Raw genomic sequence first — 144179 nt, 5'->3', positions numbered from 1 at the left:
CAATGCATCAGCTTGACTTTTTGAGCTTTTGTCTTGTCAGTCTGCAAAAAATATTTTTGGAAAATGTGAGATGAGGCTTTGTGCTCTTTTTGGCCAGCTGTTTTTTTCTCTTTGAACTCAGCATGGATACGATCATAGTCTCTTTATATTGTTGACTCAAGAACTCTGACCCTAACTGAAACACATGAAGCCTGCAGTTATTTAATGTTGTTCTGGGTTCTTTTGTAACCTCCTGGATGAGTTGTCGATGTGCTCTTTGAGTAATTTTGGTCAGCCGGTCCTGTTCCACTCCTGGGAAGCTTCACCAGTGTTCCAAGGTTTTTCCATTTGTGTATAACGGCTCTCACTGTGGTTGAGAAATGCTTTTGTAAACCTTTCCAGACTGATAGATGTCAGCGACTTTGTTTCTCAGCTGTTTCTTTAGCTCGTGACCTGAGGTGTTGCTTTTTGAGAACTTTTAGCTTACTTCACTTTGTCAGACAGCTTCTACTTAACTGATTTCTTGATTCATGTCTGCCAATAATCAAGTCTGAGTGTGTTTAGTGAAACTGAACTTTTCAAAAAATCACGGTTAATTCATGTTTTAACAAGAGGGGCAATTGCTTTTTTACAAAAGACCAGGTAGGTTTGAATAACTTTTTTCCCTTGATCAATGAAATCATCATTTAAAAACTGAATTTTGTATTTCTTGGGTTATGTTTGTCTAATAATAAAATTGGTTTGAGTCTGACTAATATGCAAAAACTAGAAAACCAGGAAGGGGCCAAAGACTTTCACACCACTGTGTGTAGTGCTAGGACTAGCTTCCAGGACACACACGTGTTCTTTTTATTTTTCTAGGCTTACTTTTCCAAAATCCTCACATCATCAGGCAGCACAATCATTTCTTGGCATACACATAAACAGTTGGCAGTATGTGGAGATGGCATTCCTTTCTTTTGGGGATTTCACTCCTGCAGGCATGATAGTGTGATTCACAGTTCATCTGACTGTAAGTCAAACTAAGGAGAGAGCAAGGGCAGAAGCAGTGACCACAGTCCCTGTGCTCAAATGTGCCAGTGTTGTTTGTTTGTTTTGGGGTGGGGTTTTTTGTTGTTGTTTTCCTTTATGGTCATCATAAATTTGAAATCTGAAATCTGTTAACCTGGCAAAGGCAGACATAGGCAAGTGCCAGAGCCGGGAAACAATCTCTTCATTTGCTCCACATCAAAAGAATGCACTGTGTGCAACATTAACAACTCTAAAGGGGACAGGAAAGAGATTAGTGAGGAGCTTAAAATGCAAGGCAGATAATGATGTCCTCGGTTTGCTTTGGAAAGATCCTTTGGAGCCAGCACTAGAGCAATCAAACAGGTCAATGAACTATAGAAAAAAATAGCCCCAAAAGCCCAGCAGGTTTCATCAGTCTCCCTTCAGTGAAAGCTGATCTCCTTCCTGACTCAGTGTATTAAACTTATGAACATTCGCATAATTCACTCTGCAATTTTACCTCTCGCTGATTGCTAAAATATATCCATTCAGTAAAAGTTTTTTCCCAGTTCACTTCATGATGACAGATAGATAATCCAAAGTGTATCTGAACCTCTGGTTCTGACAACAAACCAATATTCCATACTTAGCTGGGAAGGATTTACTGGGCTGACTGACGAAAGATGACTGGAGTGTTTCTGGGAGTTGCTATGTACGGTGGAAATGTCTGAGTGGTTCTGCTTGTTCTCCCTCATGTATGGACGTAGTTATTTTTCTAATAAAACCACTTGTGTCATGGATAATATGCTAGTTACAGTGATCCAAGCTGCTGTGTTACTAATACATGAGATTCAAAATTACCAGAAATACTTAAAGAAAGCAAAAAATGTTGATGGCCTATGGGACAGTGTAATACCTGTAGTCTCCAACTGCTTACCTGGAATAGATAAGAACTTTGAAACAATGTCTTAGGCCATGCAGAGAGCTCCCTGTCAAATCAATTTATTTTCCACCACTAGAAAGATGTTTAAGTCCTGTGCACGTCCTTATTTGTGCTCTTTTTGCCTAATGATTTACTAAGTGACGATGCTTTTGCAACTCTTAGGCGCTGTCCTTACAATTTTGACTTTGGGAAGTCAACATTTTATGAAGTCATAATAATTGTGTGGGCTGGTAGTAACTAACTTTTTCAGTTATGTTTAACTGCCTTTATTCAGTCAACCCACGACAGAGATGACAGAGATGGAGAGAGCCATTGTATACATGTATGAAGCAGTGGCATTTCATCAGGACAAGACAAGCATTCAAGCAGTGCTTGTTTTTGGAAATGTAATAATGGGCATAAATTAAAAAGTACCAACGTAAGGCGATCGCCCACAGCACGGTCATAAAGTTCCTTGCCTGTCTGCACACATCCTTTACATTAGTGCCTTGTAGCTGCAGTTGGCTGTTGTCGCTGAAATCTTGTTGTGTTTCATACTCAAAGGAAACTATATCTGTCTCCATTTTACAGGCATTTCCTTCTCCTATCAACAACGATTGAGCTGGGCAAGCTGAGATGCCAGCAGCTTTCCTCTGGGCATTTGTGGACTTTGGTGGTAAACTGATGGGAACCTGTGTGCAAAGCAAGCTGGCTCCGCTTTCAGTCATCTTAGATCAGTTACAATCTGCGTTTTGTGTGGAAACACAGCTAGCATTAGCAAGTAGGTAAGCTTCTGTGTTTTATCATCGTTACAGATGGGGTTCTTTATGCTAACCACCTTGGCCAACAAGTGGGATGCAGAGAAAATGGCGTGTGAAAAAAATAATTAATAACCCCTCTAGTAGCTTAGCAAGAAAAGCTGTGATGATGACGGAGAGCACCTCAGCACCTCAGACCATGTCCGGTCAAATAAAACGGGCAAGTTATCTAGGTTAAGGGTCAGCAGCACTTTCAGATTAGCATCTGTGAGAAATCACTTGGTTGATTGACTGTAATAAGTTTAACCAGCTCCATTACGTTGCCCTCACAGGACAGGACAGGATGAGCACTGTCTAGTTCTTTCCGCCACTATGCTGCTATAAGAGAAGGATGCTTTCGCTGTGCTTATGCGTGCTTCATGGCTCTACCCTATTACTCACAAAAAGGCTGCAAGTCAGCTTTCTCTTCCGGATTGCAATTAAGGAAACTGCATTAAAGACAAATGTTTTAATCTTACTGGACACCAGAAATGGATTTTGTGGGACAAAATGTCATTATGTGTGTGTTATTACCGCTTGGTGTGTTGTCCTCGACCTACGCGACTCACCAGGGCACAAAAGAGACGTGCAAAGTCATCTCTCATGGAGTTCAGACTTGGCAAAAGTGAAGCACAATATAAATGCCAACTAAATATGAACATATCTGACTTAGTAAGACTGCCATCAGGACTTTTTTGGAGATGTGATCAAGGAATACGTATCTGCGAGGGCTATTGTGTAGTGTTCATATGCAGCTGCAAAACAGCAGCAGAATTTAATATTCCTTTGTCACATATTTAAAAAAAATGGATGTTTATAAATGATTAAAAGAAAATTAAAGAACTGATCATTAAACTAAACTTTAAATGACAGTGTTGCCTTGTCATTTGAATTGGTGGCCCAAAGCATTCATACGATAAACTACAACACCTTGAATTAAGGCTTTGTTGCACGTATAGGTTTAATGACTTAAGATTTGTTTCAGTCATTGGATAAAACTTCATGCACAAGTTTTTCAGGCATTTTTAATTCTTATGTCCTCACTATTTATTTATTTAATTATTTATTTTCTTACTTTAATGCTCACTTTCTTGATATTGCACAATTTCGTGGGCTGGGATCACACAGGCTGATGGTGTATTTAATCTCCCACTTTTGCTGGCATGACAGTAAAAGGCCAAACCCAGATGTGGCTGTGATAGATTACTGTAGTGCCCTCTGCACTGTTTATCAGACCTCTTCGTTTTTACTGCCTGCATCTACCAGGCTCACAGTAGTTAAATACTAAAGATAAAAGCATATAGTGCAGGGCCCACATAAAAACAGCCTCTCAGTTGATTTATTAAGCCGTCCTCCACCACCTCCACTGTGGCCTTGTGGTTCTCAAGGCCATAGTGCAATGATGACTGCCCTGCAACATGCCATGTATCTGGTGTTGTGCTGTATCCACTGACAGCTCTATCCACTGTGCCCCCTGGCAATAATTGTCAGCTTCTTAATGGCTCTGTTTTTCTACTTTGATGCATTTTTCACATGTTGGTCAAACATGGAGCTGCTTGAACATGTTCTTTAGGTGGCCGCCTGATGTTGCATGTTTTCCACTCACAGTTTGTTGTGCTGTAGATTGTTTCTGTTTCCTTTAATTCTAAAATTTAAAGAGGATTCCTAATCTAATAAGGCGTGGGGAACACCTGCCTGTGGATAATCTGAAGCTGACACCATTGTGGTTGTTTAAAATGTGTTGCCTGTGGTTCTTTACTCCATTTGATTGACATTTAGAGATAACAGCAGCTGAGGGAAAGGACCTGTTTGCTCACAGCAAAGCAGGAGGAGGGTGGGCAGCCAAGAAAAAGAGACTTGAAAAGATAGACAATGTGATAGAGAGAAAATGGGAGGGCAAACTGAGATAACCTCAAGTCCTCCTCCGATGACACATGCTCCCATCTCTGACTAGGTCGATTATGATGACAGCAGCCTTTGCTCACCCGGGTCCAGCATCAGCATCACATTCCTCTGTCTGATGAAGACATGTGAATGAGAGACTTCTTGCTAAAGCAAAGAGGAAAAATTTTGAAAATGTCAGATGAAAGCTTTGGTGTAATGCTTTTAAAGCTAGTTAAAAGGGTAAAATACTATTTTATAAAGTGTAACTAGGAAGAAGCAAGAAGAAAGAAAATCAATACGCAGGCCAAAATTTACACAACTTGCAGGGTTGCAACAATTCTGAGACTTCAATCAGAAACAAACGTCTTAAATATCATACTGCAGTTCCAGCTTCCTGTCCCATGATACCCACAAGAAACCTGGCATGCACATTTAAAGCATGCTAGTCTGGTCAAAGCTGTAATGTTTAAGGATCATTAATGGGTGAACTATAAATGTAATAAGAATTTGGAGCCTAATTAAAGCTATGTTCTTTATCCGATGTAAAGAAAAACCAAGGAATGAAGTGAAAGAAATTAGGTGTGAGCATTGATTCTGGGGAATTTCACACCCCTCATATTCATTTCAAGTTATTTATTTAACATTGGCCAATGCAGTTTAACCCAGTTCCAATATGGAGCATCACACTGATGTGCTGCACATAAAGTTTGTAGCTGTTGCTGATTTCCAACCCTTGTCCCATGTTGGGTTTTTACATTTACAATACACACTCAAAATTATAACACCCAATTACATAAAACTACATTACACTATGAATATAAAACTATGAAGAATGAACCCTTTTTAAAATTAGAAGCACCTAATAGTTTGCTTTAGGAAAAAAAAACAATCGAGTGAAAGAAATTAATGAACAATGGTTGGTTTGTGGAAGTCTCACACTATGTGGATGTCTACTAGAGATAGCTTTGTCTGGCAGTTGATAAGGACTCTGAGAAGAAGATGGCTGAGAGTTTTATGACTCCATATTGTACTACGACAGTCCACTGCCAGATCTTTGATAATTCCACATCATCTGCATTATTAAGTTTTGTGTTAATTATCTACTGGGATCATGTTTGATCTCTTATAAATACTGACGTACATGCTGTCCTCATCTGGAGAAATATTTTCTAATGCCAAACCCCTAGTTAATGAGTGGCCACAGTAAGAGATTGTGTTACAGAATAAATGCTGAATGAAACCACATTTAAAAGACATGTAATATTCTGTCATCAACTTGAGTGGCAAGGGCTTAGACATCAGTTTTCAATATTTCACTGTGTGCTCGAGCCTTGGCACTGCACAAGACTTGGATGTTGTGACTGTTTGATGGTGGCGTAACCCCAGCATTAATGTTGTCACATTTGTCTGTATTTGTATGCATTTTGTGAATTTAAAAAAAGTAACTTCATTCAACCAAGATTGCTTCTTGTTATTGAACTATTGGCCACACATTTGTAACTTCTATTGACAGAAGAGCAGAATGGACGAAAAAACAATGAAAGGCATTGAAAGACTTTAGTGGAGGTATATATGCATACACAGTCGTGAAAAAAGCACATTTTCAGTTCTAAGGCTTTACATATCAGGACACAGTATTTAGTACTAAGCATGTTCTGTATAAAATTATCAGACGGTCACATCAATGTGGAGCAATATTAGCTCAGTCTGCTTTACAGGGAAGCATTGAGTAATGCACAGCTCTCTTAAGGTCATGCCTGAGGATTTCAATGACGCAGAGGTCTGGACTTTGGCTCATTCCACCACCTTCATTCGGTTCTTTACCTGAGGTGGCACTAAGGTGCCCAAGGCCTAAATCATTACCCGTCCGCCACCGTGCTTTACAGTTGGTTTGAGGTCCATGTGCTGATATGCTGTGTTTGGTTTTCACCAAATGTAGCACTGCACATTATGACTAAATATTTTTAAGTTTTGCCTCATCTGTCCAAAAGACGTTGTGTCAGAAATCTTGTGGTTTGTTCAGATACAATTTTGCAAACCTAAGCCGTGCTGTCATGTCATGTTCTTGGGGTGGCTCTAGCTCAGGAGGTAGAGCAGGTCACCTACTGAGGGAAGGTTGGCGGTTCGATCCCTGGCTCCTCCAGTCTGCATGTCAAGTATCCTTGGACAAAATGCAAATCCCAAGTTGCTCTCCGATGGATGTAGTTAGAAAGCACTCAGTTTAGAGAAAGTGCTTGTGAGACTAGGTGAATGTGGGATGTTGTATAGAGCGCTTTGAGTACTCTGGGAGAGAGACAAAAGCACTATATGAGAATCAGTCCAGTCCATGTTTTTCTTAGAAAGAAGTCGCCTGCTCTTTACAAATAAGCCACATGTGTTCAGTCTTTTTCTAATTGTGCCTTCATGAACTTTAAACATTTAACAAGATAATTGAGTTTTATAGCTTTTATAGAGGTGATCACACGCTTATGATCAGTTATTCTAGTGTATTACATTCGCAGGTCATGGCTGTTACTTACCTTCTGAATTCCTTTGGAAGCAGGAATGGTGTACTTACGTTCTTTATTCCTCACACTGGCTGTTGTTTATCTGAAGCTTCATTTAGCTAAGTTTAAGATCAAATGATTTTTATGATGCCCTTATTATTAAAACCTTAAAATTGAAAGAAAGTATTCATATTTTTTTTATATGACCATATATTTCATAAATCGATGTCTGCAAACATGTCTCAGTCTCAAGAGTTCTTCTGCAGCCGATGGCATTTGTACATTATATCACTTTAATGTTCACAGTAAGTGATTCTATTACTTCTATTCTATTACTTACTATTGATTCTATTATTCCTACCTTTTATATTTCAGTGATTCACATTTTAATTTCTGTCCTGTTGCTCTTTTTTTGTTCAGGGAAATTTAACACGTTTTCAGCAGCAGTAGACGCGGCGTCGGTATGATTAGAATCTTTTAGCCCAACTGCAACCACCACTGCCGTCACCACCACTGCCACAGACCTTCGAAGAAATAGATCACCTCCAAATATCATGTTATGCAACCTTTAAACAACTGCAGATTTCTCTCTCTCTGCCTCTTTCTTGAGAGACATGGGACCACAAGCGTGCCTGGAGGCCATATGCAGATGATGGTCTGTCAGTTTGCGGACCCATGGTCAGGCCATCATGATGACATTTGCACTCCAAGAATGTCTGTAGCACTCATTCTCAACCATCTTTCCACCCTCAGTTTGAGCAATGTAGGCTAATTCTCCCCCTGCAGAATGCGGATTGTTATGAGGGATTGCTCATACAGTATGTTTGTTAGACCACAGCACTCCCTCTTTAGGTAAGCCTTTTTTCTTTGTGGTGCATGCAGTTCAGTGATATATAGTCTTGGCAAGATTCTGCATAAGTGTCAAGATTGAAACATATTTGACAGAATTCCTGTTTATCAAATATGTGTCTGGATTTGGGGTGTAAATATCAGCAGTTATGTGCGATGTGCTAGCCGCAGTGACCGTTCGAGCAATTCTGTGCAACATCAGTGAGTGTAAGTGAGGACAGATGAAAAGACATTTTCATGCATGACAGAAGTCCCTCTGGATCTGCTAATGACATGGAGAACTTCAAATATTTTGAGCAGGACATGCATACTTCCATTCAGTCAGTCTCACCACCTGATTCTGTTTCGCTCTTCCTCCATTTTTGTCTTTCTCTGGCCTTTTTTTTGTGATAGAAGATATAAAGAGAGTTTCATGAAAGAAATATTTAGACAGATCACAAGCTTGAGCCCGTGCTTTGAAGCCCACGATGGTGGTGTTGACAGCAGCTACTGGAGCAGCTAATTAGGCTGCAGAGACGGCATCTCTGTGAGGGCTTCTGTGATGCAACTTGGAAGGAGCCCAGCTAATGCCACCACAGTAACGCTGCAAAGATAGCGCCTTTGAAAGAACTGATTAGAGTTTACAGTGTGTCAATTGGATCTGTAGCATAGATTTACACTCAGGTTATAATTGCTGAGCACTTTGGAGAATGCCTGGTAGAAGTTACTAGGCTGCTAGTACACTGGTTTGAGGTTAGCAGGGGTGCAATAACAGGGCTTGGCGTGTCGCTCACGTTTGATGTACAGCTTTCTGGGAAACAATTAATCTTGGCTCGGAGTTCCGTGTTGATAAAATGTCTTGGGCAGGAAACTAGAATGGCTGTTGCCTGTATAGTCAGCTTCCTGTATGGAGTCTCACTCTGTTGGGCCTGTGTGAATTAAATATGGACCAGGGCCATTATAAATGACAGGTCAGAACAGCCAAATAGGGTTGGTGGAAAAACAAAGAGACCAACAGGATCTATCATGTCTGCCAGCTCAGTGAAACTTTGTTCAGTAAGGTCATGTCAGCAACAAACAAACTAATACTAAAAATCTCCGACTTGTCTTTTACTGTGTGTGCCACCTTTTGCACATAGTACAAATACTACAGTACTCTTATAATACAGTTTATTTCTATCTATCTAAAATGAAAATAACCTGATTTATATGAAGCGGCAGAGGCTGTTTTTTGTTTATTTCCTAAGTTTCCAAAACAAATGAAATGCTCATTAAAATGTAACACGTTTACTTAAATTTAATAAGCAAATCTGTAGCTTATAACATCTGTACAATATGATAACTAAAATGTTTTATGTAGAGATGAAATGATTCAAAACTGGTAATGATTTTATGTTTTTTTTCTTTATAGGAATGACAAAACTTCACATTTGGGTGCAGAAAGGGTTAAAAATATTTGTGAAAAATATTCTGATTACTCCAAAATAATACTTAAAACTTGTATTTGCCAGTATCCTGTATTGTTTAGGTTATGTCCAGTGTGTCTTTTGTGCAGCGTCTGTGTAAATGTTCTTTTGCCAGCTAGAAAAAGCTTATTTTTCACTCAGCAAATGTTTCCACTTGACTTTGTAATGAACTTTCAAACAAACCCAGATTCACATTTCCTGGCATCGCTGACTATCTTTGGGTATCTTTGTGTGTGTGTGTGTGTGTGTGTGTCTGAAGCATTTTCCTTTGACTTGTCTAAAAAAGTGAAATAAATTAACAGCTTTATAGAAAATAACATTTCATAATGATCAAGGAGATTGCTACTAATCGTCATTCATCTGAAGCTTTCACGTTTACTTGTCATTGTTGTAGCAAATGCACTGGGCTATCTTCTCAAGGCCAAGTCACTGGCCAAGACTGCCAATTCAATCCAAGTTTCTCACTGGAAAAAAACAGTTTGTTTCATATGTCTCAGCCTTGTTATCAGGAGCAGGAAAAAACACTGTGATAAAGTAGACTCTTAAAGAATGGTGTAGCTTTACAAAAACACATTTGTCTCTCACCTTGTGAAAATAAAGCGAACATGTTTGAAGTTAACACGCAGGCCTTAGCGATCCTTACTGTGGCTGGTCAGGAAACGCCACTGGTTTGGGGCATTAACAAATAATAAAAGGAAAAAACGGATTACTAAATTAATTTGATTTGATTTTCACGTGTCTGTATCTACAAGTACATTATATCATAAAATTACTTATGAATAGAACACTGCTTTGGCCACTTATTGTGCCTCATATACAGAAATGTCTCTTTTTTCATGTACCTGTTTTTCCTTTTACTGGGCGTAAATGCAAAACATAATCATTTACACTGCATTTTCTCTCGTTCTTGCATGTAGGCTGTGTTTATTCACTTAGGTTTCAATCTTTCCTTTGTTCTGTTGTTCAGACGATGTGTGCTCATTTTTTCTTGTAAACATTGTAAATTACTTTCTTGCAAATTACTTTCTTGTAAACTACAGTTATTTAAGTTTTTGAAAGCAGTTATTTAGGTTTAATTGTCTCACTTAGAGTTTGAGGCATCAAAATTTTACAGTTGGAGTTTTTAATTGTGATGTTGTTTACAAATCTCTACTTACCTACACACACACACACACACACACATCTACCTACCTTCACACCTGCTTACACACCTACCTACCAACCTACCTATACACACAACATTTCTGGTGGATTCTGAGCCAAAAGCTAAGCTCAAGTCTGCTTCAAAACACTGTTTTAGACTGTTTTTCTAATCTTGGCTACATATGAAGTCAGTGCTATGGATATGCCTAATGTGGTCATTTCAGGCATAGAGCTCTGGCCGTGAAAGCACGAGCCCCACCCACTTGTGGTTCAAACTTTCCTGTTTATCAGATACAGCCAATCAAGAGAAAGTTGCCTTAAAAGGGAGTTCAAACTGATGATTAAAGCAGTGGATTAACTAATGGTCTGCACCGTCAGCACCAAAGCCCAGTATAAAGATAAAAAGATTTTTTTTTTTAACTGTGGAAGAAAAAAAGCTACTACTGGAGTCCAAGAATGAAAATATGAACCTGGAAATGAGCATAATAGATCCATTTAAAATATAGCCCCGAGCCTCCTCGTTTCCTTAATCAATTAAACCCACTGGATTTCTTGCAACCTGAGCCTTATTAATAGTTTGAGCCCTATCGAGTTCTCATACACTGTAATATAGCAAACTGCAGGCTGACTCATACCCCTTCAACTCACAGTTTCTGTTTTAATTGTAACACTAAATAATAATGTGTGTTATTACAATAATCTTCTCCTGCTAATATTGTAACAGCTTAGTGCACCAAGCTTGACTTTAGGGCCAATTAATTTCTCCTGGTGGAAATGACAGCGTGCGCTGTGTTTTCCTTGGAATACTGAACAGATCATTGGTTAACACAGTTCTCTCCGGGGTTTAACATTAGGTCAGAAGGTTGGGAGCTCAATCTGTCCTACAAGCTGAGCGTATCCCAAAGCTCACCAACCAATAACTATAATTAACCCTCTGCTCCAGAGAAACGTGAACTTTTGAACTTTTTCCTGGTAGTTACGTTAGCTCACTCCTTAGCATTGAGACGGGGAATGGGGATTTCTCTCGGCAGACAAACTCCCTCTTGACATAACTGGCCTGATAAAGTTGTTGATTTGACATCCTTTGCCAACTTTCACAAAACAGTTATATTGTACTGTCAGTTTTCCATTCCCAGCCACCGAGGGTTGGAACTTTTCCACACAAAGTCATTGCAGTTTTAAGGACAGCTTCACCAAATTAAACCCCTAGTTTCTGTCAGTCTCTCCCTCTCTCTCTCTTTCAAAGCCTGTTGTAAAAACCGAACTCAAATTCCTGCGTTCACAAGGCTGATTGCGTCTGTTGCATCTTTGTATCATTCCAAACTGAATATCTTTGGAGGTTTGGTGTATTGGTCAGAAAAAAAACAAGGAATTTAGTGACCTCATCCCTCATCGTGGCTTCTGTGATTGACAGTTTTTCACATGTTTTGTACATTAGACTTTTCCTCATCTGTTAGTGGTGAATCATGCTGGCAGATTAATAGATAGTGAATGTTTGTTTCAATCCTACAGTTGTGCGTCTCTATGCTGGCCTCCTTGCTTTCATTTACTGCTGTTGGTGCAGGCTGCAACTCAGTAACTACGCATTAGGCGTAAATAAAAGACTCATCCCACTGTTGAGTTAGCTGTACATTACGCATCCTTAAAGCTTTTTAACTGCTAGTCTTGAGCCACGTCCTTCAGAGCGTATCTTATTCTATAATTCTATAGTATATATTTGTTTTAAAATATGGAACCACTCTTTTGCATTTGGACTAAACCTCCAAGTCTTGTGAGAACAGTAACTTTGAATTTCAAAATGAACATAGTAGTATATCTCAGTGGGTCAAAGGTCAGCATCAACATTATTACACTGCTACATAAGCAGCTAGGCAAACCTCCAATGGGATTTAGCCGAGTTTTTGACTACTATCTTTTTGAAATCCTAATCCACTTGCAACAGAGATATCAGTTGTAAGATGCTCGTTGGAAAGTGACCCATTCCTTTCATCCCTTGAATTTATCTTCTCCCTTTCGATGTCAGGCCTTTTCCCAGCCATAAATCCAGTCTCTTACAAAATGCTCTAAAAACCATGTAATTGTACATTGCTAACCAAACAGATTCCTTTCTTGATTACTGCTCAGATAGAGGGGCCAGCTGGAAAGTTTCCCTCGTCGATTCTGCCCTGAACACAACAGAGCAGCCAGAAGAAACATTAGTCGGGTGGCACGGTGCAGGGCAGCGGTCAAAGCTACCCACCCCACACTCGAGGGTCAATGATTCGGTTTGTGCTCCTGTAAATACATCACTGGCAACAGCACACAATTTAAAACTACGTAAAGATATCAGCGAAGAGCTAAGTAATATAAGCAGATAGATTAAAGGCCCTCAGATGGTTAGGCAAACACAGTAAAGTCTTAATTCTCGTTTATCTAATAAATACCCCGATTTTCCTTTCCATTGTTTTACAAGCAGATTACGCTGTGGGTGTCCTGCACTGTTAGTATGGCTGTATCTCTCACATTCCTTTTTGTCAGACAGACTATCGTCTAGTGTGGTCTAGAAGGTAAACAGGACCCAGGGGGGTCTCTGAGCTCTAGTCTGCATTCGCTCCTCAGTGTCAGAGTCAAGTGTTAGCTAATGGAGCCTGTCAAAATCCCTCTAGCCTAAAACCACCTGCCTTGAGAGGCCTTGTGCGTCGATGTCAACTTGCTATACTACCCACTAGCCCTGGAGCTAGAACCAATACTGTGCTGTCACACTTGATTTATACACTAAGTGTGGAGGAATAAATGCTTCAATTAATCTTAATTAAGCCTTAGTAATCCTGACAGAGCTTTCTTAGCTGTGACTTGTGTGACCTTTAAATTGAAAGAGCCTATGTTTTCACATGGTCACTTTAATAATAACCCTACAATAAATTAGAGTTGAGGTGCAGCTGTGTGGTTTACAAACAAGGTTGTCTTACCACTCAGGAATCCATATAGCCACTTTGTTAGGTACATCTGTTCAACTGCTTTTTAATGCAAATTAGCCAGTCATATGGGAGGAACTCAATCAGCACCAACTCACAATAGCAGTTGCCTCAAGGTGCATTATATGGTAAGGTAGGCCCTACAACAATACAAAGAAAACAGAGAAAACCAGCAAGCACAATGAAGAAACCTGCAGCAGAACCAGGCTCAGGGAGGGGGTGACTATCCGCCGTGACCGGTTTGGATGAGGGAAGGACAATAGGACAAAAGAAATGTTGTTGAAGAGAGCCAGAGTGTACTAATACATAATAAGTAACTCAATGCATATCGACATGTAGTCAAAACGTCTTTCTGAAGTACAAACTGAGAATAGGAAAGAGGTGATTTAAGTGACTTTGAACGTGGCAAGGTTGTTGGTGCCAGATGGGCTGATCTGAGTATTTCAGAAACTGCTGATCTACTCTGATTTTCCTGCACAATCATCTCTAGGGTTTATACAGAATGGTCTGAAACAGAGAAAATATCCAGTAAGCAGCAGTTCTCTGGGTGAAAATGTCTTGTTGCTGCCAGAGGAGAATGGCCAGACTGCGTTAAGCTGATATGGAAGGTAACTCAAAAAACCACTTGTTACAACCATGGTATGCAGAAGAGCATCTCTAAACACCAACGCATCCAGCCTCGAAGCACACAGGCTATAGCCACATAGATTCAGATGGTAGGGTCAGAAATTTGTCACAAAAAACATGACAGCATGGGTACATCCTGCCTCATATGTTGCCAGGTCTTGGGATACAGCTGCATTAATGGAATACACATGGCATCATGGTGAGTGAGTTTACATGTGGGTGGACCATGTGTTTATTACCTGGTTAATAAATACCTCATGTTTTACTGAGTAACATGTAAAAACATAACTTGTTTGTGTATGAGTAAAGCTTCACCTTTTAAATCCAAGGCATATGTTTTTAAGCGTAACTGATTTCTAAATACATCAAACTGAAGTTTGTTGATTTATGATTATTTCAAATCAATTTTCATGCCACATTGTCAAATGTCCCTTATTGACCTGTCCTCACCTTTACTGTCCACTCTTTCTTATATTTTTCACAATCACTGAGTGTGAAGTTCACAGTAAAATATTTTCCCTGGAAAATACAGCCCTTGCACCATTAGCTGGCAAACAAACTGTGTTTGTGTCGAGCCGCACATAAACAGTTTGTGTATTTGGTGATAACTGTCACCAAGTACATAATTACCGAGGACTGAAAGGAGAATGAAAAAAAAGTTATTCCATTTAGGTTTACTTATTTTCAGTGGAGCCAGCTAGAGGCAGACGTACTACAACCGCAACTTTATTGACATGTACATAGATTAACATAATCGGGTTGAGAAGGAAAAAAAGGATGCGTGCCATATCGTGACTCAATTGCATCCTTGGCATCAATGGCATTCTGCAGCACATGAAAAATAAATTTATTTAAAAGCATTTTACGGCGGCCCTGAGAGGCCAAACGGACTGCAACTTAAGAAAACACCAGCAATAAGAAAAACGCTGTAAAAGCACACAAAACACAACGGAAATACGAAAAACGAAAACAGAAATAGGAAAAAACAGATTTCCAAAAGCACAAGGGAAGTGTTTCTGGGGAGACAATAACCTGACGGACCAGTTGCAGGAACCAAAACATGCTAGGTAAGTGTATTTTAATCTCATGATTTATATAATACTGATGATGGATTTTTAGGCTAATAGTTAGGCTAACACACTTACCTCTCGTCTTTTCTTTCCTCACAAAACTGATAGATCCTCCACATCTTTTAAGTGTCTCCCAGTGCAATTCTTAGCGTATTTTAGTTCCTGCAAGTGGTCCGTCGGGTTATTGTCTCCCCAGAAACACTTCTCTTGTGTTTAGAAATCTGTTTTTTCCTATTTCCGTTTTTCCTATTTCCGTTGTGTTTTGTGTGCTTTTGCAGCGTTTTTCTTATTTTCTTAAGTTGCAGTCTGTTTGGCCTCTCAGGGCCACCATAGTAGGGGCATTTTGTATTTAATTCCCTAGATTAAATTAGGCATTAACTAAAGATACAAGAATGCTATTCTGAATGATTCAGGCCCATTTTGACTCCTGTATTTAATCACCCAATCAACTCAATGCTATGTGCTACCATGTTCAGACTAAAATGTACTTAAAAACTTGAACAGCCACCAACCTAGAGTGTCTTTTAGGATTACTGAACAAGACCAAACAGCATCCACTTGTCACTTAAAATTGCCATACGCTTAATATAATTTAAACAGTATATTTCTACAAGCTGCTATCATTAATGGTAAACACTTTTTGTTAACATGTTTAGTTCTGATTTAAAGTATTTCATTTTAACTATTAAAAGTATAGAAAAAATGAACGTAGGTCCAGACACTATGACTTCACCCACTGGACTCAGTATTAGCGCCTTGGTTGTCATCATGTTGGGTGGAGTGCTCAGACTGCAACCCCCTTCATCATCACTGAAGTTGGGGTCTGTCTTGCTCTGAAGCTAACCTCCGGTGGCCATTCAATTATTTATTAGCCACTCCTAGCGTGCACTACATTTTTCATATTGTACTGTCAGTTAGAAGCTGTAATTCATAAAATGGGTTGCTAATGTGGTTTTTATGAATGGAACAATAGAAAAAATGATGTGATTTTCTTGAATGGAGTATAATTTGTCTTTATTTGATGGAAACAGCTAGTGGTCATATGTTTTACTGAATACTGCACCACCGACAGTATAATTTTAAAGGAGCATGCTACCCTGGGTAGATAAAACCACATGATGTCAGTGCCTCCTGCATAGCATGCTGCACAGTAGGTGTTTCAACCTTTTTCGTCAACGGAAACGCCATCCAGCTTCTCTGCCAGTCATCTTGGATCAGCCAAATATCAAGCTAAGGAAACTTGAAAACACTCCGTTCTTCCCAGATGGTGTGCCTGCTGTTAAATCCAAACATGATGTGTGTGTGTGCCCTCAGCTGTACATACAAACAAATATAAAAAGCTCTCATACGCATGCAAATGTAGCTGCAGGCTGGGCTTGTCACGCACACTCAGCTATGGTTATATGCTCATGCATCCATCTACAGGCATAAGTTCCCTTAACAGACGTTATCTTTGGATTCCTGAGTGGTTAGTTAGTCGGCAGGCTTATCTGGCCTCTGAGGCCAAAGTCAGAGTGCACATGTAGAGGAAGGAGCACTTTCCCCGTGCACTAGACTAATAACAAGCTCTGCTGGCTTTTCATGCCCAGTGCAGATTATATCAGAGCCAGTGCCTGATGGTTTGGTCTATCTGAGACCCTTTTTGCTCTTACCATTTGGACTATGTGGAGGCTTTCTCCTTTGGGAAGCAGAGTAGAGTGACGCAGGGAAAGTCAAAGCCAAGACACACTGGTCCAAGCACCAGGAAGTGCAGACAGGAAGCGACCTGGGTCTTTGGAAGTCATTAAACCCTTAATCTGATACCACGGGGAATGGACACACTTCAGCAGCTGCCATTCCCTCTCCTGTCGATTTATTATTCAGTTTTTCTAGGGAAGTTTTCAGCTCGTTATTTTATTTATTTTTTGCTGCACAACCAGACTGTTTTTGTTTGATTTGATTACAGATGATGGCTCAGATAAATTATTAATTTCGTAAAAGTATTGAATATTTTAAAATCTTACATATCATACAAAGTCAGATAAAAAATAAGCGAACCACTAATATACTTCCAACAGAGACAAGTGTTAAAATCATTACAGTCAAATATTGACTAAACAGAAACACGTCCTAGATTAGAAAATCCTAGATTATACATTTTTCTTTTCTTTACTACGTTTTCACCAGAGTTTGGTTGCTCTGTGCACCAGAAATTTAAAACCAACCCTTTTTAAGTCTCTACATGACTTATGCCGTGTGAACATCAAACTGGTGGGACGACGAGAACAGTGCAGCGCTCGAGTCCAGCAAAAAGGGGGGTGTTTAAATTTTAAACATATGCCATTTTAGTCTTTTAATTATTGAATGCTCACAGTGAGCCATGAATAAGTTGTGGATAATGTACACCCAGAGAAATGTGTCAGCACCGTATAGTCAGAAAAATTTGGCTCACGTCTGTATTCAGCAGTTCTCATTACAATTGTCTGAAAGAGGGGACAAAAAGGAGCAGCGAGAAGATTGTTGTGTGACGGGACTCGTAAGTCAGTTACATGTTGCCAACATAATTTTCTTGATCAGAATTCCTCCATTTAAGTGAATTTGACTGTAAATGTACTGAAAAAAATAAATAAATAAAAAGCCTACCAAAATTACAGAAGACACAACAGAAAACCCAGATGTCAATTTCCTGAGACAAAGCACTCAATGATTAAAGCCAAATACTTAATGACAGGGTTGCTTCATATTTTGAAAAGAAAACATAATATTTAATCAAGTGTAGAGACTATTAATCATTATCGAGCTCAGGAAGTACTTAACTATGCAAAGCCCCAAATTAAACAAAAGAATAGAAAATAAAAAGAATAGAAGCAACATTAAAGTAATAAAATTGAATTTCTAGTGGCACGAACTGAAATAAACAAAGTGTAAGGAAATCAAGTTCCAAAAACTGGTTTCCTTATTTGCATTTCATTGTGCGTTCCCACCTGGAGCGTCAAACTGATTATAATTCACAGGCCACACACAGCTGGACAACTTACACCGTTGCATAACAGCCTATAAAAATAAGCACACTCCATTTTTCCCGTTTCTTTTAGTGTAAAAAAGTACACTCTGAATTCGTTCACATTAAACAAACCATTCATTACAAAACAGAAAAGTGCAATTTCGACGGTATCTCTCAGGTTTTCCACAGTCAGTCGGTTTGCTGTCATTAGGAAGAAACGCTTGTGTCATCACTCAAAGAAACACATCAGTACGGCTCCTTGGCTTAACCACCTCCCTTTGGTGTGGTATGGCAGGCTGTGGGTAATATCTTTGTCAATAAGAAGGCTGCAGAAGTGACGACTGACACATCTGGCTCAGATCGTGTCGTGATGACACATGATCCATTTCTAATGACTTGTAAGACAATGCTTCAGGGTGCAGAATCTAGTGAAACTACGACAGGATTTATGCCTTTCGACTACATTTTGGTGTTTACTGTTCTGGCCTTTTGCCTCCTCTATGGACCTTGACGCCCCTGCTTTAGATGCTGGTACTGTATAAAACTGATTTATATTGCACTGGATATCCAAAGCACACTAAAGAGTGTACTTGCTGTATCTATGGAAAAATATGGCTTTCAATTTTTGGTATTCCTTTTTTATAATTATTACTATTCACAAACCTCTAACTTTATATTTACCTCGACACTGGGTAGAAAATCTGTATTATCACATTTGGCACTATTACCAGCCTAACAATGGCCTGACTGCTCGCTTTGCCTTTAAAGGGTAACGTGGATCTGTTGGTACAGTCTGTGCATCACGGTGTTATAAACACTCCTGACACTGGGTAATGTTCATTGTATCTCGGGGCACACATGCTTTCTGTAAAGAAAAGAGGAGACTGAAAAAACAGAAACAAGTGAAGCCATATATTAGCACTGGGAATGATAACATTTAAATTTATGCTTTAAAACATGCCGTTTAAGTCTAATCTTTCACGCTGAATTGAAATTTATGTCCTTAATCCGTGGCAACTCTAAGTCATTTGTTAAATAATGTCAGTCAAAACAGTTCCTATTACCAACAAAGCACTACATTTCTAGATTAGTCCAAGCAAAAGCTTTAGCTGAGCTGCTACTAAATCATGACATTATTTGTGTCCATTTCCATGGCAATCGAGTACACATATTGAGTCAGCGAGCATCTGGAGAAGTGCCTTTATGTTAATATAAAGAAAATAAATGTAGTTTTTGCATTGTCCCCACACCGGTTTGGTATTTAGGCTTCTTGAAAGTATCCCTTTGTCCTGCTCTGGGTTTGAAAACGCTTAGATATATATGAATATTGCACAAGTGCATTATTAACAGATACAAGTTGCTTTTTTTCCCTTTAAAGGAACATAAAGCACATGTACAAAGGGGTAGAGGTGTTCACAATGTTTTTTTCAGCACATCTGGAATTTCAACACTGATTATTCATTTAAACTCCTTGTGTCAAACATAATGTTTTATGCCACTGATAGATGTTTCTGCTTTTGATCTCTTTAGAAGATAGTATATCGTAAGATGAATATAACTCTTGTTTCATGAGGTTAAGAAAATATTGTCCTTTCCACTTTGGTAAAGCCTAACTTACGGCACATATTGTACTCAACAGATGCTTGTGAGTGGCAAGGATCATGTAAGAGTTTTCCCTGTTTACAGTGTTCAGGCTCAACCAAATGACAACTGTAAGCTGTTAGCGCGATTTCTCCTTTTTGTCAGTTTACTTTAGACAGTCTTTCCTCCATTAAATGACGTCAAACGGCCACTGGCTAGACTAAGTAGGGCTTTTTAAAGTCTCTTGTCCGTCTACACAAAAGTCCTCACGCTGATCTTAATGGGGGGATTTTAAGTCCATCTTTCTCCGCTTATGAGAACAGTGGTGAATACTTTGTATTCTAATTTTAAGAGCTAAAAAAACCCCCTGTTGCCTTAAAAGTCTCTGTTTAGGGTATCAACGATGTAGGTGTTTCCTATAAAATGTTAGATAAATGACAGAACAAAAGTGCAGCGCGAGAGTTTGTAAATGGAGGCCTAAATCTGCCTGCTTCCTCTAGGGAGACCACACACTTTACGGATTACTTCCTCCTCTTCTCTGGTCCAAGAACAGCATAATGTGTGCCGGCGCCATGCTCTGTGATGGCAACCGGGATGAATTGTACAAACAGCGGGGGATACGAGGCAGCTTAAAAGCTTCTGTCCCAAATAAAAGTTACAAAGAACCAGAAAGGGAGAGGGGTTGTCACAATCCTGAGATGAAGAGTGGCTATGTGAGAGGCAAAGCTGATTGGACAGAGATGGGATCAGTCTGCCGCTTCTTCTGCTGCTTCTTCCCTTTCTTGGGGACGGGAAGTTCTGGCTCCCCGACTTCTCACAGCCTCTCCTTCTGTTTAGAAGCCAGTTTGCCTGTCTGCTGTTTTTGGCTGCTTTTTTGAGGACTGTTTGTAAGTCGGCCAAGAACAACCTGAAATCTCATTCTATCCTCTTTATCGCAGGACAAAATCGTGTTTTACAGTAAACTGCTAGACAAGTGATTCAGAAAAAAAACAAAAACAAAAAAAACTTTTTATGAAGGTCTGCTTAAATTCAGAGGATTTGGCCTGAGGAGAGGAAAGTTGACTTGCATGCTTCACTGAAAGCCCACAGCTGTTTGATGATTCTTAGTGGTGCCCTAAATTGTTCCGTAGGTTTTCGTCCTTGATGATTGTTTGTGTCTGGCATTTGAAAGACCACTTCAGATTCCACTGTGTATGAAGTCCTCCTTACGCAGCTAGACACATTCTCCAATAGCATATTTATGCCCTAGGAGAATAAAGTGTCCAGCCAGCCTAGACAATGTTACTAAAATATTACAGCACGGAATCTGACCTTCTCTCCTGATATGAATTTCGACCTACACTTAGGTTATACATCTGGTGCTGCAGCATACCAAATACCACTGATCACTTGTTCCCAGATTTAAATATAAGTTACAGACATGTGAAAAAGAACATTTTCACCGGACTCTGTGAACGCGCTGTGAAAAACTAAGTGCACCCTCACTGTTTGTAATCAAGAGGCAGCGGTAGCAGCCAGGTGCTGCTAACGAATGACTTAACTGATTCTAACTGATTCAAAAAGCAGAAGTGTTCATTGTTTGCTGGCCTGGAAATTTCCATGTGTCTGTTAACACAATGCCACAAGTAGACATCCTAGCAAATCGGATGATTTGGCTGGAAGGGAGAAAACTTTTTCTCTCTAAAAATAACATGGCAGCACGGCTAAGGTTTACAAAGTTGCATCTGAACAAACCACAAGGTTTCTGGCACAATGTCTTTTGGACAGATGAAGTAGAAGTTGAGATGCCTTACTAATGCACAGCACCACAGTTTGCGAAAACCAAGCACAGCATTTCAGCACAAACACCTCATACCAACTGTCAAGCACGGTGGTGGAAGGGCGATTTGGGCTTGTTTTACAGCCGCAGGACCTGGACACCGTGCAGGCATCGAGTCATCCATGAACTCCTCTGCTTTCCAAACTATTCTAGAGTTAAGTTGGCGTGAAATTTGGTCATTTATGTATTTATTTATGTGCATGAATGATCCCAAGCAAAGCAGCAAGACTGCCTGAAAAAGAAAAGAATCGAGGTGTTGCAATGGCTCAGTCAAAGTTCAATGACAACCTGACTGATATGCTTTGGACATTAAGAGTGCTGTGCATAAACAAATGCTTTCATAGACTGCAGAGAATCATGTGAAAACTTTCTTTGTCACACTTTCACTGTATATATATGACAATTTCAGTCCTTGCATTCTCCTGTGCCATCTTTCTGTGTTGATGCAATTTTCCAGTTTAAAAAAACTGCATATAATTTAGCTAAAATTAACTTAATAAGCATCATAATAAGGGAACAAGGAGTCAGTATAGTCTCGAAATTACTCATCAGACAAGTAGCTTCATAACAGTTTGTAACAGAGCGTATATTTGGCCTTACTTTCACTAATCAAAAGCAGCTTTGATACTTTAAGTTGAGCTGCCATTTATAACTAATGAATCTAAGAAATGCACTCCCGAAAAAAAGGTTGCATTTGAGTCCCGACAAACAAACACTGTTAGTTTCAAAAAAATAAAAAACCTTGGTTTTCAAAATGTCCAAAATATATTTTTTGAGCTTGACAGTCATGCTTTTTGACTCCATCCAGTTGCCTTGGAACGAGTTTCATCAGCAGAAGTATCCTGGGATTTTATAATCCTATAAAAGTCCTTGTGATCCTTCAGCTGAAAGTCAACAAAACTGGAACTGCACAGTTTCGCCTGACCGCGGTGTTCCCATGACAGGCGTGTGCTGCAGTTAATAAGAATTTATTTGATTGTTATTTGTGATTATGCTTTTGGAAAAGGCTGCCTGTTGCCACCATGCTTTTTTTCCTGACAGGAAAGTTCCCGTGAAGCACTTTATCCATGACCCCATGTTTCCCTGACAAGTGAATCGAGGCTATGGATCTCTTTCTGGGCCTCAGCTCCAAGTAGCATTCCTCGTGTTTAGGAAAACATGTAAACTGACGTTAAAAAAATAAAAGTGAGCAGTCAGCTCTTTTGGCCTTTCTTGCACGGCCCAGATGCCCATATGAAAGCTGACTTTTGTATGCTGGACAACTCTCACACAAGGTGGATGGCCTGTGTTTTTCCTGGCATGTCTTGAACAAACACAGACCAATTACATTGGGCTGCCTGGTGTGTCAGCCTATGATCTACAGTTTTATTTTGCATTATTTGAACAGGCTTAGGAAGTAGGTTTGCTCTTTGCAGAACAAGAGAGACAGAGATATATAATACAAGTTCATACAGTTTCCCTGGGTTAGGATACATCCCAGGCACAAACTGATATCTAGTTTCGAAGACATGGGCTACATCCTGTGCCAGCAAAGTGCCACATGGTTTAAGCGAGCTACAGTTGCAAAAAGAACTTTGAAAACTTTGATCTGAAATATTCAAAACTCATATATGCAACTTTTCTGAGGCTCCTTAGTATATATGCATTAAAATGCGTGGCTCCTATCCCACTCAAACCATAGAATTGCATTATTCATCTGAGGCAGTGTTTCAGCGTTCTCTCCGTGGCCGCAGTGCTCCCGCCCACACAACCGAGTACCTGTCTTCTAATTCACTTTGGATATTCTTTGCAGTCACGCTCCAAACAGTGAGTCTTGTCAGTGCGTGCATGTTCTGACTTTTTGTGCATGATAGAGACACATATGACTATTACACCTGATCATGTCAAAGAATGAACTAGCAATAGGACACTATAAGAATATGTACTGCTTCAATTTTACTTTTGAACAGTCGTGAAAGTATTAGTCCAACTGAATTACTTCAAATTTGGCAGGAAGGGACAAACTCAGTGGCATAATTGAGGAACCGAAGGGGCGGTTCTTGTCATATTTGGTTTGATCCATTACTAAACTGATGACACCAATTACAGATGTCCAATGAAACTGATTTGATTGTGTAGGAGTCATTTGTGGGTAATAGTGGACAAACTTTTAAGGCTCGTGCAGATTTACCATGTGGGAAGGTGGATGGGTGGCAAAAAACATGTTTTGGTGTGTTAAAGTCTGAGCAGTCGAGCATATTTAAAACATAGAAGTAGCCACCATGGCATTAGACATTTGTGTGTGGACTCACGTTTTGAAGACAGGCCTTTAGCATAATGGAGCCAAAGGAGACATATTTGAACAAGAGGATTAAGTGCTAACCTATCAGCTAAGAGTAGCAATTAGGTAGAGGCCTTAAAATTGAATTTTTTCTGGCCTGCTGGCTCACTGGGGGTGGGACTTCTGGTTTCATCCTTCATTTCTTTGTATTTTGCTTCAAATGAGCCATTTTTAAAAAGTACTCTTGAGTTTTTCTTCGGACATTGGCTTGTTTTTCTCGACCATTTTCAGAAGAATTGTTGTTTGTTTGTTAAGCCACATAATACATCAAAAAGCATCCAATTCTACCTTGATGAACTAGTTTTGTGTCTACACAAAACAGACAACCAAGCAACAAACTGATTTAAATTTTATTTTTAGACTCTTTGTTTTTATAAAAACCCATAATTTGTTCCCATTTCTTTACATGAATTCATGAAATATGTCAAAAGAGCACATTTTGACACACATAAAATATTTTTTGTGTGAAAGAGATGATTCCAAAAGAGCTAACTTGGCATATCTTGGCACATTGTTCAGCATTTCCTTAAAAAAAATTTGAGTAAACTTGACAAGTGAACAAGTGGCAGTCCTAAAAATCCACCTAGAGCAGATGGACAATATCTGAAAGTCATGTCCTCAAGAAACAGAAAAAGAATCCAGCAAAGACTTGACCCAAGACCTGAGCGATGCGTCTGACCCTTCAACTGGTCCATATACTGTTCACTGGACTCTCAAAGAAATGGTCTCAGTGGAAGGTTGAGTGTACAGAAATATTCTCAAGGAAGGTAAACAGGGAGAGAAGGCTGAAGTATGCTTAATTAAACTGGACTTAAAATCATTGGCAGAAAGCCTTACGTAGTGATGAATCCAAATTTGACATTGTTATTATGTATAGAAGAGGTCGGTACAGGGGTACAACAGTGTAAAACATGGTCGAGGCTCTGTTATGGTTTGGGGTTGCATTTCAGCCAGTCATGTTGGTGGGTCAAAGTTGATGTAATTATGAACGCAGAAAAATACCATCAGATCTGGATCCACTGTGCAGTACCATCTGGAAAGCATCTGATTAGCAACAACTTCCTTTTTCAGCTTGGCAATGATCCCAAACACACTGTGAATACAATACCTGGATAGAAAAAAACACACAATGCAACACTATCAGTTATGGATTGGCCTCCACAGAGCCTGGATCTCAACATTATTGTTGCAGTGTGGGATCGTCTTTACAGAGAACACAAAGACAGCCAACAGAAGAGCTTTGAATGTCCTTCAAGAAGCCTCTAGAACTATTCCTGAAGACCGCTTAAGAAAATGACAAGAAAGCTGGCTTAAAGAGCTCAGTTACCAAATATTGACTGTCAAGCTGGTTAGAGTGATACAAACTTCTTTTTTGCCTCACATACTGTTTTTCCAGATATTTTTTGCATATGTTTCATTAAATCAGTGCACCTATTTCCCATTTTCCGTGCAAAACATGGAAAAATGAGTGGTCACTCAAGACACCCTTGCTTTGTTACTCAGATCCACCCTTCACTTGTCACATTTGGTTTCAAAGTCAAGGTCCATTTTGAGGTTTCAGGGCTTCATATTGGGACCTTGCTGTCTAAAGTCCATCTGTACATGTGATAAGTATGACATCTACCTTTGTGATTCAAAGTGGCCACGTCCATAATAATACATAACCGTACAGCCTTAATACGATGTGAATGCGTACAGACGTAAAGCTACAGAAAGACTTTAACAGTGAGTTACATTTTCTCCCTGCTTAAATGTGTTGGAGAAATACTATCTATCCATCCATCCATCCATCCTCTGCCGCTTATCCTGGAGCCTATCCTAGCTGTCTTGTGGTGAGAGGCAGGGTACACCCTGGACAGGTTGCCAGTCTGTCGCAGGGCCGGAGAAATACTAAAACTATAAAAAACAACTTGTCTTGCTATAAATTCAGTGTACTCGAAAGTCAATCTACCAAACCCCATCGTGTGTGTATGTGTGTGTGTGTGCGTGTGTAAATATATCATTAATAGACATCCGTTTTGGTGTGACATTTCATAACACATCCTTCTAGACACAATATGTTGCAGTCTGTGGAGAGTCAGCAGTATTATTTACAAACAATAAAAAGGTGACTTTGTTGAATGGAATCATTTATTGTAGAATTCAGATTCTAAAACACATTGATTATTAAAGTTTCCCGAAGCCCACGTGAGTTGTCTTGTTTTTGTATGACCACATTCTTCAAATATCTTCTCAGATTTTCAGACATTTCCTGATAAATAATCTCTCGGCACACCTGTGATTAATCTCCTGCTTGTCGCAGTTTATTTAGTGATAGAACATTTTTATAAAATTGTATCTTGTGCATTCTGATTGAAATGACTTGAAAATTCCGGCCGCTGTCGGTGTCACTGACCTACACTGATAATAAAGTTTTTGCCCTGATTGTGCAGCAGGATCCGGCACAGACTGATTCCAGTTATGTTACGAACAGGCTCCTTTCAGCAGAGAAAGGATGCTCGCTGATTCCTCGGTTGCTCGTGCTAGAAGGCCCACGCTCTACAGGCACTCGTGCAACTGTGTGTACACACAGGGGCAAATAAATGACTGTGTCAGGGAGTGTGTGCACGTGCATGACTGTGTATATGATGGCGGTGGCATTTGTGTGTGTGTGTGTGTGTTTGTGTGTAGCGATGGGTGCCCACAGCGCCACAGTGGAAACTTGGCCATGAGCCAGCTTTTGCCCATGAGGGCTGGTAAACACACCGTGATGGATCTCGTTCTCTGCACTCAAGTGCCAAGCACAATGTAAACTTGCTTCCATCACGCCACTCAGCCACTCTTCTCCTTCTGTTCTTTAGTAGTTCAACACTACATTAGGCTGCATTCTATGTGTAACGTCAAGAAACAGCTTTTTGCATCTCTTTTTAACATTTTTTGACAAAATCAAACAGACATCTGCAATTTGTGTATACTTGAAAGTTATTTACAACACAAATTGCCTGAAGTGAAACCCAAGCGTGGTATATGGCATCAGATCATGTTCATATTGGATTCATGAAGCGCAAAGAGGCTTCTGGGTCAAGTGGTTTACTGGTAAACAAGCCGGCCTTTGGATAGTCACACTTCCAGAGTACACATCTGATCTTCCTGCAGCAGTCCCACAGGCCGGCGTTGGTCTGAGAAAGGTCACTTCTGAAGACTGCACCCCCATGCAACATCAAAACCAGATGTCTGATGAATTGCTCCTCATAAAAGATTCCTCTTTTACAATGGACCGTGGCATTGCCAAATACGGTAAGACAGTTAGGTGAGCATTCCCCAGTTGTTAAAATTCCTTTGGGTAATTCAGAATAGTAGCGTTTTGGAGAGATAGTCACAGGAACGTTTCACAATGAGCTTGCTGTAAGATGCTAGATGTAGTGCGGGATATGCTCCAGGTTTGGAGTGATTTACTTTCATCTGCCACAAACAGTCTGAAACAGAATGTGATGCTTTTCATTGAAGAATCTTCCTGACCGTTGACGGTTTTGTGCGAAACGAGGGCAGCTGTTAGCTTTAAATTTTGATAACACGGGTGGTGTCCAAAGCATCCCAACCTGGCATGCCTCCCTTTACACAGCCTATTTTTGCAACCTATCACATAATAAAATCATGTTGCATTTCATTACCACACACACCGATTTAACGAATGTGTGTATATCCTGTATTCTGGCTGACTTCAGCTCTGCCCCCTTTTGTCTTCCTCTTATCTTTCGTTTGTGAAGAGGGAATGTTTCTGTTCCTATCACCTATGAAATAAACCATTCTGATAAGGCAACATTGTTTCAGCTCTCCCTGAGAAAACTTACCTATGGGTTCTGATAAGCTGAAAAAAAAGTCCCCAAAAATCTGGAGCCAGCAGCTGCCTGGTGACACGCTGCTCTGAAAGGACTGTCTGGCTCTCTGCGAGCGTGTGCTGAGAGGTGATGGACAAGACCCGGCCTCCTCCCTGTTCCTATCACTCCCTGTTAGCGCGTCTTCTCCTCCCCTGCTTCTAACTAATCACAGCTGACAAGGCATACACAGGGCCCTGTAATACGCCATTGGGTGGAAGGAGTTGTGCTGACCTGTCTTAATCAGGGGAGAAGGAGCAGGAGAAGGACGTTGGGCTATAAAAGCACGACCTCGGCTTAACAGAGACAGCCCGTCAAAAAGACAATGCTCTGTCTTCATGAGAAGACCAGATGTTAAATGTTAAACAGCTTCAGGGTTAAAAGTGTGTGCTTATGTGTGTGAATGTGTAAGAGAGAGAGAGAGGAGGTGGGGGTGGGGGGTCAGGGTTGAGAAAGAAAAAGAAAATACTCGTCTAACATGAGGTGACTTCTTTGCACAGCATCAAATATGAGATTGCCTGTGCTTGCTTTGGTGGATCTCTGTTTGCATATGGTGCATCCACTTCACGTGATAAGGGTGTAATCCCACGAGATTATAGCAGGCCATGTGAGGAAACACACTTATGCACCTCATGAACACCGTGCATTTATACACCCACAGGCTCTCTTGTGCTGAAACATTGATGCAGACCTTTCACTGTGACGTAATACTGTATATCATCACTGACACTTACAGTGGGATGATGGGATAAATATTTCAATGGCATGGGGGGTGGGGGGTCGAGCTGGAGGACAACCACAGCACTGGAATTTCGCCCAACTACAGTTTGCATGCAGAGCGCCCCGTTTCTCTCGTCAGCATCTGCGCATAGCCTCAATTAAAAATGAATTCATCTCGAGGCAATTTGAAGCTCTGAAGTTTGCTTGGTTCTCCTGAAAAAATAAAATAAAATTTGGGACAAAAAATACTGTAAGAAAATGATAAATGAAAATAAACTCTCTGTGATGTAACATGCTTTGAATTTTTGTTCCTAAATACCCCGTAATTACTCCACACAGAGAGAAACTCCAGGGAAATATAGGTCATCCACATTTTTTTTTTTACAAAAAATCATTTTTATTTTCTCTATCTTAAAAAAAAACGTATACAAATGCTCATATGCATGTATATGTTACATGGTGATGTATTAAAAAATGTTTTAAAAAAAATTCTACATATGTGAGGATCTGGTGAGGACAACGCCTGCTGGGCTGGCTGAGGAGGATTTGGGGGTTTCACTGCCGCTGCAATATCTTGCTCCCTGTGTGAAGTAGGAACTCGGGGGTGTGAATGAGCTGAGACTCACGGCTGGTTAAAGAGCTGGTGACAAACACGCGAAACGCTGAGCGACAACCTGGCGGACACTCACTCGAGCGGCTTAAATTCCTCAGCGGCTTTTATCCTCGAAAGTAACCGGAGACTCTTACCGTTTGGGGAGAAACCGAAAAGTGTCGAAACAAATGGTTTAAGGCTGAATGTTCGCAGAACGGGACGGATGTTTTGCAAAGACTGCTACTGCTGCTGCTGGTGCTGCTGCACGGGCCGTGGAGGTACAAAAGAACGAGAATGACAGCAGACAAAGTCAAAGAGACGGCGCGCCACAAAGGAGGGCAAAGCGGGACATGTGTGTGCAAAGAAGCGGTGCCCTAGATCTGTAACACATCTGAGTAATTCTGTCGTCCATGCTTCTTTTATGTTGTTTTGGGGCAGCAGTTCCTCATCCCGCACCTGGAAAAACAAAAGAGAGTGCATTCCCTGGCAGTACATCTCCATGCGTAAATGGAGAGACGTGTGTGCGTATTCGCCGTGCTCTTTTCCTTTGTGCTTACAATAAATTACGCTTGTTTTGTCACTCGTGTCCTGTCCCATGACCGTACTATCATAGATGCATTATAGACTTCCTCATACTTCATATCTGCCATGAGTGATGGCGATGCCTGCAGAAGCTTGCAGTACCGGTGCGCAGAGTAGCACTTACGAAAGAAGCTTCGGCGCACCGGATCGCAATGGTTATGTGAAAACATGTGTCATTCCACTGTGGCGAGACCGACACTATGAGTCGTGGGTGAGACTGATGTTTACAAAAATATGGAGTTCGCAAAGACTCCGGAGTGCGGTGTGTGTGGGCTCGCTTTCGTTTTTTCTCGCTCTGCTGGTCAAATGTGCAGACTGGAAAGCTGATGCCAGCAGCAGCGCTGACAGCAGACTCTCGCATTCATCGTCTCCCCTTCACTTCGTTTCAGGCTGCGCAGCAGAGCTGTTGCAAACTTGCTGGAGTGTGGTTTCGCCATTGTTCACCCTTGTATGTGCCTTCTTTTGGGTCGGTGTGTACTTAATCCGCTGCGGGGTTCTAATCCAGACCGCCATCTCCCTCCTAACCTTGTGCCACCTGGGCGAAGTAGCGGCGTGGTCTCTTCTGGATGGGACAGATGAGCAGCTGTTTTCATTCACGACAGCGGCCGTTGTTGTGCTCCTCTGCGTGGCCACCGGCGCACTCATGGTAGTACGGTTGAATCAGGGCATATCGGTGATCGTTTTCATCAGCGTAGTCAGGACTATCTCACTCTTCTCTCTGCACAAAGTGCGGGCCACTTGGAGACCATACGTAGCGTACCTGGTTGGAGTGCTGGGCATCCTGCTGGCGAGGTATGCTGAAAAGCTCCTTCCCAACCAAGGGAGACACAAGGAGGGCTGCACCCCTGTGACTGAGGCCAGGGAAGAGATCCCTGTATTTAAAAGGCGCAGGAGGTCCAGTTCTGTGATAGCCTCAGACATGGCACACAGTCAGTCCAACAGCAAGTCACATCGCCGGACCTCTCTGCCATGCATCCAAAGAGACCAGGTAAGAAGTTCTTGTCCCATTGAACTTTTCTCTTTCTGCTTTGTGTCCTATGAATTTTTTTTGTTTGTTTTTTGTTTTTGTTTTTTTGAGTGGAGTGGAGGAAAGATGGGAACAGTCTGCGCAGTGGCATCAAAACATGGACCACTGGCCCTTTATGGATCTGATCACAGATTTCAATGTTATTTTATTATTATTAGCAGGGATTTTAACAAAGCCAGACAGTTTGCAGGATCCTAATTTGAAAAGAAAAGTCAGGCATGTCACAACAGAATAACCATAACAGCAGAAAGTCTATTAATATGATAATACAATTATTATTAGTAGTATTGTTAAGTAATGTGCTGTTTTTTGTGTTTTTTTTTTAACCTTGCAGTGTGAAGATTACAGTTTACTTGGGTGTGCTTTGATCTTTGATCAGATCAAATCATTTTTGACTCATATTTTGTGGAGCTAATTGCAGCCACTCTCAGGCACAAATTCAATAATAACAAATGATTTATTTTTCCTATTTACATCCACACTTAAACTGTTTAGACAAACTATCATTACAAATACCTTTTTAAAAAACTAAGCTGATAATACATATGAAAAACATATGAATTAATGCAGATTTTCCTCATTTTTCACGAAAACGATGCACATTTCAAACCAGTGTAATGCTTTTGGAGTAGAAAAAAAACTTAGGCCTATGGTTTAATGTCAAGCTCGCTTCTGTCATTTCAAAATAAAGTACCAAATATGAAGTTTTGTTGCTAAATGGAATTCTATTTTTGAGCCGTGCCTTCGAGTACTGATGAGAAAGGGAAGCTGATCCCTGTCATCCCTAATTTTTTTATATCAAATGTTTTCCCCAGATAACGTCTGAGCCAATGCTTTTCTGTCCTGGACTCTAATGTCACTTGTTTCTCACCACTTTATCAGAGCTTGCTGTACTTGAACCTCTGGAATGTGGTTGCACTGACTTTCAAATCTTTACTGATACTGATACACATGCATTCCTGTGTTAAAGAAGACAGGTTAGCTTCACTCAAATGAACTCATATCAACTCCTAAAACCTCTCTAATGCAAAATCAATGAATGAGAAACTGACTTTTAGAGCCATCAAAGCTATCATTGTGACCTATGAGTGTGGTTAGTCTGGCAGATGAGAGGCTGCACTGTCGGCCACTTGAAAGATGCCTTCAGGGCTAGTTAGTGTTGTAGTGTGCTAGTTTGTTTTTCTTTGCGGTCACACACATGCACACACATGGTACACAATTTGGATACGAAAAGACTCTTAGATATTTTACACTTTGCACTTTTTTCTGATTCAGGAATGATTTTGCAACTGAAGCTTATTTTTTGTGTATTTATTTTTTTAATTTTTTTACTTGAAGTAGGATGTTAAAGAGTTGTCCCACAAATAATATAAATTATTTCATATTATATTTATTTACACATGAAGAAAGCAGTTCAATTTCTACATATAGTTTTTGATATCTTCTCAATTCTCCATGAACTATTCTCTAAAGTTGCTCTTGTTTTCAGTGTACGCGACCATGCTTTTAAAACAATTCAGAAATCGAGTAAAGGTAAAAGTTCAGTAAAGCATATTTTTAATTTCTCCATGCCACACCAAAGCAGTGAGACTACACGGAGACATTTGACAGCTAAACTGCAATAAGTCACAGCAATGCACCTTTACAAAGCTTGCAAATGTCAAACACATAAAAAAGGGTGGACACCAGGTTTTACATTTGGATTCAGGCTCCACTGGATTCAAAACAGTTGCTTAGAGCACAGTAAAAACAGACAAGTTATGATTTATGATGTTTTGTGTTTTCAGTCCCCATACCTCACTCAAAAGCACGATGAAACCGGCTGACAAAGTAGGCAATATCATGAAACAGTGCAGACATTTACAACATCTGTGACTCTCATGCATTGTCACCTCAGCCAGGCTGGAGCCCTCTGCTGAAAGACGGTCTCAATTACAGGTGTTTGTAGTGGGACGTAAAGACGGCACTGCAGGCACCCACTGCGCAACATGAAGAAGTTCACGACATATTAAAGCTTCTACAACAAAGGCCAAGTGATGCACCCTTCCCTTTCATCTCTGATGGTTCTGCTTAGCAGTTGACCAGTCACGGCCTGCATGTAATTGAGCCACACATGGCGTGCATATGCTGTCTTGTCTGTGTGGTCTGTAATGTGTAAACAAGCTTGCGCTGATCCACACTAGTCATCACCTTATTCCCACTGGGCTCTGGCATCCCCGGGGGTTGATGGGGGTGAAGGGGATCAGTCACACTTTTTGGGGCCCACGAAGCAACCGCCACATGGTGATGGGAACAGGAGAGATGCCAGACAGCAAATATAAACATCTATATATTTTTAAAAATCTGGCTGGCAGATGAAAATATATATATTTAGTGTTTAACAGCAACACGGCTGTAATTTTCTAGGAGTGTCTTTGTTGTAAAGAGGCTGGTTGATGTTTTAACAGTTTGCCCTTTTGCTGTTTTCAAGAGAGTTATGATGTTTTAAAGAAGCAGCATAACAAGGAGTACATCTGCGCTGTGTTGACCCGATGATGTTTACACTAGTGCTATGTGACTGAAGTGTTTGAAGAACAGTGTAATCCTGGATGGAGCATTACATTTGATACTTAACTTTATTTTTCTCAGGAAGCTTCTCTCACAGACCTTTGAGTCTTATTAAAAAAACAAAAAGAAGAAACAAAGCTCTTCAGATTCATAGTCACGATGTAAAAACTGTTTATTCAGAAAATAAATAGAGCAAAGAGAAATCTGTTTCTTTGCTTCATCACAAATCTCAAAGCTACTCTACCCCCCCATTCTCATCACCATCCTTCCAAAGTCACGCTTTGAGGCGCTGCTCAACAGTAGATTTAATAAACAGTAATTTTCCCTTTTTTAAACACAAATTGGCTGCCGACATCTATCAGCTCACTAAATAGATGCATTTTGCAATGCTGGGGTTGTCCCCACCCCCACCCCCATCTTTGGCTTAATAAAAGAAAGTCATTATCAGCTGATCTGATAGCAGTTAGCGGGGCCCTCTGTGGGATAGTTCTTCGTATTGGTTTAATACGAAATGACAAGCCGGTCTTCTGTATTTCAGTTGGGGATATTGAACTGGAGAATAAGGTGTGGACTCGTGTGGATCACTTTTCACAGCATGTGAGGAAATTTGAGTCCAAGGCTGTCCTGCTGCAGACATAAGCGCCACCGTAGAACTTTCTGTGCGCAGAAGCAGAGGAAGGCAGTCTGCCCTGTTTCAACCTCTCCTACCTGAGCTGCAAAGTTTGAGCAGAGCTGATCAGGCCGGTAATGGGGAGTAAAGTACTACACCCTTTGCAAGGTCTTTGAAGCCACTCCCTTTTCTCTCACTAACCCCACCCCTTTCCATAGCTATTTCTCCGCTCTCTGTACTCTCACTGTCACCAGCACAAATATTATCCCAGCCAGAGGAGGAAATTCTTTCTTAACTCGGATGATGAAGATATTCTTGAAATCTATGATAATGACTTCCTGCGGAATGGGATCCAAACACAATTACTGTTGCTCTTGTAAAGGTTTCCTCTTACTCTATTTTTACCGCACTGTCCGTAATTGAATTGTGTTTGGGATGGAGGAGGTTGTTGATAGCCTGTAGGGCAGTGATTTACCACTGCACACTCTCATCCTGAGCAGCTTGTTTGTATTCTAAACTCATAGCCTCATGGGACATGATGCGTTTTAACTTTTTTTTTCTCTTAATTTTTTTTTTTTTTAAACTTGAATGGCCTCTGGGTTAGAAATGGTCTCATTGAAAGCCTCCTTCTGCACTTGGAAAGGAAGCTGATATCAGCATGGGGTTCCGTGTCTTGTGATTGGGCGTTCCACTTCACACTTTCAATCCTCATTCAGTCCCCGTGTATTAGCTGCGCTGTGCATGTGTGAAGAGGAGGAGGCGAGGGGTGGAGGAATTGGGGTAGGAATGAAAGTAGGTCATTTGAGGTTTTGTTTAGTAGCCAGGCAAAACACCAGGCTTACTCTTACCCCCCCTGAATGGTGGAAGAGTCTTGCGTTTTACTGATGCAGAGTAGCAACTTTTAGCGTGCTTATGCTCCACATTTGTATGTGTTACCTCTGCCATGTTGGCTAACCAGCATGAAGCCACATCACTCCGGGTTTTGGTCTTGAAGTTGCCCGTCCAAGTCTCCAAAGGTTCTCTTGGGATTATGAGAACTGGGTGCTGTTTCCGTAGTTTTGTCAATCACTTCAATCAAATACGTCAACATTATGCACACTGAAGTGATTAATATGTAGTTAGACTGGCTTAAGTATCAGATAAATGGCTTTGACACTATGTAACCAAACCAAACCAACCAGGTTATCTATACCAGTGGCTTTTGTTTTTTATTTCTTTTAAATAATGTATCCAGCTGATCAAAAAATAGTTTTAAACAATGCCTTTACCAAAAGCTAAGACTTTGTCCAGTGTTTTTTTTGAAAAGATTTTTCCACAAACTGTCAAGTTTTCAAACCGTTCCAACGTCTTCTTCTGTATATCTGTACGTCTCTCAGCTTCCATACTGGAATAGCATTCAAATGGTGGTAAAAAACCACTACGACTGCACACTTGTGTCATCAACCAAGCTACAGTTGCCATGGTGCAACGTGCCAGGTTACAAAAATCAAGAGGTGCACGACCGACTGAAGTGCTACAGAGACTGTTGTGCGCGACGCAGGCTTACAGGATGTGATGTCAAATTTGTCGCGTGACACAGGCAACGCAGTGCTATATTTTGACAATGAGCTAATTTTCTTGTCCATAATCTCTTGTTAGTGATATTACCTTGATCCTAGATCTTAGCAATTAACTGAGTGAGAACAAAGTTATCAGTACTGATCGAAACAATGGCCAAAACAACACAAATAATGCCCAAGTTTTGATTCTTTAAACTCTACTCTCCTGAATCACACATCTGTGTCCACTTCTTTCATTTCAGTCATTTACAGCAATAAGACTAGCTCATTCCCTGTATCTCTGATCATTTAAGCCAACCAAACAAGAGGTCCAGGACTGAATTGAATATCCTTCCCTCTCTTCCCTAACCCTGGCACAACCACGCTCTGGTTCTCTACTGATTACCATGGAAATTGCAGACGTCTGTGTGAGCATGTGTGCGCATGTGTGTGTGTGTGTGTGTGTGTGTGTGGTGCCAGCAGCTTGATGGCTGCCAGCTGCTGTAGGCTGAGAGGTTGAATCCGCTCTGAGAAACATGGAGGGCCTCTAACCACAGACGCAACCCAACGCAGCTGGAACGGCTAGACAGATGCAGGCCTCCAGTTCTAACACACATCACACATATTAACACCTCAGGTTCCCAGTAAATGCCTCACGCTGGACTACAGCAGAAGAATCTGACGTGAAGTACAGATTTTTAAACTTTTTTTTGCGTGAATCGAATAGTAGATTATGAACTGTACTCATTTCTCCTGTGTTCTTGACTAAGGCAACTATGTCACTCAAGTTTTCTGTGTTACCATAAAAGATGGACTATTTCTGTAATGGAGGTGAACAGAATGTTCCTGGCACAAAAGTGTTTATGAGTAGAGTATGTGGGCGTCCGTGCTTGTGCATGAGTGTGTGTCTGTGTATGTGAGACAAAGATAGAGAGAAAGTGTGCGCACGTGGTGGTGAAGAAGTGGATGTCCGTGCATACCAATAGGGCTGGATAGTGTTTGTAATACTACGTAGCCAATACTCGCGCCAGCATGTCATTACCATAACAATGTTCTTGTTGATTTTTTATTTTGAGGATTATAAACATATTTTTATTTTTCTAGAGAAAAGTTTTTTTTTACTTGTTATAGCTCATTAGTGTCTTTTTATCTTACTGCTATAACAACTGAATTTGTAATGATTGTATAAATATATATTTTTTTGGTCTATTTAAGACTGCACTTTTAAGAACTGGCTAGGAACAACTTTAAAAAATTAGCCTATATGGGGAACTCTGGCTTATCAGTAAGCACTATCCCTGCTAGATAGATCTAAATGCATTAAGAAATATTAGATAGTCCACTTTGTAAATGTGGTAAACTGCCCTTAAAGAAAAAAGTAATACCAAAGAAACTGCAGAAGTAAAGAATATTCAGCTTTATTTAGCTAGCATCGTTTATAGAAACATGCAGCCTAAAGTGATTTTAGAGCACAGACGGTGGTAAAAACAAAAATAGAGATTTTATAAGATCTTAAAGTCCTCGGATCAACTAGGAGATCAGGATCTTCTTATTGATCTATTTGGTACATATATTGATTCTTTTAAAAAGACACAACATCGCTCTGACCCTTGAAATATGGTCATTTTTGGGGTGTCCTGTGATGCCTGTGGTACCAAGAGGGTGGCAGTGGTGTCTTGTGGCTTGTGGGGTGGAGCCCTGAGGGATCAAACTTAGTGTGGCACATCCTGCAGATACTCAGACTGCAAACAAGGCACGTCAAAGTTACCCAGACATAAATGACAGAACCCAAGATTTGAATTTTATTCAGTTCACCTAGTCAGAGGTTTTAGTGTTGTGGCTGATCACTGTATGTCAAATGCATGCCTGAGAGATGGTGCCAGACTACAGGGGCAATACAGGAAATATCTAGTAAAGGATTGTTCCAGGAAAAAGTCCTGCTGGTTCCAGGTTCCAATAACGGTTGTGGAATTTTTATGGTGGATCTTTTTTCATAATTAGGCATTGGGGTCCTTAGGCCATGGCTGCTTTGGGCTGCTTTCTGGCTAACATTTCTAGCATCACTGTCAGGCCTTTACAGTGCATATGAAACAAGGGTATATGTTGAAAATATACTTACAAACTTATATTAGCAAGCAAACATCTAACATCTAAAAGAGTCATAAGGTAGTTTTCCCTAAATTCTGAAGTCTGAAACTGAAAAAAATTTGAATAACTTCAGAATTTTCTTGAATCCAAACATTTGTGTCTGTAACCCTGATGCCATGTTTTTGCTCTCTAAGGGATGGGCAGTACGCTCGTTTGGGGAAATGAATGCAATGCCTCAAGCTTTCATGTCTATTTATCATCCTAAGGGCCTTTCAATCACAAGAGGAGCCCACCTTTAAGACAGTAATCCCTTACATGAGTAGACATTCCTGCCGTTGCCCTGCTGCTATATGAATTGGAATGTGCAGGTTGAAGGGCCTTGAGGACAGGCCCGCGGGCCCATTTACTCAGCCCTTTCTCTCCCTGCACACCGTGACCTGAGCCAACACCACCATCCTGGGCTGTCACCAGGTGTACAGCTGGCCTCTGCCGAATGAATAGATACTCTCACATTTCCCCAGGAGGTGTGTGCTCAAGTGGGCATGTGTGGGTATTCAGGAGAAGGAGGTGGAAATGTAGTTCTAGACTGAAATAGCGACCGGCAGTAGAATGTGTGAAACACAGAATAAATAATTCTTCGTTTCCACTCCCTCAAAAAATTCAAAAAAATTATCTGAGGCTCTTTCATCTGAGTTCAGATTGAGTAGGGGAAGTTCAGCTAATCCCCCTGTTCCAGTGTGGTCATTGTGTCTGCGTTAGAAACAGAGCAGGCCACAGTTGCTGCTGTCGCTGCTGCTGCTGCTGCTGCTGCCATGACTCATTTAGCGAGGGGGAACATTTTGAGCCCCTATGACTGAGGCTGCCCAATAAATCCAAACATAGTCAGCTATTAATTGATTATACATTTCAAGAGCATGACAAGAGAAGTGGTTTTCAGTGATGAATGACTGCATTTAGTAATCCACTGCCTGGTTTGTTTCTCATGGTTTCAACTGTTCAGACTATTGAGACTTTTTTGTTAAATTTAAATTGAACATGTAGTGTGAGTTGTCCCTTAAACATTCCGGCTGTGTACTGTTTCCAAAATGCCAGTGTTTATAGAGGTATTCAGATCCTTAGGTTAACTTGATAACAGCTTGCATGAACACAGGAGCGTTGGAGAGTAACTATTATTCAAACTATTCAAATTCTGTCTTATAAATCCAAATAACTTGTTCTTTGACTGTTTTGATTTCATGCCCCTTTAAGCTTCTATTGTGCTTAAATTCAAACATATTTTACTTTAATGCGACACATTTACTTCGATCATTAAGATTAGACAAAAAGACGACAACTTTCTAAATTGTAATAAAAAAAGTAAAAGTTTCTTCTTATAGTTTTATGTTTTGTTAATGAGAATCAAGTATGTGCAACAGCTGGCATTAAAGACAGAGTGTATTTCCAAAATTACACACACACACACACACACACACACACACACACACACATATATATATATATATATATATATATATATATATATATACACATATATGAAAGCTCACGCCAGTATAAGATAAATAGAATTTTTTTCTAGAATCTAAAAACAACAAACTGAGGATAACAGGTCGAACTTAGAAGATGTACATATATATTACATATATTGTAAAATCCTTAATGTAATTAATGTAATGTCATTTACCCAGTGGTACACTAATTTTAACATACAGTTGAAAAAGTCCACTTGTTCAGAATTATCAACACTTTTTCTTTACATACTGTAAGTACATCCTCACAGTAATAAAACTGACCTTTAGTTTAAATAGACTGCTCAGTCCACGATTTATGTTTGTGTTTAAATATATGTACTATAAATATATGGAGCTATAGGTACTTTGATGTCACTGCCTTCACTTAAGAAAAGAGTATTAATATTTCCTAACTTTCTCATTGTTATTTTCCAATGTCAACAATGCTCTATATGGGAGTTAAATATATATTATATCATGGAATTACTATTACCTGTTCCTCAGTATATAAAAATTACTTTAGGGATATATCTGGCTGAGTTTAGGCTCAATCTTTTATGTAGGTTAACTTTTCTCATCTGCACATTTTTATGCAAACTGTTGATCAGCAAATTATGGCTGTAAACCTAATAGAATGAAATGTAGAATTTATCTGTCTGGTATACAGCCTAGAGTGTAAGTATAAAGTACTGGAAAATTGAGATTTCAAGTAGATTAAAAGTTTGAGTGCAGCACAGTAAGTGGAGTAGACTTTCTCAGCTACATTCTGTTAAAACAGTTTCAGCTTCATATTGTTAATGACAGAGTTCCCTGGTTAATAAAGTACGTATCGTATCTCACCTTATTTCATTTGGTCAAGCTCTGACTGTGGAATATAATCTTTTAGACCCGAACGTAAAGCCGATTTAGTCAGCAGGCTTTATGTCTCTCCCGCTCAGTGGCGTGGTGCAAGGAACTGTGTTATTGTAACCTCTGCCTGGGGAGCCCTCCCCTTCAGTCCGGCCCACTGCCTCACTGGCTCACCATGAGCCCGTCTGTCCCTGCAGCCAACAAGGCTTCTGCTGTTCCCTGCTCAATGCTATGTTTTACTCTCTAAATATGTTAGAGAAAAAAAATCTGTCTGTACATCTGTCTGTCAGTGGGGCTATTTCACCCCTTGCAAGAGTCTTCGGGTTTGGGTTAGGGGTTGTTTTTTCACAGTCACTTTCAATTAGCCAGATATTAAAAATGCAATGTATAACTGTAGGTACATGCTGAACTGGCATGAAGATTAATGGTGTTGATGTGATTTTTTTTTGTTAAACAACATTTTTGGGAGAATTTTATGTCTTTCTTTTTAATAATACTATTAGAGATAGACAGGTAATGCAAGGAAACAGAGTAGGGGAATAACAAGCAAACTGGTGACTCATTACCCATGTGGCATGCGCTCTAACCTCTCATCTATTGGGTCACCCCATAATTTAGATTTTTATGGACGTACTGTGGATGAGGTAATACTAAAGTAGGTTACATTTAATTTAACAGTGCAGAGCCTCTTTTGGACAACTTTGGTTACATTTTTAAGCCACTATGCAACAACAAATAGCTAATTTTTCAGAAATAAGTTAGTTTTCCATCCATCCTTCTGTCTTCTCCTTATCCAATTCATTGCCAGTCTATCCAAAGACATGCATGGGTTTAAATTTAAGGTGACTGCTGATTCTGAAATAGCCGTAACTGTGAGTTTTGACTGTCTTTCTCTGTTAAGTTTAGTGAGAGTTTACATGTTATGTTTTAATGATGGGAACACTAAAGTTTAGAGGAACTGTTTTCTTTTTGTTCAGTGTGTGTATGATAAATATTTAAATCTTTATTTTAAGTGAGTATTATGCACTTGACATTTACTGTTTCAAGGTGCAAAGAAAGCAACCAAATGGCCCACAGACAGACTCACACTTGCATGAGTTAACTGCTCTCTCAGTGCTCACGTATTAAGTTAGAAGTGTGGGCCTGTGTTCAGTTGTTAGACAACAGTGAGACGAAGGCAGCGCCACTGTCCTACGTCTATCATCAAATGCTTGTGCTTTTTAAGTATAATGAAGAGCATGATGAAGTACCACTGTGCATATTTTCTGGACAATGTAACTGCCTTCCAATATACAAACGCACAAACAGATTGCAAGGTCTCATTGATTTGTTATGGCACTGCTTGGAGACACTAAGCAATGCAAAGGGCAACTTGCTTTTATGTAGATGACATCCGTTTATAGTCTGCCTGAGTTTATTGCGATGAACAGCAGGCTCTTCCATGTATGCATGTTCTGCCACACAATCCTGTGTAAATATTGCACTGTTGATTCCAGGCACCCCTTCCTTCCCAAGTTAGCCAATACCAACTGCTAGCTGCTTGAAGTAGCACAAACCAAACCTATGAATGATAATTTACAGGCATATGTTTAGTGTGTGTCTATAGTCTGTGTGTCGTGAAGAGAAACGGTGAAAGCTCAGACAATAGCAATGGGACTGAGATTAGAACAGGAGTACCAGGCTTTTTGAATGGTTATTTGCCAAGGGCCACCTTAGATCTCTCTCTCCACATTCCCTCTCTCTCTCTCCATAATATTTTCCATTAGCTGCTGTTCCATTCATACTCTCTCTGGTTCCTGCATCGTCTCCTCCGGGGCCTGACAGCTTGAATGAAATCTCCATATCTATGATAATCCTTCTCTTTTCTTCTCTTCTGTTCAGATTGGAAAAAAGTTTGCCAACATAATGTGTCTGTGATGTTGCACCCCCACCCCCTCCCTCGTTTTCCCCCCTTCCCATGTGGTCAGTCACACTTCAGTATTGCCATTCAAAAATTCTGATAGGTTTGGCTGATGATTCTTTAGGGTTAGCGTTTCCATTGTAAGGATGAAGAAAGGCATGTGGTGGTTTTGGCAAAACTCCACAAACTGGAGAGGCAGAAGGACCTTTGACGTCATCAGGAAACGTGACCCACTTCTCAAGAGGCAAGGAGCCTTGGGCTGGTTGAGCAGATGTTGCACAGATGAGTCTGCATGCGCGCGTGCATATACACACACACACACACTAACACCTAGTTTTTATGCGCACATTTTACTCTGTCTTTATTTTCCGTTAAAATGCCCACAGAAAGCGAATAAATGACACAAGACATTTAGGTGGGTCTCATTTGCGTTTATGGCCGTGCGCAGGCGTGAACCCATGTGGTCGTCTGCTTGTGAGATATTAGTATAAGAGTTAAAGGATCACAGAAGTGAGTTAGTGAGTCACTGAGGTCATATCTGGTGGTTTTTCTCTAACAGGTGTCCGAGGGACAGGAAAAAAGGAGCCTGAAGCTAATTCTACAGTACGTCTTTTAGTTACACCACTTTTGTTATGTAAGGTGGATGTTCAGCTCTCCAGCAGCTCCATCAATCTTCTCCTTTTCCCATCTGCTGTGATTTCAGATGTTACATAAAGCCTTTCTTTCTGGTCTGTCAGTTAGATATGTAGGCTCTCTTTATCTCGCAGCTATTTGCACCTTTTCCTGAAAATGCAACTGTGCCTGTCACGTTTTTTTGTTCCAGCAGAGTGACTGCACAGTTCAAGCTGACATGCATTCCCACTGAAGAACCAAACCTGTACAGGTTTGTTACAGGTGTGACATCTGCAATCAATATTATTATGCTGAAGCTGGGTCACATGACTTGTTGTAGCTGCACTCATAGCTGAGTCACCATTATTGCCAGAATCCAGCTCCTTTGAGCGCTTTACTATGTTTTAAATCATTGTTTTGGTTTTCTAAAGAACGTTCTGTTTCATGCAGAAATCCCAATAGGAGAAGGGTCAATTGATTCTTAAATCTATTGGTCCTATAACCTGAAATCACTGAACAAGGGGGCACTGTTGACCAGGTGTTTGGGGGTCTTTCTTTTAAAAAAAAATCTCTTGTTCTTGTTTTTCATGGCAAGTGACCCAAACCAGGGAAGGTTAAATCAGACTTAAATGAAAAACAATCCTTAAAAGTTGAGTCAACACAAACATTTCTGAGAGTAAAAGAAAAAATTAACATAGAAGCCCTGCTGGACGTTTTCCTAAACTACATCACAAACCGCTGCTGTGGTCTCACATGTATCTGATCAGTCTGTAATTAGAAGGTATTGAGTATATCTGTATATTCAATCATTTCATTGCTGTATTAATGTCAGAATTCTATCCAGAAACACAATTATTATGGGTTTGTTTTTATTTATTCCTTTCAAGTTTTTTTTCTCTTTTAGCCTTTTCATGTGCCATCATTTGAATCTGGACTCATTCTCCCGTGGGAGTTTCGTCTAATCAGATTTCACCCCCTAAACCTGATACGCAAATCGCGATTTGCGGCGTAGCTGATCTTCTACATAGTTTGCGCTAATTTGAACAAATTTGATTACATCAAATAATGGAAACAGCATGTTTATTCACACTAGAGTTAGATGTGTAGTCTCTCTCATTCTTCCTTTGTTCATTTTTCAGCAGGGAAAAGGTGCAAGCAATTGTTTGCTGGCAGAAGAGTCGGCGATTTTTATATGAAGTCCGTCTTATTGTCTTTGCAAACACCTCATTTCCAGGGATTTATCCCAGAATCTTTGCAAATATTTGGAGTTTTAGACAAATATTTTGGATATCTATGTTGCATATACGTCACAATAATATGTTCAGCCTTTCTCCCTTGCTTCACTTTCTGGCATGCCACAGCCGGCAGTCGGTTTCCAATTTCTGAGAAAAATTTGCTTATCCTAGATCTTAAGAAAGGCAAACATCAGTGCCTGTTGATCTCAATTAGTAGCTTGGCTGGGCATTCGTGATAATGTTAGGTTTTTAATCCAGATTACTTTTTAGCAGCTGTGTCCTCTTTGTTAGTTATGGGTGAAGCATCAGAGGCATCATATTATTCCAGGCAGATGTTTGATCAGGCCTCTTCACGAACAAAATGGTTGGACCTCTAGAGGGTCCTCATGCTGTTTATGATGAGCTGATTATTTCGGAAATGTCGGGGATAACGAAGATTGGTCACCTTCAAGAAGTGACCCAGTTTCTAAGATTTTTGCATTCCTCGCCAGCCCCTCTGGTTGCTGACGGACAGCGGGCTGAGACCCGAGCCAACGACATTACATGCTTATAAAGATAATTATCTGCTTCATTTTACACAAAGTGCACATGCACGCATAACACGCGCGCCCACCTGCAATAAAGGGGGCCAGAGTGCAGTGTTGCCACAGATGTAATAAGCACCCATTTATTTCCACATTGGCACAATGTTAACTCTGATTCAGGGACCGGTGGATGAAAAGGTCAGTGGGCTTGTTTTGAGTGTAAGATTTCCATCATCACATCGCACGCTCTAGCAGATCCAGTCCAAACTACACAAACAGTGTCTCTGCAGCACTTGACAGCCTTGATTCTGCCATTAAGTCAATAATCTACCCTCACCCACTCCCTCTCCTCCTCCCTTCACAACTGACCTGCTGTTAGCTTACGTACTTCCCTTTTTACTTACCCTCAACAACTCTTATCCAAACAGCAGTATAATTTTCCCCCTTATGTGTTTCCCTTTCTCCCACCGTGTCATTTTCCACAATTCTTCCTTTGCATTTTTTTCTTCTCCCCACACTTCTCACCCAGCATCTTTTCATTGTTTCCAGACAGCGGTGAAACATATTGAAGAGAATGTGTGGAACGTCAGAGTCTGTTTTCACAGAGAAAGGCAGGGATACGGACACACACACACACACACACACACACAGGGAGAACTGTTCCAGGAAAGTGGCATCTGTGCAGCCCATTAGGGAGGGATTCAGTGGACCTGTGTGGGCCTTTTACATATGGTGATCAGCTGCTGGAAAGGAACTGGAACCAAGGGTCACATCTGAGAGGAAACATTAGGGGAGATGAGACATGTTGGACAGATGCATTCCCTTCAAGGTCCTTTAGCGCTCTATATCAATGCCGTGGTAGCAGCACACTGGCCAGGTTTTTCAGATCTGCAGGACTGTGCTGCAGGTTGCGGCAGCCAGCAATTCCGTTGGCTGCAATCGAACCGTCCCACTAACTCAAACATGTGGATAAAATTCTAACACTCCTTGAATCATAATCCCTAAAAAAAAGTTGTTCATTTGTTCTCAGGAAGTCTGAGGATCAAGAGTAAATGGTGCGGGAGAAAGTGAACTCTGATCAGTAGTAGCACTGTTATTACCGCCGGTCTGCCCTAAAGTAACGGATGCTGAAATGGCTCTCTTGAGTGCAGGTGTACCCTCTTGCCCTTAGTAACAAGAGAAGTGAGTGAGGAAGAAAGCATGGCAGAGTGAATGAGTGTTCTGAGGTTTTTGTTTTTTTTGGGAGGTGAAGTAAGGAGGTGGCCTTCTCTTCAGACCCTGCAGCTGCAGTTCATCAGTATATTTGTGTTGCTAAGTCTGAAATGACTGGACTGGATCCTGACTGGATCCCGTCCATGTCAGGGCAAGATACTTCCTTCTTTGCCCACCCCCTGTCTTTAGTAATTCAGTTTAATGCTAACTTGTAATGAAAATATTGCTTTCAATCCCCAAAATATCAGAATTAATTTTAAATATGAAATGTAACTCCTTGTATTAGAAGTTGCATTAGTTCTCGGTGCTGTGTAGCTTAATTGTATGTAAATTGTGTTTTTTTGTTTTTATTTTGGAGAAGAAAATACTTTTTAGCCAACAACAGTAAGCACATGTTCCTGACTCTAGTTTTACACAGTGTGTATTAGTGTGTAATTCCATCTTCTAACAAACTGATGTATTCTCAGAATCATAGAAGCTGCCATGTTGCCTGCCCATCTCAAATACAGTGGCTAAGATGAATATTGCTGCTGCGCCCAGTATTTTTTATTTATGTGGCTAGAGACTGGGCACATTCGTAGTAGTAGAAAAGAAGTCGTAGGCATTTGCAACAACGGATTTGGATAAAATATCATCCTCTTCCTCCTCATTTGGAGCTCCAACAAAAAAATAAAAAAGTGCATAAACGTGCTCATTTATTCCAGATATTCTCAGAATTACTTGTTGTCAGCAGATTAGACATCCTTTAACTAGGATTAAGCACTTGAATTGGGAGATGTTGACTGTTGACTGATATACTGACATCTAGTGGTGAGATTTTAAACTCTGTAACTTTAAAATAACTTTAACTGTAACTTTAAGATATTTCTAGTTCTGTCAGTGTTAACGGCGTCAACGCGTTAGCGCGGTTAGCTCGTTAACGTGTTAACAACATTGGAACATTAACAAACACCAACGATGTTGAGACTTGAATAGGAAAATGGAACAAGATTATATGCAAAATAATGACACACAAAGTAACTGAAATTTCCCCGCTTTAGGCAATGTTTGTGACAGCCTTGCACCTTTTCAAAAGTTAGTTATAGTTAGCTAGCAAGATTTTAAAACAAAATTTTAAAGTAAAATAGTTTCTTCTTAGCTGGTCACGGTGATATTACTAGAGGAACCGTCCTCTGGGAGGCTCCTGCTCACGTTGTTTGAAGATGTGTTGTGTCAGAGCACCTGGTCAGAGCCTCAGGCGGTGGATGTGGCTGTGCATGCTGCATGAATGTGAGACTCATTAAGCCCACTGGCGTGCCAGGTGGACTGCAGCTTGTGCTTGTTTCAACACACACACACACAAGCGCGCGCACGCACGTCTACATAAGCTTATTCTGTGATGCATCAACACATATATGTGTGCTTACTAATAGGAGCACAAATAAGACACATTCACACAATTTGCAGTGACACACAGAGGTAGGGAGAGCTACTGGCCTTGTAAGCCTCTAATTAGATCATCTCAGATATGGTATCATTGTAACCAAATTAGTGATGATGCAGAGTATAGTATATCAGGTTTTGGCCAGAGCTCAGTCACATTTGTGGCAGAGAAATGACATGGAGTACTTGTCCCAAATGCAATAACTGAACTTGCGTCATGGAAATTAAGGACAGTTAAAAATACAGATACTTCAGAGGAAGGTAGATTGATGCCTGATAAAGCTCACATGTAACATCATGTTCGAGCATAAAGAGGAAAAAGAGAACATTCATCTGGCTGGATGAATACTCCTCTTGAAATCACTCAGCAGTAGTTACAATCTGTCTTTTGATCGATCAGTGCTAACCTGTGTCACTTTGTCAAGAAAAACCTCCTTTGAAATGTCAATACGAAGAAAGATATTTGTTTTTAAAATGTAGTTTTTTTAATCATTATAACATCAAACTAAACTTGACTACTATTGCCAGCTGTCTCAAGATATTTGTTTATAATTATTGATATTTTTCTCACATGACATCATGGCGACATTGCTCAAGAGTTGTACACCATACTTGGTGTGATAAAACCACCAGTTTCTCTGTGTATTCTCTGACTGCTTGGCAGTGGTTCCTGGAGGTTTCCTGCTGTCTCTGAGTGAAATCAGTTTTAAAGAAAGGGTTGGACCAAAAAAAACCCCTGGTGATTGATTTGGTTGCTAGAAGATTCCCACAGTTGCCTGTGGGTTTTCATGTTTCTCTCCAAATACTCGCCAACTGTCCCAGCAGTTGTACAACTTGAAAAAAATGCAAAAGAACAAGGTTCGCCTTCAAAGTAAAAATTGGGCCTTTTTCAAAATGTACAGCTTTTACTTGGATGGTAAACCTTTTCCATTTCCAATTTGCATCACACGTTTCATAGTTTCGCTGCAGCTCCAGGGATAGCTGGACAGTGTTTGTAGACAAGTCCATCACTTTCATTCAAACCATGACTGCAGCAGTATGCTAGCAACCAAAAACAATCACAAGGTAGTTTTTGCCAACCATTTAATGATTACATGTTTTTCTCTGGTGAAGGTGGTTGCCTGGAGTCACTGACTGGTCTGTAGACCTGTATGACTTCATTTTCCCAGCGACTGCCACCGACTTCAAGCAGATCTTACAACCGTTTCTCCCTTCATGACTGGCGGTTGCCTGACGGTCATTTATAAGTCTGTGTGACTGCGTCTCAATCACTTGATCCTACCTCACCTACATGATTGTTGAAAATGGTGGACAAGGTTGTTTTTTTTTCTAACCTGTCATGTCCAGCAGCTTTAGCAAGCAAAATCATGATCTGAATCCACTGTTGCGCCTAAAACATTTGCTTTGTGGACAAGTTAACATCATAGTGGTCACAGACAGGGGTCTGAAACCCCCCCCTCAATATCTATTATGATTTTACATTACACAAGCACCTTTTTATGAACAATCACTCTTATTTAAAAGTTACATCTCACTAATGTAGTTTGACCACATTTAGATTTATGACAGTTTTAAAGAAAGTGTATACCGTATGTAGCCACATCATTGTTAATACCACTAAACAGCATCTTGCTCATGTGATTAAGGGAATTATAATATTGCAACCCAGTACCACGTGTAATACACACACCGGTCCACTGTGAAAAAGCGTGAAAAAGACATGCATCCAGAAGTTGCAGTAGTAGCTGCAGTAACAGCAGAGAAAGATATTTTATTTTATTTCAAGCCAACATGAAAAAATCACGGGATGCAACTTCTGCATGGGGGTCCAAATTTTTCCCTATCTGGTAGCATATAAACAAGCATGCTCACCGCAGTATGCCATATTTGATATATCGCCCACTCCTGTGTGAAGTGTAATTGGTACATTTTAATAATGTTTTAATACTATTCCATCCTTATAGTGAACAGGATAGTTAAACTAGCAACTTAATTAACTACTAGCATACTATAATGGAGTCAGTTTTATTAGGACCACTTCAGGCTGGTGTATTAAGTTGTACTTTTGTGTTTTTCTCAGTCCAGAAAATAGTAGGATGTCTATTTTTGAGCAAACCATCTTTCATCTCATTTCCCTGCATTCGGACATTTTAATATCTCCAGCTCCTTAAGGTTACTGTTTCTACTTGTTTTTACTTGATTTTAGTAACATACATTCCCACTGTTTCCATAACCCATGAATCTTTGTTTCAGTGGGCTAAATAACATTACTGCAGCTATTAGAAAACATGAGCTGGCTAACATCCAGCTAGCAGCATTATTAGCAAATATGCATTGTTGAATACGCATTTAGCAGTTTCTGGAGGACAGCTTACAGTCTGCTGTGTCTGAATCAACTCTGGTGAGTTAAGAAGTTTAATTATTTCAGTGCAATTCAAACATTAAGGTGCAAAATTCATAAGAATTGATTGGTGTTTGCAACAACACGTGCAACTTCTTTTGTGTTTATGCTAGCTGGCAGTAAAAAATAAGTAAAATGACCTCATTGGCTTTCTGTACTCTTGCCGTCCGTCTGAACTCACCTAATGGTCTTTGTGTCGGGAATGTGTAAGGCCTTTATAATAGAGTCTGCATTACATGTTTGTCTCTACATGCTCTTCTCTGATAGGCCCATTTTTCTTAATTACCAGAGTGACTGTTTATCCACTCTGTTTGCCTGGATCCTTATCAGCCCTAACAGTGTTTTAACTCCCAGTGGAGAATGTGTGGGAGAAGGCGAGAGGAAGTGTGCATGCAAGTGTGTGTGTTGTGACGCACAATAGTGTACATGTAACCGTCTGTGTTTGATGTGCTTTGTCAGACACGGGTCAGAGTGTGTGGAATGCCGAACATGCAGATTCTGTCAGTGATATCCGGATTGTGGTTGTGCTGCTGAGGTAGTGTTTTGTGTTCCTCCTGGTTGCAATGGAGAGATGGATTCTCTGTCTGTTGTCACCTAGTGGACACTTGTGTTGACATTTTAGAGCAAAGTGATGAGTGTTCAGGTTATTGCCTCATTCCTCAGCACTGACATTATCAAGCATACAAGGAATTTGCATGTTTTCCATGCCAAATCGGGAGCATTTGTAAAAACTGGCATTATTTTAACAAGCCGGATTGTAAAAATGTTCTTCTAGACCGTCGTCTGCAGTCTTTTTCTCATTTAAAATGGAGCCGTTTGAGTTGGCCATGTGTATATGTATATGCTTTTGTTTGTGCTTTTAGTGTACGTGTGTGTGCGAGTGCACATTGAAGTATGTGTGTAACCTGAGCTCTGGCCATCTCCCTGTGTGTGAGTAATGGTCCCTGTTTTATTGGCCCACTCCTCAACAGAGTCTATGAGTAATCACATAATGCATGCTCTGACGTCAGCACTGTTTCCATGGTAACACAGTGCTCCCCACTCTGGGGAGGTGCGTTCATTTTTTTTTCTTTCCCCCACATCTCGTCCTAGAGCCTTCAAAGCTCCGGCTCAGGATGGAGACATTACTCCTAAAGCTAGAATCACCTCCCCCCCAATCTATAGTTTCACAGTGTGCTTGTATGATTAGCACCAAGGACTTTGCTCTCTTTTACCTGCCGCTTCTCCTTTTTTAGTTCTTTTCATCCCCACGTCTCTGTGTTTCACTCTAAACCTTGTGGTCTTTTATTTGATTTGTCCCCATTTTAGTCCTCCTCTGTTTCCTTTTGCCTCCCAGCTCTCTTTCATGATTAACCCTCATTTTAATCTCTGCCCTCTCTCTTCCCTTCTTTCTTCTGCTCTCAAAAACTCCGTAATGGTGAACAAACCACCTCTCATATTTTCACGCCAGATGTACTCATTTTCCCCCCGTTTTCACGCACTGCTGAATTCCACTGAACGGACATCCCCTCTCTTTTCTAAAGGCTTTCCTTTTTTGTATGATATTTTGCCTTTTCCCTTTTCCTTCCTTGTTCTGTTCAGAGGACAAGCTGTGTGTATCTGTTCCTACCAAAGATTAATATAATTCCAACCACCCGAGGGTTGCGACATTTCACTAAAGCAAGTTCAGGTACAGTTCATAACTAGATTGTAAATGGAGTATGTCTTATCTACACAGGTACTCTCTTAAACTCATTTAGCGTTAGATTTATATCAAATAGATGCATTAAAAAACAAAACACTGCATTGCATAGTTTTTCCTGCAAAACTAAAACCTCAACTCTTACCCACTGCAAAGGTTTTCTAACTCCACTATGCCAAATCTATCAAAGTTCCACAAAGTCTAACTTTTTTCCAAGCCTGAAAACCATCAAAATGTCAATAATCAGGCCAGCCTCGATCTCTAGCTAGCAGCAGACTGTCTGTCTGGCTAGCCAAACACACAGTGAAGCCATTAATGGCTCTCTGTTATGTCTGTTGTTAATGCACAGAGAGGCAGAGACTGAAAGCATTACGTTGCCCATTTTAACCATCTCCTTTTCCTACTGAAAGTGGAGTGTTGCTGTTGAGAAAAAGGGCACTGGGGTCGCCTAATCCTAGCAGGGATTTGCCACTGCTTTTCTGTCATCTAGATGCTCAACTCTGCTGCTCACTGTCAGGTGCGTAACTGGAGGCTAACAGTGAAGACTGACTGGTTGTCTGGGTGACAAGGGAGCAGCACTGCTGTAATAGACTTTGTGTCTCTTGTTAATCAACAGGGCTCTGCTCACACAGGCGTCCATCTTCATTTTCCAATCAATTAGATCCAGTGCACACCACACACACACACACACACACACAGGTGCATGTGACTGAAGTTACTCTGTGGATGTGTGGAAAAGAGGCAAAAGAGTCAGATGGAGGAACCACAAGCGGTAGTTATAAACATGTGTGATTCTGTGCAGTTTGCCAGTAAGGCAGTCATAAAAAAAAAAAATACTGCTTTACTGGTCAGCCTTGAGTCATGGCTGGGTTTCTAGATGACTTTGCCTTGACTTTGAGAGGCCCAGGGACACACAGAGCCATAGCCATTCGTGTGTTGTTGCATGTCAATTGAGTTTTGGCCAGAGACCCTGAGAGTGCAATCGAACCATAAACCAGTAAGCCACAGTTGAGGGCATAACCGCCCGAGGCAAGGCCTATTCTGCCAATGCAGGTGCCCTGGTTGCTGACAGTTTAACACAGCACTGCCAGCACTGCAAAAAGATCAAGTGCAGTGAAGGACAAGGAAAAGGTGAACATTAGAGTCAGAGTATGGACTAAATATGAATGTAAAAAAAATATATCTAAAAATTGGGAAATTTTATGAAACACAGGTATCTAAACGTGTAAATATGACGCTACATTCAAGAGATGGTTAGCTAAATTTAGCCTATGGAAACAAAGGGATCCTGCTGCTCTCTTAATGTCTGTCATTTTCTTCCAAGCTCATAAACTCTGTGATTTCTAAGCCAGTTTTGTTTTTTCTAATTTTGCTTCAACTGCTCTCAATGTGTAAAAATGCTTGGCGCTACAATGCATAACCAAGTTATATCAATTGTTGTTTTTATGTAATTTTTTTTTCCAGGAATAGCTTTGCGATCTGAATAAGAGATTTTTGGCTTTTCTGAGGTTTTAGGATGAGTCTTGGCAAACAGGAAAGAAAAGCTGTAGTTACTCTTTTTCACCTGAAAACTCCTTTCATTCTTCTTCTGGTAATTGTATATCTGGTGAATCAGTGCTTCATAGGAATTGCATCATCCATGCAGTTCCCAGTCGTTGAGCTAAGCTTAACAAAACTGTAGCTTTACTCTTGAGGGACAGATACAAGAGTGTATCACATCTATCATTTTACGTATTTCTCACTAATTTTTCTTCAACGCAGTCGATCCTTGCAAATCTACTAATTGCTATTCAAATGTATAAATGATTGAAATGAATTGTGACACATGGCAAATGCAGTTCTATTAAAACAATAGCCTTTCAAACCGGCAGGCATCATTTAGCCACTGACTCCCAACTCGCAACAGCTCATTATTGTTGCTGTGATTTGTCATGTAATGTTGTAATCACCAACAGCGACTGTTTTGGATGTGAGTGCAGGCTGGACGAGGTCTGCCCGTCTTGCTTCTTCTCTTTAGGGATTTCCAGTGTGACAGTGTTAGAGGTGGCCAGATCTGAGTTTTGCATTCACATCCGTGCCCCTCTTTTTCAGCCTTTCGGCACCAGATCCAGGCTCAGGCTTGGCGCATGTGTACTACTCAGGTTATAAGCAGAGCGGTGATTTACTTGGGGTCTGTTTTCAATTAATGTAGTGCGCACATGCAAATGATAAACATGCAGATTTTTTTAATATAAAAATTTCCATGGTTTTTAACTCCAGGGTGGCCATTTTGTATTTACAAGTCCTACACAGTACAGCCTTATCCACTGTGCAGTTGTAGCTGTTTATGGCTCGGTTTTATGATACCTATCTTCTAGTCTACCTTTCCAATTAATTGAACTACTTCCCATTATAGTGGATTATCCTCCCCAATTGGGCATTTTTTGAGCCAGGATTGTTTTTACAATGGTCGTCATTTATTCAGAGTTGCAGCAGACTTTATTTCTTTCTGCTTTTACATGGTCTATGGAAAGTACAATTAAAGCAATTACAGATGAGAAGTAACACTAGCTTCAGGCTACAGACCTGCTTTGTTGGACTTATACGGGATGTGAACCTCTGCTGAACACGATCTTAAGGCTAGGGCTAATCTTTCTTTTCATTGTTTGATTAATTATCCTGCCAACATTACTGATTGACCAATTAAGAGAATAACAAATGAGCTTTTGGACCATGTAATGACTACGCGAGGTTAAACACAGCCTCCATCAAAATTCTCCATAACCTTTTTCCTGCTTTTTTTTCAGACAGTAGCAAGATGAGCCTGCTGTTCTGTGGTGTCTTTAGAGCACGGCGTGGGGAGCAGAATGTTAAAGGCAAAGGTCTCAACAAATTGTTTGCTCAGCTGTGCTGCAAAGGGATCTGCAAAGGATAGCCTAAGAATTCATCCCTGTTAGAGATTTGTTGTCTTAAACTTTCTCTGTTGTGAGAGTTTTTCTTGGTTTCAGCAACAGAATGCAAAATCACCTCCTCTTGTCAAGAAGAGCAAGGGGAAGTTTTTCCCAGCTCACGATACGTTCATGTTTGTGATCAAATTTACTGTGCATGTAATTGTTAACATTAGACTCACTGATCTCAATATTCACCCTCTGGAAAAAATTTTAAAAATCAAACATTTTTAGATTTTAAAAATGTCACATATGTTTTTCCACACATATTTCACATTTCACAGCTCTTTTCCCTCTTAACAAATTAAATAGTCTAATATTAAATTGGTTTGATGATCTGAAATATGTAAGTGTAACATAAGTGCAAAAATGAAGAAACTAAGAGATCACAAAGAGAGCAAGTATATTTCACAGCACGTGTAAATAAACAAAACCAGCCTTTTAACCAAAAAGAGATCTTGGTAGATAAATTAGAGCATAAAAAAATCATTGTTATCGACACTGATTAGCAGCTCAATTTGAACCTAAACACAGTGTTGATGCAGAATTTAGTAACTGCTGAATCTGTAAATGTGACTAGGTTTCTACCTATTAATGTTTAAATTAAGAGCTTTTATTTGAGTTAGTGTTCAACTCATTGTTCACTTTTTTATTTTTAGTAAATACAGGGCATTATCTCTCTCTCCTGCTGCTTCTAGCTGCTTTATTCACAAGGGGTCGCCACAGCAGGTAGTGCCACATGTTTGATTTGTCAGATGTTTTTACGCTGGTTGGCCTTCCTCACACGATCCCAAAGGGATTTGTGTCTCCTCCTGAGACTGGACCAGGGATCTTTTGCTTGTTAGGCAAATGTGCAAATGACTACACAACAGAGAGACTCAGCATATCTCATAAACAAATTAAATATCCTGGCAAGGAAAATGTCAGTCATAGTCATTCTACTCATCACTGTGTTTCTCTTACAGTATATTTGCTGTTGAACAGAAGCAGCATTTAAGTATACGGCATACTTCAAGTCATGCAGAGTTTGCACATTACTATTGTTCTAGTAGTATATGCCCTTGCTCTATACATTGTATATAAACTCTACAGTTACCAAATACTGTAGTCCAAAAGAAGCAGAGTGCTTTTCCTGTTATGTAATCGTTGTAGTGTGGTAAGTGGTGAGTACAAGTTCCATTCTAGCACGCTTCCATTATGTTGTTACGCGATGACGTCCGGCACCACAAGATTCTGCTGGGTTGATTGAGGAAGTCGCGTTTCCAACATGATGCAGTGCTTCTTTGCTTTTTTATCAAGTTTGGCCTGAATGCTGTGAAGCTTTTCAGACCCCACTTTAACCCTGTGAAGCATGTTAATTAAATGTTTAAGCTAAGTTTTTTAAAAAAAGAAAGCTGTGTAGAGTACAGCTCATGTTTAGTACACCAGGTGCTCTCTGCTAATTTGGCATTGTGCATGCTGACTGAGGCTCAACATATACTTTAAAAGAAACACAAATGTAGACGTCATCCTCATCTCAGAAAAATGGTAATTGTGATACTTAACTAGTCCAACTCCACAAAAAACAACTGTTTGTTGTTTAGTTTTTTTTGGTTTTATCTATCTTTTTTAACATCTTTGCCTACATCTAAAGTTGTAGCCGTGCTGGTTATCTATTTACATTGTTGTACAAGTTGAATAAAACAAAATGGAATAAGGAAAAAAACACTGCAAAACCTCACAAAAACATAATAACATGACAAGCTAATATTATATGCTAATTGCAAACATGTATCTACAGTATTATAAGAACTGTGATTAAAACACACATTACCTTGAATCCTCTGTTTCTTTTCAGCAAGTCTAAGTGCTTCTTTCACGTCCTAGTTTTTGTCACTTTAGCTGTTCGGTTATATTATCGACTCCCAAAAAACACTTCTGTTGTGTTTTGTGTGCTTTTGCAGTGTTTTGTTAAGTTGAAGTGCATTTGACCTCTCAGGGCCATCGTAAAACAATGACGCAATCAAGAACAACGGGACTTTCCCATATTTTTGTTATCCTAATTTTACTGTCTGCAAACTCTCTGAAAACTATCAGAAAAATGTGATTTATTGATCTGTTTCTGATCCAAAAAAACAAATACACAAGACGCTATTTTGCCCCTGGTTCTCATCCAGCAAAGCTCTCTGGTGTGAGGGTAAAGTCCCAATTATCACAGTCTCGTGTGCCTAGGTGCGCAGCCAGCCAATAAAATTCGTCCCCTTAGTGATGCTGGCAACTTTTCCTTCTTTGACCTGTGGTGATAATGCTGTGTGGATTGTGATCAATCAGCAGTTTCTTGTAAACCTATAACAGTTTTTAATCAGAAGTTTAATCATTTGCAAATGTGCTACAAAGGACTTTTTATTTATTGGAATCATTAATAAACCACAATAATTTAAAGAATGGACTCAGTTTGTAATCTTAGTTAGAAATTCATAAAAAAAATAAGCAAAGATAGACAAATAAAACTTTTTTTCCCCCCCCTCTCCCAGAAGGGAGGACGTTTGTAATTGATTCCATTTGTTTGTCTGTCTGTTTGTTAGGAGTCCAGCGTCTACCGTTTTCAGGATATCATTTTTCCAATTTTGTGTGATAGTAGAGACCAATAACAGCTTGAACTTGATCAAGGTCACAGCAAATGAGTAAAAACTTTATATTACGCACAGTTTTTTATAACATGAAACATAAGAAAGTCGAAGGTGCTTCCCCTTTTTTATAGGAAACATAAAAAAGGGGAAAAAGGACTTTAGCCTGGTTTTTGCATGCTGTGTCACATATAGCTAGCAACCTTTTTTGAAAAAGCAGCAATTCCTTTTTATTCTATGGATGCCTGGATGCTATGGATGTGCTTTAGTGGATTTTTTTTTTTTTTTAATCTTTTGCAGCTCTCATCGGTCTCTGTGTGTTTCTTTTTTTGGGACAAGCCATCATAAGTCATACATTTTTTACAGCATAAGTTAATTTAGGCAAGCAGTAACTTAATGCCATATCAGGAGTACCAGGAGTATTGATTGTAGCGATTCAAGGATATGGAACTATTGTACATTATCATACCTACATTATTGTAGGATCCTCATTCTTTCTGTTTAAATCTTTATCACATAAGCTAGAAAAATAATAGGCTGCCCACCCAACACCCAAAAGAAAAACTAAAACTGAAGTATTCCTGCATATTTATGTGGTGAGTTATTTCTTCCGTGCATCCATCTCTTGACAGCAGTTTTGCAATTATTTATGGATTTGATGTTTTAAGTGGAATAGGCTATTTTGGGCAGTCCCTGTCCATGAGCTAATGAAAACAGATGGCAAACATGACGCAGTGCTTATTTATTTGATCAGGATAAGATATTTATATATATATATCTATATATATATAGATATATATATAGCAAACACAGGCACAGTGAATGATTGCTGCTTTTATAATGTATGATCTTTGCTACTTCTGTTCCGCAGCATCTGAGACAGTATCAGTGAGAACTGAGGCTCATGAATGTGTGGAATGTAAGCTGACGTCAGTGGCCCTACCGTAGCTCCAGTCACATGGCTAGGTAAACACGAGTAGCCATTTGGCCTGCTGTGTGTGGGTTGCACGAGAAGCTCTAATCAAGAGGATCCAAGAACTAAATTCCAAAGTTTTGCTCTCTGTTGTCGAGTGCGAAGAAAAACCAAATCCTCAGTGTATTTTTACTGGGATTCTTTTCATGTTTAAACAGCAGACTAACAAAGTTTTTTTTTACTACTGTTTTCCTAGCATGTGGCAAGCCTTAGTACTATTTCCAAGTCCTGAACACACTTGCACACTGTTATAGATATATGCTGTATATGCAATCAAGGGCCTGAAAACAGATTTCAGACACAACGCAGGTATAGAGATACAATGCATGTTTTTTGTAATGCACTGATAAACTAACCGACACACAAATGACCTGCTGCCAGACATGAAGGATGTTCAGATATCATCCATTTAAGCTCAATCATGTGCTTGCACCAGTTGTGCTATATAACAAATATAAGTACATTTACTTCTTTATTTCCAATAATGCTGATTCATCAGACTTTTGGAGGGAACTATTGCACTTTCTACTGATATATCCAACAGTTAGCCACAAAGAAGACACAGCTGTATCAAATAGCAAGTACCTACCATTACACCAAGCTTAAAACGCTAATAAAGTCTTTGAACTAAAGTTGTTTTTACACATGCAGTGCAGTCCTCAACTTCCCTGAGCTAACAAATTTACAGCTAGTGAGCGGGCATCGTGTGTCCTGGCTCCTGCACACTCTAGTCAGGCCGCACCCTGGACTAAACCACAGAATATCTCCAATAATGAGAGAGCAGATGACACAAAGTATTGTTTGTTGTCTACATGTGATAAAAGACAACTTCAGACTGTTTTCACGACCTGATTGTCCTCAAATTTAAAGTTTGTAATATGTCCATGCCATGTCTGCTCAACCCTTTAGCAAAAACAAAGAAAAAGTAAAATCCTTCTTTCACTAATGATTTAATGCATAGAGTCTGAACACCTTTAAAGCATTTGTTCTCTCTCAAAAAACTCTCAAAAAACAAAACAAACACCTTTGCTCCTGTGAAGACTGGTGTTGGCTCTCTCTGTGGTAGAGTATCACTTCCTGTTTCTGTTACAACACGCAGTGGTGTTTTTGTGTATTTTATCTGCATAGCCAATTTAATTAAAAACTTAAAGATAACGTCTTATTCCGAAGTGTAATCTTAACATGCCTAATCCAAAGCACACTCTCTGTTCATTCACCCGCTAATTATATTCACAGTATTCGCTCACTGTGTCTTCAGGGATTCGCTAGCTTAACTTAGCTCGTAGCCAACTCGGGTTGCCAACTTTTTAACTATCAAATAAGGGATACTTCGATATGCCAGAATCACAATACACAGCCAACTGGGCATAGTGTAAATATGCACTTTATGTTCATATTATTAAATAAAACCAGTTCTATTTGTTGTTATACATCATCCACCTGGGTCTTACTCAAGAGCTTTTGTCTGAATTCTCAGACTTTTTATCTGGTTCAGTGCTCAGCTCAGATAAAATAATTATTATGGGCGATTTTAACATCCATGCAGATACTAAAAATGACAATCTCAACATTGCATTCATTCTATTATTAGACCTAATTGGCTTCATTCAAAATGTAAAAGGACCCACCCAACACTTTAATCGTACTCTAGATCACGTTCTGACATATGGCATAGAAACTGAATATTTAACAGTATTTCCTGAAACCCTCTCTTGTCCCATATTTTCCTAATAACAATTTACAGCCATGGATTACACAGCAGTAGGGAATTGATTTCATCATAGTAGACGTCTTTCTGAAAGTGCTGTAACTAAGTTTAAGGATATAATTCATCCACTGTTATCTTCTTCAATGCTGACATAGCGCAGAGCAGCTACCTGAACAGCTACTCCCACAAAGGTCGATTATCTTGTTAATATTTTTACAACTCTGGATACTGTAGCTCATCTGAAAAAGAAAGCCTCAAATCAGAAGTACTTGACTCCCTGGTATAGAATTCAGAATAGAATAGAATAGAATTCAAATTTATTGTCATTGCACATGTCACAAGTACAAGGCAACGAAATGCAGTTTGCATCCATCCAGAAGTGCTTTAGCCATAATATAGATATATTACAAAATATATATTAGCAATAATATAGATATATAGATATATTACAGAAATGGGTCTGTTATAGGTATGAGGGTACAAAATATGGGTCTATTGTGGGTATGTATAACTCTCAAACGCACACCTTAAAGCAGATAAAGCTGGAGAGGAAGTGGCATCTCACTAATTTAGAAGATCATCATTTTGTCTGGAAAGCCAGTTTACTGCTCTATAGAAAAGCCCTCCAAAAAGCTAGAGTACCTTACTCTTCATTACTGATTGGAGGATATAAGAAAAACCCTAGGTTTCTCTTCAGCACTGTAAACATGCTGACAAAAAGTCAGAGCTCTGTTAAGCCAAACACTGCTTTAACATTAACTATTAATTTCTTTCTAAGTCTTTCTAAGTTTCTTCTTCTTAGTTGAAAACCCTTTGCTTGTAATGACACCCTGAAGTCTTGAACTCATGGACATCACCAGCTGCTGGGTTTTCCCTTTTTTAATGCTCTGCCAGGCCTTTACTGCAGCGACTTTCAGTTGCTGTTTGTTTGTGGGCCTTTCTTTCCAAAATTTAGTCTTCAACAAGTGAAATGCGTGCTCATTTGGGTTAATATCAGGTGACTGACTTGGCCTTTCAAGCATATTCCACTTCTCTTGGGTTTGTTTGGCTGTATGTTTTATGTCTATCTGTATTATGAAACACCGCCCAATCAATCTGACTGCATTTAGCTGGATTTGAGCAGACAGTATGTCTATGAAAATCTCCAAAAGTTGATTCTGTTCATCTGGACGTAGCGTTTTCAGTGGGAGAAATGTTTCGTCACTCATCCAAGTGACTTCTTCAGTCTCAGCTGACTGCAGGTTTCCCCAATCTTGTAAACAGTACATTTGCATAATGACTGAAACCAGCCTACTGAAGGAACAATGGGCTGGGAGGTCAGTTCCTTCATCATAATTATGCAAATTCTCATGACCATTGATCAACAACCGCTGATCAAAGCCCACCAATCAAAGGCCACTGATCAATGGCCATGAGTACCATTCACAGAGAGCTGGGGAATGGCTGTCTATGAAAACCTCAGAATTCATCCAGCTGCTTCTGTCCATCAAAAAACACTAGTGTTTCAGTGCCACCGGCAACCATGCACGCCCAAGCCATCACACTGCCTCTGCCGCGTGTTACAGATGATGTGGTATGCTGTGGATCATGAACTGTTCCATGCCTTCTCCATACTTTTGGGAATGTTTTTCCCTCTGCTGGCTTTTTCAAATGTTTTTTTTTAAATATTTTTTGTTTTAGCAGTGTCCAATCTAGCCTTTCTCTTCTTGAGGCTTATGAGTGGCTTGCCCTTTGAAGTGAACCCTCTGTCTTTACTTTCATGCAGTCATCTCTTTATGGTAGACTTGGATATTAATACGCCTACCTTCTGGAGAGTGTTGTTCACTTTGTTGGCTATTTTGAAGCGGTTTGTCATCACCATGGAAATAATTCTGGGATCGTCCACCACTGTTGTCTTCTGTGGACATCCAGATCTTTTTGCGTTGCTGAGTTCACCAATGCTTTCTTTCTCTCTCAGGATGTACCTGAGACCTCAGTACAGCGTTTGATACTGTAGACCATAATATTTTATCACAGTGATTAGAGCATGCCGTAGATATTAAAAGTACAGTGCAGTGGTTTCAATCTTATCTATCTAATAGACACCAATTTGTTCATGTAAATTGAGCATCTTCTTCACACTTAATTATGGAGTTCCACAGGGTTCAGTGCTAGGACCAATTCTGTTCACATTATACATGCCCCCCTTAGGCAGTATCAATAGAAGGCATAGCATATTTTCACTGATATGCAGATGACACCCAATTTTATCTGTCCACAAAGCCAGATAACACACACCAATTAGTTAAACTACAGAAATGTCTTGAAGACATAAAGACCTTGATGGACTCAAGCTTTCTCCTTCTAAATTCAGGTAAACCCGAGGTTACAGAAATGTGGTTTCTAGCCAGATTCTTACTCTGGATGACATTGCCCTGGACTTCTGGGAACACTGAGGAATCTTAGAGTCGTTTTTGAATTTAGGAGAATTAAATTTAAAATCCTGCTCCTCACATACAAGGTCTTGAATAATCATGCCCCATCTTAATTTAATGCTCTCAGACTTGTGGCTCCCAGAGTATTTAAAAGTAGAATGGAAGGCAGTGCCTTTAGCGTTCAATCCCTTCTTCTATGGAACCAGCTTCCAGTTTGGATTTAGGAGACAGACACCATCTCTACTTTTAAGATTAGGCTTAAAATTTTCATTTTTGATAAAGCATATAGTTAGGTCTAAATCAGATGACCCCCGAATCCTCCCTTAGTTACGCTGCAATAGGCCTAGGTTGCTACGGGAGTATACATGGAGTGTTTCTTCTTCAGTCACCCTTTTCACTCTGTGTGTGTCTATAACCCTCTCTGCACTTAATTATTTTTTATTATTCATCTCTGGCTCTCTTCCACAGCATGTCTTTTGTCCTGTCTACATCCACTCACCCTCAACCAGTCGCAGCAGACGGCTGCACCTCCCTTAGTCTGGTTTTGCTAGAGGTTTCTTCCTGTTAAAAAAGAGTTTTTCCTCCCCAATGTTGCGCTTGCTCATAGGGGGTCATATGATTGTTGGGATTTTTTCTTTTGTTTTCTTTCTATTATTGTAGGGTCTTTACCTGACAATATAAAGCACCTTGAGAAAACTGTTGTTGTTATTTGGCGCTATATAAATAAAACTCAACTGAATTGAATTGAAGAATCACTCCGGGTGGTCAAGTCATAGAACTACTGTCACTTTTCACCTGAGCTCTATTATAACCATGCTTCATGTGGTAGCTTTGCCAAAGGCAAAACTGCTACACAGCAGAGTGACAGCATATCATTACTACACTATGTGTCGTTATCAACACATCATATATCACACTGGCAAACACAACAGGGAGCTTTAAGGTAGTATGTATTGTTTATTGCTTGCTAAGCCTCAGTGAGCTCCAGTGAGGGTGTGATTGAAGAAGATGGCTTTCTGTCACTCAAGGAGTCTGCAGCTTATTTCCCCAGAGGACAGCCAGCATCTCCCCTGACTTATGCCACTGTTTGCTTTCCACTAAGCCAGGTTTCCAGGATAGGCATTAGCATGATGGGTCATTCTTAATGGCCATATGTTTTGTCTTGTAAAAGAAAAAAAAAGGCTCAACATAGACCTGTACCATCATTGTCTCCTCAGAACCTCTAGTTCCCGCTATACATGGAACTAGAGCCCAGTACCCCATGGGAATTTCATTGACAAAGCAACCATTTTACAAGCTAATTGTGAAAAACCTGCCAGTGGGGTTGACGTGAGCCTTTTCTACCTGAACGGGCTACCTGCAAAAAAGAGGAAGCAAAGATTTATTTCCCCATGCAGACATACACGCTGTTTATCTGAGCCTGGCATTTACACACTTTCATGCACACACACACACACACACATGTTTAGTTAGTACATAGGGGCTGTCCCGACTGCACGTTTATGTTTGAACATTGGTGATTTATAAAGGATGTAGGGATGTGATTTAAAGGCATTTAAAGGATTTAAAATGCTTCGGCGGACAATTGCTGTCTGTTTGTTTACTGAAGTCCTGTGGGAATCTTGATGGGACTGGAAATGCTGAAACTGTTTGTGTGCCTGTGTATGTGTCTATGTGTGTGTGTGTGTGTGTGTTTGTCTGTGTGTTTCAGTGGTCCCCCTCTCTGATGAGTAAAGACAGAACACAGAATACAGGCCTTGCTGAGTCAGACCTGTGAATAAAAGATGAAATGATGTATGCTCTGGAGGCAGAATGCATGCATGCATGCATGCAAAAAAAATCCCTTAGTGTTTTCATAACATGCATTTCCCCAATCTGAAATTATCTTGCAGCAAAGCTTAATTTGTATTCTCGAGCTAGATAAGAGTCATTTCAAAGAGTACAGTTACACGCATCGCTATTTAGCCAAAAATAACCCTGTTAAGAAATTCTGTGGGGTTTTCTTTGGTTTTCATGTAAAGGTCAGGTCGGAATAGTTTTGTTATTCATCTGTTCATTAACTTTGAAAATCCTGCTTGACATACTTTGCGTCTTCCAAAAGAAATATTGCCTCTTGTCCCAGTCAGACTTATGGCTTCATAAAAAGGTTTTACAGTGGAACACTGTAACACCCACTCCTGCTGTTGTCTCAGACCATTTTTCATTGCTTAAAAAACACCACTGAGCAACAAAATAGAGCAAGCTGGATTAACTCTTCTCATTTGCTGACATTCTTTGTCGTCTGGCCTTTCATACACAAATGTGTGATTCACATGTGCTTCAATATATATGCAAATTATTTAGCAAGACAAAGTAAAAATGTACAGTTTCTATTCTCTAATGAAAGTTCAGATCATGTAAGAAGCACGTAAGAAAGAATATCTTTCTGGTTAGCTGTTCGCAGGTGTAGTCACCTTTGGGGAAAATACCCCACAGCCGTGGCTTTATTTATCTGTATGGTAAATGAAAGCATTTAAATGAATTTTAATGTCGTAACTGATTTAGTTTGACATAAGCCTTCAAAACAACTGTGCTGTTTCCTGAGCACAGCTACCGTTGTTGACGCACTGTACACTGTTCAAATCAGTTGGGAATTAAACCGCACAAAGCCCACTGGCACCTTGCAAACCGAACAGAGTAAAGGCTTGTAAAACAAACAAACAAGTGGGGCTGCGCTCCCTTCTCAGCTCTCCAGGACCCAGCAGCAATCCTGACTGTACTATTATACACTAATGGCTTTGGCATGCTGTTTTTGGTATAGGCTGCCAGGTCTGCCCAGCCAGATCCCCTCTTTTTCACCCCGTTGCCTGTGTGGAGCTGGGAGCTCATGAGCAAGGAAAAACAGTGTAATGTTAGCAAAAATAAATAAAAAGGTGTCAATTTTACTCATGAAACACGTCTGTAAAGTCGGTATCAGTAATGTAGGCCTCCACGAACACTTTTTCACTGTCTGTCTGACATATTTCATATCATTGTCTTTGAAACCTTTTAGGTCAGAATATAGGGTACCCGCACTGAGGTTTTCTCTGGGTCACGGCATCCTTGTCGTGTGTGCTTTCACCCTCAGAGACTGACAGATCTATCTCTGGCAAAGATTCATACAGTGGGTTTCTTCTAGGATCAGCCAAAGTCTCTCCCAGGAAACATAAAGAGGATAAATCCCATTAGTCACACGTTTGAAATTATAAGCGTCTGAGTAAGAACATGTCACAGGCAAGAGAGGGGAGAGGGAAAAGCCAGTGTGCACATGCAGGACTAATGTGAGAAATATGTCATGGGATCATGCTTGAGCTTGTAAGCTTTATTTTAAAATCTTTTTTTTTTTTTGGTGATTTTCTTCATTAATTGAGTGCTTTGCAGGCAAATGAATGTGTGCGAGAGAGTGTGTGCGCACATTTAGGTGTACATGTGCTAATAAAGTATGTTCCTCATTCCCCGCACACAGCCCCCTCCCCTGCCCTTGGCAGCCCACCTCAATAGTTCCCTTCCCTCTAGCGATGACGCAAATGACCCACGATGACTGACCCCCACGGTAAAACCTGTAAATCATTAGCCAGCATGAATAGGAATGACTCTCCATGCTCTCAACTCAGCCTTCAGGCAGAGAAGGATTTATAAGAGTCCTCCCCAACTGCTACACTTGGGACGGATGTGGCAGAGGAGAAGGTGGGGTGAGGTTTTTGCAGTCACCTGGACAAGGAGCCACACAGTTTGGATCGCAATTTTTTGTGTGCGTCTGCCTAAACAGGCTGTAGTTTCTCGGTAAACTTTAGCATACGCATACCGATTAAACTATCACCCTTTAATTTTTGTTTTTTTTCCTTTTGAAAGTAGCTTGCGTCTAGACCCATTCATTAAAGTTTACAAAGACATGTTTAAACTATATGATAGCTTGCTTAAAGATAAAGACAGTAGAGATTACAATACAGGGTAAAGAGAAAATCTTAATGATCACACTTGTGTACCATTATGATTACTTGTATCATTAACATTGGTCCAATTCTCCGAGCTAAATGGACTTTATCTGTCTAGATTTCAGGGCGAGGAAATTATAACAAGCCCCTGGTAGACCAAGCAGATCGATCATGTGTCCAGAGTGTAGCTGGTAGATAATTAAGATATTAAAGTTTATCCTGAGAACACCCCTATATGATTTGGTCTAAATTCTGTGTTATATTCCAAATGCTACCATTATCAAATCCTGATATTATTGTATATTTGTTATCACAATATACTTATTTTCTAAAATGTCTCTAAAACTCATAAAACAAACAAACAAAACTTTTCAAAGGGCGTCCCAGGAGAAACCGTGCTCGTGACACTAATCATGAGAATACCTCCACCTGCAGGTGTAAAACAAGACTACACCTCGTTGTCAAAGGTAGGGTGAGCAAAGTAGAGTTTTACTGCGGTTCTAACACCCATGAAAGGGAGAATAAAGTTCTTTGATTGTTGCCTTGATGGTGTCCTTAGGGCTAAGCCGCTATAATTTCTGAAGCTTTCACATAGCAAGACTTAGCAGAATCTGACCTACTTTCTTTATGTCAGCTAGAGTGAAAGTGAGTGCAGGGATGTCTGAGTCAAACACTACAGACATCAGAATATCTTTGACACAGTGCACAGATAAAAGAACAAAGCAAGAATAAAGAAAGGAAATACTCAGAGACCTCGAGGCGGTGTGTGTGTGCTTATGTATGAACGAGTGCGCGTGCGTGTGTAGCGGACATATGTGTGAATTCATGACTTTGCAGACCTAACTGTAAGTGAGAGTTTAATTGGACACAGAGGTGCTTCATTAAACCTTTGGGTCAAGCTCACTGGAAATCCTGCAGACTGATCTTTTGGCCTCACAACAGCACCTTAATTAACCCGACCATCCTGAAAGATCTGGACACAGCTCTTTTTCTCCCTCCCTCTTCTCTAACAGGATGATCGGCTGGCACTGACTTTTCATCCCAGCTTCTAACAGCCCGAGCAGCCACAGACAAATGTATATATATGAGTAATATGTATATATATATATATATGTGTGTGTATATATAGATATGCAGGATATTACGTAATATATTATATAAATAAGCAGAACATAATGAAAAAAAGAAAGGAAATAACCCATATCGTTGTTCAAAATAATTCATCTTTTTTAACTTGATAACAGTGGGAAGTGTTTACTGTGAGGCTTCTGGCTGGTCACAGTAAAAGTGGTGCTATAGGTGCTGCTGCTGCAGCTCCCACCACTTCACAGCCACAGAGATGTGGTTCTCAGCTGGATATTGGCGGGAGTAAGTGAAACAACAAGCATATTCCAGTAGTTTGTTTGTGCTTTGACACCATGGTGTTTGCCCAGCACCTCAGAGGCACGGCAGCGTGCCATGGTGGTAGAAAGGGCATTTTCTGTATACTGGAATCCACACAGCTGCCCTCTTAACACTCTATGCTTGAGGACGGTTGGGAGTTTACTTGGCTGGTACTGTTTGAGCTATGAGATCACAGCTTGGTTGGGATATTGTGCCTGGCTGATCCCCATTACAGTGTAAGAGCATCCCTATTCATTCTTGTAATGCGTTATGATGCAAATCCTGCTGCGCTGCATTTTACAGTCAAATGTGATCGGTTATTTACGCGAGATAATTAGAAATAAAACTAAAATAGCTGAGACGTGAGCATATAAATTGCTTAGTGTGGTTTTATTTCTCTATTTATCAGTGCTGTGTACGTTAAATAACACTCACACCATTTCTCTCTCTGGCTGCAGATTTTACTTTTGTGTTCATGCTGCTCCGCACCAAGCAGACTGATTTCCTTAAAGAGCTTCTTTACGCTTTATTTCCGCCTATTGTTGGCGTGCTTCACTGCGATTGGTGCACTTCCTTCAGAGCGATGAGAGCGGAGATGTGAGTGGCTAAGAGTCACTTTACTGACCAACTCGCCCTTTTGGTTTAAATTCACCTTCAGCCAGTCCTTTGGACTGTATGTGCAGCTGCACATAAAGGAACCAAAATAGCAGGTCCTGTGGGTCAGGCAGATAGACAGTGTCAGCTTTTTGTCACAACTGAAAATATTGCCTTCCCACCCCAATTGGCAAGTAGTATAAATGCAAGACGTACCGAATGTACAGTGTAACGTGGTTACTTGTTCCTGTTACTTATTTCCAGCTTATTTTGCAGAAGGAGCCTCAGTCTGGCTGCATGTTATAAAGTGAAGTAATCTGCTATTACTATTACTGAGGAGTACCACTCATTCAGATTATAACGACAGCGGGCCAGAGTCTCATAAAAATGCCTCGGAATTTATTGAGTGCGTCATGTTATTCAGGTAACTACAGCAGAAAGACTGAAAGAGACGACTCTATTTTCAAATCACTACCACTAGACCTGGCTTATTCTGACTTATGGCCCGGAATAATGAATCAGAGGGTGAAACAAAGGGCACAACTTCTACAAAGTTGTTATTTTTCCCAGTAGGTGTACTGGAGCTTTAGAACAAAAACAAGTCCATTCGAAAGTTTTACTGCTTCAGCTGTGTTATGCTGTCTGGACGGTGTCCATGAAAACCAGGAGATATCTAAGAAATCATTCATGTGTGGTTTTACCTCTTCAGAAATGATACTGGCAGTGACCTTTCATGTGTTTTAAGTATTATCTTTGACCACTCTCCTCGATCCCTCCAAAGCGAAGCAAACATAAAGCAAAACCAAGACTTCCTTTCTTTCTTTAGTTGCTGTAGATTGTATACACTGATGTGTAATCATCTAGTTCTTTTTCTTATAGACTCACATTGTTGCTTTTTGCCTCTTTAAAACAGATGATGTGTGAGCATTTGTTTACTTATTGTTTATTCTAACACTGGCAGCTTGTATTTAAAAGCATAAGTGATTTTCCATCTGTGGTTAAACGCACACACATGTACTGGCATCCAACTGCACCCACCGTTTGAGAAGAGCAGCTACTGTACATGCACACGTATTAACATTTTTTTGAGTACTCTCAGAAAAAATAAACTTCTGTGGCCTGTGAAGTCACTCTGCGCAAGAGGCTATCGGCGCGACTCAAATGTTGTGCTCAGCTTAGATATTGTGTGTGGGTTTTTTTTTTTTTTTTTGGCACATCAAAGGCAGCGTGTAGACTTCTGTATAGTCTATGTCTGTCTCTCAGAGCAAGGAGATGAAAGGTTGGGTTATATAAGATCGTCAAACAGAAAGGCTGTTTACTCGTGTGCGCCTGGAGAGACTCACTGATACTAGGACTTTCTAATGGAGTTGGACTCTAGCGCAACTGTAGAGTAGCCTACTGCCAGCTCCATACTGTAAAAAAAGCTGTCATTAGAGCTGTAAAGAATAAGACAAATAGCACTGACTGGCTAATACTATTATCTACAGTGATTTACTGTGCATGAACATACGCCTTTTACACGGCTGATTGTTGACTTCCTTTTGTACTCTATCTAGTATAGCTCTGTTAGTGCATGGGACAGTATGTTCAAGCTCAAAGGAGTTTAAAGCAACTCACAGATGTTATCGTCATTGCCAAAGCACAAGAGTATGTTTTGGGTAAACCCTTCATATTGTGTTTGATTCAACATCCTAAATGTAAAACTGTGGCACGTCAGCTGCACCTAAGGAGCGATTTACAATATATAGTAGTGACCTTGTTTGCTCTCTGTCACGGTCACCACATTTTGTGCTGCAGTACCTATTGTTGTGAAAACCTTGACTAAAAGGATGAGCGATACAATAACTGTGCCACAAACTTAACAGCAGATTGCACTTTACGTTTCGTCACGAAATATGTCGAAGCTGTTGCTTATTAAAGCAATTTAAAGCTGCTGTGACTCCTAAATTCAAGACCTTAAAAACTGTTTTCCCTCACTGCTAAACAACCTACTACTTCTGACTATGAGCGATGGATCCTGTGCGACTTTCTCCCAAATTTGGAGCTGCTTCTGTTTTCTCACATGAGAAGTTTCTGTCTTTGCTTTTTTTTTTTCACAATTTGGAAGTAGGTAGAGCTCAGATGGAAAAAAGGATTTACTGGATTTTAGCAATACTTGACTTCAAATGTGGTGACAGCTGGAGGGTTGTTTGCTTATTTTGGCCACTGTCAATCACGTGCGATTAAACCGTGCCCACGCAGTGCAGATGAAGTGTGAAACTGTTCATAGATGATACCCAGAAACTTTATTACCAAAACTTTATTTTTGATTGCTGCTTATTGAGTCTTAATTATTTAACGTTAAAGTCGCATACTTTAGATTTGAAGTACTCAGTAAAAAAAAACAATAACCTGCTTAATTTTCCTTCAGTGATTTTGTACACCTGGCCGTAAACCGAGGCATTTTTTCCCAATTGTACAAAATGACTCTAAAAATTAATAAATTTTTGAACAAAAATTTAAATGCTGTGAATAAAAAAAGCAAATTTTCTGTTGGCCTCCAAAAAATGTAGTGGGGGTAAAATCCCAGTTTACTAAGAAGGTACAATCCCAGTTCATTAATAGTTACAAGAAGGCAAAGAAATACATAAAACTAAATTACCCTAATTGGGCAGCAGTAACAATAACTCTAAAATTGCATTTGTTTAAAACAAAGCAGCACTGTGGGGGAAAAAAAGCTAAACAAAAGCGCTGCCCAGACAAGCCCACAGCACCGGCGAATGAAAACCCACTGTTTTCCTAATGTTTTTACTCACAGCATGACACAACTCAATGACCTACACTGACACAGTAAATTACACCTGAATTATCAAATTGGCTCTTATGCTGGAGCCTCTTGCCTCAGTGTGTGCAGCAGCAATTTGTCAAAGCAGCCTGCTGGGGTTCTCAGGACTTCTCACTTATGGGGCAGAAAGCCAGTTGGTCAGAGAGGTGGCTAACGTTGACTTGGCTCTCCTGCAATGTGCCCACCAACCATCAGTGACAGTCGCTGCACTCCTGCATTTAGTTACTCCCAAGAAAGTGGAAAACGGGTTTACAAGGCCTGTGGGAGGACACAGTGGCTGGTAATTAAACAGCGTAAAAATCCTCAGCCTTCAACAGCCCCTTAGGCGGTGAATAAGAGCTAAAGTAAACCAAACCTGACTGTGAAATTGCATTAGACGTTTGTGCTTAATGGAAAGTGAAAAAAATAGACAAAACCCATTTTTGCTTTTATGAGCGTTTCCATTTCCCCCACACTTCTTCCACTTCTTTGCTTCTTTTTTCTTTCTATTCTGCTAGAGCAGAGTTTATCTGCATTATGGTGGCGCTGCTGCTGTTGTAGGAAGCGAACAGAAACAGGATGTGCAGGACTGCGGTTTGAACATGTCTCTGTTTTTGTTTCCCACAGATGCTCCCCCGTTCGGATTGGGACCACAAGAGAGGCTCCCGAGGATCACAGGTTAGCAGTGTCCACAAAAAAAAAAAAAAAAAAAGAGAGACACACATGCTGGAGACAGGAACTACATCCCCGATCTCTACCACTCGCCTACATGCACCTTATAAATGACGCAAACAGCATAAACCCTACCGCTAACTGGCCTGTTCACACCCACTTATTTTGGTAGTGCTTAAACAGCATTCCTCTTCCCACCAGTGTCCTTGTTGCACTGTTAGTTTAAAGGACGCGTGTATGTGAGTTGGCTCTGAGGAGCTGCGAAAGCCACCGAAGATCAAGGGAATAGTCCAGTGTAGGGGACGCAGCTTGTAGAGGGCAGACACAGCCACATCCTCGACATTACTGTACCTTCTCCATCTTTGTGTGTGCATGTGTATGTTTAAATTTATGTATTGAGTTGCTACAGTGCCACAGGGCAGGACTCTGGAGGACACGGATAACAAACAATGCCCTTGGCACTGGCGTGGCCGTATACACTACGCGTGTGTCCTGTACTGCATGGTCTCCTATCAGGAGGATATCCTTTGGAAATAAATAGACACTGTGTCTTTGCTGACGATGTATGCTTGAGTAGCAATAGATGTTGCAAAAGTTGTAGTTCAGGGTAAGGTAGAGTGGGGGGATAGTGTCAGAAACTGTACAGAGCAGGATTAGACTTGAAAATTACAGCATATAACTTAACAAGAGATACAGCTAATGCAGTTTTGCTAAAATCAGCCTTACAGTAATATCCCGCTCCCCTCACGGAGAAGAAATTTTCAGTCGCATGCTACCCTCTTAAAATATTGTCCGAGGCAAGCGAGCACATATTTTTTGATTGATGCATTCCCTTAGCTGCCATTTAGATTCAGTGGTCAGTTCTGTCTTTTTTATTTGGACTAGTGCAGTGCATTCGTCAGTGGAATCCTGTAATAGTCCAAGGACTGACAAGACATGTAAGAAGTCGGGGCTTATGTTGGCATCTCTCTCCATCTTGTGGCTATTTTCCCTTGGCTCCGCTGTCTTGGACCACGTTGTCGGTCAGAGAGGCCGGTTGCACTTCACTATGCTATAGCACCTCATAGCGTGTGTAAATCACACAGAGAGAACCGGAGCACTTGATTGATCTCCACTGCGTCGCATTCGCCAATATGCACACATTAGCAGGCTCATTTTCCAAACCACATCTTCTTCTTCTTCTTTTTTTTTTCGTTCCCCCGTGCAAAGCTTGCGGTGGATGTTTTAGCTTAGGAATTGACAGTGAAGTTATGTATGGAAAAGAGCTTTTTAAATATTTGTATTCAACTTGGAGACACATCGGTTTTGGAATATTACCCGAGGAGATTATCGGAGAAAAGAGTGCTTGTAGGCCCAGGTTTTGTGGATGTTATTCTAAATTACAGCAAGGCTGGAAGAGTGGTCTGTGAGGCAGGGGAGCTATGACATTGCAGTCATGTAGAAGATTTTTCAGAAATCGCTGTGAGCGCTTCAAACACCGATCAACATTTCTGAAACTGCAAGTTTGGAAGTTGGAAAATTTCTCTGACGTCTTTCTGGTTGGTCCCATCATAAGAGTCAGTAGATTATTTTCTCATTACGCGGGGTCCTGTGGCAAGAGTGAATAAGGGTGATATAGAATGAAAACATTGAACTACTTGTGCTTTTGACTATCCGGTGCCTGAAAAAAAAAAAAAAAAGGAATAATATAGATGAATTGCCACTTTTAAGACTTTTTGTCTTTTGAAATTACTTTTAATTTTAGTATATCTGCTCATATTCTCAAAACACAGAGTGTGTGCACTGATGTGCTCACGATGAATACATTACCTCTGGTTTTACATTATATATATATATATATATTCATTTTTTTAGCTTCTGCCTCTACCACTCTGTCTCACAGCGTCTGTTTTTTGCATATTAGCTATATTAGTATGCTCCTATGCTGGAATTATACACAATGAAATATGTGGAGGAAAAAAAACAGGAGTTCAGATGGTTTTATGTGAAGGGTCAGTGGGCTTGACCTTTCCCAGTGAATCATAAATGAGGCAGTTATGCTTTTTTGTTTTGTTTTGATACCTCGTGCAACCTCCCCGACAAGCCACGTTTTAATAAAATATATAATAGCGTGTAATTGTACCCTGGCTGCAGAGCCGGGGACCTGGCTCAGTCAGTCGGAAGGTTTGTGAGGAGAGTTGGGTCGCAGTGGGGGTGAGCGTTGGTCTGAAAGTGAGAAGGGTAGTGCTGCTTCACAAGTTTTGGCTGGGAGTTAGGAGCGTCTCAGTGGAGTTTTGTGTTACCCTTGTGCTGTGATTCATACTGTATCACTCCTCTGTTATTCTAGAGAACATCGCCGTCTCCCTAGCTTCTGTTCGCCTAATCCAACCCGACAGATGCAATCAAGGCCATTACGTTAGCTGCGCTACCGCTGAAACAGAAAACTGCATGGTAATGATTATTTCAAACGTGGTCAAAGTTTTGGGTAAATAAAGTCAAAGTAAGGAACACACTAAAGTATTTTCAGATATATTCTTGCTCAGCACATTCTTGCTCTTCCCATTTTTCTTTTTTTTTGCGTGGGGTTAATTGCAAAATAAGCTCTGCAGTGTATGTACCTTATGAAAAAGCAGAGTTGCTTACATTATTGCCGGACCTTTAGCTTCCCTCTGGGACACATTATATTCTCACCATTGCACAATTTTCAGAGGCCCACATATCACTGTTACTTTACTTGAGGCTCAGATGACTGTATGTTTAGACGAGTGAGCCGAGAGGTTAAAGGTGCATCAAGTGGACTCTCTCAAAAATTACAAATATGTGACCTTCCTGTCTGTGTATTCCATTAATAATCATCATTAGACAGAAGGATTAGGGTTTTGTTTGTTGCACCGAGTATATTTCATCTGTCCTCCTCAGAGTTTTTGGCAAAAGACATGGGGACACAGCAGGAACACCAGTAATCATATTTCCACTGTTCTGGGTGGTTGCACTAGTCAGCAATGTTGTTTGTAACAGCTAATCCTCCAAAATGTACAGTTTGTGCATATATTCAAAATAAATTAAACATAGTGTCATAGGCTATAAAAATTAATTGTTTCTCGTGAGGTCAGATACAACCTTCAGGTTAACCCCTACTAAGAAGCATTTGCTAATAACACATTGTATTTTGCGGTACATTTCTAGAGCTAAACCTACCTACACAATTGAGTATAGACCATATATTAGTACAGAGGAAAAAAAACAGACTCTCACTCTTCAGGAATGATTGCTGGTTTGTTTTGAATGGCCCTCAGTTTAGTTTATATGAACTGCTGCTCGGGTGCTAATCTATGACATGGCTATTGATGTACGGTTCTAAAGTGTGTTCACATAAACAATTAAGACCATTGATCATGTGCACTGCTGTTATTCATTGTACAATGTCATAACAGACTGTTCATGCATGGTTTAGTATATGACTTAGCTTTTTGAGCAGTCATAAATTCTGTTTATTGATGATGGTAGTCAGGTTTACCTAATGTAGCATGTCAACCCCCTAACAGTTCGGAGTGTGTGACTAATAGGGCACATATTTCTGGTAATTTTGTGATCAAACTAGGAGGATAAATTGGTGGTTAAGATCAGCAAGCTTTTTGTAAAAGGTTAATGCAAAACATGCTTTATAGCTACAAGCAGGAGTGTAGCCACGTTTGTCAAGCCTTGAGGCAACTGTTGTTGTGATTAAACTGAACTTTTTTATTTGCTTATTTTTAAACAACTATCGAGTCAGTAAAATTAACTTAGTTAACATAATGGATTGGATTTATATAGCGCTTTACAATGCCATTATTCATTCACGCTCACATTCATACACTGGTGGAGGCAAGCTACGGTTGTAGCCACAGCTGCCCTGGGGCAGACTGACAGAGGCGAGGCTGCCATATCGCGCCATCGGCCCCTCTGGCCAACACCAGTAGGCGGTAGGGTAGGGTAAAGTGTCTTGCCCAAGGACACAACGACCAGGACAGAAAGGCCAGGACTCGAACCGGCGACCTTCCGGTTACAGGTGCGCTTCCCAACCCCCGACTAGACTGTAAATAAAAGATGAACTTAACCAGCGCGAGGCCTCCCATTGGTTTTTGGACTTTTAAATAATTATGGCTGACAGGATCTTTTGAGAGTGATATTTAGATGAGAGCGGAGTGCAAAGTAATTGGCTAACTCTAGCAAACGTGGTTAGCAAACTGCATTTAGAGTCATGGTTAAAAAAATATTACACCTTCTTTAATTTCTATGGTTTTGAATATCAGGACATAATTAAAAAATCTTCAAAAAAGAAAGCAGGTCTTAAAATGAGATAAATACAACCTCAAATCAACTCCAAAACACAACATACTACACTGTCTCATTATTTATTTAACAAAAATTAACTGAATTAGTTCACACAATGCCACAAGTGGACATCCTAGCAAAGGCGTGAACGTCCCAGCAAATCCATCCCAAGAGTAGACCCTGCACTGCTTGGAGAAACTGTATGTTAGTAAATACAAATCGTTATTATTCATAGTAAGGATTTTATTTGACATTTTAAAGATTTGTGTTCAAATTACTAAGGCAGCCAGGCTGTGATATATATGCTCCAGACCTCAACCTGATTGAAATGCTGACCTTAAGAGAGCTATGTGTAAACAAATGCCCGTAAACCTCACTAAACTGAAACAACGCTGTAAAAAATAATGGGACAAAATTCCTCCACAACCGTGAGAGACTGATAAAGTCATATAGAAAATGATTACTTTAAGTTATTGCAGCTTGTAAAGGTGGTTAGACAAACTACTGAATCATGGGGCGCACTTATTTTTTCACACACTGCTTCTGCTTTTTGGCTCAGTTGTTGTTAAATAATTAATGACACCATGTACCTTCTTGTTGAACTCTTAGCAAGTGCGCAAACTTTTCTAAATTTCAAACTTTTAATAATTGTGAAGGACAATAGCAAAAGTTCTTTTTTAAAGGAATAACCATATGTATGATATACGATTCCTAAATGTTAAAACCCATTGTTTGAATATATTATTTCATTATTTAATTTACAAACACTGCATGTGAAGAAATGTTTCATCATAACATCTTTGGAGATTTGGTTTTTGTTTGTTTGTTTTTTTGTACACAAAGTGCTTTTTTCCCAGGCAAGGTTTATTTTGTAGCGGTCACATCTGTCTCCAAGTGAAGCCTGCTGTTGCAGCTATGGCAATGGCCTATAAATGAGACCAAACATCTAACCTTTACACAAAGTGCTTATATAAGTTTCGGATATTACATAACTCACTCATAATGTCATCTATTCCAGGACGTCCATTGATGATTCTCAAGTGTTATGTTGCAGACTGTTGAAACATTGGGAACATCAGGAGGTATTTCCTGGCCAAGACGCACCGTTTGAGGCATAAGTAAAAGCTGAAAGACAGGGATAGTTGGTATTTCACATTCTTTATGTTTCCTACAATGAGCTTTTAATAGCTCAAAGTTTAAACTCCTCATGTCTAAAGCATTTTATATAGGTTTCACAGAGCAAGGGAATGGCTTAAGTGTTGTAGCAGACAGGCTTCGCTAGCTTTTCAGGGTAATAGAAATACTACAAATTCCACTGTGTCCAAAAACTCCCACCTCAAACGCTAACCCAGCACCTGGAGTCTTTCACTGCACTTGAATGTTCATGTCCAGCTCTTAGCATTAAGTTGCTTACTCTAAGTTCAGTTTCAGAACCGTTGCATTCATCATTAACGTCCTCTTATGGCCACTTAGTCACGCAGTGTTCATATTCCTTACAGAGTGTTCGTCTGTCCTTGCATTGCTTAAAATGACGCCCTCTCTGTGTTCACTTATCAGACTTTTAATGCCTTCTTTATGTTTTCACTTCGCAGTCGCGGCTGTCGTGTGAAAACAAAAGACGGAGTTTGCAGAAGTAGCAGATGAGTTTGCGTGTGTACGTGCATGTGTGTTCGGAGCCACTGAGACCCCTAAGGATCACTGTTGTTTTTATCCAGCCAGATGTTTTTCAGCCACCATATTTTTGTTTAACCCCCTATTTAGCGAACTCTTAAATCAGGCAATAAATGAGCTGAAAGACAGGTGTTTACATCTTATGCTCGCGGTGTAAAGTAAAAGAGTATAGGAAATGTGAGCGGGAGAACAGAGGGCAGCGGGGACAAACGATGATCTGTCCAGAAGTGTTCCATTCGCCTTTTAGAGGATGTCTCCTTTTCTTTAAAAGAGATCACTCTGTCTCCGTGGTGGTCATACGTCAGATTTGTCAGTTGCTGTGTGTCATCATGCGTGGGTCACCCCGTGTGGAGGACTTTGCTTAAACTCAGAGAACACATGCCTTTTGTATTCTTGCAGACCAACAGGAAAACGTGTATAAATACACCAACTTATCTGATAGGATACTAGGAAAACAAAATGCGAGACCTTCTCTGTTCCCACAAGAGGAGACGAATGAAAGGTATACACACATGTGTTGTTAACGTCAACCGCTTGCTACTTAGCCAGTGTAAATAGAATAAATCTGGGTGCCTGGCAGCTGGTGTCAAAGTGAATGGGACACTGGGGGGAGAAAAAAATCTGATAACATTCTTTGGGGGAAAAAGGGAACTCGTGGGCTTATTAGATAAATTAGCTGGCAGCCAGGACTGACCTGTGTTTAGTTGTGGTTGTTCAACTGCTCAAGGCACAGCAATTAAGAGTGGGTTGTGAACTTTTCACTTTACCCTGTGAAAACAAGGCCGACTCGCGCAGTGCCGGTGCCTTGAAAGCTGTGCAGCAGACGGTCAGAAACAGACGATGGCTGTTGGCCATCTGAGAGGTCAGGAGTGAGGAGGCCAAAGGTCAGATTCTATTTGAGACACTGCTAATGAGTCCATTCAACAAGGATCAAGTAATCCACATCTGTGCTGAACATGTTTCAAACTTATGTTGTTATGCGGATAGTTAACAGGCTGCTAGAATATCGAGGTCTACTACTGTGAAGTACATCGCTGTACTCCTCCTTCTCATGTTTTTGCTTTCTCTGAACTAAAAAGAGCCATATAAGGCAAAAATAAAGCCTTTGATCTATGAGTGGATGTAAGTTTGCGTGTTTGTATGTGTGCCTGTGTAACACCACAGCTATAAAACAAACCCTGGCAAAGTCTAACACTACAGCTGAGTATATTTCCTATACTTAATAGTGGCACAAAATGGATTATTTTTTGTTTTTATATCTTTATGTGTTGAGTTTGGATCTTGTTTATTTATGCGATTGGCTATTTAGCGTTTGTATAATTTGTTTTCTGATGTTGTTGTTGTTTTTTCCTGAACTAAATGCACATTTCAAGGGATTTCGCAGCGTCACTCTACATAAAAGATGTGCTGTAAAAGATGAACAAAGCAATTGATGACTTTTAACTTTTCAATTATTGTTTTTAATGATTATATGCACAGACACCACTGGAAGGCAGGAAAATCAAGATCTGACCTCATGTTAAGTATATTTTTAATGCTTAAGATTTTATTCATAGATTGTTGTCTCATTTAATTTTTCAGTCATGTTTTAATGCCCTATAGAAAGACAGCATTAAATTAAAGTGCATAATCCTGAGTTTATACTTAATTCCAAATTTCTATTTAGTCACTTCTGAAACACACACAAGCCACCAACACTGCATCTATATATACCATACAGTAACATCATGACATTAATTCAATTCATATCAAATCAGTTCAACTCGGTTTTATTTATGTAGCGCCAAATCAACCGTTGCCTCAAGGCGCTTTATATTGTAATGGAAAGACTCTACAATAACACAGAGAAAACCCCAACAATTACATGACCGCCTATGAGCAAATGCTTTGGCGACAGTGGGAAGGAAAAACTCCCTTTTAACAGGAAGAAACCTCCAGAAGAACGAGCCTCAGGGAGGGTGGCTATCTGTGGAGGAGAGGACGACAGGACAAAGACACAGTGGAAGAGAGCCAAAGATTAATACTGTCTAATGACTACATGCAGAGTGTTGTATATAGACGTGCCATTCATATATTCCAAACTGTTTATTTAAAAGTTAAAATTCTTAAGGATGCACTGAAATTCAAAACTGAAAATCAACATTTTTTGGCAGATACAACAGAATAAATTGCTAGAATAACAACTTATACAATGATCCATATTATTCCACTTTGTGCCAGGGAATACAGAATTTCATTCATTCATTATGAAAAGTAATTAACAAGTTTTAAGGTCTTCATCTTTGAATCTTTATCCACATAAAGTGACACATAGATAAATATTAGCCACTGACATTGGCAGGGCAAATAACATCCAGTGCTTGTTTGGTATGTCAGTGGATTCCCTTTAATTCTAGGACTTACAGGTCTTATAGTTTTTAAAGGTTTTATAACCCCAATTCCGCAAAAATTTTAGGGCACTGTCTAAAATACAGTGATTTGCAAATCTTATAAACTCACATTTTATTCACAATGGAACATAGAAAATGTTTATATGTAATGTTTATGTTTAAACTGTGACAATTACAATTTTAAGACAAAATGTTCAATTTTTCATCTCATGAAATGTCTTCACTCAGTGAAAAATTTATGTGTGGTTTAGTATTGTCTTGCTGAAATATGAAAGGCCTTCCTTAAAAAGACTGCTCCCTTTCCAGATGAGCTAGCTGCAAATTCCATAGGCACTAATACATCCCCATGCCACCAGACATGAAGGCTTTTGAACTAAATGCTGACAACAAGCATGATTATTTGTCTGACAACTTTGCCTCAGTCCATTTTAAATGTGTTTTGGCCCTGAAAAACAGTGTTTCTGAATCATGTTCACATATGGCTTCATCTTTGAAAAAATGGTTGAATGCCACAGTGAACAGAATTGTGACTGGTGTTTACAGACAATGATTTCTGGAAGTGTTTTTCCTCAGTCCATGAATTCCATGACAGAAAATTCCAGTTTATCCTAACAGTAGTCACTGAGAAAGAAAGAAATTGTCTTAATGTAAAAACACCATCTAACCTTCAGCATAGTTTGACTACCAGTTCTTTATCATAAACAACAAAAGAGATGCAAGTGTCACAGTTAACCACATTATATACTCAGGCGGGAGCTGCTGACATAGTTTACACACCCGCTCTTCATGCCTGCCATCGAGAAGCGGAACACGGCCGCTATCAGACTCAGCCGTTAATTAGTATCAGCTCACATCAGCTACTGTTGCAATGATGATTAACTCTTCTTTGTCTCCTTGTCATCCTACAGTCATCAGGCACAACTGTCATGGTGGACATAGCAGTGATGGGAGAAGCCCATGGACTAATTACAGACCTGCTGGCTGACCCCTCTCTCCCACCCAACACCTGCACGTCTCTGCGGGCCGTCAGCAACATGCTTACCACCCAGCTCACTTTCCAGCCCCTGCACCGGCCACGCCCTGCCCCCCTGCATAACCCCAGCGATGTCTACACCTGCTCTGACTCAGAGGAGGTACCTGAGAAAGGAGAGAAGACATCCATCCACAAGGTAACAAAATGAGTTAACACAAAGAAATGTAGCCCTTGGAACCATAGATGAAAGAAGGGATATTTTTCATCCTTAAAAGAAAAGTCAAACGTGTTAATCAGAAGTAGTCAAGAGGCTGAAACAAAATAATTTTATTTGGAAACACTGAAATATTCCTTGGATGGAAATGTGGTCCACCTTATTAAGGCCAAATGATTTATATACCACACAGCACTCCCCACACATGTTAATCTTTTAGCCCATGTTTCAGCTAATGAGTGCTTCCTGCTCTCAGAACTTTTAGCATTAAATGAAGGAGTATTTTTGTAGAGTTGAGCGAAGAAAAATAGAGCGCTTGGAGCACTGTTCTTCCCTTCATAGCCACAGCTGTGTCAACATGACAGATGTGCAGAGCCATACAGAGTGTGTGCTCACGAATGTGAGGAGCGGAGTAAAAGAGGAGAGACAACATGGAGGTGAATGTATTCCTCTAAAGGCTGCAAAAACCGACAAGCGTGTAAGCAAACCTGGACCTCCTCCATGACCGTCCAGCTATGCGATACCTGTTCTGGCCACTGTGGAAACTGTTGTCACGTCGCTGGTCTGACAGGTGCACGTTTACATCATCTGAACTGTGGAAAAGTAGTCAAGACGAACTGCACCTGTGGAGTAGCCTGCGAAACTGTGCTCATTAAGACTTTCCTCCCCCGAGGGACAATGTGCCCAGTCCTGCCTGCCCAGGAGGAGAATAACAGGAGTGAAGGTTTTCCAAGCTCATTTTCTGTCCAACACAGGCATGTTCTCTGTCTCCATTGCAAAATGGCAACTCCATTGAAAGGGCTACAAAAAAAACCATGAATGACAAAACAAATAACTACTTGTTAAATGTTGAAACTCACTCTGCCCTCTTAAACGGTTATACAAATGATGAAATGTCGACACTGCTGTGTGTGTTTCTGTGCCATGTATTTCTGCTCTTGGTTTTAACCTGATAGGGCTTTCTTTGTGGAAATTTAAAATTACAGCCTTGCACAATTTTACCATTGGAAAAGCATACATTTTTGATGATACAAAAAAATGGTAAAAATGTTTGTAGTCATAGCAGAAACAAGATTTTCTTTTAAATTTGTGTGAATGGAATTTTGCATGTACCTAGGACTGATGGCAGAACTACGGTTACATCAAAGCTCTAAAGGTAATCTAAGTGAGAAACGTGCCTCCTAATGCTGTGCATGAGTTTGTGTCCTAGCACTCAGTGTATGAAGCCTTGTTGTGAATGGGCTCATTCAGGATTCTAAGGCAATCTTTAGTAGGTCACTCTGCAGAGGACGGAGAAAGAGAGTCTGCCATGTTTAGAGCTGCTGTGCCAAATGACTGCATGGCACAGAGCAGATGGAGGCATTGCACGGGCACAGACCGCTGGGAATCCCAGGGAAGGAAGAATAGAGAGAATAGACATAGAAAGCCCGTGACTGACAGAACAAGACAAAAGAGACTTACAGAGAGAATAAGAAGCAGAGAGGCTAGAGCCTATATGATGAAAGGCATCTGCACAGTGCTGTATAGAGCCGCAGCTGCCTGCTAATGTCCGATGCGGGGTTTATTCTCCTTGGATCCAGCGAGGCAGATTGTGAAAAATGTTCCAGGTTATCACCAGCGTCATTTGTTTCAGATTGGCCAAGTGCAGAAAAAACAACAATCTCATCCAGATGATTTATTTGCCTGGAGACAAAGCAAACAAGCATTAACTTTATCTTACAGGTGGGAGTATTTTTAAAGCTTTTATCTATTTAATACAAAAGCAAATAATCATGTTTTCTGACTCCTGCGGCCACTCACTGATTTCGATTTTTACTAAACAACAAGTGATAAGATAGGTTTCCGGGGTTGTTAACTGTGTATCCGTACTGTGCATTTTGTGCAGCGTCTGAGGCGGAGCCTCCACCCTGGCCTTTTGAGGAGGATCTCTTCCACGTGGACCACCACCACGTCTGCCACAGGACTTCCCACAATTGAGCCGGGACCCGTGCGAAGGGACCGCAGCGCCAGCATCAAACCCTATCATGAAGCACTCACGTGCAGGTACCTGAGCCACACCTGTTTCACATGAACCTCCTGTATTTTTAGACCCCAGATTTTAGTCACATTGGTAACTTTGTTCAAGATGTAGTTCCACTTACACCTTACGGCTTGCTTTTTCAAATTCCCGTTGGGAATTTTGTTAGATTTTTAAATAAAGGAATAGGAATAGAATAAGTCCTATTGTACTATAGATATACACGACTGCGGCACAAACACACTAAGGAGGGGTCCTACAATGCGAATCACTCTGAAGGATATTGGGTTTTTCAGCATTATGGCTGTAGTCATACCAAAGCCGTCAGTGTGAGTGAAAAGCAGTGGCACAGTTCAGAAAAGGATGTGTGTGCAGTGGGAGCCAGAATGGAAATATGCCCCACAGGCGAACGCATTAACCTGAATAACTAAGACGCACATCAACCCTGAGCACATTAGTGCTGAAGATAGCACGAGGCTCACGCTACACAGAAGTATCATGGCTCCAAAGTAGATCTGTGAGCCTGTCATAGAATAGACAGTGTGTGGTTTTATGGAGGTGTTTTCAAGCTTTTTGTACTTTTTAGGAGAAATATGGTGCAGGATGGAGAAAGTTAGAGGTTACATAAGTCCTGATAAGCATTTGTTTGCATACAGTACTAAAGCAGATGCAGTGAATCTGATGGGAAGTGCTAGGTTTTTCTGTTTTTTCCTGCTGGTTTTTTTCCCCCACTAAATCACATTGTTGCATTAAATCTTGAATAAACACAGGATCCTCATGTATTAAAGCTGTTGTGGTTACTAAGTGAATTGTTTAAGCACAATTTACTGTGATCAGTGCAGAGATTGCATTCCTTACAATTACTTTGTGATTACTGTAACATTATGTTTGGATTATCTTAGAGCAGCGCAGGGGAAATTATGCTTTTTTTTATGAATTTCAAAGGAGTTTCAGCTTGAAATTTTTCAGCTGTGCATGCTCACATGAGTTTTCATGCATACAGTATTTCTGTGACGCAAAAGCAGCACTAGACAGCACATACGCTCCAATTTTAAAATATTAACTATGCCTCAACAAGAAAGAGTCTATTAGTGTTTCATCCACCTTATTCAGTCTCTTCCCCATCCAGTTTGTGGTGTTTGTCTGCAAGTACCAAAGCTTCCGGGTGTCCCTGGATTTCAAAGCAGTGTCTCAGTTTCCTGTAGTGTACCAACCAACGGGGAAAGTATGGTTTGTGTATATGCAATTCTCAAATGCCGCATAAGAACATTTGTCTGATCTAATGTCTGAAATATTAATAGGTTGGAGAATTTACGACAGCTACGTCTGATGATTCTAAGATTCACTGAAAACTGCCAGCACAGATTCAGAGAATACAACGTCAGCCCAGGATAACCTTTGCATTGTTCATTAGCATTCATTAGCCCATGTTAAAAATAAAGAGCAGCGGTAAATGTATCTCTATGTATTTATGGCTCGTATTCTAACAAAACCCCAAATTAATACATGAAGATTTTTTTTTCCAAAATTACAGCTTCCAAGTGCAGAGATTTGAATCAGCTCACTTACATACTTACAGTCAGCAAAGCTTCAGGTAAAAGCGACCTCGCTACTTCTGCGAACTCCCTCAAAACCTATTTTAACAATTGTTTGGACTAAATGTTGCAGATGTAAAATGAGGCATGACTCTGCAACTGCATGGCCTATTTCACTCGCAGATGAATTTAGAAACTCATTTTGTGTGGACGGTTAAAAAAATATGCTTTCAGAAGAGCTGCAATGCTCTTTTTTATATATATATATATTTTTATAGTAGCACGAAACAATAGCAATCACAGGGCATCGATGTTCAATCGGGTGTACAAGTCGTGGCTAATGAGGGCGGGTACCCTGGCTCAAGTGATTTCATCCATGTTGCCGTTAGTAAGTGATGCCAGCCAGACTTTAGTTGTGTATTGTTAAGTTTTTTGCTTTAAGATTTGTTGCATGAAGCTATCTAATGATAATGGTCGTACTGTAAAACTAAGCGTTTTCCATAAAAACCACATGTGTGCTGTTTCCAAGGTAGTTTTTTTACATTTTTTTATAGCTTGGAGAAAAAGTCTAGTCGGCAATGCTGTGTCTTCACCTCGTGGTAAACAAACCCACAGTATTTATTTTAGTTTTTGGTCGTTAAACTCGTGTTCCATGACCAAACTGGCTTTCTTTACTTACTTAATTAATTAATTCCAACAGAGATCCCATTAGAAATTCTTTGCCAAAGGCCCATAAGTATTCCCCTAAATTATATTCGGGACTATGTCTAAAAATAACTGTAATACCTAAAAGGTAAATTTTTGTTAAACTCCTTGAATTAAAGCTGAAACTCTGCACTTCAATCACACCTTAAAATCCACTTTGATGGTGTAAAGAGGCAAAAACAGTTAAAATTATGTCGTTGTCCAAATATTTGTGGACCTAACTGTTGGTGTTTGAATCCCTGTATCCCAACAACGTGCCAGCTTTGTTCATGAGGCCTGGTTCCCAAGTCCCATATTCTTATGGAAAGACTTTGCAAAGGAGTCCTGGCTGATATGGTGTCAGAGTGATGCTCATAGTATTTAGGGTTGGATGTTGTATTGTATATTTTTCTACAAAAATGGACCTTTGCACCTCTTTTTAAAAGCTCTAACAAAAGTCCGAGTTGAGGCTTATTGTAATAATCAATCTATATTAGAAAGCCTTAATTTTCTTTTTACTGCTTTAAACTCTTTGCACTGCTTTCTTCTGTGCCTTCAGCCCTCCAAAGACCTGCGTAGCCTGCGCCTGTCAGCGTCGTGTTTGGTCCTGTTTGCACAGTGACAGTGTGATACTTGAACACAAAGCTTCTGTACACAAAGCCCCGTTGCCTGGTCTTATATCTTAGCGCAGCCCAGCAGCATGCCCCAGCTAAGGCCACTTACTGAGTGTAAACAAACACCTGGTTCTCTCCCCAGTCACGAGAACACCACAATTAACTCACACACTCGCACTCTTAGATACAGCTGCTTCTTCTGGCTCACACGGTCCGGAAACAATTGGAAAACACAGAGATTTTCCAGGTTTCGTTTACAGCAGTGGAGAGGGCTCTTTTCTGAGCAGCACTTCAGTTAAATGCGTTCTAGATCCAGATGCCTGAAATAATCAAATAGGGCTGGTAAGGCTTCGGTGTTTAGCTGAAAGACACTTAACCAGAGCCCATGCCGACTGAAAACAACTTGCTGTGTTTGGGATCCGACCTTTGATGGTCTCTTAGCAAGCAGCAACCTGCCAACACGTCATTTCTCAAGTAGGCTTTGACACCTAAATCACACATGTTAGGGAGTAATAAGGAGTGTTTTTGGTAATTTATGTACTCTAAACTGTATTTGTTAGAGTGTCTGGCCAAGACCAGAAGCCTATGAATTTCCTTTCACATCACTGACACACCACCACTAATCATTCCTGATACATCCTCACACAGAGTGTTGGGAAAGAGGGAAGGAGAGAGAGAGTGAACACATGGAAGGGAGGTTGGGCGAAAATGAACACATGGCTTCAATTGCCTTCTCTCTACTCCATCATCAAATCTGCACAATCTTAATTAGGACATTAGGCTTCTTTTTTTCCCCCTCCCTCGTTTTTCCATCATGTCAGCCTTCAATGACGTACACTGTTAAGAAGGAATAACACCAACTTCAAAGCTACAGTATCACCTTTTTTTTTTTTATCAGATAGACCCTGTTTAAAGGGCCCAATTGAATGCCTTCCATTTCCCTCAGCCCCAGCCACTGTGTTGTTATCTTCTTCACGTCATCTGGCTCGAGAGTAGGTAGATTACTGGAAGCAGAAATAATAGCTGCGGTGTTTATCGTGGCTTTGGCACTGTCCGTCGTGGCTCTGAACCAAAGGTAATCTGTCAACCTGCTGCAAGTGGCTGAGTAAAAAATCTGCAGCGGAAAGGTTAGCAGGCAGAGGCCAGCCGGAGCTTACGGCACGGCTCAAGCCATACAAGAAGAAGTCCTCAAAAATGAGCAAAGCAGGCAGGGCTGCAATTTAAACTGAATTGCATTTGCTTGATTAAGCGTCATAGTTACAAAGTGAGTGCCAAGTGGCTTTTGGTTTAGAGATGAAGAGCAATTTATTTTTGGTCTGCTGAACAAGACTTTAGATTTTTATGACTTTGAAAATTTTGTATGTTATAAGGCAAGAAACCAACTTTGACCTTGATGATTAGACAAAACTGAGCCTGATCCAGAAAACTGATGTTAAAGCACAATGACATAATAAAAAAGGACACGAGCAGTTGTACAAAGAAGAACCAAAAGAAGTTGTGTGGTTAGTTGATTGAAATATAGCGCGTGTCATTTTTTAAGCTAAAATTCACTGTATGACGCATGTTAAAATTTCCTGGTTTTTGAAAACAGGGGAGATATTTTGGAAAAACTGTATTTCTTTTTTGTTCTGAGCAACAATGAGCTTGTGTAGAATAATCATTTACACACTACCACATATTGAAACTGTGGTAGTGTTCATTTATTTTTCTGTAAGACTCATCGCTCTACACAGAAATATTTTTCAATCTTTAGGTGGTTAAGGTTACAGAATTGCAGATAGCGACTTCGTTATATTAGAGAAAGTCCCCGCAACCTTAAAACTTTGGCTAAATGTAACTAAAGTCCACTTTGAGTTCCTCAATAAAACCACACTACAGGATGGCGTCTGTTAACTTCACACAGCAAATGAGTTTACAGCTGACAGTTGCATTCTCCCAAAAGGCAAAGTAAATTCTTACTAGTGGTATATAAATGTTATTTCTAGCATAGAAAATGATAGCAAATTGAAACTGGAGTGTGTATCATGTGTAGTTAGTTTGTGCGTGACTGAGAGAGCGAGAGATAAAAGCAGAGCCACTTGATACATGATTGGCAGATTCCTCGACTGAAAATGACCGGCCCCCTTATTTACATTTTGTGCTCAAGGCTCAATGTCAGTAGCCGAGGTTATTCTGCTGCATTAGCAGAATAGGAAAAGTGTCTGCCAGTTCTTCAACTTTCATTAAAAGTAAACCTTTTAAGCCAAGCGCTGCTGCCTGCCCAGACCCCCCTGACAATAATGTACTAACTGTTCACCCGCCAAACTATCAAACTATTTTATATTCCACACCTGCTAGGCATTAGACACAGTGGTCCAACCTGGCCGTACAAACACAACAGAACTCCCTTTGTTGGGGCCTTAGGACCATTATGCTGGGTGGGTACAGCTCAAAAGTGTTCCAGAAACACTTTATCAGGAGGAGATAGACACACTACAGGCCTTTGTGCTCCCTGTGACACCATGCTCTAACGGCAGGCATTTCCTGCTCCGAGTAGGCAGGTTTTACAACATTTAGGGAGAGGTATTTTAATTGGAACCACCTACAGCCTGACAGTGGCCTCAGTGGAGAAACACGGAAAATCTGTTGGGAAAAGTCTGGGAGGCTCCCCGTGGTGTCACACAGCTAACTGACCAGTAAAGGCCAGTTCTTTCCACAGAAGATAACATTTGCTGTTTGATTTATAAAGCCAGTCATCAGATGGGAATGTTTTCATCTGAGACTGAGAAAGTGAGTTGTTGTTGCGGCCGACACTGGTCTGTCATAAATCTCAAAGAGGGTGGGCTCAGTTTCTAATGAATCATTTATAACAATGCCAGCGTTTGGAGTTTGCTTTGTTGTTTATTCCAGTTGCATTGTGTTAATGTGTGCATCCATTAGATTCATTACTACGTATTTTCTTGAAGCAAGTGTGCAACGGCTGTTTTCGTGTGGGGGCTGCACAGTAGGAACCCCATTAAGTTCTTGTTTTTTTCTTCTTGACAACTTCTTCTGACTGTTTACACATCGAAGACAGATGTGGCGAACGGCGATATTCACACTTCTGTAGCAGAGCTGCAGATAGTCTAATAGGCTAATACATATATTCTGTATTTATCTTCCCTGTGTTTTGCCTGTTAACTTTGAACTGCTGTGAATGGCGTGGAGTTATTTGCATTCTGATAATAATCAAATAATTAAATCAAAAGAATAAACATTTCATGTTATCGTCATCTGCTCAAAAAGGTACAGGTCACTACAGTGTGATTGTAACTCAAGTATATCCACACGCAGTAGTTAAGAATGCACATCTGAGATAAATAGAAAGTTCTCTGTTATCCAACTAACAGTGAATCCCCTCTTTTCTACAGTTGTGGGAGACCATACATCAGACTGAACCACGGTGAGGGCTCTTTAGACAAGGGAGACAGGATACCACGTTCAGGTATGCCCCCAGTCTTTCTAGCATTCCTGTAAAGCACCATGGGAAGAGTGTTTGTGTTACGTTTGCTGGCATAAACACCAAATCGCTTTTGTTTCTCTCTCTTTGAGACTGTTTGTTTCCATTGCACTCAGCTGATATGGGAGATTGATATATATAGTAAACACTCACAGAAAACCCCAAACAAATGACTATCTCGCGTAATGAGTTTGTGTTGATGATAAAAGGATACTACCTCTGCAGTATCTCATACAGTTAGGCCCATAATTTGTTGGACAAAGACAATTTTTGTGTGTGTAGTTTTGCCTCTCTACACCATCACAGTGGTTTTGAATTCAAACAGTCACAATGTGATAGAAGTGCAAACTTCAGCATTAATTCAAGGGGTTTAACAACCACTTTTCATCCACTGTTTAAGAATTACAGCTATTTTCATACACAGTCTGCATTTTAAGAGGCTCAAAATTAACTGGACAAATTGACATCATTTTATACATTAATGGATGTATAAAGTCTAAAAGATAAGATAAGATAAGATAAGATAACCTTTATTAGTCCCACACGTGGGAAATTTGTTTCCCACATGGTCATCGCCAAATTCTTGCTTCCCTCATTGAGAACACCTGGTGCTTCTTATTTGTGGATCTTCCTGCATTAAGTTTTGTATTTGACAACTGAAAAGTATGTTGTGTTGGGCTGAGATCAGGTGACTGACTTGGCCAATGACTGACTTGGGGTTTTTTGCCTTTAGAAACTCTTGGGTTGCTTTTGCAGTATGGTTTGGGTCGTTTTTGCACAGTGAAGAGCTGTCCAATCAGTTTGGCTGAATCTATATAGCTCCCTACACATCAGAATTCCTCCTGCTGCTCATATCAGCAGTCACATCATCAACAACCATGAGTGACCCGGTTCCACTGGCAGCTATAAATGCCCAAGCCATAACACTGCCTCCACCATGTTTGACAAATAGCTTGGTATGCTTCAAATCACGAGCTGTTTCTCTCGACCATATTTTTATCCTCCCATCATTAATCTTGGGTTCATCTGAAATTCCTGTCCTTGAGCATAACCAGTGGTTTTTACTTTGTTGTAAACCCTCTGTATTTATGAAGGCGTCTCTTGGTTGTAGACCTTGATTGTAGACGATGATACGCCTACCTCATTGAGAGTGCTCTCAACTCAGTTAAATGCTGTGAAATAGTTTTTTCTAACTATGGAAATAATTCTGTCATCGTGCATTTTTTGTCTTCTGTGGTCTTTCGGCCCTTTTGTTGTTGCTGAGCTGGGCAGAGCGTTCATTCTTTTTTAAAAATGTACTACAATGTTGCTTATTCTACTGCTCCTAAAGTTTGTGAGCAGCACTCAACATGAGCACATATATGTTTCTGTAGAAAGAACTAAGTGTGCTGCTTTATAAAGTAGCACCTCAAAGCAGACACACTATTAAAACTTGCTTTCAGTCACGTGAGAGGCAGCAATCAGGGATCTTTGAGTGTTAATGAAGGCAGCAGTGACTTTCTCTGGGACCTGCAGAAAATAACCTATTACAATGAGCCGAGATTAAAGGAAGTGGATATAGAAAAGAAGTAAATCCACATACTCCAAGAAACCTAGTGATATGCATCAGTTTAAGGAGATTAACAGTGGATTTTCTCCCGAGGCTGCAGTGTGACATCTCTTTGTTTTTCTTACACCAGCAGAGGACCAAGTGGTTGTGTCATCAGACTATGACAGCACCCATGAAGCCAACCACAGTGACAGCAGTGATGTAGCACATACAGAGGACGATGCAGAAGAAGGAAAAAACTCCCAGAATGTCATCCTCCATGCACTAATACCTCCCGAGGTAAGGCGGGCCAAAGCAGCTGTCTCAGTCACATTAGTACTGCTAATAAAACAGGAACATCTACTCCTTATGTAATAATTTCCTTATTGTTTTCGCCTCTTTTGACCATTTGTTACTCACGCAGGACAAACCAATCTTGGCACCAGAGCCTTTAATAATGGAGGGCCTGGAACCTCTGATGAGTCAGCTGAACAATTGGAACTTCCCCATCTTCACCTTGATAGAGAAGACCAATGGGAAATGTGGACGAATCCTCAGTCAGGTCCGCCAGAGTGTCAACAGTTCACGATTCAGACAAATTATTTTATATTACAAAACAGTAGCACACTTTACTATTTATAACACTGTCTTTCAATTTTTTTCATTACGTTTTTCAGTTTTACACATTTATTGAACACTTTTGTTATATCTAATATATCTGGATCTGGTGATGTCCAGGGGGTCTGATAGTTTGATTTTTTTTTTTACCTTTCAGGTATCTTATAGGCTCTTTGAGGACACTGGCCTGTTTGAGACTTTTAAGATCCCCGTAAAAGAATTCATGAACTACTTCCATGCCCTTGAGAATGGTTACAGAGACATACCATGTAAGCTCGAGCATCTTCCTGCTTTTGTTTTTCACTTTGCTTCAGATTACTCGTTGCAAGGATGAAAGCAGCCACTAGATGGAAATATTGAGCAATCTATGCAGCATTAGCACTCTGCACTGCCTTGAAGTTTAATTGAACAGACATTAGCAGCCCAACACTGCACCCTGGTGGAGAAGATCACACACACTGAGCAGACTTGTTATCTTCTCTAATCCAGATCACAACAGGGTCCATGCCACAGATGTGCTTCACGCAGTCTGGTACCTCACCACGCAGCCTGTGCCTGGCCTGCCCAGCCTCATGACTGACCACGGCTCTGCCAGTGACTCAGGTATGTCCATCAACGCATGCATGCTGACAGCTGATGTCCTGCAGGTGTGTATGTGTATCCATCAGTCCATAAAAGTATGCAAAACTTGTTGTCAAGTTTTTAAATAACAACAATATTTGCTCTACTGTACTTTTTTGCGCTTAAGATTTTCTATATGTAGGTCAGTTTTTTTTTTTTATTCTGAATTTTTTCGCATCCCCTGCAGCCACCTCATTAATGTCAAAGTATCAAACCTGCAGGAGTGTGTGTTCTTATTCCACTCAAAGTTGGTCTTATCTTACTCAGGCTTTTGGCACTTGCATACCAAACACTATTTGAAGTCTAGAACAGCATGAAATTGCAGGCAGATTAGAGTTCCCTCTTACCCATATTTCCATAACCTCATTTGTATGCCTTACTAGGGCCATCCCTTTGATCCACATATAAGTGGATTTGAACGTTAAAGTGTGTGTGTGTGTGTGTTTCTGTGTGTTGTGCTCGAGAGCACGTGCGTGCGCATGTTTAGGCGTGTGCAGATGAAGGTACTGTACAGTTGTGTGTGTCTTGTGTAAATTCTGCCACCTTTCTCTTCAGCCTCCTCACTTTGTCTTCTCCCCTGTGGCTAGACTCCGACAGTGGAATAACACACAGTCACATGGGCTTCCTGGTTTCAAAGACCTACACTGTGTCAGAAGATGGTTACGGCTGCCTGTCAGGCCTCATACCTGCTCTGGAGCTCATGGCTCTTTACGTGGCTGCCGCCATGCACGATTATGATCACCCAGGGCGGACAAACGCTTTCCTCGTGGCCACCAGCGCCCCACAGGTGCTCATGCTATTCAGCCTACAGCATGGTCATCAGTATGTGATTAAATAGAAGTTTGTTTACTTGATTTACTGTCACACTTTTTTGTCTTTTTCTTTATTTCACTGTCAGCCTGCTTTAAAACAAATAAGCAAATCAACAGTTAGAATAAATGTTTGCAGGTCTACAGGTTAAATTTTACTGTTTTGCGTAGTTCTACATTGTGTTATTAATAAAAAGAAATTATAGAAATGATTGTATTAAGTAAATTACCCAATTTAGAGCAATGATGACATAATGATACTGAAAGAGTAGCTTGTCTATCAGAGAGCAATAATGTAGGCCTTAATTTCCCCATCAGTAGTGTCTAACAATTATGGTTTGTTTTGTTTGACAGGCGGTGCTCTACAATGACCGCTCAGTTTTGGAAAACCACCACGCTGCCGCAGCCTGGAACCTCTTCCTGTCACAGCCAGAGTACAACTTCCTGGTCAATCTGGACCATGTGGAGTTCAAACGTTTCCGTTTCCTGGTCATTGAGGCCATACTGGCCACTGATCTGAAGAAGCATTTTGACTTCCTAGCTGAGTTCAATGCCAAGGTATTCTAAAAACATCCCTGTTCTATGTTTCACATTCATTTGACAAATTATAAAACTCTTCAGAGGGAGTTTAGCCTTTTAAGCCAGTGTAAACATTGAGTTGAGCATATCTGTCTTCAAATATAACATCAAAAGCTTACAATTGATTTTTTTTTGTTTATTGTTAAAATTAGAGAGCCAAGTAATAAATTGCTTGGAAAAGTTGGGGTCAAACATATTCTGTAGACATGCTTTCCTAACAGATCAGTTCTTTTAAAAACTGGGACAAGGCTTCAGGAAAAGGAAGCTGTCAAGTGGTTTTCAAGGAGCAGATCTGTTTGTGCAATACATTGCAGTGCTCTTAATATAAGTCAACAACACAAAGTACCCCATAGTTTTTCAAGAACTCACTGGAGTGCAGACACAGTGTTGGCTTTCGATTTGAGGGTCCGCATTCCTCTCATTGTGAGTTCTACTACAGCGTTGCTGCTCGATGGCCAAGGCCTGTCAGCTAACATTGAGGTTGCTGGTTTGGCAGCAAAAGTAACAGTAAGGTCTCTCAGAGTCCCTGCTCTGCTCTTCCTGGAAGCGAATTAGCTTTGGGTGAAGTAGCCGTCAAGCTTTCCTCTGTTTCCTGAGCCTCTTTAGATCTGAAGCTCATTAAGCTTAACTAGAAATAATCGATTCATTCAAAAAGTGCTGAGATCAACTTTATATATGATTGAGTGATGCTTTTCTTAGAAATATGCTCAAGCTCTGTATAGGTTAAAGCACCTGTTTATATAGTAAGTAGCTTTCACAACAAGAATTGGGTTATGTCAGTATTAGCTTAACTGCATAACCCTAAGTCTTATATATGTTTGTTTCGTCCTCAGTCCAATGAACTGACGCTGTAAACTATAGATTAACAGAAAGCTTTTCAGCAGAAGATTATAGCTGTGCTTACATAACATGTTTGAATATGCTGTCATGTCTGTCTGTCAATCCCTCAGGTAGGTGATGATCCATCTACAGGTATCGACTGGTCTAACGAGAATGACAGGTTGCTAGTCTGCCAGATGTGCATCAAACTCGCTGATATAAATGGGCCTCTGAAGTGCAAGGAGCTACATCTGCAATGGACAGAGGGCATTGTCAATGAGTTCTATGAACAGGTGTGTGAACCATCTTTTATGGGACCTCAGACCTCAGCTAAGCTAAAGCTCAGGGTGCACCTCCACACCAACATGACACCACACAGTACAGCATAGTACTGTCTCATAACACTAATCATACCAGTGCAACTTTTGAGCCATGACATTTTTAGTAATATTCGGGTGGTTTTATGCATTGATATGTATTATTTATATAATAATAATAATAATGTGTAAATAACTGATCATGATTTCATAGACTGAAATAACATTGTTGAAACAATGTCAGCAACAATTTAGCTTTTATTTATATGTAATTTACAGGATATACTTCAGAATCGGATTCAGGATTAGACTACCTTCAATGTCATTACATGCAACACATACAATAAGATTTGCTGTCTTTAACAAAAGAAAGTTGCATTGTACACATGCCCAATAAATTAAAAACAAAACAAAATAAAAATGTAATAAAAAATGCACTACTATAGAAATCCAATCTATAAAGCAATGTACTTAAAAGATAAAAATATTATAAGAATTTAAATGCTTTAAAGTGCTATTTTTGTGCAACTAGTGACTTAGAGCTATTGGAAAGATACTGGGAGGGGAAAACTGAGTTCATTTTTGGCTGTTGGATAGAAACTGTTCCCGAATCTGGAAATGCAGGTCTTTAAAGCCCTACAAACAGAGGAGAAACAGAGAAACAGAAACAGAGGAGATATTTAAAGAGAGAACTGAACTCTAACTAATCTTGAATTGAAATGAATGGCTTGAATTCTGCAACAGCAAAGGTGGAAGGACGATGTGATGAGAAGGATTTTAAATTTGATTCTGGATTTAACAAGGAGCCATTGATAAGAATATGGGAGAAATATCCTCTCTCTTTCTAGTCCCTGTCAGTATTCTTACTGCAGCATTCTGGATCAAGTGAAGGGAGTTTTTAGGGCAGCCTGATAAGAACGAATTACAGTCGTCCAGCCTACAAGTAATAAATTCATGAACTAGTTTTTCAGCTTCACTCTGAGAAAGGATGTTTCTAATTTTAGAGATATTGGAGAACATACAACGACTTCAAGATTGCTCACAGTGTTATTGGAGGCCAAGGTAATGGAGGATGGAGGCTCACTGGCTCACAGAAGGCAGGCAGGAAGATGATTGGACTACAGCAGTGATGTCAGCAATGAGTCTGACAACATGGGAAAGTGGAAATTATGCAAAAAATAAACTAGGAGTCAAACAGCCAGGAAAGCCGGCCGGGCCGACGATGTTGAACTTCAGTTAGCATACAGTTACATACTCTTTCATCAAAAAGATTTCTTATGACTTACAATTAGATAGCAATCTATTTCCAGGATAGCGCTTTATCAAAGGACCATGAAAGAAAACACAACCCTGTTAGACATAAAATAAATAAATACATGTAATATTTGTAAAAATTGGCCATGAGAGTCAAATTACAAAGGCCCTAAGAAAAGCACAGCATGTATGTTGTGTGTGACGTCTTCCTGGATATGAATGAATAACAGCTATAGCAAGGATTCCTAGTTGCCTTGGTAACCAACCCCAAGTGTCATACTATACACTATAGACTAGAAAGCGTCTGTTCCCACAGAGCAGAAAGATTGCAACACAAAACCAAATGAGTTTTATAAAACGACTGGATCTCGGACAGATCTTCAATTTGATGGAATTTATTAACAGTTGGACTCACATAAAAGAGGATACAACGAGGGGAGGAGGAGCTCTGAGATCCGGTTTTCCCTATCATTACAGTATCCTAAACAGAAGCGTTATATAATGACAGTGAGCAGATGCTGTCTAAATTAATACAAACTCATAGCTGGGAGAAAATTTCATTAACTGCCTCCTCATGTTAGCGCCTGAATTTTCATTTATCCCAACTTCCCTTTGATGACGCTATTGTGCTCTGTTTAGTTTGTAAAAGTTGAGGCGTTCCCCGCGCAGTGGCACAATATTTATAATACTGTAGATTTATATCTGCACAGTGTGTAGACGTCGTTCTTTGCTGTTCTTTGTTTCACATCTAGAGCCTTTGGTCCATCTCCTTTATGAACTTCAGTCTTACCTGGGGCATACACACCAATCTATTATATTGCCAGATGCTCTCCAAGAAGTCAGCTTTTGTTGTTAGTTTTGGCAAGCATCCATCCATCCATTTTGTTTTGCTTATCTAACTCGGCTGTCCCAGGGGCCTGGAGCCTATCCCAGCCGTCATAGGGGGAGAGGCAGGGTACATCCTGGACAGGTCCCCAGTCTATCGCAAGATTGTTACACAGAGACAGACAACCATTTACTCTCACATTTACACCTACAGGGGGTTTAGAAAGCACACACTAAAAGATACATATAAAGGTAGGAGAAGCTGAGAGGGAAACCATGAGTATTTACCTGTGGCCTCTGCCAACTCCCTGAATACTTGTGACAACTTGTAATACTTCACCAGCGGATTGAGTAGACTGATAAAGAGCCATAACAGACAAGACTGGGGGCCTATAAAAAAACAAAAGAAAATGAAGTTGGGGAAAAAGTTAACAGAAGGAGCAGAAGGGAGAGAAAAATAGAGTAGAAGAGCAGGGCCCAGGCCCCGCGAAGCAGCCGCCAGGAGCGAGCCAGTACACACCCGAGTATCCAGCCCCAGACACCGAGAACCAGCAATTCACTGGTGGGGGCACCAGCCACTGGCAGGGAGTGTGTCGGGGATAAACAGGCCCCAAACCCGGTCGAGCTTGAGCTTTTCTCAGAGAGAAGGAGAGTTTAAGACCTGACCTGACACATAGACATTGACAAACAGGCACACACTGACACACATCCTGCTTCAAAAACACTTGAGTCTTCAACCCATTTGAGCCTGGTGGTTGACTCTGTTGGCTCACAAAGTCCTGGGTTTGGATCTGCCATCTGGGCCTTTCTGTGTGGAGTTTTGCATGTTCAGGATCTCTCCAGGTACTCCAGCTTCCTCCCACAGTGCCAAGACATGCAGTTAGTGGGGTCAGGTTAATTAGTGATTCTAAATTGGCTGTAGATGTGAGTGTAACGGTTGTCTGTCTCTCTGTGTTAGCCGTGCAACAGCTTAGCAACTATCCAGGGTGTAACCCTCTACCTGTCGCTCTGTAACAGCTGGGATGTATTGTGATGCATTGTTTTGCTGGTAATTTTTTTCTTCTTCTTCTTTTTTTTTAGTTGAAATTTCAGGTGAAACCAAAAACTCTGATCTGATGTGAATTTCAGCTGTGCTAGCGTCACCGCATACAAAACAACTAAAACGAGCTGCTAGACGTGGTGATGAACGCAAATATCCTGTAGAGGTTTTGCTCTCTGTGCCTCTCCTCCCAAAAAATTCAGAGGCACATAATGCGCAGGGTGTGTCGTCACCTAGTAACCGCAGTCTAGATAAGGGCTTGAGCATATTCTTCTTGACCCAGAAGCAATTAGCTGAGATGTGTTCCAAGCCTAAATACTGTAACAAAAATTCACTGTGGGTGGGTTTAGACTAAAGGCAAAAATAGATTCTGTTTGGTACTGCAGCATAAAAAAAAAATAGGCCATGATTACATATGATATTATTACAATGGCAACGAAGCCAAGCATACATAAGACCTACAGCACCTATGAATCATTAGAGTTTATTTTAGAAAAAAAAAAAACAAAGCTACAAGATACCCCAGCTGTCTCTACTGTTCTTCTCTTATATGTAGATACAATGTAAAATTAAAATGTAGAATATGTGACTGAAAAGATGCAGTAGTCCTGTCATGGAGTTATGACAGCTCCTCACACAATAGCAGCTCTCAGAAGGAGCACTTCCATTACTTTCTCAATATGTCAGAGGGATTAAATGAAGGGAATTAAGGGGAGCACAAAATCAATCATGCCTGAAATCCAGAAGTCTGCGTAGAGGAAAAAAAAAATACAGAAGAGGGCAACTATGTTTCAGTATTAGTACTTGCTCCTCTTTCATTGGCATATGACCTGGACAAAAACAAATGATATGAACCTTAAGCAGCCGGCCTTCGCAGTCATTAACAGATGACTAAAAACATCTCTTACTGCAAAACAAAAAATCTAGGGCAGCAGCAAATTTTGTCTTGCATATCAGAAGCTGAAGTGGGATAAATATATTAATTATGGCTGCATTCCATTTAGGAGAGGTCCTGCTCTTGTGTGTGACCGTTCACTGCTATGGTGTACTGGAACATTTGACCTCTGCCATCAGTTATTCCACCTGGTTTCCCTTCAGTGAAAGCCCAGTCTCAGTGATGTAGACTCTGAATCAGTTATGTTTATGCTAACCATAATTACTCATTTCCTGTAGAATAATATGAAATTAACTGGCGATAATTTTATATCTAAATGGCTTATGCTTTGTGTAGGGTGATGAGGAGTCCAGCCTCGGCCTTCCTATCAGCCCTTTCATGGATCGAGCAGCCCCACAGCTGGCCAAACTCCAGGAATCCTTCATCACCCACATCGTTGGACCACTGTGTAACTCCTATGACTCGGCCAGCCTCATGCCTGGACGATGGGTGGAACCCAACCCGGAGGAGGAGGGGCCAGAGGTTGGAGAGAATGAGGAGGAGGATGAGGAGGATACTGCAGAGGAAGACACATCCACCTGCTCGGAAGCGTCCCGTAAGTATTCAAATGTAAATCTGCAATAATGATAACAGTATTTATATTTTAATGTCTATCTAAAAAGAGAAATGTATTTGTTTAGAATAATTTTTGTGCATTTATGGGCAGCATTTTTTGATTAACAAAAGGAAAAGAAGGACAACTTAAATTCCTGTAAAAGATGAGACGTTTGGGGAGGCGTTTGCCCCCACTCGCAAGTTCTTACCCCTGCCAAAGAGAACGATGGACGTATTAATTCATGGAGGTGTTTGTTTTTTCCAGAGAAAGCAACTCTCAAGAAGAGGAGGAAAGTCTTCTGCCAGATCACGCAGCACCTGCTGGAGAACCACGAGATGTGGAAAAAGGTGATTGCAGAAGAGAACCAAAAACAGGCACAAGGAGCGGAGCCTGTCCATTTAAACAATGTAGCTGAACCTATTCTGGCTATTCATGAAGAGGAAGAGGAGTCAGGTAGCCGAGAGGAGCTGATAGAAGGAGAGGATCCAGAGGAGGAACTGGAGGAACCAGAATGGCCTGTAGCTCTGAGGGAAGACTCTAAACCTCAAGAGCAACTAGAGGAGGGGGACCCACAATGAAACAACACAGGGGAAATATGGCATCATTCAGGACAAGGACATGAAGAAGTGTTACTTTGTTTTCTATTAACTGACTCCTGTTTTTGCCAGCACATCACTTAGACACAACACTGTAGATGTTTGGGAAATGTGTGCCTATAAAGAAAAAAAAAAAACAGGGTGGCAAAATATGTGCTTTACACATGTTATCTGAATATTTGATTTCACCAAACATATAAAGCTTTCCATATTGCAATACGGGACTATTCATATACTTTGGGATATAAACTCTTTTGCTACTGTCAAAAGAAGAAGAAGAAGCCTGGTGGCACAAGCTTCAACCCTTTGTGGTAACGCGGGACTCCAGAAATTTGCTGCCAGTTTATATATAATTACTTCCTGAGTGCATATATATATAAATATATATATGGACTTGTGTTTCAATTTTAGCATTTTTGAGCTCTCCCACTGACTGTATGTTATTTTTTTTGTTTTTGTTTTCTATACATGGATTATAAAGGGGGTCAAAGAAACGAGGAACATTGGTGTTTGCCAAAATAAATGACTCACTCTTCGGAATTAGCATACAACATCAACTATTTACACATTTTGTTTTCCATTTGTTGCCAAATGAAGTACTTTATGTACCATTTTAGTTTCACACAGAGACCCGTGGCTCGTCACGCTATGCATGTGTGTCCATTTGTGCGTGCCTGCGTGTTTAAATGAATGCGCTCATGTGCACAATTCCTCTGCAGATGACGTAGATGAATTCAGCAGGTTTCTTATTATTTGTAATACATTACTGTCCCAGATATTGTATTCAAGAGACCTGCACTGGCAGCAATCATGCATTCAAACAGAACCAGAAAACAGATCCTTTTACCACTTAGGAAAACTTAACGCCATCTCCAAAAACATTTAACTCAAATTAATTTGTGTCCTCTCAAGTATTGTTTAAAAATCGCCTTTTGACAGGAAGTCCTTTTTTCTTCCTGTCATCATCATTTTAATACTCATGCAGCTGGACTCAGTGTGTAGTGCAATCTATAATTACTGTTGCTTAAAATCTGTAAACGACGCTGACCTTGAACCCTCAGGAAAACCCCAACTGTTGAAATTCTACGTGAACATCACATAACAGGACATTACGTGAAAAACACACCAGAAATCTAAACTTTAACTCTGTTCATAAAATAAGGCTTAGTTTATGTCACAGCTGCTGACTTTGATTTTTTCACGGTGACTCTGTCTGAATCCCATCCTGGCACCTCAGGGAGTTAATTCTTCTCTTCAAGTTCAGTGCAGGCAGAGTGCATCAGCTGGTGGATGAAGTTTTGCAAAGAATATTGATTACATCAGTTTGCATGATAATACACGGAGGGAATGTTGCCAGTTTTCTTTCTCTGTCATTTCAAATTTAGATGATCATAATCTGTCTTTTTTTTAACATCACATGACTTGTTCCCACGTCAAAGTCTTCTCACAGTGGTGGTGCAACAGCATTGGAGCCAAAGCAATTCTCTCTGTTTATGTAACAATTGCAGCTGTTTGGAGTTTGCGCTTTATTTAATGAAACCAATGTTCAGCGGATAAATGCTGGGAACCGTTTTTATGATTTCACCAGGGTCAAGATAACAGCACTGCAGCGTGTAATGTTTTATCAATTTCACCTTTCGTCACATCAGATTCTTTCCATGTGATTTTTGCCCCGACTGTCTCCCGTTTCTTTGTGATGGTGGGAAGTATTTATGAGTAACATTGTAAAAACTGTGAAATTTCACAGGAATTATTTTAGCAGCCAGACATGCTAAGACATTCACCACCAATTCTGACAGTTAAATGTTAAGTCACATTATAGCTCAAGGCTTCAACTGAAATAAAGCCATAAGTGTAAACAACCTTGAATAAGATACAAAATCTAATGAATATCCAACTTAAATTGAATCACTGACATTTATGCACAAACTACGAAGGAAAAAAAATTAAATGCATCTTGAATTGAACAAGTGCTTTCTCCAGAATTGGCAGTTCAGATTTCTGTAACCGATGCAGTCAGCAAGCATCTCATGCTGCACCACTGCTCTCTGTCATAATCTGATTTCTTTAAACTGATCTTTGGAAAGGTGAATAGCAGATATATGAGTCCGTACAGATGACACAAGAGGTGAAATTACACTGTAAGACACGGCTATGGAACGCCACGCATTGTATTCTAGCATATCCTGCGTTGACGTAGTGTCACACAATACGTCCGGCTGTGCTGAATAGAGCGCCGCATCCACAATGGGCCGTTCTGCTTTTCTGCCTCTCCTCTGCAGTTTGTGTTACACAGGGAGGAGCGCACGCACAAGCTCAATAATTGGTTGACCTACTGATTAGTAGGTCATCTCAGATTTACGAAACCCTTTATCAGGCCAGAATTGTTACAAGCCATTGAATCGGGACAATGTTAGTTCTTTGGGCCTCAAATGACCATGGGTTGCTGGGTGCATTGTGTCTTGTAAATGCATGCTCTTTTCTGTATGCTGATGCATTTCATGCCCAATGAGCTATAATCATCATTACCTGCACAATGGACACATTTTATTTAGCTTTGGAAGAGCCCTGTGAGTTATCATCAATGTTATGTAGGAAAGCTGTTCAGTGTATCTAAGCTAAAGTGGTCCAGAATCGGAAAAACATACATTCTGTCTATGACTCATTGGGATAATGTAACTTCCACTTCCAGGCTGTACAATTACACAATTGCATCACCTCAAACGCTCTAGAAATCCTTCCTTTTTGAATGTATATATACATTATTTAGTGTATCTGCGAGAGCAAAACAGTGTGTGTTTGCTTCTATGTCTATTCTTCCATTGACCCCTCTAATGTGACTCCGTCCTGTATTTAATTATCTTGTACTGTTGGGGAGAAGGGGATAGAGATTGTGAAGTAATGAAGGGCAAAGCGATGCTGTGAGTAGTTCTTCAATTCTTCACAGATACTCAGATGAAATTATTATTCACAGAAAGTCCTATAGGATATTTCTCCTCGCGCTTCCTCTTTGATCTGCGTACTCTTAGCCTCACAGACATAAGTACTAGAGCATTCATCGCGCAACATCTTTAAAGGCCAGCGGACTGTGTCCACTGTGTTAATTTTCTGGTGATCGCAAGTGGAACGCGTACGCATTTTGCCCCACAGTCACATCAAGTCAATACTTGCATTTGAGTGGATACCACCGTATATCGGTTTTAATCGTGTATTTTTTGTGTCGTCATATTGTTTTAGTTGATTGCCATGCTTATTCACACATGTAGAATAGTTGTAACCAAGAGAACCAAACAAGTTTTACAATTATGTAAACAAAAGGAGATGATGTATTTTTATATAGTTGACACATAATTAACGAATTAATTGCTTTCTTCTCACAAGTACCTTGCACTTACCACATGTACTAAAGAAGAATATGTCCAAATACATAGTATTTGTGAAAGTAAAATAATTGATTTCCTTGCAGGTCGATGCTCCATTTTGTACAAAATGCATACATGCTGTACAGTGAAGAAATTTTAAAACTACAAAAACTCTTTTAGATATACATTATTTATTTTTACCATTTTGTAATTTAGACACTATACTGTAGCTTCAATATTGCCAGACTTACTGGAAGTGCCTATATTGGTATTATGTATTATACAGTGAATATATTTGAAGATCAGTAGACGTCACAAACTGAACCATGTGGATGTTGTAATGTGAATACATTGAATTACAAGATTACGGTTTCTGTGGTATGCTTGTGTCGATGTGTCGCATCTTCTTTGTATTTAATTCTATAAACGCGTACATGATAACACAATTTCCTGATCACTTCAAAGTGCCATGTTTCATTAAACCATCTTTGAGCTCTGATTGCATTTAGAGTTGAACCATTTCTGTAAGTATGGGTACGTTTCTTTAAAAAGGCAACTCTAATCAAATATATACTATACTACTGTATATACTTGAGTTGATATATTTGAGCCTGCGTATATCATTTCTGGATTCAGCTGTGAATATAGCTAAAATACTGTCAAGTCTTAAAACAAATCTTAAGAATTAAAGTAATGTGGCATGTAGCTGCTACTCATACTTGCTGATATTAAAAGGGATGTTTATGTTCATGCAGGTAAACCATGCTTAGGTCACAGCTTCTAATTGTTCAAGATACAAGAAGAAGAAGCAAGTGCATAAAGTGCAAATTCACTGTGTTTGAACAAAATGCATCAATATGTGAGAAATACTGAGTACTGTAATAAAACAAAGGCACAAAATGAAGCTGGGGAAGATGGCATATGAAGATATTACTACTGAATGCTGCCGTATGTAGACAAAAATGCTTCTAATTTACAGGTATTAGCTGTTCATTAAATATTTTATTATTAGCTGGGATAGGCTCCAGCCCCTCCTGCACCCCTAAATTTAATGGATGGATGAATGGATGTACCTTGATATGGTACAAACCATGAATTCTGTTCTACCATGTTTTCTGTAAAATCCTTTTTACTTCTTAAAAAAGAAACAACAGCAAGAAAAATGGTTTTACAGTATATCTCAGTCTAGAACATCATGTTCTAATAAAAATAAAAAGATGAAAATTTTACTCAGGTTACAATTTTGTTAGGGTGGCTGCTGTTGTGGCGACTTACTGTCTATGTATGTAACTAATAGGTTCTATTAAGTGCCACTAAGTCCATATTCTAATTTATTTTAGGACAGTAGGGGATCTTCGGCCATGGTCGACCTCCTGTCTGTTAATTTTTTATTATCATTTCATGAAATTTGGTTAGGTAATATAATCTTGCTGACAGACTGACAAGAATTTGATACATATGTGAACAGTATTGCATAATGGGCACAGAGAATAAGCACACCACTCCTACCTGACAGCAGCTGTAAGAACTGGAAGCACATTCGATTCGATTACAGGCAGAATTATAGAATATTTTTAAATCTTCGCTCCATAATTTTCATGTTATAGTAACCTAACAATGAAGCTATATGGGGCGTTTTTGACATATTCAGTAAAAGCTACATAGACCAGGTGTCCCCATGGCAACAGAGGAATTTAAGAAATTAGGTCCCTGCTGTGTTGATAGGCTCAGTGGGAAAATCATGACTTAATTTATTGATTTTTAATGATTTTCATCAAGAAAGCACATTTGAACCTTTGTTGTTTGTGCAGACTTTTACTTTTGTCTAAATTATCCTATTCAGGTGTTACATTTCGAGGGTCAAGGCAAGTTCACTGAAATGTCCAATTAGTTTTCAAGCAAAGAACTGGATCTTGATTGAAAACTTGATTGAATATTCACTGCGGCTGGCCTACTTTTAACAGAGCTGACTTTTTACAGGATTCACTAAGTTTCACTGGATAGAAAAGTATACAAGATTTGTCCAGTGCTACCATGAACATCAGACCTTAAATAGCCACTCACTATATCTGAGTAAGACACAGTCATGGTTTGATCAACAAATGCTCAGTGAAAACTGCTGCATTATTTAGTATCTGCTGTAATTACAAGTAAGGACTACGCGTTCAGACTATTATCAACTTAATGACAGTATTATGCACTTTATTTGCATTTGTCTGTGAACGTCAAATTGTTCACCTTTAGTGTCCTCACCCCTTGAAAGCTGTAAACACTGCATACTGTTCAGCGACTGGAAGCCACTGGCAAACAATCCATGCACTCTTTGAGCGGAATTATGAGAAAAGCAGAGCGGCTGTTGCATTTTTTGCAGCAAATTTGCGTCACAACAGGTCTAATCTATTAGATATTCAACGCAGAAATTCACGACTTCGTGATGTGGGTTGCTTTACCTACACTCACGCACACATATGTAACGTTTGGCAACCTGCAGATTAACAGGGCTCAATGAAACGCAGGCTGGGCATAGTTTTTCCCCCCTCCCCGCCTCTGTTCAGGGTATATGCGTGCTCCACCGAAGATCGTGCTCAGTGTCTACCGTGTCCAGCGAAACACGCTGTTCTCCCTTCACAGCCTAAGAGCACACGGTGTGAGTGTAGGCGACTTAATGAGGAGAGACTGAAGATTTTCTTTTAAACCACTGGATGTCATTTCATCTCCTCTTTGTGTGCTGAATAAGAAGTAGCCTCAAATACGTCGTTAAGAGAGAAAGCTTTGAAGCCCCCACAGTTGGGTAAGTATCATGATGTTCTTTCGAGTTATTATCCCCAGTCAGTCATGAGAATGGGAATATTCATTTCTTGACGTATGTGTGTATTTAGTGGATAATCAGCGGTATAATAATAGCTGTAGATTCAAGTGACAAGGGGAAAAAAAGCCCCAACAGAAAACAGTGTCAGTGAAGCTTCAACTGTGCATCATCAAACACTTAAATGGTGCAGTGCACACAGCTGTCTGCGAGAACAGCAGGTGATTTGGAGAATTCGGTGAAAGCTTACTGAGTACACAGTGATTAATCAACCTGCATGCACTGCCACCGATGGATAATTAAACAGGGGTCACGTGCTTGCTAATAATAAATAGCCCGTTCGTTGCCATCATTTGAAGTTTCTCGGTGTTTTGAGCTCAGCTTGATTAAAAGTGTTTGCTTTTCGCTCGGTGATCATTTGTCTTCATCCGCTTGCGCAACTGAAAGCGCAAAAGATCATGGTGTGTTTTTCCACAGTGAAACAGTAACAGAGCGAAGGTCAAAGACTTTAAGAAGAGCCTTACACATTCATATCACTGATATTTGTAGCATCAGAAATGTAAGTTATGTAGATGTGTAACCATTAATCACTGAGATTCAATAAAGGACCTGCCAACAGATGGCACTTGGATTCACCAGGACCTTTGGAGAGAAGGCGGTGTGATTGTACAAAAGGAATGCTTCCTATTAACATCTCTATCGTAGGAAACTTAAACAGGCTTCAAGCCAAACATATGAAATGTTTGGGGGATTTTGTGGATGTTTATGCACACTAATGATTGAGAAATCTTTCATTACACACAGGGGGATCTTTGCTGTGTGTGCAACCTTAATTGGTCGAGGTTTTAGAAAGAAAATGTAGCTTTGCCAGTGCAAAACATGAGTGTGGGCATTTGTATAGTTCCTAGACTAGCTGTGTCAAAAGAAACTGCTGCTCCACTGAATGTCTGTCCTTGTTGAGTGAGTGTTTAAGCCTTTACATCTTCAGCCCTCTCAGCTTTTTTTTTTTCTGTAAGAGAGAAAGGAGGAGTAGTTCAAAGCCATGCTATGGTTCAGTGCACTCAGTGAGAAGTTCACATCACTGAACAAGCATCCTGGCCCTGCTGTCTCTCATTCTGTATCATTTGTAACACTAGACCACATGCCACACACAAGGTTTTTTTCTTTATATTTTTATATCACCAAGTCGTAGTGGCTTCTTCGTCTCCCCAGGATGAAATAGCCAATTTGGTGTATTTACTGAGCTGCCCTTCATCCATAAGTCTGCTGCTTGTATTTTCCATTAGCTTCATGAGTGATCTGTTGTTCCTGCTTACAGGAGTTATATAGTGTCATATAGTGCTCGCACTGTGAAAACACTGCATTTTTTTGCATCATAAAATCATTAACATAATGTCACCAGTGTTTAAGAACGAGTGCTGCTTTAAATAATAATTGGAGTCTGTTTTGAAGACTGTCAGATGAATTCGCTATGCTTACCTAACGGCGACATTTGGAGAGTGGCTCACACATTCATTGTCTTTATCCACTTTTTTAAAAAAAAACAAGGGTATGGGGATTTTTCCCCCCTTTGAAATGCCATTCAAGGAATTGGACTAGTGATTCTTGTAGTTCAAAAAGCTAACAATCATGAATAAGAACAATTAACTGAAAGCAAATTTGATTGGAATTTGGTATACAAATTTGACAAAACTTGATTGACTAGATCTAACTAATAGTCAGATTTATACCACACACATATTAATTTATCTGTTCTGGAGATTTTGTAGGTTTTGTAGGTCTCATATTGATCAAGGAAGAATTTAAGCATAAAAATGTGGAAACTGAGAAGTGGTATTGTTTTACCAATTCTTAATTTGATGCCAGCATCAAGTCTCAAAAAAGGGCATATAGGGCTGTCCCCTACATTTTTCATAGCAGGCTTGTACAAGTCATTTTATGAGTATTTCTTTAAGTTATGAAAGCTACTTTCATCTGCTTCCTTATTCATAAGACGTCACCCCAGCAGGTTGTTCCACATGATGTAAGCCCGAAGGGATTTGTGTCTCCTTCCAGGATTGAACCAGGGACTCTGCGAATGCTGTTATCCACTGCACTTATTTCTTTAAGCTCTAATAACCCTTAACAATAAATATTCCTGGACAGGGCGTATATTACTAATATAGTTGCTAAAATAGGAAATGGTATTTCTACAGTTAAATGCCATGCAAGGTCTTTGACACCAAAATCCATGCAATTAATCCAAGCATTGATATTTTCTAATCTTGATTATTGCCCAGTAGTGTGGTCGGGTGGTACAATGGAACGGATTAAGAAATTGCAAATGTTACAAAATAAGGCAGCAAAAATGATTTGAATGGTTGTGGGCGTAGAACAAATATTGTAAGGATGCATAAATGTCTTAATCGGGTTAATTGTAAAATTTAGATTTCTTTATTCTTTACTTGTATTTATTAGAAATATTATTGTAATTCATTTGTATGAAAATTGTATTTCAGTATAGACAGACCTGAATATGCTACTAGTCAGGCTACAGGAAGGAGATTTTTGTTACCCAAACCAAGAACCAGTTCAATCAAAAGAACAGTTTTGTATAAGGCTATGGAAGAATTGAATTTGTTACCAATGCAGATAAAAGAAGAAACCAGTAAAACTGGATTAAATAATTGGAACTGGATTTGGTCTGACTTTTGACCACTGTTAAAAATGGCAACATGAATTTGAAATATTGTCTGTGCGCTGTGGTAATGATGGTAAATCAATCTTACGTTGTGCAAAGGTTAGGTTATCAATGCTTACCCTGATATGAGACCTTTGCAATGTCAAAATGTAAAGCTGCGTTGCAGCAGCTGATGGGGATCTTAATAAACTAAACTAAACTAAACTAAACTGATTGTTGTTGCACAATACTGGCTTGATATGTAATCTCTAAATCTGTCTTCATTCCAATAGGTCCAAGTGAGAACAGCTACAGTAAATCATCAAAAGAGAAATCACAGTAGGAGGCTGCTATGAAGAAAATGGACAACACAGCCACAGACAGCTGGATTGTGGACAACAATCCTGACTCATCCACAGTGAAAAACTCCTGCCACCCAAACCTGAAGGTAGTCTACTTTCTCCCTCTTACCAAAAACAATCTTAAGTGAGTTAATATTCACAAAAAATTGGCATCATGTATTTTTAATTTCTAAATATTAAAAAAAATCTAATTCTTTTGTTTTCATTCTTAAAAAGTCCATACATCAAACTGGGAGGACCTTCCTTTCTACATTTCTTTTATGAGGCCTGTAATTACACATGAGACCAGCCAACGGAGACGGTGTTGTTTACCAGAGAAAAGTCATATGAACACGTAGAAATCATTTCAGCCAAAAAGGACAAAGGCCCCACATGTTTGTCATTTTCCCAAGTCATCTGACTGGCCTAGAGGGTGCACACAAATCTCTCTCTCTTTCTATCAAGTGGGATCACGTGCGTGTAAAAGACACAGAGTAGATTCATTGGTTGGCGGCACTCATTTATGTGCTTTCATGTGTAAGTAAATGCTACTACTTGAGATAACTCTTCAGCCAGTTTGTGTAAAAACACTTTATCACACTTTTTTCTCTGTGTTGATGAATCTATCAAACACCCACTTAAAATCTGAGTTAAGTGTACGGCATGTAAGCCTTGTTAATGACCATGCGAGGTCTAGTGCAACAGCTCACAGTGCCCTTTGGACTTGGTATTAAGTCGCTGTGAAAAATTTCTTAGACAAAGTTTGTGCTTGTAAAAGAGGTCTGAAAGGAGGTTTTGTGCCTCTTTATTGGATTATGAGGCACACTGAGCAATAATTAAAAAGCTGCTTAGTAAACTGCTTAGGTAACTACAAGAAACAGTTACATGGAATTCCAGTAATGCTGCTTTTTTCCTCTGTGTGTGCTTTCCATTTCTGCATAGTAAAGCTATAACAAACCTCTCAGCTGGTTCTACTGATACAAGCGTTCTGCATACTTTTGATCTGAGCAGTCTCCATGCTTGTTAATCCCAGATTAGGCTTGTCCTACGTGCATGTGTACTATGTCACTTGCAAACACTCTGAATATTCCAGTTGCCGTTGCTACGACATGAAACTCTCGTTTAAATTCTTGTTGAAATGTGTTTCATTTGTCTAGCGATGATTTACAGAGACATGGCCACCAGTGCGAGATTTGGCTTCAGTTTTGTGGAGAAATTTCAGCGCTTGGCCAAATTTCAGGGTTTTTTAAAAAATTGGTGTTAAGATTTTTTATGTGAAGTGTTACCTTTCCTTCAATGTACAAAACAAAAATGTTTCTGTAAGCATATTATCTGTTTTTAACAGAGGTTTTAAGAAATGTTAAATGGTAAAATTTAATGAAAAGAAAATTCCTTCATTTTTAAAATGTACGTTGTACCATATTTATACAGATTTCTTTTTACTATGTTGGTATATATAAGCTCACGGCTGATGGTCAGTTCCTATAGAAAAGTGTTCATGGTGAAAATTGGTTCAGATGTTTTTGCTAAGAAGGAAAAGTCCAGAGTACATTATTTTTCACAGTGTGAAATACAAAGGGAAGCATATGAAATGGAAGTAGTTATGTAAAGTAAAGTAAGTGTGGATTGAGTGCTGTTACTCAAAACTGGATATAGTGACAAAGCAATACGATGTCCTCAATGCCTTCAGTAGAGAAACGAGAGTCTGCCAATTATTAGGGCCGAGGTCATTGTAAGAAAAAGAAACAAGTACACTCGCAGGGCCCTTGGATGTGGATGGTTTCCTCAAGGATCTAGCTTGGGTTTGCAGAACCTTGTGGAGGATTTTTACTGAATGATACACGTCTCTAACGTCATCTAGCAGGGGTACTAAAGAGGAGAATTTACCCAATAGTTGACCTTTGGACTGGAGGAACAATGCAGTTTTCACTGTGGCCATGGATCACTGGGCTGGCACTGTCTCAGGGATATTCGAGCGTGTATGGGAGTTTGTCCAGCTAGTGTGCATGTGTTTTGCGCATTCCTTGTGGTGTCCTGTATGGGGTGTGAATAATGATCCCATTTATGATAATTTTGTCTGTTATGCAATCATTATGGTTTGAAATTTAACTTTAAATTGTATGAAAAACAAAGTGAAAAGAATTTGATATTTCTGGACAAGTAGAAAATAGGTTATATTGACATATTTATTATAATGCATTTATAATGCATTTATAATGCATTTCAGTGAAAATGATGTTTGTTGTTTGGTAGCAGTCTCTTCTGCTTTCACTATTTTAATCCCTTACAGTGCAGGCTATGGTTACCGCTCACCTGTTTCCAATTATGTGTCCAAGGATGTGTCTGTGTCCTTGTGGGATTGGCTTCTCTAATCCTCCCTTTGTGACTGACTGTCAGTGTCCACAGGTGGCTGAGCAAAAGAAGGAGGGAGCTCAATACACTCTCTGGCCCAGCGCATATTGCCAGCTGCCCTTTTATAAAGATGTATCTGAACTGCAAATTCATGTCATACATACACACATGTTTCCTCAAAGAAATGCATTCACGTGCGCTGCTGTAGCTCACTGGGTTCAGCATGCAACCCATATCCCATATGCCCATATAAGGCTATTGCAGAAGCCTGGGTTTGAATCCACTCCCAGCAGTTTACTGTCTGTCTTCCCTCGTTCTTTCTTCTAGCTTTTCTCTCCACTGCTCTGTCATAATAAAGGCTTAAAACCGCTGTAGAAAAGAAATACATTCACTAAGTCTCGTGATAGGTTTAAGGTTAATTAGTGCAGGCTTGTGTTTTTATCTTGTTAGTTGAACTTTGGAAATTAATTTTTATTTTGCAGTTGTAATTGAATCTGTGCCTGAAAATGAAAGAATGAAATTATGAGATGTTTGGACTGCAATCAAAAACAAAAACATCATATATCCATATCAGAGCCAGTCTGCCTGACATTGTAGTGTCTTTTTCTTTTTGTGTCTCTGCAGATGTTCCTTGCAGCCTTGTCCTTTGCTTACTTTGCCAAGGCTTTATCTGGCAGCTACATGAAGAGCACAATTACACAGCTAGAAAGGCGATTTGATATCCCCAGCTATCTGATTGGCATCATAGACGGCAGCTTTGAAATAGGTGAGTTTCCTGAGCTGTTTCTGTACATTTATGTATTTATTGGCTGTATTTGTTTATTCTCTATTTATTGTATTGTTATGATACTAATGCTACAGCAAGAGTGCTTAAAGGAGGCTTAAAGGTAGAGACGGGTGACAAAGCTTATAGTTAGAACTGGATCAGGTGACTCTAAACCATTCCTTAGTTGTGGAATACTGTGAGGCCTTGAGGCAGGAGTATTATGATGGCATGTTAATATTCCCAATACCACTGCATACTTCCATCTCATTTAAGCTTTGAATGGTGCCTTGTTGCATACCTAACTGACTATTGAAGAGTGAAAAATAGTTTTAAGCCACAGTTTGCAGGCGTGGAGTAATGGTTTATGTCGTTACAGACTCGTAGATCAGAATCAGTGCTTATCAAAGATAACACATCATTTGTATGATGTAGTTAGTGAGACTTATCATGATTCATGATTCTGAGCAGTACATTTCATGTTTGATGCCTCTGACTCCTCTCCATCTTCTTTTCTGATCATCTTAACCCTGTAGGGAATTTGCTGGTAATTGCGTTTGTGAGTTATTTTTGTGCCAAGCTCCACCGACCCAAGATCATAGCAATCGGGTGTATTTTGATGTCTTTTGGAACCTTCCTGATCGCCATGCCTCATTTCATCATTGGCCGGTAGGCAAAGCGCAGTGTCTGAATGCATGCATCGCTGTTCACAAATTCCATTCACATATTACTTTGATCTCTGTAGTCTCTGATGTATTTGTGCTTCACATTGTGAATGTCTAACAATACCTGGTGCTTTCTCCCTTCCCTTGTTTAACAGTCAAATTGGTATTTTATACGCAGCTATAAGATCGAAACATCAATTAGATCTTCAGTGAATTCGACCAATAACCTCTCTCCATGTCCGGCAAGCTCACCTGAGTCCCTGTGGGCAGGTGACAGACCCTCTATACTGCCTTCTCGAGGTAAGACAAACAACATTTATGTTGTTTATGACAATTGTTTTAACATGTGATTAAGGTTGGATTTTGTTTTTGCAGATACGGTTCATGCATCATTGCTAGTTCAGAATATGCGTGTTTATGTTTTACTTGTTTGATTGCAAGTCATTTTTGATGATGACTTGTGATAACTTGCACATAACCATGCCATAGTACTAAATGAGTTGGCTATTCATTCTGTTGGCTGTGAAATAAAAATGATACAGTACTTTTTATGAGCTGCTATAGGTACATAAATGCAAAAAAGGGTCATTTTAGCCCATTATAGGGAGGTTTCTAGGCAATGTGATGACATTATATCATATAAAGGCCAGCTTTTGTGGATATATATGCAGATATGAGAAGTTAGAATCATGACATTAAAATGATTTGATGCTTACATACAGCTTTGTAGGTGCATGAGAGCCAAAAATAGGTCCTTTTAGCCTGTTGCTTGGTAGTTTCTAAATGTTGATGTTAATGCTGATAAGAACCTTTAGGGGCCTAAGATTAACCAAGTGTGTGTCCAACTTCTGATAGTGCAGGCAAAGTTGGGGGACAAAGAAACAAACATATAGACAAACAGAGAGAGATTGTGGGCATTATAGTAAGATATGTTGACTTATTGTGATAATAGAATATTTTTCATCAATGTTTTGTTAGTGTAAATCATAATGTATAGTTTCGGCCCATCTGGAGATGGCGAGGTGTTCACAGTTCACACGAGTCTTCCTGTTGTATTGTTCAGGATTCAACCAGTCTTACACATAACAATCACCATGTGGGTCATAATCCAAACTGTGCTCAAGGTCAAGCTCAAGGTCATAGTTGTTGTTTTATGGCCAGTAACCTGCGAACTGAGATGGATCATGAGCTGCATAAGGCTCTGTATCACTGACATTCTGACTGCTGTTTTTAAACTGCAGGCTGTGAAAAAGAGTCCAGTGTTTCCATGTGGATCTATGTCCTGCTGGGAAATATCCTGCGTGGGATTGGAGAGACTCCAGTGCAGCCTTTGGGAATCTCCTATATTGATGACTACGCACAGTCAGATAATGCTGCTCTCTATATTGGTAATCCACCTTTGTTACAGTTGATAGCTTTGGTAGGAATTTTTTTTACTAGACATTTTTTGGAAGGTTATTTTGAAACTAGAAAATTATGTACTACTAAAGATGAGTTAACCTTCTATAGATTTCTGTAATAGGAATATTCTTGTTTCACTCTGCTGTCATGTTAGGGAATATTGGATGTGTTTAAAAGAAATAAAAAAACAAAGTGCTGTTAACAGGTAGAAAAAAAAACAATTTTGTAATGTTGTTTAACTTGCACTTAAACAATAACATACTGCAGAGACTGCACAGGTAGGCGAACACCTGCTTATTACAGATGAGAGCAGGTTCACCCTGAGCTCATGTGACAGATGAAAAGTGGTTCTGGAGAAGCCGTGGAGAACGTTATGCTGACAGTAACATTGTTCAGCATGAGTTTGGTGGTGGGTCAGTGATGATCTGGGGAGGTATATCCATGGAGGGATGCACAGACCTCTACAGGCTACGCAACATAACCATGACTGCCATTAGTCATAAGGATGAAATCCTTGGGCTTACTATCAGACTCTAGTGCAGTCAGTCCTGGGTTCCTCCTGGTGCACAACAATACCCAGCCTCATGTGGTGAGTGTGCAGGCAGTTCCTGGAGGATGAAGGACTTGATACCACTGACTGCCCCCCTCACACACCTGAGCTAAATCCAATTTAAAAAAAATCTAGGAGCTATTATGCTTCGGTTCATCCAATGTTGCCAGGTTGCACCTGGCCGTCTCATTAGGAGCATGCATCAGTATTGTCCTGCAAGCACGTGGAGGCCATACAAACTACTGAGCACCATCATGAGCTGAAATTTTGGCAAAATGAACTAGCCTCCTGCATCATTTTGTCACTCTGAAAATAGCTCTTTTCCATGAAGCAATTTGGCATATTTCTTTTTTGTTAGCCTATTACCTGGTCGGTATCAGTATAGAGATCCAGATTATTTTTCCCCCAATGAGATCTGACATGTTTTCGAAGTGTTCCTTTAATTTTTTGAGCAGTGTATTTGAGCCATTCCTATTATAGGAATAAAATTTGAATTTTTGTTGTATGTAAGCACAACCAAAGCAAAGATGTCAAGTTCAGAGTATGAGGGGAAAGAAAGCTCATTTTGAGAAAATAACCTTTAAAAAAACCTTAATGCATCTTTATTAGAAAACATTAAGTATCATCATACAGCTGCTCCATCATACAACTACCAGTGCCTGACTACAGTTACACTGTTTTTGCCTGTAGTGGCTCTCTTCATTTTCAGTTTTAAGAAGTTTAAGAAGATTTACTAAACTATCTAGTACAGTTTGATTTCTTTTTGTTTATAGGACATAGTGTAATCCATTATGATTAGATGGATCTTGCCACCTGGCTTTTCTTTAAAAATTAGAGTTCTGATATAAGTAGACTGTACTGTACTGAACATTTTTTTTTAATGATACAGAGATGAACCCAACATATATTAGGCTATAAGTAGGTGTTTTTTTTTGTGTGTCTCAGGTTGTGTCCAGACAATATCAATAATTGGTCCTGTCTTTGGGTACCTGCTGGGATCCCTGTGTGCCAAAATCTATGTCGACATTGGATATGTGGACATGGGTGAGTAACAGGTCATCTAACCATCAACTACATCTTTAAGAATTTGAAAAGGTAATCAGTAAAAGTAAAAAGTAATCATTTTTGCTTCAACTCAAGTGCTTAAGGAGCATGTGACTTTAGTAAATACATAATTGTGGTTAATTACAATCATAAAAGAATGAACAGTGCCAATAATGTGCTTCTGTCTTTACAGAGACTATCACCATTACTCCTGGCGATGCCCGCTGGGTGGGCGCGTGGTGGCTGGGCTATCTCATTGCTGGTGCCATCACCCTCATGTCTGCTGTTCCTTTCTGGTTCCTGCCAAAATCACTGCCGATGCCTGTGGAAAAGCATGACACCAACTGCACACCAGAGCAAACCAGATTTATTAAAGATTCCCCAGGCTTGAAGCACAAGTTCAGGCCAGAGGAACCAGCTAATTTACATCTGATGGCCAGTGGTAGGATAGCGATCACAGTGTGCTTTATGAAAGCACTTTAATTTTCCATTTTAACAGTGTTATTAAACTTACTGTATGCAATTAATGGAATCTTAACGGCTTTAAGATCTGTTTTACTGCTATAGTATATATAATACTGTCATTTCTGTCGACAGTAAACACAAATAGAAGTTTATTTCTTCTTGTCAATGTGAGAAAATCAAAATAGTTTTAATGATACATCAAAATAAAAGGCTGAGGTTACTTCAAGAAGTGAAAATCACTCATTTAAACATCCTTTCACAGAATTCGTCCCCACATTGAAGAGTCTCCTTGGAAATCCTGTGTACACCATCTACTTATGTGTGACCATTGTTCAGTTCAACTCTCTCATTGGTATGGTCACCTACAAACCCAAATACATTGAGCAACACTACGGCCAGTCAGCTTCAAAAGCCAATTTTCTCATGGGTGAGCAAGATATTTTACTAATTTATAATGTTTACCTCGTTTGGATTATTTTGTTCTTTTATCTTTGTAAGTGAGATCTTTGTAGAGCTAAAAGCTTGCTTAGAACCACTGCTGTTTGGCTGAAAAGTACCTATTTAAGGATGCAAAGTGATGTGAGCTGGATGGTCATCATAAGAGTTTCATGAGCTAGCTTTTGATAAATTTTTTATACCCCAACTCCCACTTCCCTCTTAAGTAAATGCTGCAAATTCAAGATGACAACCTGGTTTACCTCAGTCCTTGGGCATTTTGAAATGACAGGCATTGATTTAAAAGCACTTGAGGCAATCAGAGCAATTAACATGTCTCCCTGATGCGAATGGAAACAACGTTGCTCTTTTTGTCCCTTGTAACTGAGTGAGTTAAGAGTACATCGGCTGATGAGAAATACATCCCAGATCCTCTGAACCACCATAACTTATTTTCATCTTTCACAACATGACTTAAGTAAAATATAAATGAGAGTGCTTTGATATACATGAGTGTTCTGACTTTGATCCCTTCTGGCGAGTGATGTTGCTGCCTGATATCGCCTGTTTAAGTTCTTTCTCGATGCTCCATCCATTTAAGGATACGCTGTATTCTGCGTTTTTTCATAGGCATGATCAACATACCTGCAGTGGCCCTTGGGATGTTCTCCGGAGGGGTTGTGATGAAAAAGTACAAGCTGACTATCATGGGAGCAGCTAAATTTGCCTTTGGGACCTCTCTGCTGGGCTACTTTCTGTCACTAATATTCTTTGCCATGGGCTGTGAGAACGCTAAGGTCGCAGGCATCACAGTTTCATATAGTGGGTATGTAATACCTTTGTATATTTTCCTTAGTGGACTTGATAGTCATCAAACCGGGAAGCAGATTCAGAGAAAAAGGGATTGGGGTTTTATTTATTTAATCTGTCACTGTTTTTAATTCCATGCACGGTAATGGCTCGTTTTTCTTGTCTGATCGATGTTTTAAAAGGGCTGACAATCACATGCCTTTTTTTTCATGTCACATGCAGAGTGGGGGGCTTATCTTATCAGGAGCAGTCTCTCATCTCTGTCTGTAATTCGGATTGCTCGTGCACAAGCAGAGAGTGGGATCCAGTGTGTGGAGAGAACGGGATCACCTACGTGTCCCCGTGTTTGGCTGGATGCAACTCCTCCACTGGCTCTGGCAAGAACACGGTCAGACACACACCACTGCCCTCATGAAACTTGCATGTTTTTCAGTAAACGCAGCGTGATATTCAGGCTTGATTCTCAATTTTCATTCATATCATACAGTTGTATGTACCACAGAGTAGCATGTGACATTTCCGTGATTATTTACAGACAGAACAAGTGTTTCCTGCTGTGCCGCAGCTCATTTATCACTGAATTACACCTTGTTTTCTTTTCTGTCAGGTGTTCAACAATTGCAAGTGTCTCGCGGTGGCTAATACCCAACCAGGCAACTTGACAGCCACCCTGGGTCAGTGTCCACACAGGGACAGCTGTGAGAAAGTCTTTCCGTACTTCCTGGCTATGTCTGTCCTCAGTTCCTTCATCATCTCTCTTGGGGGTACACCCGGCTTCATGCTGCTTGTCAGGTCTGTCATATTCTGCTTTTGTGCCACTTTTTGCTGTAATGTTGTTTGTATTGTTCTGAAACATCTCCCTCTAAGAAATACAAATGTCATTCTTTCATTGTCATTCTTTAAGTGTTGCCAGGTCAAAAGTTGAGTCCTGTCTAATACTACAGTGTTGTTTCTAAAGGTGCATTAAACCTGAGCTGAAGTCTCTCGCTCTTGGAATCCACACCTTGGCCACTCGTACCCTTGGTGAGAACCACCTTTGCTGTTCTTGGCATCACTGTCTACTTCATTTAAATTTCAGGCTCACAGACATTTCCCTCAAGCTGACATTCAGCATAATATATATAGTGAGCACAGTTACTGGAATACTGTTTGTTTATAAGGATACACATTTGGAGATCACCAATAAAAATAGCTTTTTATGTTAAATTAACCCAAAGTATTTAGCTTAGTACGGCTAATTATCGATTTAGCAGTATAATTCTTAATATTATAAGTTATTGTAAGGAAGTCTGACTTGTTTAGATTGTAAGCTATGTTCAGGCGAACCGTGATTTGACTTGAAAATCTGACATAACAAGTTACTTTATATGTTGTAACACAGCTGGAATACCTGCCCCTATATACTTTGGAGCCATAATTGATACGACCTGCCTCAAATGGGGATACAAGATGTGTGGAGGAAGAGGAGCTTGCAGAATATATGACACATCAGCTTACAGGTACTTGCAAGATGGCTTTATTTTGACTTTGCATGCAGTTTCTATGGGGATTGGCTATCCTTCAAACTCTTGATTTAGTCACCCTGTAATCAGGTTATGTGCAAGTTATTACGCACAGCCATGAGTTATGGTTGATTTATTTAAAATGCTTAACCCAGTGCAGATCTTAAATGTACAGCTGGAGGCCGAGTGCATTAAAAATAAAACGTGAAGAACAATTGCTAACAACTGTCAGACCGGTGATTATAAACGCTTTCTGGCATTGATTACTTTTTCTTTGTCTCAGCTTCAGACACCAAAACAAGCGCATGCTCATTTTTTTCATCACTAATGATAAAAAGGGATTCAAGTTCAATTCTACCTAAGTAAGGATTAGCATCAGAATTCTATCAGATATTTTCATTACAAAATAATATTGATTCATTCTCCACCACCTCACTGCACCAAACTACTGTTGGGGCTCTACCCATAATTTGAAAACCACTGAACTGCACACTGTCAGCAGTGAACTGATGATGTTAGGCACACTAGGGAAACCATTGGTTAGAGACTGCTGCACAACAAAATTATAGCAACCATGTTTAATGATCTCCTTGCACTTGAAATGGTTGCTTCAGAGATGGAAACAAGGTCCAAGACCACTTCAGTCAGTTTTCATCTTCAGACCGACTTTGGTGAGTCAAGACTACAAAAAAAAGGGCAACAGGATGGATTCAGTCAAGTATCAGTTTGCCACTGAATGGAGTCAAGTTGGCAATGACAAACAATTTGCTTGTTTACTGTGAAAAATCACTGAAAATGACAAACCTGGTTCTGTCTGCATCTACATGTTTTCGTATTACTTTTACAATTTGCTTTTAATGCTTTTTTCAGGGTGGAGTGATTGTACAGGATAGATTTTTAATACATTTAAAAAAAGAAAACTCGGGTGCACTAGTTTAAATTTAGTTAAATCACTCACTTAAATCTTTTAATAAGTGGCTCTACAAAACCTTTTAACTTGACGAGGCCAAGTCCTGTTAACTTCTTGTTAACGATCACGATTGGCTACAACTGGTAGTTTCTTTTTGAACTTCTAACCACAAGTGAGCATTGAGAGTCTGCCCAGAACCTCACAGAATTAAAACAGAAGTTCAGAAATTCCTCCACAAATAGTGATGTAGTTGCTGCGGAACAGCAATTTAACCACAAAGTGGCACAGGCGCTCAGCAACCCTACTTTTATATTTCTGGCTCCCTTCCACAGCATGTCTTTTATCCTGTCTTCCTTCTCTCTCCCCAATTGATCGCGGCAGATGGCTGCCCCTCTCTGCCGGAGGTTTCTTCCTGTTAAAAGGGAGTTTTTCATTCCCACTGTCTCCAAAGTGCTTGCTCGTAGGGGGTCATAGATGGTTGGGTTGTTCTCTTTATGTATTATTGTAGGGTCTACCTTACAATACAAAGTGCCTTAAGGTGACTGTTGGTGCTGTATAAATAAAATTGAATTGAATATAGGAACTAAAGTACAATCACTTGGCAGGCAGTTGAGTCAAGACCCCTACTGAAAAGAAATGCATCGCAGACAAGTATTGTTCACTTGTGATCACAACATGTTGGAAGTGTGTCTGCATTCATGAATTAGGCAGCAGCTCTTTGGAAACCTTCACTCGTCTTTCTGAGACTGATTGCCGTCGGTCCAAATTGAACTGCAATTCTTTGACTGGTTGCTTCCCACCAGGTGACCGGTGCAATCGCTTTGTGACAGAAGGTGGTCATCCTAGACGTTGAGGGTGTTGCCTGAGTAGTAACAACTACTCAGGCCTGAGAGATTGCAGTTTTGGACCAAAGTATTTTGACTGTAATAAATAAAAACAGCAGTAATTTTACCTTTTCTTAATTTCAAGTCCTGTGTTTAGTAGAGAGCTAAGATTGTGGAATTAGAACATCTTCCAAAAGGACTAGAAGAATTAAGCTATTTATACAACTTTGAATGGGAAAAAGTCCAATAGTGACTAACCTGTAGGGATTTGTAGCTTCACTTAGAGCTGCCCTAAAACGTGACGGAGCAGTTTGTACTCTTAACTGTATTGCTTTTGTTTGTTTTTTTGTACAGGATAGTGTACCTGGGTCTGACTTTGGGCTTGAGAACAGTCTCTTTCTTCCTTTGTATTTTGGGATTTGCTCTACTCAAAAGACATATTAAGAAAGAAGAAAAACATGTGCTGACCAATGGGAGTGCAGAGTTGGAAACACTGAGGAAAGAGGAGAACAGCTCTATACATTGTGAGCAGTTTATACTGGCCTTGGACTGCAATCCCGACAGAGAAACTCGCTTGTGAGCCTCAGCGCATCTTCTTGTCTTCTGACTCAGCCCGACGAGCACCTCACCTCACATGTACTGAGGAAGACACACTGTGGACATTTTTCATAGCACACAGAGTATATATATTTGTAAAGGATTTGCGTAGATGTACGGTATCTGAAATTAGTCATTTTATAAACAAAGTCTGATATTTCTGGAGTGTATATGTGTTTGTGTTTTTCATGAATGGAAGACTTTCATAGAAAAAAAAAGATTGTAATTGTGTTGTATTTTCTGTTCTTCATTTTTATGATTAAACTTGATAAAATCAAATTTTGTATTTTAACATTTAAGGTACCTGAATATGATGGTTTAACACACCTGTTTGTTCTGTGCTCGTAGCTTTGCTTTTAGTTCATGCATACACAGGTCTGTCTAGTGTCTCTCACACCTGGTTCACGTTTCTACTTGTGACTGAACAATTGGTCAAGGGGTAGATCAAAGCTTGAGCAACAGGAGTAGCTCATTGAAAGGGTATCTCCTTTCCATACAGGGCGAAACCCATCACTTCCTGTACAGATATAAGGGGAAGTATTAATTCAGTGAGCTAACTGTGCCTTACAGTATGAAATTAAATAGCAAAAATTCTACAGCTGTTTTATTTTTGACGGATAGTGCATGTTGGCTTTCGAAGCACCTTTTCTAGGTGATTATACAATCATCTACTACAAATATCCAACACTGGGCCTCTTGATCACACTGATCAGAGCAACAAGTTCAGGAATTATTATTAATTATTATGAAAGTTTACTATTCGTACTCATATTTATACCATCAAACAGTACAGTATGTCAAGATTAGGTTTGCCCACCTAAAGTCAGTTCAGTTAGAGCCACTAGCTTAAAAGAAGATTATTATTTCCATCTTCCATATTTTATACTTGAAGGTATGGGTCTTACAACCCAAGCCTTCCCCAGAGGCAGACGAGGCAGGCAGAGAACGAGCAGAGCTCCCCATACAGAATAAAGTGGAGGTGGTTTTCAAATCGGCTTCCAATTTTGCAGTAAATAGCATAGATTATATGAGATTTGTTGATAATCAGCCATCAGCTGTTGGCTCACAGACATCTGCTGGGACTGCTGGTGAACTGGAATTTGTGAGCAGCTTATATGTGTATGTATATGTTTTTACAGGAATCTGTGTGCAGGTTCCTGGAAAACTAAGTACACCATTACTGCTTTCATAGGAATTACTATAAGAGGGTAAGTAGCAGTCAGGAGCTGCTAATCAAATGCACATGATTAACTGATCAGCAAGCGTGACCAGCTCTATAAACAGTTCTGGCAGTTTGCTGGTCTGGAGCATTCAGGTGTATGTTAACATAATGCAACAGGCTGTGAATCCCCCACAAATTAACCTCAAAGTGACACCTTGTAATGCTCATAGAAATAGCAAAAACCCACGAGCAACATCTCAAATTGCACAGCTCTCAATTAACATGTGAAATGTTCAAGTTCGTGACAGCACCAAAAGTATGGCTTGTTTGAAGCATTTAGTATTTTCCCACTGATGTACACTATAAAAAGTCATTACAGTAACATTTTGTGTTTATAACACAGCTTAGCAGTCAGTAAAAAAGGAAACAATGCATATTCATAATGAAGAGTTACTTTAAGTTAATAGCAAGATTTGTCTATTGCACTCAGTTCAAACTTTAAACAACAATGAAGATTCAAAGACAATAAAAACAGGTCGGGTAGCAAACTAGATACAGCACACAATCCAGAGATATAAGAAAAAAATATCCATGGAAGGAAGTAAGAGCTGATACTGTGTTCTAGTGTTCACCGATCCTTTTTGTCTTCAGCGCTCTGAAGATTCTGTAAATTAAAAACAGGATCAATGTGGGATTAGCAGTGTGAATATACAGGAGATATTCTGTGATGTGTGTTTGTCATTATTACCTGGAGTTGATGGTGTTCTCTGAGCAGTCTGTCATACTCCTGAGCCAGACCTTTGGCTTGCCTCCTCATTGCCTCAATATCTGCATCAGACTTACGAACAGCTACACACACATACACGCACTTAATGATTACAAATTTGGACTACATATCATAAAAGCTTTTTAAAATGTATCTATTGTACAACCATATGACGAAGGGACCTCTTTGTCTACATGCTCTGCAAACATAGGTGCAGCTTTCCATTAACGTATTTAAATTAGGTCGCTCACCCTCCTCGGCAGTCTTCAGCTGACCCGCCAGCTTTTCGACCTCCAGCTTCAGCTGCTGCTTTGTTGCTGACATGGATTTTTCCTTTTCCAGGAAAGACTAAGCACAAAGGATTCTCCTTAATTACTGAGCTTAAGCTGATTATTTAAACAGCAGATGACAGAGCACATGTTAAATAGAAAGCAAAGGAAAATGCTCTGTTGAAATCACAGTATGGTGTGTGCCTACACTATGCTAATGCGTGGGCATGACCCAGAAACAAACAAACAAAAAAAAAGCAAAGTAATTTTTATTATGTTACTTGACAAAAAAGAAACAAAAAGAAAAAAGAATGACCTCACTTGCTTGAGGGTCAGTTTGTCCTCCTGGTGCTGTTTCGCTGCTCTCACAGCATTGTCTATTTGTGACTGAAGACCTGCGCTGTCCTCCATGGTGACAGCAACCTGGTTTAGCAAACTGGCAACCCGACGCATGATACTGTGTTGAAGTCACAGGACAGAAAAACACAACAAAATAAGACAGTACTTCAATACGTGTGAAAGGTGTGCAGATGGGCAAAGTAAGTGACAAAATTCCACTAACAGCCAGAGAAAGAGAGAGAAGCCAGATATGTAGAGGTTCCTCTGGGCTCTGAAAAGCTTCATGTGGACGTGGTCATACACATTTGGGTTCACTTTAGCATCTTGCATCGGCTCGGGACCGGAATACTTCTGCACCTCGCGTAAAGCGTCTGGAAGGGTGGACAGAAACATGACCAAGTGGGATTTGAGTACACTTGCTATTATTTTTTAATATCTGTCACACAAAGGAGATTATGTCTGACTCACAAAAGCTCGCTTACCCAGGAAAAGAACAATAAGGACCATTATTATTGTAAAAAAGCATTTATTCCAGTAAGGAGATAACCAGCTCCATATTCTCCAGCTGAAAATCAAACGCCACCTGCAATGTAAAGGTATAGAAGATCTGCTGGAGAAGGATTTGAATGCACTCTACTGGTTATTTGTGTGAACTGCCCGTTTGGGATGATATATCTTTTTAATTATTTCAGAAATTGTGCTCCTTACAGCAAGTATCTAAATAAGCTTTTGATGACTTATGATATGCTTTTAAAATTGCCTTACCGTTGTGCTGATATTAAAGGCACACACAAAATAAGGTTGACTGTGATCTCTGCATACAGGAAGAAAGCCACCACCGTCCACTGGAGAGTCATTGCCACTGTGATTCTCTGCAGAGATAAGCACATTGATCTATGGGTAGTGTTTTATACTTGTGGAAATCTGTTTTGCCTCCACTGATGAGAGCATTTGTCTGATAGATACCAGCTTTTAGATTACTCTATTAAACAAGTGGAAGTGGGTGTGAAAATGGCCAAATATTCCTCTATTTTTATCTAAATTTTGTCTAGGAAACCATACACCACGCTGAGTTTCTGAGCATGCATATAAATGTGTCTACAGGCCTACAAAGCAGGCCAACAGTAGCAGCTATTCGGCTGTTTTCTCTATATGGGACGTTTATATCAACATTTATACCAAGTCATTCATCACTGTTCTGAATGCTGAGCTGGAGGCAGCCTACAGCGAAATATAAATCCATACAAAGCAAAAATATACAGTTGTTGGCTTACCGGACAAAGTTGTATGTTGCAAAGTAGGCTACTGGAAAGTCCAGACGAGCACACATGCGCGTACACAATTCACGACAGCTGCTGGGGAGCCTCAGAGCACCCACAGCCCTAAATAAAACTCTGCCGGATGGCCTCATTAGGGAGTCCCCTTTGGATTGCATCAAAACCCTTAAAGTGATCAAAAGATTTGTTATTAGTCGACAGAATGATTTTAAGAAGTTGTTTTTGTTTGCCTTCATAATGTCACTCTACTAAAAAACTACCCAGTGATCATTATATGAGTATAGCAAGTCATTATAGCAAATATAACTGATGTTATAAAGATATTATATTGATATTATAATGAAAATAAAAGGACTTTATATTTGCACTTCGGGTATAAATATGTTGGCTTTTCTAAATGATTTTTCTTTTCATTGAAGACTAGAAGGCCGTCCAGAAGGGGGCGATGTTGATTAAAGTTAGCTGTTGCACTGGCGCCTGGAGGAGGACGACTTGGATATCTTTTGCAATTACTGCATTAAACTCAATCCAACACAATTCCTCATGTGATAATCAAATATAAACACGTTGAAAAGTGTGGATAAAGGGTTCTATTTACAAACCAACATAATGTAAGTGTCAATAAAATAAGGAAATACGAGCTCATTACAAAAGCTAATTGATTTCTTAGTTGATAGAATTGCTCTTATTGTGTAACCTTAAAAAGGCTTCACATGAGGGGTTTTTTTTTTTGGACATTTCTCCCTCTCAAATGTACTCAGCTTGCAAAGTGTATTCACATGGGCTTCCTCTGTGAAAGAGACTGGGCTGCTATCCTTTTTGACTGCATTTCTCAGGAGGGCTGAGGAGCAAAATCTTTACAGCTGCACCCTGTGATAGCTTTTGGAGAGCGGGTAAATGAGTATGGCAGAACTGAATGTGCTTTGATTGCTCTCCTCTCCACATCGTGTTAGAGGCTACACCCACTGTAACTGTTTGTACTCATAATACATCTACAGGGAGACATCCATAAACATGAAATTATGTACACACACCAAACATTTTATTAGAAACACCTGTACACCTACCTATTCATATAGTTATCCCATCAGTCAATAATGCGGCAGCAGTGCAGAGCATACAGTCGTTGAACTACAGATCAGGAGCAAACCATCCATGTGGACATAAAGAAACAAAAACATGATGGAAAAAAAAAAAAGCAATTACAGACATGATTGTGCCACCTGCAAGATGGGCAGGTTTAAATATTTCAGGAACTCACAATAGAAATAGAAAATACTCAGAATAATTGAAAAGAAAAATGGGAGTGAATGGCAGTTCAGTGGATGGAAATGCTTCGTTCAAGAGAGAGGTCAGCCGAGAACAACCAGACCGATTTTAGCTGACAAAAAGGTGGTAGTGGTTCAGATAACCACTCAGGAAAAGAGCATTTCAGTGTGCACAATCCACCTCCAGGTACAAATAAGTAGGGTGATTTGTAACACGACTGTACAGATTACAAATACATAAGCTGAGAGTAAAAGGGAAAAAACCTCATTTGTAAATTGACAGTTTGGGCTCAAGTGCTTTATTCACTCAAATGGTCCCACTTCAGCATTTACATACAGATGAATGTCAATGCTTCACATTTCTCTTGCTAGAAATATGATTAAGCAGTCTTTATTAACAGGCTACGTACCACAGGCTTTCAAGGTGGCAGTAACTAAACCATTACTTAAAAAGCCCCTAACTGATCCATCTGTCTTAGTTAATTATTGACCGATTTCTAAATGTCCTTATTATATTCCTTTAGTAGTCTTCACAGAGTTAACTTATTATTTACCAACAACTGGTTTATTTGAAGAGCTTCAGTCAGGATTTAGAGTGCAACAAAGTACAGAAACAGCATTAGTGATGGGTATTGATAAATCTTCTAACAGTATCTGACATTGGACTCATCTCTGAGGCTGTTAGAGCTCAGGGCAACACTCAACACCGATGACCACAATATTTTACTACAGATATTAGAAAACATAGTTGGTATTAAAGTAACTGTACAGTGTGATTTGTAATATATATATCTGATAGATTCCAGTCTGTCTGTGTAAATGGTCCTTCCCTTATATATTAATCATGGGGTTCCACAGGGTACTGTGTGGGGACCAATTCTGTTTACATTATACATACTTCCAATAGGCAAAATTATTAGATAAATTCTGTATGCATTTTCATTGCTATATCGATGACACCCAGCTTCATCTATCTAAGAGGCAAGATGGTACAAATCTATTACTTTAGCTGTAAGCATGTCTTTAAGCTATAAAGGCCCAGAGGACCTGTAATGCTAAATTAAGACAAAACTGAGGTTATTGTCCCGATCCTAAAAATCTAAGAAACATGACACTTAGCTTTTATTTTATATAGCAGTACCTTAGCCTCCAGTATGACTGCAAGGAATCCTGGAGCCATTTCTTGATCAAGAAATGCACATTAAACAAATCAGTACGACTGCCTCGATTCGTTTGTGAAATATCTCTAAAATTAGAAACTTCCTGTCACATTAAAAGTGATGCTGAAAAACTAGATCATGCATTTATTATTTCTAGGCTGAACTACTTTACTTCATTATTATCAGATTGTTCTAAAAGTAGTAGAAGAAAAGGCTTAGTTGATACAGCATGCTGCGGCAAGAACACTGACACATAGAAAGAAGGAGACCATATTTCTCCCATATTAGCTTGTGTTTACTGGCTCCTTGATAAATTCAGACTTCAATTTAAAATGATTTTCCTCACACACAAAAGCTTGAATAATCAGACTGTCATATTTGAAAGACCTCGTACTATCTTATTTTCTTAACCGAGCACTTTAGTTGTGGCGGCCTTACTTGTGGTTCCTAGAGTTTTCAAAAGTAGAATGGGAGGCAGAGCCTTCACTTATTGGGCTCCTTTCCTGTGGAACCGGTTCCCAGCTTAGATTTAGGAGACAGACACTCTCTCTATTTTGAAGATGAGGTATACAACATTTTCATATAGCTTACATTGAGGGCTGGAGCAAGTAACCCTGAACACTCCCTTAGTTATCCTGCAATTGGCTTCCTGTTCCTGAGCAATTGCTTGCTCATTGGGGGTTTTATGATTGTTTAGGTTTTTTTCTAATATTTACCTTGCAAGATAAATCACCTAGAGGCAACTGTTATTGTGAATCAGCAGTATATAAATACAGTGTAATTGAATTGCAGAGTTTATGAATAGCATCAAAATATGCATCTTTTACCTTCCTTCTGACATTTGCATGTGACAAACATATGCAATATATCTTGTTTCCCTGACATTTCAAATCAAAGCTAACTACAAACAGCTAAGTTGCTAAGCTTCCAGCCCCCGGCTATGCACAGCATGAGTCAGTGAATGGCAGGGAAGGCAGCCTGACAGATGAGGCCCTGATAAATTTCCAAACTGATATATTTGAAAAACAGAATTTTTATTAAGCTGTAATAAAGAAACAAATATGTCCATTGTTTTACTTTGAGTTGCAGGTAGACTTACCCAGATTGTAAATGGTTATGGAAGGTCACAAATGTGTTTGTATTCACTGCCGTTCACTGACTTTGGTGACTTCTTGGCAAAATTGTTCTGTGGCTGGTTACAGTTGTTATCAGGCTGATGATTTCAGTTCTCTCTGAGATTGCTTTGTTAAATGGGACATGTTGAGAGTCATTGATGCAATATTGAAGAGCCACGCCAGCCTCACAAAATCCAGGGTATTGTCTCCCCCAGCTCTGTGTCCTTACACAAGGACGTGTCATTCGGGCTTTGGATTTCCTTAAAAGCGTACTTTCCTGCCTCAATTTCCTGTCATCCCAAGCCAAAGTCAGCATTTCCTTACCTTTGCTGAAAAACAATTCTGAGGCACATTTCACACGACTCCCTGAGAGCTTTTGCTTTGGGAACTACAAAGATTTTTATTTTTCCCCAGTACACTGCTTTCTACACTAACAGCCACAGTTGGTGTTATGTTCATATTTCTGTTCTCAGGTGTAGGTGTAGGTGTAATTTCTTAGCTAGCCTATTGTCATCAATAACAACTGATTAAATCAACTCAATTACAGCATCAACATTCAGCCTACATTTGCAGGTGTAGAAATCTTACTGCAGTCAAAAGCCACGAGTGATCCAAACTCATCAACCAACTATTTGGGGGGCTCTCAGAACTTTTACTTGACCTCTGTTGTGTTTGCTTTAGACTTTAGTATTTTAAAGACACTGGACACAGAACTGTGGTCTCATTTGCATACAGCTATCCAAGTGCCAAAGTCACAATCTGAACTATTATGGGCACTGAATGTGAAAGTCATAGACTCCACTAAGCTAACGACACAGGCCACTGTCTCAGTCTTGGTTCAAAGCTACAATCTTTATATTTATAGTTAAATATAAATGTTTGCAAAGTTAAAAGACTTTATGAGATTGGTGGAGTCCAAAAAATGTGCAACCGGATTGAAATTATGTAAAAATAGACGCCTTTATCCACACAACAATGCAGGGAGAAAATGAGCATTAGTGACGCATAGGATAATTCAGCTATGCATACACACAATTTCAAGCCTGATACGGAAAAATAATGCATAATTTAACAAAAGAAAAACAGACAATTTCACAGAGCATGCATTTTGTGTTGTTCTTTTGTAACATTTTTTCTCCTTCACACATTGACACAAACTCAAAAGGTGTGATTTGATAGATTTAATGTAACGTTCCTAAAAAATCTAACGAAATGCTAGTTATAGTTAATAAGCAAGAAATGATAGTTCTGCAAGGATGGAGAACACTATAATTTGAGGATCGAAAGGTTTTGTACATCGTCTTTATTTTGCTAACTGAAAACGTAAAAAAAAATGACAGAATTTCTGAAAACAAAACCATTTATTTTGATCACAGAAGTAGTAACAGAGAATTATCAATCTATGTTGTTTCTACTGATGTAATATGATTGATTTAATATAAAGATTGTATTGCAGCGTAGTTTGTGAAATGATAAAGTTCAGTGCTGTCTGCTGAACTGTGAATAGCAGGCTGTAGCTGATAACTAGCTTTGGAAATACAACGCTGGAAACAGTGACATAACATATTGTACGTATATACAAATGTTGAGGGGTATACGCATGTGCATGATCTGATATCATCATGTTGGTGCTGCTCCTGGATCAACAAAATAGGTTGGATTAGGTTCAACATTGTGAGTGACCAATCACATTGCAGTGATGTCATAGATTTGCAAAAACGCGTCACACGACACAGTAAACCACAACACTAACCCCATAACCTTAAACCTAACCCTGACTATAGCCCTGTAACCTTAACCCTAAACACAATCACATCCTAACCCCCCAACCCCAACCGCCCCTTTTTTGAATTTCATCGGCAGGTTTTTTTTTCCCCAAGTTGCAAAGCTATGACAATGTAATTGGTCAGATGCAATGTTGATCCTGGACAAACAGTATTATGCATAACAACACAAACACGATGATATCAGACAGACCATATGGATGTAGTCATTTATAACTTGAAGACAGCCCAAAAAAATCCACTCTGTTGGGCTCTTCTGCCTCTCCATCTGGCTAGATGCATGATTAAAAACTGTCAACCAATCATTCACCTACCTATGATACTGCTTGGTGCATATTTGTTTCAGAAACAGAGACCATTTTAGTTATGTTAACAATACAATGCACATTTTTATAATAAATATGGACTAAAAGTGTACACTTTTAGCAAAGCACTTTATTTAGGCAAAGAAAGATATTGGGTATTCCCAGCTCGACAAACACTACACCTGTGTGTAGTTTACCACAACCACTGAAATTTTGCAACTCTGTTGTGACACCGGGACACTTGAAATCCAGCAGAATCTAAATTTAAAATGCAGTTGCCAATCATGTCTGCACTGAATGCAAACTGCATCGTGCCAAATTTAAGATGCCGGGCTCTGTTAGTGAGCTTTGTTATGGAGGTCCCACTGATATCATTCCATGAGGGGGGAGGAGACTGGTGTATAATCACCAGACAGCAGTCATCACTGTGAGGAGAACTGGAGGGCAGCAATTTTCTCTCTGCTGTCTACCTTCTCACACACAGTGGTTGACACTCTGTCATTGCCTGATAAACATTTGGACTGATATGTGGCTTTGTGCACACATTATATGGGCATAGCAGCACATGCTGGCATATACACTCATGAATTTAGGGTGCACACAATGCTGAATAGATGAATGGTGGACACACATGTGCACATGCAATTGGTTTCTGACTGGCAGGTGCAGACAGACACACTCAGACCGGGCATATAGCCATGTCAGCGCAAAACTTGTGACTTCTTTTTGTCCTTCACAATTTTGGTTCGGAATGATAAGAATGTGCTAGTCAGCCCTTTTTGTCTAGTCAGACTGAAGGATGAGAAAGATTTCACAACGTAATGGCAAATCCATGAGTCTTAATAACTATGCTTGATAAATAAGCGTTTCTGTAGTTTCTTATTTAGCATGTATCCAAGTTGCTTATCCATGTTTACCCCTCTGGATTTCTTTGTTCTCTGACATACAGTGGATTTTAGAGATGAGCACTTGTCTCATTAAGTGTCTGCTTTCTGCTGATAACAACAAGGGAATACTGATCTGCACAGCACTGTTTAAAAGGCAGACAGTGTTTCATGTTTTTTCTGTATCAATGATGCCATTAAGGTCATGTCAGGTGGAGGTTATGTTCCATTGTATCTGTCTGCCTTTAATTCCTGCTTCTTCTTTTCTTTAATATCTCAGCCATAGATTTTCTTGTACAGAGATTATAGGTTTTTATCAGAGTCATATATCTTTCAACTCTATAAAGTGTCCTTCCATCTCACTAAATGTGGCTTGGTGAGAGTAACATTTGGAAAATGACCACAAGCAACGATTTGTCAAACTGTGCTGGCTGGTGTGCTCAATACACTTTCTTCTTCTCTACAGTAGCAGAATTACAGTTGAGTGTTCGCTGACCTAATGCAATAGAGGCTCCATACGGACAGAGTAATGTGATTTCCCAGGCTTTTATTCTGTGTCTGCTGCTAGATAGAGAGGAGCCCCGAAGAGATGCCATCTGAATTGGGGATGGCTGTCGGAGAGAGGCGGCCATTGAACAAGGGATGGAAGGACATAATGCATGTGATAGGGACAGCAGCAAGCTGCAGCCTGGATGTGGACTGCAGACGAGAGGGACAGAGGAAAAAGACAAGGACTCACTGGGGTCAAGTGATTATTATAAGGCTCTCAGTGAAGCATCACTGACCCTTTGATATTAACTGTGCTGCTAAATAAGAAACTACAGAAATGCTTAAATATCAAGCATGTGTTGTATTGTGTGTGTTGGTCATCATAAGTTAGAGTTGTAGTGGCACCTGCTGAGCTATCTAACATATCCCAGAAGGTTGATTCTGTTCATCTGGACGTAGCGTTTTCAATGGGAGAAACATTTCGTCACTCATCAATGCATTAATGCAATCACACCATTGTAGCCATTCCCCAGCTCTCTGTGAATGGTACTCATGGCCATTGATCAGTGGTCTTTGATCAATGGTCATGACAATTTCCATATTAATGATCAAGGAACTGACCTCACAGCCCATTGTTCATTCAGTGGGCTGGTTTCAGTCATTGTGCCAATGTACTGTTTATAAGGTTGGAGAAACCTGCAGTCAGCTGAGACTGAAGAAGTCACTTGGATGAGTGACGAAACGTTTCTCCCACTGAAGACGCTACGTCCAGATGAACAGAATCAACCTTTTGGGGATTTATTTACCTGGGTGATTCAGCATGCAGTCCCAAGCTTATCAGTTCCAAGCTAAATGGAGAACGACTGAGACTGTTTGTTTTTCTTTGCTTCTTTTATGTTTGGTTTCTTCAATGGACAAAAGATGTTGATCAGATTTTAAAAGTAATTACATTTAGACAAAATAATGAGATGAAGGCACAATTGTTGACACGGGTCACCACCTCACAACCAGAAAAGATTTTTTACAATGTAACTAAAGGCTCTGCACATTTTCAGTATATCTTAGAAACATATGGTCTGGGAAAAAATATTCAAAAAGATTTGATTGTTATAGATGAGCCCAAGACAAAAGATGTTCCACAATAGTTGTCTTTATTAAGACTGAACTCTTTTCCACTAACAAATGCCTGCAATATGTTAAAACCAAAAGAAATGTGTAAGACACTCATCCTTTTGTTTTTGCAACAATTACAGAGATAAACACTACAAACTAATGCACAAAAACAACAAAACAATTAAAGGAAAAAAAATCACAGCTCTGTTAGCAAGCAATGCCCAAAGAACGTTATTCATAATTGTAATGTTGCCGTTTTGATTTTGTGTTAGGTAAGAAAGGGCTTCACAATAATATTTAACTAGTCAAAGGAGTTAGCAAAGAAAAGCGTCTGGACTTCTTTAAGTTAAAGAAGTCCAGACGCTTTTCTTTGCTAACTCCTTTGACTACGATGACCTGGATGACTGAGAACCTTCACAGACAATATTTAACTACTTTAATCCATAAATAAGACAAAAAAATCTTTTTAAATTGGTTTTGAAAAAGTGGAGTGTGTCATATATTCAAGGTCTAAGACAACTATGTTGAAAGCATTGCCTACTGTTTGAATAGAGTGTATCAGTGTAATGTGGCGTTTTACTGCAAGTGTGAAGGGATTAAGATGTATCTGTGGTTTAAATGCTGCTGGTGAGCAACTGCATATAAAATATAGACGTATAGTACTGTGCAAAAGTCTTGAATCACCCCTCATTTCTTGATATTTTGCTCTCAAGGTTCCAGACTTTCTTTCTGTCATTTTAAGAAGTGGTCCTGAGCAATAGTTCTCCAGGCTTTCTGCAGATCAGGTTTTTCTTTGGACTTTGGCTGTTTTTTTCATTCGTTTTCAGTCCAGTCCTTGTACCATTTTTAAAGCAAATATTATTATTGTTTAAGCCACTTAACACTGACATGAAAAAAGAAATCCTTAACTCAATGAACCATTGTGGCCAAAAACATAACAGACAATTTAGCAAAGAACCAAAATATAGTTTTAAATTGTATCTTTAGGCACTTTGTTACTAGCAGCCCGTTGCAAAAACACACCATTTGTTCCCATTACTTTAGCTTAATCGGCAAAAAATGACCAGAAATAACTGTTTGACAGACATAAAATAGTATTTTTGCACAAACAAAGGGAATTCCAAATGAACTGTTAGCTGAAACTTGGCATATCTTGGCATGGGGTGCAGTGTATCCTTAAAATATGTGAGGAAATTGGACAAGTGAAGGAAAAACACAAAGTAGCAAACCTAAGCAAAACTACCTGCAGCAGATGAACAGTATCAGTGAGTCATGTCCTTAAGAAATAGGAAAAAATACAGGAAAGAACTGGCACAGGACCTGAAAAATACATCTGGCCCTTCAGTTTATCAATTTAATGCTTGCCTCAACAGAAATGGTCTCAGTTTCAGGGTCACTGTCAAGGTGAGGTCAGAAAAGAGGTATAACAGTGAGTGCCCACAGCCATCAGTAAAACACAGTGAAGGCTCTGTCATGGTTTGGGACCGGCGGCCATATTTCCACGTATGCTTGTATATGTTGCAATAAATAGTTCCACATATTTCCTATTTTGCTAGCAAAATGTAGAGAAATGAGGAGTGGCATGAGACTTTTTGCACAGCAGAAGCTGACCTCTAGGAAAAACAAAAAAGTAAAACATAATGGTAAATAGAAGAATTGTATTAAAGAATGACGTGAAAACTTTTCATCTTGTTCTCTAGTTTCAAGTGTTATGATGTTTATTTTGTAACCTATGACCCCCATTAGAGTCAAAGCGAAGTATGAAGCAGGATATTTTTTTGTGATTGACAAGTCGTTATGATACTAGCGAGCAGTGTGGATCTTTTATCAGTCTGATCTGCCCCTTATGACAGCTGTCCTCCTGCTTAAGGCTTGGCATGGTGTTCCACTAACCAATATGTGACGCCAGAGTGGCTACATCCATCTTTAATTTTCAACCTATGGTCAGCACTCAAAGTGTTTTGCTATCCCAGTTTATAAAACTGACTTTTCTGAAGGCTTGTGCAATATGTTTTGTTGCCACAGAGGAAATGAAGCGTTAAAACAATTTTATAGCGCGAGAAATGAATGAGGAAAATGCGGCTCAAAAAGGTCAGTCTGAAAAATGCCAACTATATTGACAAGAGACACAAAGCTTGATTTTACACATTACTGTAGTTCATTTTTCAGTTGCACCGGAGAAGAGCCTTTGCAAAGAAGCATCTTTTCTCCTCTGTTATAGTCATGGTGTTTGTAACAACATCATATCAATAAAAAAGGTCTTAGTTGGGATAGTTCGGAGAGTTTAATAATGCAATGTTTTTTCAAAATAAGAGCGGCAATTGATTTGGTTTAATACACCGCTACACCCTTTCCATTTTTTCTATGACATGGGCTACAGTGTGACAAAATAATAATTACATATTATTAGATATTAAGTAGATAGTAAAACTTCCAGACCAGCAAAGCAGCTTTCATTTGTGGCGACAGCAAACAATACAGGCCATTAACACTAACCTGTAGTAGACTTTGTGAAGATTTTTGCCACTAGTCAAACTAATGTATAAGTAAGATGTCAGCTGGTTAGCGTAGTAGAAAAAGTGACCTGACTTTAAAACAGCTGGCAATGGGAGCAAGAAGCTACAAAACACAACAGAAGTCTAACCAAGTAGGCCCTTTAAGGTCAGTATGTGACAAATAATTGAAATAATGCAAATAATGGAATTAGCATTGCCATTAAATGATGTACCCAGTACTCACACATTTCTGTGTGTGCAGGAAGTAACATCAAGGGAACTGATACATTACCCAGCGCATCAGGATATGTTGGTGTGTTTACGAGACCTTTTTTTGGCTTGTTTGTTTCTCTCCAGTGTGGCTGCATTTGTGGATCGAAAACAAACTGTGACCTCAGAGTCTAGTTAACATAAATTGTATTGGTCTTTGAGAGGTAATTTTAGGAGGGAATCAATAAAAATGATTTTTTTTCCAGCAGCACTGATGAAGTTTAGAATAGTACCCGGCATTTGAGCACAGATCTAATTCACGTGTTTTCCAGGAAGATAATCCTGTTGGTTATTGTGTCTCACTGTTGTATGCCCATATAAATGTATAGACTTATTTCTGATGCCTCACCTTGGAAGTTTGTCTCGTAAAATTCAGACTTGTATACATATTCATCTTAGCTTTATCCTCTGGCTAAATGTGCCATCTTGTAGGTCACTTTCTTTGCCCTGTCAGCTAATCTGTTGCTGGCGGTGTTCCCATCTCCACTCTCAATCACAAATGTGCCCTCAAGGCACCATGAAATCCACACTGCTTGTTAACAGTGGGAGCCATAAAGAACCTCGCCTGCATCAATATTCCCATATCACTCCTTTCTGCTGTGCTACAAACCAGACGCCGACAGCTAGAGAGGCATCTGATCGAGGTTGTGTAATCACTCAGGTAGCCAACACAACTGTGCTCTCAGGATTTAAAGGGCTCTTCAGTTTTCTACCATACCTGATGCAGCAACAGCACGCATGTGAGAAGTTCATTACAGAGATGTACCATGGGAACAAATGGAAATGAATTTGTGTGTATCTTCATGTATGCATGGGAATGCGATGCCTGTATCCACATCACAGATAGAGTCTAATTCTTGACCCTGGGATTGAAATGAAGTAGACTGCCACAGTAGCTGAGGGTGGCTTTACATGCTGATGAATATTGTTACTCTGTATCCAGATTTGGTATTAGAGTGCACATCAAATGTAATAAGATGACAGTATTTTTTTTTCCTGTAGATTTTTACTTCAGAACTGCAGCTGAATGAATAAATTATTCTGAGTTATTTAGGGCAAATGTGTCAACTAGACAAGTTGAGCCAAAAATACAAAGCTGGCTGCATCATAATCTATCAGCTGAAAAATAAAAACACATTTACCGTCCTTTTTCTTTGACAAACAATCAAAGGCATGCACTACTGGTAGTTACACACAAGCATGGAAGAAGAACTTCATTGTTGTGTATTGTAAACAAAATCTTTTATTTTCCTTCATGATATTTGCAGTGATCCTTTATTACAGTCACGGATTTGCTTATTTGGAGAGCATTGTCGTTTGGCTGCTGTTATTAAGCACAGACAATTCGATAATACAACAATTTCCCTTCGGTTAAGAAACTTGCGTATTGAAACGTTATCTGTGGATTATTGTGCCATCGAAAATAAACACAGTGCTTGCTGATCATTCATTCAGCGTGTTCAGCATGTGCTCGTCACTGTCACAGTCTCCTGTTCTGCCACAAAACGAAAATAAGGCAACTGTAGAATTTCCATTTGGCTCAAAGAGGTGACTGCTAATGCGAAACAGATTTTTCATAACATCTGTTTTTATGTCAGACGTGATGATGAGAACCGTGGCGTTCTGTTGCGCCTGAGAAATGTGATCTTGGTCTTTGTCAACTATAAAAGCGGTGTTTGTGAGCGGCAATCTCAAAGTTTTTTTTACCTTTTTTTTTTTTTAGCTAAAGCAACAAAACATCCACAACTTCCAATACCTGTGTTTCCACATTACATTTGACCTGTGTGTGTTTTGGTGTGTCTTCACGCTTATTGTCTCATTTAAGTGTGAGTGCTCTTCCCTTAGAGGGTTCCCAGGCAATAAGGTCAGTGGTCACTGGTGATATCAGGGTCTGGTGTCAGAACAAGTTGCACAGTGATGAATGGGAGTAATCTCACAGCTGTTACACAGTCACAGACATTTTACTTGGGGGAGGGGAGAATACGAGTGAACACAAAATTTATTATAAATATACATTTACATAACAATTTCTATGTCTTTGTCTCTCTCTCTCTATCTCTCTCTCTCTCTCTATATATATATATATACTTTGTTTACCCTATTCTGTACATGTATTTGTATGTACACAATGTTATTCATGTTGCTACTGATACAAAAAGCCATGCAATATCTACAGTACAGTAAACAGTATATCTATGAAACCTAGTTTTGTTCTCAATAAATAGTAATAAATAATCTAACTGGTGTTGTTGTATGTTCTACTGCCCATAACATTTACATTACTGCTTTGGATTAACATTTTCCCTTTTTCGTCTTGACCTGATGTCAGTTTTAGCTGCTTTGACTGTATTTGCTGATAAGATGATAAGTTCCTTCACTCCACATTCTCTGAAGATAGACATTTCAGTTGGGCGTCTTTGTCCTCAAACGTCACCTTTTTGTTCCTCTTTGGGTCAATCCAAGAGTTGTGAATAATAGCGTTATTGGGGGTAGGGTCCGCCTCAATTATTGACACCACTCGCTTCTTCATCTTGCTTTTCAAGACTTTCTGGAACTTCTGCCTTGTGAAGGCATAGAGTAGTGGGTGAAAGATAGTTGTCCCATAAGCCATGACCAGGAAGCCTAGTCGCAACTTGACCATCAGGTCACTGAGGCCCACGCTGAGGATTACTGTGTTTAGTACCGTGATGGGCGTCCAGCACAGCAAAAAAGTAGACACGATGAGGAGGGACATTCTGAAAACTCTCTTTTGGCGTTCCCGTCTTTCCCTGTGACGTTTAACCGCCCTGCGCAAAGCAATAATGACGGAGACGGAGGTTCGCATACCCAGCGTGGGATTACGGGTGCCACTGCTCTGTGAGCCGTCCGTGGTCTCTTGCTGTGTTGTCATGGTTGTCATGGACAGACGCTTTTTCCTGCGAGCTTTCTTCTTCTGTGAAGCATGGAAACGCGTACCAATGCGAATGTTGAGCGCTTGCAGGATCTTTGAGTAGGTGATCAGCATGACAATTGCAGTAAAGAAGAAAATAGGAATCTGAGCAAGCAAGTGGTAATAGAGGCCAAGTTCATTGTAGTACTGGTTAGTGGGGACCACGTTCTCCACCAGTGTCTGGTTCCGCTCTGTGTAGCCTTGAGCAAAGAAGCCCACCTCAATAAAGGGTACAAGGAAGCTAACAAAGGATAGCACCCAGATGGTGGCCAGCAGGGCCAGGGCACGACCCATGGTCAGGACTCTGTTGGCTGGTTTGACAGAGATGTCGTAACGATCAAGGGTGATGGCCAGCACATTAGCAGCAGTGGCAACACTAGCAAAGGAAACACAGGCTTCATGGAAGCAACAGACGAGGGCTGTGTCTCCTTCCAGGGAGAGTAGGACCACCACAATGGTGAGTGGGATGCAGCACAAGCAAACCAGTACATCCAGCACATGGAGGTTCATAGTGACGATGTTACTGACGGAGCTAATGAGGTTTGACTTCATGCAGTAAAGGGCAAGCACAGTGAGGTTGGAGCTCAGGCCAAGCAGGATTTCTAGCATGAGGAAGCCTGTCAGAGAGACCTGAAAACTAACAGGATATAGGCTGGGGGTCGCCGGACTCATGGTGCCGCTGATGGGCTCAGTGTTGTCGGTGACCGTGACGTTGCTCATGGTGGCTTCTTTTTCAGGGCACATTATCCTGTGTGTAGGGAGTGAAAAAAAAAACAATATTTATGAAGTGGAAAAGGAAATGAGGGGTTTTTGTTTGTGCATCTCTGGGAAGTTCCATTTAACACTTGTGTGATAACTCTTATCAGATGAAGTTATCCAGTAAGAAGGAAGCATCAGCATTTAAATGAGAAATACAGAGAGCACACACTTAAATAGAGCAATGATTTTCTTTCCTGTTATGCCCTGCAGATTAGATTGTCTCACTACGTGATTGGCATGACTCCTTGGTAACTATACTGTCTCAGTGATCTCTTACTTTTGTGCTTTTCACAGTCCTATTTCAGGCTGTTGCATCTACAGCGGAGACATATCACAGAAATCCTCGACTGAATTCCAGTGTTTTCAGTTTCAAGATTGCTTGGTATATTGTTGTTTTGTCAAAACCTACTTGTGGCACAGCGTAGTTCTGAGCATCTACTGAATAACACTTTATAACACATTATATGTTCCTTATTAACTAAACTAATTATTATTCAACACATTTTCTCAATTGCAAAATTATGAATTATAGTTTATAACAAGATGACTCTGCCAAACAGGGATGTTTACATTGTCAGACTTCCAGCTATTAGAGATGCACATTAAAATACCGAGTGTCTATTCAAGCTAATCAATGGATCAAAGAAAAAAAGCTGCTGGCATTTGGAAATGTCATAAAATTGTTGTTAGGAAGAAGAAAAATTATATCTTACTCTAGGATAAATCATAATAGCTTATTAGTGCATGCATTATTAAACTCATCTAGCCAACCCTAGTCAAATCTGAATATGGTTATTAGATGACATGGAGAACAACAAATGTTTCTGTAATATTTACCCTTGCCTCCAGCACTATCTGAATACCAGAGCGGTGTAATCAGGCCATAGAGTCCATGTTAGATCCACAGAGACGAGCATCGCATCCAAACATTGCTTGTAGAAAAGTGCTTCCGTTCAACTAGAGCCCCCAGCGAGGCTTTTCCTTTTACTGCTAGTCCCTCCCAGAGAGGCCGAAAAACCCCACCTGTCTCACCAAAGATGTCAATGAGTTGTCACTTTTCTCCTTTCTGACCTTGTTGGCAAGAAAGCTAAGCAATTAGCCACCTGTATCCAGTGGATGCTGGGGAACATAGGCTGATGTCTTCTAGGCTGATTTTTTTTTCTTCTCTCAGATCTCTGGTTTGATTTGGTAATGCTGAGATAACTGATAGATGAGCGGAGCAGGGATCAGATGTCTGAGCCACCTCCTGTTTATAGTCGCATGATATTCCCAGGCAGGAGAGTCGCAGCCAACCAAGAAAACGAAGAAACGCAGACTCTCTTTTTCCAGTGCAGTGCTAAAATGTACTGCTCATAACATGAGCCTTTTTGCTTCTTTTGTATACAGTGAGAAAATAGCAGTCAGATATGTGTGTATAAGAAAATAGTTACATCCATATCCATGTCTGGTACTCCAAGAAGCGCAGTTGTCTGTCTGCCATGCAGATATTTCCGGTGCACAGCACAGTAATGTCCCACATGTATTTGGGAGAGGTCAGAGTGTCCGGCCAGCATACAGGCCCATGCTTCCCCTGGGAGTACTAATGGAACAGGCCTTCAATCTCTACCTTTCTCATTAGTCTCTGTTCTCTTGGCTCCAGCTGCCATTGACTGAGCACAGATCTCCAGTTTGTCCCTCAACATGCTGAAACCTAAATCACTGGAGATGGCATGACTGTAGTGTATGTGTATCCAGTCACAATGACATATGTGAACACTGTCATTTGTGATTACCAGTATTTAAAGGTACTCAGGAGGGCTGGGGTGGGGTGGGGTGGGGGCTTGAGTCTGCAATTCAGGCAAAGGTCATTATCGTGAGGTAGTGGATGTCAGTTCACCAGAGAGAGAAATTGCCTTTTAGATTTGTAAAGAGATCCCAGACAATAATTAGTCTTTAAGAGGCCAGATGTGTAAACGGTATCATCTACATGTCCTTCAGTTCCACACCTTTCATTCACAGTGACCTAAAGAGACAGAGAGAAAAAGAGAGAGGACAGGAAAATGGATAATAACGAGAATAAGATAAGGACAGAGAGGGAGTAGAAGGAGAAGAAAAGGGAAGTGTGGGGGATGCATTAGTGAAAGTAGACATATCCTCAGTAGAGAGGCGACAAAGAAATTCTCATTAACAAAGCAGCAAGCCTCTGATGTCTTATCGTGTTCCTGTGCAGAACCTGATGCACTTGGTGAATGAGACAGTAGCACTAATAAAGGGATGCACAAAAGCCACGGAGTATTTTACATCTCATCGTTCGGTTTGAGATTCAAGATTAACTGCAGCGTTATCTTGTCATTCTTGTTATGCATGTACATATTAATATAGGTAAATGCTTATTAGGATGCTACTTGTGCAACAACAGTGTTGGTGACATTGCTGTTGTTGCATTTTCACCAACGGCACAGACTTGCTTAAAGCTTTGGTGGAGTGCGATCCGTTGGGAAACTTGCCACAGAGACATGGATGCCTCCTCGCCTGCCTCGATATGTGATCCATGTAATCTCTCTGGAAGAACACGTCTGTCACTCTCCAAGGTTGCAAAAGTGAGATATGCCTTTACTTGTATACCAGAGTGCCATCATAAATGATCGTTCCTCTGTAGCACGCAAGACATACAGCACAATTTTAAGGTGAACAACCAAGATTTCATGTTTAGTTTCTTATATCACAGAGCATAGAGCATGTGCTTGTTTGTAAGTAGGTGTGTAGCAGTAAGACACAAGTGTGCCCACAGTGGAATACACGTACATTGCAGTGGATAAAATTAAAAAAAGAAGAAAAAGCCTTTTAGACAATTAGCTTCCTCGAATTGCCCATTAAAAACAGAATTGATTTTATTTAGCTACTAATTGGTTTAAGCAAAACCAAATGTTTCTCAATTAAAGTCCTCCAAAAAATGCATTATGACTGAAACTGTTCAGGAAATTATATTTGTGGTTTCTAATCCTGCACAATTGTTCTAACAGAGATGTTTGGTCCCTGATTAATCTTTGCTGCCATATACTCTCTGCTCGGCTTAGCGCTGTAGATCAAAGCAATAAGTATAGAGTGCCCCATCACAGCACAGCAAAGCTCACCATGCAGAGTAAACACAGATGCTCCTGAGCTGGTCTGTTCACCACGCTGTCCCCTGTCCTTCCACCTCTGCAACAATTCGGAGCGACTGACAGAAGCTGCTGTTTTTCTCTTTCGCTTCTCCCAGCAGGAATCCAGGACTGAATAGTGATGAACATAGAAGGGTCACACAACTGACAGATGTTCTTTCCTTCCTGAGTACCAGACAGAAAAAGTCCAGAAAGATGAGTCTTGACATGGATGTTGGTGGGATTCCCCTTTTTTCCCTCTTTTGCCCATTTTACTTTCATCCATCCATGCGCACTGTGAAAACTCCTTTAGCCACCCAACTCTCTGTTGTGATCGCTCCTTCTGTCAGGATAGGAGTGCAAACCATCACACTCCTGGTATCTCTCTCCTGCTCTGCTCCCCTCTTTCTCCCTCACTCCCTCGATCCCTCCCTCTCTCTCTCTCTCTCTCTCTTACTGCGGAGGTTTGCAGTGCTCTCCCCGTCCTGATTGGTCTTCTGTAATAGGCTTAACTCTTTCCTCTCTGGTACGGGGAGGTATTTCCTTTTGTTCTGATGCTCTCCTCTTTCCCTGTCAGTGATTGTAGCATTCCATGTGAGCCTGTAGTGAACAGCGCGGGATTAAAAAAAAAACTACTACACTTATGCACAGGGACTTTAGATGTCACTGCGCTAATCACACATCCTGCTTCAAAAGCAACCGGGCAGACTTTCGAAGCAAAAACAGGGGTAATGCATCCAGGATGATGTATTAATTAGCTCTGTCACAATATAATGAACAAATAATGCGCTTGTAGACCGTGGAAGGAATGATGAGGATGGAGAGCCAGAAGAGAGACGCAATATTTCAGCATTGATTTTTGTGCACAGGTCTAATTATGCATGTGCAAGTGAGCATGAGAGACAGCAAAACTGATAGAGAAGAGGTAAATTCTTGATGCTACGTGTGGGAGAATAGATAATGCAGGAAAGGTAGAATTCAGAAACAGGGGATAGAGTATTGTGGGCTCTGATTGATAGTTTCAATTAAGTTGCTTTGTCAGATCAGTGAGAGGTTGACCACCCTCTATTTCTTTTTCAAGTCTCATTTGTCAGGTGCAGTTATTGTCAGAGGGCATCCTGGTACCTGACAGCCTGCAGTAAAGAAGATGAAGGCAACTGTCATTCTGTATAGTGACTTGAAAAGAGCAATTAGCCCGCAGAAAACTTAGATTCAAAATTAAACCTTTACAAATGCGTTCAGGAGAAGAAAATCTGGGAATGCGCAGCATATCGAACCTTGAGGTCAATGAGCGATGGTGAAAAAAGAAATCTGCAGAAATCTGTGGTGGGCAAAAGCTCACCAAAACTGGCCAGCTGAAGATTAAAAATAAACCTAAAATTAATAAATTGCTTGTTTGCAAAAGCATAAATTTGCGGTTTCAACCTGCTTTATATCAGAGGTCCATGTTTGTGGTTGTGGTGCGATGGTGTGGGAAATGTTTTCTTCACTCACTTTAGGCCCCTTAAAACCAGTCAATGAATATGTAAATGCTTATCTCGGTATCGTTGCTGAATATTTGTCTTAATAGCCTCCTCTTTTCCATCTTTTAATGGCTACTCTTGTCGTGTTATTACACTATATCACAATCCAAAAGTTGTGTTAATATAGTTTTGTCAATATAACATTGGAGACAGTAGCCTATTAGGCATGTGCTCTGAAGATCCAGATTCAGCATCTTGGATGTTGTAGAATTGAGACATTTGTAGGATGAATGTGTATCTAACACAGAAATGACATAATGCAATCATGTAACACGGACTCAGGAACACTTCCAGCATCCAGCGTTAAGAGCTAAGGGAGAAAGAGGGGTTGGTAAGTGCTCAGTAAGTGTAGTAATTGCACTTTATCATCTGCCACCTACTTTTCAAGGCATTTAGAGTTTTTGGTATCAAAGGTCTAAATAAGACTATGAATTACAGCACCCAGTTTCAAATAAATCAGTCACTCTATCAGGTATCCATCCATGCATCTTCTTCTCCTTTTATGTCAATATTTCACAA

At 40.0% G+C, this 144179-nt stretch overlaps 4 protein-coding genes and 1 long non-coding RNA gene across 9 annotated transcripts; 2 read left to right on the top strand and 3 right to left on the bottom strand.

The window, feature by feature from the left end:
* Positions 1–28824: 28824 nt before the first annotated feature.
* LOC100702445 (cGMP-inhibited 3',5'-cyclic phosphodiesterase A) lies at positions 28825–103007 on the top strand. 3 transcript variants are annotated; one of them, XM_019361722.2, is made up of 15 exons: positions 30551–30585; positions 70740–70790; positions 78228–78267; positions 80047–80307; positions 82211–82368; positions 88565–88638; positions 90333–90481; positions 90606–90743; positions 90957–91068; positions 91289–91402; positions 92008–92207; positions 92584–92787; positions 93759–93920; positions 98294–98552; positions 98817–103007. In XM_019361722.2, the coding sequence occupies exons 3-15, from the start codon at positions 78265–78267 to the stop codon at positions 99128–99130; spliced, it is 2148 nt and encodes a 715-aa protein (XP_019217267.1). In that variant the 5' UTR covers positions 30551–30585; positions 70740–70790; positions 78228–78264; the 3' UTR covers positions 99131–103007. The 3 variants fall into 3 exon arrangements, with proteins under 3 accessions (XP_005450976.1, XP_005450975.1, XP_019217267.1); XM_005450919.4 differs by lacking the exon at positions 78228–78267 and having other exon boundaries at positions 28825–30585; positions 90336–90481; XM_005450918.4 differs by lacking the exon at positions 78228–78267 and having other exon boundaries at positions 28826–30585.
* Positions 94049–98287, bottom strand: LOC102082945 (uncharacterized). Of its 2 annotated transcripts, XR_266034.3 has the most exons (4): positions 96312–98287; positions 95989–96177; positions 94988–95088; positions 94049–94580 (listed from the first exon to the last, which is right to left on the bottom strand). It is a non-coding gene; the product is annotated as an uncharacterized LOC102082945 (long non-coding RNA). The 2 variants fall into 2 exon arrangements; XR_003221045.1 differs by having other exon boundaries at positions 94988–96177.
* Positions 103008–104880: 1873 nt separating the features above from the next.
* LOC100699467 (solute carrier organic anion transporter family member 1C1) lies at positions 104881–120913 on the top strand. 2 transcript variants are annotated; one of them, XM_003443880.5, is made up of 15 exons: positions 104893–105301; positions 108269–108423; positions 111293–111434; positions 111968–112100; positions 112275–112396; positions 113338–113484; positions 114993–115091; positions 115285–115533; positions 115819–115983; positions 116622–116817; positions 117024–117189; positions 117409–117593; positions 117760–117824; positions 118183–118300; positions 120392–120913. In XM_003443880.5, the coding sequence occupies exons 2-15, from the start codon at positions 108328–108330 to the stop codon at positions 120615–120617; spliced, it is 2109 nt and encodes a 702-aa protein (XP_003443928.2). In that variant the 5' UTR covers positions 104893–105301; positions 108269–108327; the 3' UTR covers positions 120618–120913. The 2 variants fall into 2 exon arrangements, with proteins under 2 accessions (XP_025765148.1, XP_003443928.2); XM_025909363.1 differs by lacking the exon at positions 120392–120913 and having other exon boundaries at positions 104881–105301; positions 117409–117475.
* Positions 120914–122119: 1206 nt separating this feature from the next.
* Positions 122120–125588, bottom strand: LOC100702714 (B-cell receptor-associated protein 29). Its single transcript, XM_003443979.4, has 9 exons — positions 125515–125588; positions 124445–124612; positions 123936–124042; positions 123653–123753; positions 123394–123541; positions 123153–123288; positions 122814–122910; positions 122545–122645; positions 122120–122460 (listed from the first exon to the last, which is right to left on the bottom strand). The coding sequence occupies exons 3-9, from the start codon at positions 124025–124027 to the stop codon at positions 122425–122427; spliced, it is 711 nt and encodes a 236-aa protein (XP_003444027.1). The 5' UTR covers positions 124028–124042; positions 124445–124612; positions 125515–125588; the 3' UTR covers positions 122120–122424.
* Positions 125589–136555: 10967 nt separating this feature from the next.
* LOC100699737 (probable G-protein coupled receptor 22) lies at positions 136556–142558 on the bottom strand. Its single transcript, XM_005450920.4, has 3 exons — positions 142132–142558; positions 139856–141020; positions 136556–139007 (listed from the first exon to the last, which is right to left on the bottom strand). The coding sequence occupies exon 3, from the start codon at positions 139001–139003 to the stop codon at positions 137705–137707; it is 1299 nt and encodes a 432-aa protein (XP_005450977.1). The 5' UTR covers positions 139004–139007; positions 139856–141020; positions 142132–142558; the 3' UTR covers positions 136556–137704.
* Between the last annotated feature and the right edge of the window lie 1621 nt (positions 142559–144179).

The sequence above is a fragment of the Oreochromis niloticus genome, linkage group LG7, assembly GCF_001858045.2.
Source record: "Oreochromis niloticus isolate F11D_XX linkage group LG7, O_niloticus_UMD_NMBU, whole genome shotgun sequence".
NCBI classification, from domain to species: domain Eukaryota; kingdom Metazoa; phylum Chordata; class Actinopteri; order Cichliformes; family Cichlidae; genus Oreochromis; species Oreochromis niloticus.
Note: the sequence above shows the minus strand (reverse complement) of the source record. Positions and strands in the feature narration are given on the sequence as shown.

Excerpts from the sequence above, each read along its gene's own strand:
- LOC100702445 (XM_005450918.4), top strand. The coding sequence starts at position 29,671 with ATGGCGATGCCTGCAGAAGCTTGCAGTACCGGTGCGCAGAGTAGCACT. Across the intron at positions 82,369-88,564 it reads CATGAAGCACTCACGTGCAG|TTGTGGGAGACCATACATCA; the intron begins GTACCTGAGCCA and ends TCTTTTCTACAG. Across the intron at positions 92,788-93,758 it reads TAGCTGAGTTCAATGCCAAG|GTAGGTGATGATCCATCTAC; the intron begins GTATTCTAAAAA and ends TCAATCCCTCAG.
- LOC100699467 (XM_003443880.5), top strand. The coding sequence starts at position 108,328 with ATGAAGAAAATGGACAACACAGCCACAGACAGCTGGATTGTGGACAAC. Across the intron at positions 113,485-114,992 it reads TAATGCTGCTCTCTATATTG|GTTGTGTCCAGACAATATCA; the intron begins GTAATCCACCTT and ends TGTGTGTCTCAG. Across the intron at positions 116,818-117,023 it reads ATCACAGTTTCATATAGTGG|AGTGGGGGGCTTATCTTATC; the intron begins GTATGTAATACC and ends TGTCACATGCAG.
- LOC100702714 (XM_003443979.4), bottom strand. The coding sequence starts at position 124,027 with ATGACTCTCCAGTGGACGGTGGTGGCTTTCTTCCTGTATGCAGAGATC. Across the intron at positions 123,542-123,652 it reads CCTTATTGTTCTTTTCCTGG|ACGCTTTACGCGAGGTGCAG; the intron begins GTAAGCGAGCTT and ends CCACCCTTCCAG. Across the intron at positions 122,461-122,544 it reads GAGAACACCATCAACTCCAG|AATCTTCAGAGCGCTGAAGA; the intron begins GTAATAATGACA and ends TTTAATTTACAG.
- LOC100699737 (XM_005450920.4), bottom strand. The coding sequence starts at position 139,003 with ATGTGCCCTGAAAAAGAAGCCACCATGAGCAACGTCACGGTCACCGAC.